Here is a 140,297-nt window from a genome sequence, read left to right as displayed (position 1 = left end):
ATGCACATGGGGGTTTTTTAGGCTAGGCAGTAGTGCGAGGTGTCCTGATGAACACTCACCAGTCGACGTGCAGGCAGGGAAATCAGGACGCGCTCAGTGTAAAGACACTTCAGCTATCAAGATATTAGCAGTAAATTTTCAGAGTGTTCGGAATACACAAGTTCCTGAATTTACTGCTCTCCAGGAAGCGTGTAGTGTGCAAATTATTCTTGGAACTGAGACCTGGCTGAACCCTGAGATAGGAAGCTCTGAAATATTTAGTGAGGGTTGGAACGTGTATTGGAAAGACAGATTAGACACCGTAGCAGGTGGTGTCTTCATTGCAGTTGACAAAAATATTATGTCTACTGAGGTCGAAGTAGTGTGTGATTTTGAAGTTATCTGGACACGTTTAACAGGGCTAGGGAAAATAAAGTTAATTGTGGGGTGTTATTACCGGCCACCAGGTTCCACCGTGACAGTTCTAGAATCATTCACAGGGAGTCTACATTCTGTATCGCAAAAGTACCCGGATCATGCTATATTAGTCGGATGTGACTTCAGCCTACCTAGTATAGACTGGGATGTCTATGGATTCGTTACAGGTGGTACAGACAAGCCGTCTTGTGAATTACTTTTGAACACATTACCCAAAAACTGTCTTGAGCAGCTAAATCGACAGCCAACGCGCAATGGAAATATTTTAGATCTGGTAGCCACGAACAGACCAGACCTCATCGACAGTGCCAGTGTTGAGACAGGGATTAGTGATCATGATGTTGTCATTACGACTATGGTTATGAAAGTTAAAAAGTCGGTCAAGAATGCTAGGAGAGTATTCTTACTAGAAAGAGCAGATAAGTAGTTGTTAGCATCCTACTTAGTAAATGAATCGACTTCATTTACTTCCGGTATGACGGACGTGGAAGAATTATGGGCAAGTTTTAAACACATTGAAAATCACGCACTGGACAAGTATGTGCCGAAAAAGTGGGTTACGGATGGAAAAGACCCACCGTGGTTTAACAGCGCAATTCGGAGAATGCTCAGGAAGCAAAGGCAGTTGCACTCGTGGTACAAGAAAGATCAATAGATGAGGACAGGCAAAAGTTAGTAGAGATTCGTGCTGCTGCAAAAAGAGTGATGCGCGAAGCATTCAACTACTACCACCATCATACCTTAGCAAAAGATCTTGCTGAAAACCCAAGGAAATTTTGGTCTTACGTAAAATCGGTAAGCAGGTCGAAGGCTTCCATCCAGTCACTCACTGATCAGTCTGGCCTGGCAACAGAAGACAGCAAAATGAAAGCTGAAATTTTAAATTTAGCATTTGAGAAATCTTTCATGCAGGAGGATCATACAAATATACCGCCGTTTGAGTCGCGTACAGATTCCCGTATGGAGGACATAGTGATAGACATCCCTGGGGTTGTGAAGCAGCTGAATGGGTTGAAAATAAATAAATTGCTAGGTCCTGATGGGATTCCAATTCGGTTTTACAGAGAGTACTCTACTGCACTGGCTCCTTACTTAGCCTGCATTTATCGCGAATCTCTTGCCCAACGTAAAGTCCCGAGTGACTGGAAAAAAGCGCAGGTGACGCCTGTATATAAGAAGGGTAGAAGGACGGATCCTCAAAATTACAGACCAATACCCTTAACATTGGTTTGTTGCAGGATTCTCAAACATATTCTCAGTTCAAATATAATGAATTTCCTTGAGACAGAGAAGTTGCTGTCCATGCATCAGCACGGCTTTAGAAAGCATCGCTCCTGCGAAACGCAACTCGCCCTTTTTTCACATGATATCTTGCGAACCATGGATGAAGGGTATCAGACGGATGCCATATTCCTTGACTTCTGGAAAGCGTTTGACTCGGTGCCCTGCTGCAGACTCCTAACTAAGGTACGAGCATATGGGATTGGTTCCCAAGTATGTGAGTGGCTCGAAGAATTTTTAAGTAATAGAACCCAGTACGTTGTCCTCGATGGTGAGTGTTCATCGGAGGTGAGGGTATCATCTGGAGTGCCCCAGGGAAGTGTGGTAGGTCCACTGTTGTTTTCTATCCACATAAATGATCTTTTGGATAAGGTGGATAGCAATGTGCAGCTGTTTGCTGATGATGCTGTGGTGTACGGGAAGGTGTCCTCATTGAATGACTGTAGGAGGATACAAGATGACTTGGACAGGATTTGTGATTGGTGTAAAGAATGGCAGTTAACTCTAAATACAGGTAAATGTAAATTAATGCAGATGAATAGGAAAAAGAATCCCGTAATGTTTGAATACTCCATAAGTAGTGTAGCACTTGACACAGTCACGTCGATTAAATAATTGGGCGTAACATTGCAGAGCGATATGAAGTGGGACAAGCATGTAATGGCAGTTGTGGAGAAGGCGGATAGTCGTCTTCGGTTCATTGGTAGAATTTTGGGAAGATGTGGTTCATCTGTAAAGGAGACTGCTTATAAAACACTAATACGACCTATTCTTGAGTACTGATTGAGTGTTTGGGATCCCTATCAGGTCGGATTGAGGGAGGACATAGAAGCAATTCAGAGGCGGGCTGCTAGATTTGTTACTGGTAGGTTTGATCATCATGCGAGTGTTACGGAAACGCTTCAGGAACTTGGGTGGGAGTCTCTAGAGGAAAGGAGGCGTTCTTTTCATGAATCGCTACTGAGGAAATTTAGGGAACCAGCATTTGAGGCTGACTGCAGTACAATTTTACTGCCGCCAACTTACATTTCGCAGAAAGACCACAAAGATAAGATAAGAGAGATTAGGGCTTGTACAGAGGCATATAGGCAGTCATTTTTCCCTCGTTCTGTTTGGGAGTGGAACAGGGAGAGAAGACGCTAGTTGTGGTACGAGGTACCGTCTGCACGCACCGTATGGTGGATTGCAGAGTATGTATGTAGATGTAGATGTAGTATGTGGATTAACAGGTCACATTGCTCCTTGCGATAAATTTGTACCAAGCACTTCATGTAACGGGGCAGTGTGGTAAGTGTAGATGGCTTGCCATTAGACGTGCTAGGAATTAACTTGCTTCTGGCTAATACAATTTTATTTTGTGAGGTGAGGTATACCACACGGAAAATGCCAGAGACACGTGCAACCGGGACAAGTGATGCTGTAGTCGCATTGACAGAGCAAGTTAAGAAACTGATTGAAGAAAATAACTTGCAAAAGTGGCACATGCAGAGGATGGAGCAACAATTGTTGCAAAATACTCAATGAGGCTCGGGAAGCGATAGTGTAGAATGCAAGGGTACTGCCTTTTCTGGTGTGGCAGATTGTTCAGTGGCTAATTTGATACCTTCCTTCTCAGGTAAAACATCAGAGGATGTGAATGTTTTCATTGGTGATGTATGTAGTACGGCTAGACTGTGTGGCTGGTCAGATGAAATGTGTTTGCAAATGGCGATGTTACAGTTAGTAGGTGACGCAAAGACTTATGTGGCATACCACAAAGGGTTAGAGGATGCTACTACGTTCACAGAGTTGGCTGAGGGATTATTGCAAAGGTTTAGGAAACAAAACAGTGACAGATTTTTTAGAGAAAAAGCATCAGGCACTTATTCCAGTACAAATTGAACATTTTATAGTTAAGTGCAACTTTCTTATAATTGACAAACTTATAGTTAATTGTCTTATTGGTATGGACATGTTTAGAACTTAGAAAACACAGACTGATGTAAGTAATGGTAAATGCCAGTTTTATGTAAAATATCAGACCTTTTCTATTGATTTATTCAAAATACCTGATGAAAGTAACAAAAACAAACCAGAGTCAATAGCAAACACTGAGGTTAGTTATGAAATGGTAGAGCAGAAACTAAGTGAATCACAAGTATTAAATGATGTCCAATGACAAGAACTTTCTAACTTATTATTTAAGTACCAATGTTTTCAGTAAGGAGCCAGGAGTAATTAAAGACTATGAATATAAATTTGAAGTCTATCCACATGAGACATTTTGTGTAATGTCATATCCATGGGCAAAACTAGAGGCAGTAAGGGAAGAGATCAATCATATGATTAAATGGGGAATAATACAACCTTCATTTTCACCCTACTGTAGTCCAATATTACCAGTAAGCAAACCAGATGGTTCTGTAAGATTAGTTCTCGATGCCAGAGGTATCAGTAACATTATAGTACCAGTATGCATAAGACCAGACAACTTGGATGAACAGCTTCTAAAGTTTTACAATACAAAATATTTCAGTATACTCTATCTCAAGATGTCCTACTGGCAAATAAAGCTCCACAAAGAAAATCGGAAATATACTGCATTTGTTTGTGGGGGCAGAAGTTACGAGTTCCATGTTCTATCTTTTGGACTGAACGTTAGTACAGGAGTATTTATATCTGCACTGGACAATGTGTTAGGACCAAAATTGCTTAGCAAAGTCGCTGTTTATGTACACAACCTGCACAACTGACACCCACTTGGTTAGAACATATCAGGCTAATGTAATAGGTGCTTCAATGATTTGCAGATTATGGAGTAACAGCCAATTTAAAAAAGTCTAGTTTTGGTAATGAGCACGTCAAATTTTTAGGACATGTTGCGTCAGAACAAGGTATATTACCTGATCTAAATAAACTTGATGCCATACACAATTGTCCAGCTCCAAGGAATAAAAAACAACCAAAAACCTTTTTAGGACTAACTTCATTTTTTCGTAAATTCGTATCACAACAACTGACAAACAGTGACGCATTGCTCAACTTGTTTTAAACACAGGCTTTCGTTATGGGATGATAAAAGTCAAGAGGACTTTAATAACATTAAACAGGCATTGGTCAATGCAAATATTCTTAGCCATGACATGTCCAAGGATTTATGTCTATGCACAGATGCCTCATCTCAAGGGCTGGGGGCATGCTTGTTACAGATGTGAGAAGAAGAAGGTAAGGAAGTACCCAAGGTCATCAGTTTTGCTAGTCTCACATTATCAGAAGCAGAAAGATCTTACTCAGTGTCAGAATTGGAAAGTTTAGTAGTAATATGGGCATTTAAGAAGTTTGAATATTTTTTGTGGGCCAAGAATACCAAAGTTTACTGTTACCATCAGTCACTGTCATTTCTTTTAACATGTAAACTATTGCACTGTAGATTAGCTATCATTTACGCTAAAAGAAGTCAGAACATTATTGAAGATGCCATGTCTAGGCTAACACAAGGTATAGAGGAATTTGGTGAATTAACAGAGCAAGACGCAGAAATCAAAACGTTATTAATGCAAGGTACAACACAACAGTGTGATTACCGTAAGTTTTGTAGGCAGATGAAAACTATACAACAGCAAGATCGCAGATGGAGTAAAGTTGTGCAAAACCTTAATCAAGATGAAGATGGAAAGGAAAGTAAATGGTATCAGGAGTACAAGGGCGTTTTGCTTCATAGGAAACATGAAAAATCTGATCAATGGTGTGTGTGTGTGTGTGTGTGTGTGTGTGTGTGTGTGTGTGTGTGTGTGTATTCCTGAAGATTATATCGATGAATTTATACGACACACACATGAAGTATGGGGGACATGTGGAGTGGGCAAATGTACTGAAAAAATTGAAACACTTCGTTATTTTTCAAATTTGAGAAGGCAAGTCCTACAGGTATTAAGAAAGTGTGCAATATGTCAAAAGTCAAAACCGTCCAATGCATCAAAATATACTGAACTAAACCCACTACTCACAAAAAAAAAAAAAAAAAAACTCTAGATATAGTACCTCTGGACATAGCTGGTCCATATCCAAGAAGTAAAGGAGGAATAAGATACGTAGTGGTACCATACAATATTTTCTCGAAACGTTGTCAAAATGTATGCTATTAAAAATGCAACAGCCACGAATATCAGAAAAAGAATTGAGGGAGAATATTTGAGAAGAGTAGGTAAACCAAAGGTACTACTAACTGATAATGCTTCATATTTTGTTGGGCAAAAGTGGAAACAATTTATGACCTCACAGGGCATAAAGCACATATTAGTAAACCTTTTTCACCCAGAAGCAAGCCCAGTTGAATGAGTCTTTAAAGAATTTAACCGGTTTATTAGGACATACACCCCTCTCAAACACACCCAATGGGTAGAATATGTAACTCCTTTTATGCAAGTTGTCAATAACCTTCCACATTCTTCAACAGGTTTCACACCTAATGAATTAATGTTCTGGACAAAGCAAATAAATGAGTGGGGGTCAGCCATACCAAAGGTACCCACTGCAGAAACGACACTACAAGACAAAATCAAACAAGCCATGGTTACACTAGAAAACAGGGCCAAGTATAGAAGGAAAATTTATAACAAGGAACTGAAATGTGTTGCAAAATTTTTTGAAGGGCAACGAGTGCTCTCACGGATGCACCCTAAATCGATAAAATTTGGCAAGCTGAATAAGAAGTGGCAATTGCTCTGTCCAGGACCATATGTAATTTCCAAAATACCATACCCAGGGACATGCAGATTAGCCTATGAGACAACAGGGAGAGACAAGGGTTTTCATCCGCACAAAGATATAAAAGCCTTTATAGAATGCTGAAGCATGGTAACATTGTTTTTTATCACAAGACAATTGTACATAGTGTACATAATTCTAAGGGTAATTTTTCTTCTGGAGTGTATTTTAAGATAAAGTAATCTGTATAGGCATAAGTAATGCTTTTGATTTGTACACATGGGCATAAAAAATAACAGTAATGAGAAGTAATACACCAATTCATACGAAGCGAACGTATAAACAAAATTAGCATATGGCTCAGCTATTTGCGTTCAACAATACTCGCCGATGTCAGCAGCAGGAGAAGAGGCATTGACCTGTGCGCATGCGCGACAGACTGGCAGAAGGCACAGCCAAAATAGGAATGCAATATGTACCTAACCTAAATACAAAGTAAACAGAAATACTATGCAAAAGCATCTACTGTCTAAGAACTAAGGAGCCTATTTATATATGTACACAGAGATTTAATTAAATACTAAGCTATATAGAACATATTTACAACCAAAAGGAAGCACTATGAAAAATTATACGAGATGTGTAAGCTAAGGACTAATGACAAAATACCATCTGAAATGTAAAATAGTTTTCTTTGTAGAGTAAATGATCGTAATAATGGGTAACAGAATAAATGAATGTCTATGAATTTAAACAAAGTACGTTAATATCTGCGGACGTGTGCAGTGACCAAATGTATCAGTATAGTTAAATGGATATATCTATACAAGTATATAGTTCTGGCAATACCACCCATGACCTCCTTCTTCTGTGCGGATGCACACATATTACCCGAACTCTTATGTGACTTGGTAAGAATATCTTTCACGAGTAATGAGTGTGTTGGGTAGGGACACTATGAATGTAGTGTGTGGGCATATAAAGTGAGAATGTGGGTCTAGCGGGAGGCATACGCGAGGTAGTCCCTACAGTCGCACTATCCTCTGTGCTCAGATTCAATATATAATTCTAAATGTATCAGTGGCCACCGAGCTACGAAATGCAATTAGTTTTAAGTTTTTTCTTGCAGCGACCAGTGCATTGTCATGGCGCAGAAGAAGAGAATTACATCAAGAGTAGCAGGTACCAAATGAAGGAATGGGCCACACCTTGAGTAAACAATTTAGTTATGAGGATATTTATACGAAGGTCATAAGGCAAATGAAAAATGAAATATGCATCATCGCAGTGTGTCTCCTTAACATCAGTTCCTATTTGCTGCAGAGTACACATAAACATTTAAGCATGAGATTTTACAAGAATCAATTAATTTTTATCATGTCACATGAAAGCTTGAATAAAGACATTTCCAGGTATTTGAGAAAGGTGAGTCTACAATGGTTAAAACATTAGTATTCACACTAAGCTACACGTGATTTGAAGTAAACAGCACTAGCACAAGAAGAAACAACATGATACTATGTCAATGATTATCCAGTACATATTATTTCCATGAAACCAAAGTTCCTTTGCAGCTAGTCCATGATTGTACGAGTAACATTTCCCCATAAATCCTTGAACCAGTAGATGAGTATTTTCCTTCTTCCCTCCCAATCAAAGGAGGTGGCGCCAAGTATAGTGAGGCCAGCAATGCGTAATGTTTTAGTCCTATTTCGAATGTTTGATATGTAATTAATTTGTATATGTGATGTGAATGAAGATAAGTTGAAGCTAACAAATAAACTGTAGTAACAGAACCCAGTTAATGAAAATTTGATGCCATTTTAAAACTTAAGAAATTTATGTTCGTAACATAAGCAATGGATGGAATGTCAGTCATACGTATATGCTATCATGTTATGTATATTGTTGTAACTCAATACTTGTATGAATTATCATTGAAAACCAAACTCTATATGAAGAAATGAACTTCAAAGACAAGCAATTTATACAATGTTTTGAACAGCTGTATGTGTCTTTCAACAAGTGCACGGTTAAGTGTGGTGACATGAACATGCGGGAGCAATGAAATAACTTCCGAGTATCGTGGCTCACAACACTTGATACACTGACAAGTGAACTGTAGTTGTTTGAGCTGGTACTTACCTCATCGACGGATGCTGTCGGTCAGGGTTCTCTCCGCTGAAAATGCGAGTACGACAGGTAGTAATAATGCCCGGGCTGTAAAAGTGGAGATCTTCTGCCACAGTGTCGGATTTTGAACAATAATCACACACCCACTGCACACAGAATGAAGACAATCGCCACAGCAATTCTTTGATGCATGTCACTCAGGTGAAAGTGTGACACACTATGTAACATCAACACTAAGAAAATGAGTGCACGCACATGCAACGGTAGCATATAGCATGCTGACTGTTGAGACAACTAATTATTGCCACCAAATCAGCCAATGCGCCAGCACGAAACCCGCCATTGAGAATGAAGCAAACTGGACATTATTGTTATCGTGCTAAATTTAAATATGTAATGGACTCACATATTATGTATAAAAATATTTAATTTCTTGTAGAACTTCAACATACGTACGATAAGCTGATATGTCCATTCCAATAAAATAAGCCAACAATAAAGGGCATTGACCCCTATCGGCAAATGTGAGTAAAAAACACTGTATGTCTCCATAACCTGTCAACATATGAGGCGCATTCAAGTTCTAAGGCCTCCGATTTTTTTTCTAATTAACTACTCACCCAAAATCGATGAAACTGGCGTTACTTCTTGACTTAATCGCCCTGCAGACGTACACATTTTTCACAACGCTGACGCCATGATTCCATGGCAGCGGCGAAGGCTTCTTTAGGAGTCTGTTTTGACCACTGGAAAATCGCTGAGGCAATAGCAGCACGGCTGGTGAATGTGCGGCCACGGAGAGTGTCTTTCATTGTTGGAAAAAGCCAAAAGTCACTAGGAGCCAGGTCAGGTGAGTAGGGAGCATGAGGAATCACTTCAAAGTTGTTATCACGAAGAAACTGTTGCGTAACGTTAGCTCGATGTGCGGGTGCGTTGTCTTGGTGAAACAGCACATGTGCACCCCTTCCCGGACGTTTCTGTTGCAGTGCAGGAAGGAATTTGTTCTTCAAAACATTTTCGTAGGATGTACCTGTTACCGTAGTGCCCTTTGGAATGCATTGGGTAAGGATTAAGCCCTCGCTGTCCCAGAACATGGACACCATCATTTTTTCAACACTGGCGATTACCCGAATTGTTTTGGTGGCAGTGAATCTGTGTGCTTCCATTGAGCTGACTGACGCTTTGTTTCTGGATTGAAAAATGGCATCCACGTCTCATCCACTGTCACAACCGACGAAAAGAAAGTCCCATTCATGCTGTCGTTGCACGTCAACATTGCTTGGCAACATGCCTCACGGGAAGCCATGTGGTCGTCCGTCAGCATTCGTGGCACCCACCTGGATGACACTTTTCGCATTTCCAGGTCATCATGCAGGATTGTGTGCATAGAACCCAAAGAAATGCCAACTCTGGAGGCGATCTGTTCAACAGTCATTCGGCGAGTTCTGCCTTCATTAAACTGTCGCACCCACGAACGCACTTTCGACACATCCATAACTCCATCACCACATGTCTCCTTCAACTGTTGATGAATTTCAGTTGGTTTCACACCACGCAAATTCAGAAAACGAATGATTGCACACTGTTCAAGTAAGGAAAACGTCGCCATTTTAAGTATTTAAAACAGTTCTTATTCTCGCTGCTGGTGGTAAAATTCCATCTGCCGTACGGTGCTGCCATCTCTGGGACGTATTGACAATACGGTACATTTTAAAACAATGCGCATGTTTCTATCTCTTTCCAGTCCGGAGAAAAAAAATCGGAGGCCTTAGAACTTGAATGCACCTCGTACAGTGTGGGAGCAATTGTATTAAGTACATGATGAAAGGCCTTCAGGATGCTGTAAAATTAAGATTTAGCAAAGGCATTAATTATGAATGCGCGATAAGATGCAGACAAATGAACGGGCGGGGGGGGGGGGGGGGGGCGCAGTCAACTATTGTACAGTTCGCCCCCCCCCCCCCCCCCCCACACACACACACTCATATGTAGGAGGATGATGAAGATGTGAGACTTTAGATTTGAAGTATTGGAAGCTCTGTGTATCACGTGTGGGTGAATAATATAATATGGGAAAATGGTATCAAGTATTTTTTATTTATTGAAGTAAGTGAAGAGGAAAATTACAGGAAGAGGATTTTCATGATTACGACAAGTGTCAGAGTTCCCGGAGTCCTCTGCTGCCTGCAGCTTCAGCTAGAAGGCCAGCAAAGTCCGATCGCCACGAAAAACTACGATAAGCACAAACATTTTAACTATGCAATCATATTCAATTACATTTATTTATACTATTTTTATATTACAAGTTATTAGGTTGGTGCATATGTTCCTAGCTTTTTTGTATTGCATGTTGGTATCCAGGTTCCTATGGGTGTATTTAACAATTGTCACTTATTGTTTGTAGTTCACTGTTGCTGTTTTGAGTTTGCATTTGGATATAGTGGAGCTGTGGATGCTACAAAATGGAGGCCCAAGTGGAGAAATCCAAACATTTCTGTGCTATTCCTCTTTTTGAGTTCAATGGAGGGGTGACAGCAATGGAGGCAGCCAGAAACATTTATATGGTGATAATGCCATTGCGCAGAGTATGGCAAGAAAATGGTGTCTCATTTTGAGGAGGATTGTTTTGACATTAGTGACTCCCCACATTCAGGAAGACTGGCTGGTTGATTGATTTGGAGGAGGGGACCAAACAGCGAGGTCATCGGTCCCATTGGTTTATGGATGGATGGGGAAAAAAGTTGGCCGTGCCCTACCAAAGGAATCATTCTGGCATTTGCCTGAAGCAATTTAAGGAAATCACAGAAAACCTAAATGTTTAGGAAGATTTATGGGATTTGACAAAGGTTGTTTAAATGCATTGATCCACAATGGTCCACATCAGTGTACTCCGAATGGACAAATGTGTTGAACTGTCATCATTCCACCATCATGCAACATCTGCATGCGAAGGGGAAGGTTCAAAAAACAGATGTATGGATACAGCATGTATTCTGGCATAACCACAAGCACCAGAACGAAGATGAAGATTGCACGAGAAGAGCTGGCAGTGAAACAATGTCGGGCAATAGTGCGCTGATTAGGACCACACCACAACAGGAGGGGCCTCTACAAGAGAAGAATATAAGTGCCGCTCCTGCCAGCCTTCGTCGCTCAGTATCGGGACAGTTTTTACAGAGTATTAGCACGGCCTAGCAGAGAAGGCTCTGATATCAGTTATTAGTGAGCCACAACTGTGTGAGAAACTTGCATGATAACATATTGTGTGCGTGAAATCTTCTCGGGTGATCAGCCGAGTAAAGGCGTCGTCTTCTCGCAACGTTTCGAAGGGTTTCGTACCCATCATCTTCAAGCGAAGTGTCGAGATGCTGTGTTGCGCGGTCCTATAAAGGCTCCTGGACCAGTGACTGATCCCGGGCGCCGACCAATCAGGTACCTGCGGAATCGGCCGCCGCGCCAGTGGTGGGGGGTTCGCGGCGCGGACCGGGCGTCGAGTCCCTGCCGGTTCCTACTACGTCTTTGACCGCTACCGTCTTCGTGCCGGAGCGTTCTCTTCTAATTTTAGTTATTGCGGGATTCCAAGCTGTACTAAGTTGGAAACCAGTGTCTCGATTGATCAGGTTGCTGTTCAACCGAATTTCTACAGCCTCTTTGAAAACCGAATCCCAAAATCCTTTAGCGTCACACAGCTTCTTCGTACCCTCAAAGAGGAAGGTGTGTCCTTCGTTAAGGCTATGTTCCGCAACCGCCGATTTTTCTGTCTGACCAAGGCGTACATGTCTAATGTGTTCCGAGCGCCTCTGCGTGATGCAGCGCTGCGTTTGTCCGATGTATTTCGTACCACATTCACATTCAATACTGTATACGCCCGGAGTCTGCAGTCCTAGGTGGTCTTTGACTGAGCCAAGTATGTCTTTAATTTTACTTGGGGCATGAAAAATTGTCTTGATGTTGTGTTTCTCCAGAATGCGGGCAATCTTGGCTGTTGGCGGTCCCGCGTATGGTAGAAATGCCAGGCATCTGGTCTCATCTTCTTCTCCCAGTGTGTCTACCTTCCTGCTCTTGTGTAGGGCGCGTGAGATTTGCGTCTCATTATAACCGTTGCTGCGGAAGGTCTTCCTTAGGTGTTGTAACTCTGCAGGTAGGCTGTCATCATCACAGATAGACTTGGCCCTGTGCACAAGTGTGTTAAGCACTGAGTTGCGTTGTGCCGGGTGGTGGCAACTCTGTGCATGAAGGTATAAATCCGTATGTGTCTTCTTCCTATACACAGCGTGACCCAAGGTGCCATCAGGGTGTTTCTTGATTAGAATGTCAAGGAAGGGCAAGCTTCCGTTTTCTTCCACCTCCATAGTGAATTGTATGTTGTTGTGTATGCTGTTCAGATGTCGCAGGAAGTCTTGCAGGTTCTCTCTGCCATGTGGCCACACGACAAAAGTGTCATCCACATATCTGTGGAAGGCTTTAGGTTTCAGTGGGGCGGTGTCCAGGGCTATGTCTTCAAAGTGCTCCATGTAAAGATTAGCGATGCCTGGAGCTAAGGGGGACCCCATGGCTACACCATCCACTTGTTCATAAAATTTGCCTCCACATTTGAAGTGGGTGTTTGTTAACACATGCCGGAACAGCTTTATTGTGTCCTCACTAAAGCGTGTTTCGAGCAGCGCTAGGGAGTCTTCCAGCGGTACTCGTGTGAAGAGTGAGGTGACGTCAAAGCTGACAAGAAGATCTTCTTTATCCAGGCGAAAGCCTTGTAGTACCTTCACAAACTCCGCCGAGTTCTTGACATGGTGCTCACAGTGACCCACGATCGGTTTGAGCAGTTGTGCTAGGTACTTGGCTAAACCATATGTCGGTGAGTTGATGGTGCTCACTATGGGTCGCAATGGAACTCCGTCTTTGTGGATGTTAGGGAGCCCATATAGCCGTGGTGGTGCCCGTTCTCTGGGGTACAGCTTCCTGATGACGTCCTTTTCCAGTCCAGAGTCATTGAGCAAGGCGATGGTCTTGCGAGTCACGGAGGCTGTCGTGTCCTTGTCCAGTTGCTTGTAGGCAGTATCTTGTAGCAGTGAGTTTATCTTCTGCCAATAATCTTCTTTCCTCAGTATCACCGTGGCATTGCCTTTGTCAGCAGCTAGAACGACAGTGTCCTCATCCTCACGTAGGGCCTTAAGAGCCTTCCTTTCAGCAGACGTTATGTTGTTCTTGGGCATTTTTGCCTTCTCCAGGATCCTGCACGTTTCTCTCCTAACTTCCTCAGCTGCCTCCGTAGGGTGGCCGCGCACGGCTTGCTCGATGCTGCTGATAATGTCTCGCTTAGGTAGTGTCCTGGGTACTGGAGCAAAGTTAAGTCCTCTCGACAGCACTGATATTGTGGTCTCGTCCAGTTCTTTGTCTGCCAGATTGATGACAGTCTTGGCATTGGTTGTGTGGTCGGCATGTTGCCGGGCTCCAGACAGTCTGGTGAACTTGCCACATTGTTTTTCCGTGGCTTTTTCTCTTGTGGATCTCACTGCTTGCATATGTGTTTCCGTCGATCCACTCCCATGTGTGTGGTGGGAGATAGGAGGCCAATCGAAGGTGTTGAGTAAGCAGCATCCTTGCGTTCTTATCTAACTCCTGCCTGGTGACCCGTATGTGTTCGCGCACCAGGGCCGCACCGGCTCGTTGTAGTATGCGTCTGGATCTTGTCGTGCTAACAGGGTGCCGCAAGTTGGCAAATTTCGGCAACACTTCTTTGTCTCGACACCGTTGTATGAAGGCCAGTCTGCTAAGCAGCTTGCCCGCCTTGAGTCGTAGTTTCTGTAGCATCTGGTAGCTGCGATGGATATCCTCCGCGTAGAGGTATGTTAAATGTGATTTGAGACTTTCTCGGCGTATTCCTTTCGTGAAATCTTCTCGGGTGATCAGCCGAGTAAAGGCGTCGTCTTCTCGCAACGTTTCGAAGGGTTTCGTACCCATCATCTTCAAGCGAAGTGTCGAGATGCTGTGTTGCGCGGTCCTATAAAGGCTCCTGGACCAGTGACTGATCCCGGGTGCCGACCAATCAGGTACCTGCGGAATCGGCCGCCGCGCCAGTGGTGGGAGGTTCGCGGCGCGGACCGGGCGTCGAGTCCCTGCCGGTTCCTACTACGTCTTTGACCGCTACCGTCTTCGTGCCGGAGCGTTCTCTTCTAATTTTAGTTATTGCGGGATTCCAAGCTGTACTAAGTTGGAAACCAGTGTCTCGATTGATCAGGTTGCTCGACACTTCGCTTGAAGATGATGGGTACGAAACCCTTCGAAACGTTGCGAGAAGATGACGCCTTTACTCGGCTGATCACCCGAGAAGATTTCACGAATGGAATACGCCGAGAAAGTCTCAAATCACATTTAACATACCTCTACGCGGAGGATATCCATCGCAGCTACCAGATGCTACAGAAACTACGACTCAAGGCGGGCAAGCTGCTTAGCAGACTGGCCTTCTTACAACGGTGTCGAGACAAAGAAGTGTTGCCGAAATTTGCCAACTTGCGGCACCCTGTTAGCACGACAAGATCCAGACGCATACTACAATGAGCCGGTGCGGCCCTGGTGCGCGAACACATACGGGTCACCAGGCAGGAGTTAGATAAGAACGCAAGGATGCTGCTTACTCAACACCTTCGATTGGCCTCCTATCTCCCACCACACACATGGGAGTGGATCGACGGAAACACATATGCAAGCAGTGAGATCCACAAGAGAAAAAGCCACGGAAAAACAATGTGGCAAGTTCACCAGACTGTCTGGAGCCCGGCAACATGCCGACCACACAACCAATGCCAAGACTGTCATCAATCTGGCAGACAAAGAACTGGACGAGACCACAATATCAGTGCTGTCGAGAGGACTTAACTTTGCTCCAGTACCCAGGACACTACCTAAGCGAGACATTATCAGCAGCATCGAGCAAGCCGTGCGCGGCCTCCCTACGGAGGCAGCTGAGGAAGTTAGGAGAGAAACGTGCAGGATCCTGGAGAAGGCAAAAATGCCCAAGAACAACATAACGTCTGCTGAAAGGAAGGCTCTTAAGGCCCTACGTGAGGATGAGGACACTGTCGTTCTAACTGCTGACAAAGGCAATGCCACAGTGATACTGAGGAAAGAAGATTATTGGCAGAAGATAAACTCACTGCTACAAGATACTGCCTACAAGCAACTGGACAAGGACACGACAGCCTCCGTGACTCGCAAGACCATCGCCTTGCTCAATGACTCTGGACTGGAAAAGGACGTCATCAGGAAGCTGTACCCCAGAGCACCGGCACCACCACGGCTATATGGGCTCCCTAAGATCCACAAAGACGGAGTTCCATTGCGACCCATAGTGAGCACCATCAACTCACCGACATATGGTTTAGCCAAGTACCTAGCACAACTGCTCAAACCGATCGTGGGTCACTGTGAGCACCATGTCAAGAACTCGGCGGAGTTTGTGAAGGTACTACAAGGCTTTCGCCTGGATAAAGAAGATCTTCTTGTCAGCTTTGACGTCACCTCACTCTTCACACGAGTACCACTGGAAGACTCCCTAGCGCTGCTCGAAACACGCTTTAGTGAGGACACAATAAAGCTGTTCCGGCATGTGTTAACAAACACCCACTTCAAATGTGGAGGCAAATTTTATGAACAAGTGGATGGTGTAGCCATGGGGTCCCCCTTAGCTCCAGGCATCGCTAATCTTTACATGGAGCACTTTGAAGACATAGCCCTGGACACCGCCCCAATGAAACCTAAAGCCTTCCACAGATATGTGGATGACACTTTTGTCGTGTGGCCACATGGCAGAGAGAACCTGCAAGACTTCCTGCGACATCTGAACAGCATACACAACAACATACAATTCACTATGGAGGTGGAAGAAAACGGAAGCTTGCCCTTCCTTGACATTCTAATCAAGAAGCACCCTGATGGCACCTTGGGTCACGCTGTGTATAGGAAGAAGACACATACGGATTTATACCTTCATGCACAGAGTTGCCACCACCCGGCACAACGCAACTCAGTGCTTAACACACTTGTGCACAGGGCCAAGTCTATCTGTGATGATGACAGCCTACCTGCAGAGTTACAACACCTAAGGAAGACCTTCCGCAGCAACGGTTATAATGAGACGCAAATCTCACGCGCCCTACACAAGAGCAGGAAGGTAGACACACTGGGAGAAGAAGATGAGACCAGATGCCTGGCATTTCTACCATACGCGGGACCGCCAACAGCCAAGATTGCCCGCATTCTGGAGAAACACAACATCAAGACAATTTTTCATGCCCCAAGTAAAATTAAAGACATACTTGGCTCAGTCAAAGACCACCTAGGACTGCAGACTCCGGGCGTATACAGTATTGAATGTGAATGTGGTACGAAATACATCGGACAAACGCAGCGCTGCATCACGCAGAGGCGCTCGGAACACATTAGACATGTACGTCTTGGTCAGACAGAAAAATCGGCGGTTGCGGAACATAGCCTTAACGAAGGACATACCTTCCTCTTTGAGGGTACGAAGAAGCTGTGTGACGCTAAAGGATTTTGGGATTCGGTTTTCAAAGAGGCTGTAGAAATTCGGTTGAACAGCAACCTGATCAATCGAGACACTGGTTTCCAACTTAGTACAGCTTGGAATCCCGCAATAACTAAAATTAGAAGAGAACGCTCCGGCATGAAGACGGTAGCGGTCAAAGACGTAGTAGGAACCGGCAGAGACTCGACGCCCGGTCCGCGCCGCGAACCCCCCACCACTGGCGCGGCGGCCGATTCCGCAGGTACCTGATTGGTCGGCGCCCGGGATCAGTCACTGGTCCAGGAGCCTTTATAGGACCGCGCAACACAGCATCTCGACACTTCGCTTGAAGATGATGGGTACGAAACCCTTCGAAACGTTGCGAGAAGACGACGCCTTTACTCGGCTGATCACCCGAGAAGATTTCACGAATGGAATACGCCGAGAAAGTCTCAAATCACATTTAACATACCTCTACGCGGAGGATATCCATCGCAGCTACGGAGGATATCCATCGCAGCTACCAGATGCTACAGAAACTACGACTCAAGGCGGGCAAGCTGCTTAGCAGACTGGCCTTCTTACAACGGTGTCGAGACAAAGAAGTGTTGCCGAAATTTGCCAACTTGCGGCACCCTGTTAGCACGACAAGATCCAGACGCATACTACAACGAGCCGGTGCGGCCCTGGTGCGCGAACACATACGGGTCACCAGGCAGGAGTTAGATAAGAACGCAAGGATGCTGCTTACTCAACACCTTCGATTGGCCTCCTATCTCCCACCACACACATGGGAGTGGATCGACGGAAAAACATATGCAAGCAGTGAGATCCACAAGAGAAAAGCCACGGTAAAACAATGTGGCAAGTTCACCAGACTGTCTGGAGCCCGGCAACATGCCGACCACACAACCAATGCCAAGACTGTCATCAATCTGGCAGACAAAGAACTGGACGAGACCACAATATCAGTGCTGTCGAGAGGACTTAACTTTGCTCCAGTACCCAGGACACTACCTAAGCGAGACATTATCAGCAGCATCGAGCAAGCCGTGCGCGGCCACCCTACGGAGGCAGCTGAGGAAGTTAGGAGAGAAACGTGCAGGATCCTGGAGAAGGCAAAAATGCCCAAGAACAACATAACGTCTGCTGAAAGGAAGGCTCTTAAGGCCCTACGTGAGGATGAGGACACTGTCGTTCTAGCTGCTGACAAAGGCAATGCCACGGTGATACTGAGGAAAGAAGATTATTGGCAGAAGATAAACTCACTGCTACAAGATACTGCCTACAAGCAACTGGACAAGGACACGACAGCCTCCGTGACTCGCAAGACCATCGCCTTGCTCAATGACTCTGGACTGGAAAAGGACGTCATCAGGAAGCTGTACCCCAGAGCACCGGCACCACCACGGCTATATGGGCTCCCTAAGATCCACAAAGACGGAGTTCCATTGCGACCCATAGTGAGCACCATCAACTCACCGACATATGGTTTAGCCAAGTGCCTAGCACAACTGCTCAAACCGATCGTGGGTCACTGTGAGCACCATGTCAAGAACTCAGCGGAGTTTGTGAAGGTACTACAAGGCTTTCGCCTGGATAAAGAAGATCTTCTTGTCAGCTTTGACGTCACCTCACTCTTCACACGAGTACCGCTGGAAGACTCCCTAGCGCTGCTCGAAACACGCTTTAGTGAGGACACAATAAAGCTGTTCCGGCATGTGTTAACAAACACCCACTTCAAATGTGGAGGCAAATTTTATGAACAAGTGGATGGTGTAGCCATGGGGTCCCCCTTAGCTCCAGGCATCGCTAATCTTTACATGGAGCACTTTGAAGACATAGCCCTGGACACCGCCCCACTGAAACCTAAAGCCTTCCACAGATATGTGGATGACACTTTTGTCGTGTGGCCACATGGCAGAGAGAACCTGCAAGACTTCCTGCGACATCTGAACAGCATACACAACAACATACAATTCACTATGGAGGTGGAAGAAAACGGAAGCTTGCCCTTCCTTGACATTCTAATCAAGAAGCACCCTGATGGCACCTTGGGTCACGCTGTGTATAGGAAGAAGACACATACGGATTTATACCTTCATGCACAGAGTTGCCACCACCCGGCACAACGCAACTCAGTGCTTAACACACTTGTGCACAGGGCCAAGTCTATCTGTGATGATGACAGCCTACCTGCAGAGTTACAACACCTAAGGAAGACCTTCCGCAGCAACGGTTATAATGAGACGCAAATCTCACGCGCCCTACACAAGAGCAGGAAGGTAGACACACTGGGAGAAGAAGATGAGACCAGATGCCTGGCATTTCTACCATACGCGGGACCGCCAACAGCCAAGATTGCCCGCATTCTGGAGAAACACAACATCAAGACAATTTTTCATGCCCCAAGTAAAATTAAAGACATACTTGGCTCAGTCAAAGACCACCTAGGACTGCAGACTCCGGGCGTATACAGTATTGAATGTGAATGTGGTACGAAATACATCGGACAAACGCAGCGCTGCATCACGCAGAGGCACTCGGAACACATTAGACATGTACGCCTTGGTCAGACAGAAAAATCGGCGGTTGCGGAACATAGCCTTAACGAAGGACACACCTTCCTCTTTGAGGGTACGAAGAAGCTGTGTGACGCTAAAGGATTTTGGGATTCGGTTTTCAAAGAGGCTGTAGAAATTCGGTTGAACAGCAACCTGATCAATCGAGACACTGGTTTCCAACTTAGTACAGCTTGGAATCCCGCAATAACTAAAATTAGAAGAGAACGCTCCGGCACGAAGACGGTAGCGGTCAAAGACGTAGTAGGAACCGGCAGGGACTCGACGCCCGGTCTGCGCCGCGAACCCCCCACCACTGGCGCGGCGGCCGATTCCGCAGGTACCTGATTGGTCGGCGCCCGGGATCAGTCACTGGTCCAGGAGCCTTTATAGGACCGCGCAACACAGCATCTCGACACTTCGCTTGAAGATGATGGGTACAAAACCCTTCGAAACGTTGCGAGAAGACGACGCCTTTACTCGGCTGATCACCCGAGAAGATTTCACGAATGGAATACGCCGAGAAAGTCTCAAATCACATTTAACATATTGTGTGATCTATGCAATGTATGTAATGAGACTAATAAATCACATTTTACATATAGCAAAGGACTCTGATTTATGTTGCATATCACCCACCACTTGCGACATCATTGTCAATACAAGTTAAGTATTTATATTCTTCTTATTTGTAATAAAAACTATTAATGTTATTTGCTTGAATTGTTGTATAGCATTCCAAGAACGCAGCATCTCTTAGACACCTTATATGAAACAAGCGGGCAGGATCCCACAGCATGCTCCAAGCCAAAATCACAAAAATCAGCATCTCTGCTTGCTCTTCAGCAACTGGCTTGTTACCACCACCGATCATTCCTGAACTGTTACTGGTAACGAGAAATAGTTTCTTTATGCTAACATCTGTGCACATCCAAAAAAGACAATGTTCTGTGTCTCATGGCGTACTACGAATTGCTTCCCCGAGGTGTAACCATCACTGCTGACGTTTATTGTCAACAATTGAGACATCTTGCAGACTCAATCCAAGAACAATGACCAGGTAGACTGTGTGAAGTGATGCTACTCTACGATAGAGCCCACCCGCATTCTGCTAGACTGACAAAAACCACTACACAGGAGTCACATTGGGAAGTGATTCCACACCCACCTTATTCACCTAATCTTGTGCCCTCAGATTTTCAGCTTTTCCAGTCTCTACTGAACAACCTTTGAGGAACTCCCTTTCCAGATGCAAATGCACTACAAACATGACTTGAGACTTCTTTACCTCAAGACCAAATTCTACAGGCATGGAATCAAAAAGTTACCCAGCATTGGCAGACAATTGTATATAGTGAAGGAGAACGTATTATTGATGACTTAAGTCTCTGTTATGTACATCAGTTGCGTTTCTTAAACTTATACAAGAACACTACAAATTTATGCACCATCATCATAAAAGCTGTTAGACTCTGTCAACAGTGGTTCCTGAAATTGTTGGCTGAGAAGACTACATCCAAGTTCACAAGTACAAAATAGCTATCGCGGTGGAGGAACTGAGTGATAAGCATGGGATCAACTTGAAATAAATATGAAATTGTCTATCTGTGGATGTTCAATCGTTTTACAGAAGCCAGAAACAATGGACATCAAGTTACTACACAGCATTGGGGCAGTTTGCAATGGCTGGAGCAGCTACACTACAGCCAGAAACTTTGAATTCAAAGCTCCTAAAACCTGATACAATTCTATCAAGAAGAAACGCAGAATTCGGCATCTTCATATCACCAAACAAGTCAGCACCAAAGACAAGTATGTTGTAGTTGTGGTCTTCAGTTGAAGACTGGTTTGATGCAGCTCTACATGCATCTCTATCCTGCAAAAGCCTCATCATCTCCCAAATAACTACTGCAACCTACATCCATTTGAATCTGTTACTGCTTTCATTCTTCTACATATATACTCAACATGCCACCTTGCAGTGTGTGACAGAGGTACTTTGTGTACCAGTGTTACTTCTCCCTTTTCCTGTTCCAGTTGCATATGGTTCACTCAAAGAACAGTTGCTGGTAAGCCTCCTTGTGGGCTGAAATCTCTCCAACTTCATATTCATGGTCTTTCTGCAAGATTGAGTAGGATGGAACAATATATTAGTTGACTCATGTACACTCTCAGAACTTTGACAACGGGCCGTAATGTGACACACAATGCCTCTCTTGCAGCGTCTGCCAATGGATTTAGCTGAGCATCTCCATGACACTTTCGCACTTACTAAATGAACCTGTAATGAAATATGCTGCTCTTCTTTGGATATTCTCTATTTCGTTTATCAGTCCTATCTGGTACGAATGCCATAAAGATGAGCAATATTCAAGTATTGATCAAGCTAGGGTTTTCTAAGTTATCTCCTTTGTGAGTGAAGTACACGTCCTGAGGAGTCTTCAAATGCATCTCAGCCTGATATATGCCTTACATACGATCAATTTTATGTCGTCGTTACACTTCAAATCACTCCATGCGCATACCCCTAAGATATTTATGGAAGTAACTGCTTCCAATGATAGTTCTGCAATTTTATACTGTGCTAAGTATTCACAATACATTACATTTGATTATGTTGACGATCAATTACCAATCCCTGCATCAGGTGTTGATCCCTTCTCTCCAATTCTATTCAGTACCTCCTCATTAGTTACGTGATCTTCCCGTCTAATATTCAGCATTCTTCCTTAGCACTACAATTCAAAATCTTCTATTCTCTTTTTGTCTGAATTGCTCATCGTCTGCAATTAAGTTTGCACAAGGCCACACTCCAAACAAATACCATTTGACAGGACTTCCCAGCACTTCAATTTATATTCGATGTTAAAAAATTTCTCTATTCAGTAAAGCTTTTCTCGCCATTCCCTGTCTCTACAATTTATGTCCTCCCTACTTCAGCTATCACCAGTTACCTTACTGCCTAAATAGCAAAATTCCTTTATTACTTTTAGTGTCTCATTTTCCAATCTATTTCCCTCAGCATCACCTGATTTAATTTGACTGCCTTCCATTACCCTTGTTTTACTTTTGTTGATGTTCATATTATTTACTCCTTTGAAGATACTGACCATCCCATTCAACTGCTCTTCCAAATCCTTTGCTGCATCTAATAAAATTATGTCATTGGGAAACCTCTTCTGCTTGAACTTTAATTCCTTCTCCAAATTTTTCTTTGGTTTCCTTTACAGATTCCTCATTGTACAGATTAAACAACATCGGGGATAGGCTACAATCCTGTTTCACTCCTTTCTCAAACAATACTTCCCTTTCATGCCTTTGATTCTTATAACTGCCATCCGGTTTCTGTAAAAGCTGTAAATAACCTTTCGCTCCCTGTATTTTACCTCTGTTACCTTAAGAATTTTAAAGAGTGTATGTTTGATGAATAATTGGGAGCAGCAAGACTGTTTAAACTTCAAACCTCAACTATAATTCTGGACTTCAACCCTGATTTTTTAAGAAATACAGATCAAACCTCAAATAAGTATCACATCTCTAGTAAGAGAACATTACACAGGTTGACATGTGCCCTGGTGTTTGGAAAGTAAGTGGTATTCTTCACTAACTTGTCAACCCTGAACATAAAATTGATATCAGTTTTTTCCCCATTACCCTCAGTTTTCTTTACACAGCTACCCCTCCTCCCAACCTACTACTGGCTGCAAAATCTGTGTTATGCTGTGTAACTTAAATTCTTATCATATAATTAAAAGATATATCTGCCTCAGAGCCTTGAAAAATGAGCTGCTACTGCTTCTCTCTTATTTACTGTAAGCTTCAAAGCTGACATTCCATTATCACCGCAGAGATAGGTGAGTGAGTGCTACAGGTAGAACAATGTGCTTACGCGTGTTGTTGTGAGTTGTGTTATTTCACTGAAACTGTGTTAAAAATGTAAGGATGGCAGAGTGTGAATAGCCCAGATACATTTTGCTATATCTGTGGATGTGAAAATTACCAAACAATCAGTTTAATAAGCCACAGCTGCAAAATACTAACACGAATTCTTTACAGACGAATGGAAAAACTAGTAGAAGCCGACCTCGGGGAAGATCAGTTTGGATTCCGTAGAAATACTGGAACACGTGAGGCAATATTGACCTTACGACTTATCTTAGAAGAAAGATTAAGGAAAGGCAAACCTACGTTTCTAGCATTTGTAGACTTAGAGAAAGCTTTTGACAATGTTGACTGGAATACTCTCTTTCAAATTCTAAAGGTGGCAGGGGTAAAATACAGGGAGCGAAAGGCTATTTACAATTTGTACAGAAAGCAGATGGCAGTTATAAGAGTCGAGGGGTATGAAAGGGAAGCAGTGGTTGGGAAGGGAGTGAGACGGGGTTGTAGCCTATCCCCGATGTTATTCAATCTGTATATTGAGCAAGCAGTAAAGGAAACAAAAGAAAAATTCGGAGTAGGTATTAAAATCCATGGAGAAGAAATAAAAACGTTGAGGTTCGCCGATGACATTGTAATTCTGTCAGAAACAGCAAAGGACTTGGAAGAGCAGTTGAACGGAATGGATAGTGTCTTGAAGGGAGGATATAAGATGAACATCAACAAAAGCAAAACGAGGATAATGGAATGTAGTCGAATTAAGTCGGGTGATGTTGAGGGTATTAGATTAGGAAATGAGACACTTAAAGTAGTAAAGGAGTTTTGCTATTTGGGGAGCAAAATAACTGATGATGGTCGAAGTAGAGAGGATATAAAATGTAGACTGGCAATGGCAAGGAAAGCGTTTCTGAAGAAGAGAAATTTGTTAACATCGAGTATAGATTTAAGTGTGAGGAAGTCGTTTCTGAAAGTATTTGTATGGAGTGTAGCCATGTATGGAAGCGAAACATGGACGGTAAATAGTTTGGACAAGAAGAGAATAGAAGCTTTCGAAATGTGGTGCTACAGAAGAATGCTGAAGATTAGATGGGTAGATCACATAACTAATGAGGAAGTATTGAATAGGATTGGGGAGAAGAGAAGTTTGTGGCACAACTTGACCAGAAGAAGGGATCGGTTGGTAGGACATGTCCTGAGGCATCAAGGGATCACCAATTTAGTATTGGAGGGCAGCGTGGAGGGTAAAAATCGTAGGGGGAGACCAAGAGATGAATACACTAAGCAGATTCAGAAAGATGTAGGTTGCAGTAGGTACTGGGAGATGAAGAAGCTTGCACAGGATAGAGTAGCATGGAGAGCTGCATCAAACCAGTCTCAGGACTGAAGACCACAACAACAACAACAACAACATATCTGTGGAACTTGTGTGATAAGTACAAGGTGTCGACAAATAACACAATTTGTGCAGAAATCATATTCTGCCTAATTCAACATGAAGCTCGGAGACCGGAACAAGTCATCTGCTCCACACATTGTGTGTCATACATGCGTGGAGCAATTAAGGAAGAGGAGTGAACGTAAAATCAACTGCTTTAACTTCACTATTCACACGGTATGGTGTGAACAGAAGAATCATGTTGATGAGTGTTACTTCTGTATGACAAAAGTAATGGGATACAACAGAAGAAACATTTACAAAATCTTGTATCCAAACTTAGACTCGGTGATTAGATCAGTCCCTCACGGGCCAGGGCTACCGATCCCTTCTCCACCAACATCAATGGATACATCTGAATTCTCCGAACCAGATATAAGTAAAGAAAGTAGTAAATCTGACTATCCCAAGTGTGATATCAACAGCAACCCAAAACCTCCTACTCAAACAGAAGTTAACAATTTGCTGAAAGACTTGGGACTCTCAAAAAGACACAGCTCATCTCCTGGGATCATGTCTCAGTAAAACTAATTTTACTTGTTCATGGTACAGCATATGTGTACAGAGATTGTGATAAATATGTAGGGAATTTTTTGTTGAAGATGGTTTAATGTTGTTCTGCAAAGACATTGCCAGATTAATGATGAAACTGGGAGCTCAGAAGTATGAGAGTAAGCAATGGAGATTATTTATATATTCTTCAAAGCAAAGTTTGAAAGCACTGTTGCTACGTATTGAAAATGAGCTAGGATTGGTTCCAACTGTGTATTCAGTACACTCCACAGAGACATGCAGTAATATGAACGTACTCCTACAAAATGTGGAGTATGAAGAACACCGTGGCTTGTGAGTGGTGATTTTAAAGTGACTGGCATTCTTCTTGGCCAGCAATCAGGGTACCACTGGAGTAGGTGAGAGTAACCTAAGAGGCAAAACCTGATAATAGGAACGAAGAACATTGCGACTGAAAATTTGGTTAATCCAGATCACATTTTATTGCTTCCACCACACAACAAATTTGGAGAGATGAAGCAATATGTGAAGGCACTGGACAAAACAGGAAACTGTTTCCAATACTTGTGTAGCCAATTCCCAAACCTATCGGCTGCAAAGTTGAAAGAAGAGATTTGTTGGACCAGATATACCTAAGTTGATATCTGACGAGTACTTTGAAAATAGAATATCAAGCCCAACAGCAAGCTTTGAGAAGTTTTACAAAGTTTGTGCATGTTACCTTGGGCAGAATAAGCAGCCTGATTACAAGGGAATAGTGGAGGATATTCTACAATCATTTAAACAGTTACAATGCAAGGTCCCTCTAAAACTACATTTTCTTATGTCACACACAATTTTCAAGAAAATTTGGCTGACACATAAGAGGAACATGGTGAACAGTTCCATCAGGAACTGCAGAAGAGCTTCTGTGAAGTTTGGAACGTAGTAGATGAGGTACTGGCAGAAGTAAAGCTGTGAGGACAGGTCGCGAGTCATGCCTGGGTAGCTCAGTCGGTAGAACACTTGACTGCGAAAGGCAAAGGTTCCGAGTTCAAGTCTCGGTCTAGCACACAGTTTTAATCTCCCAGGAAAGTTTTGTATCAGGGCTCACTGTGCTGCAGAGTGAAGATTTCTTTCTGAAAGCTGTTACTAACAGTTTTTGTTTGACTTCAAGAAGTCAATGGCAAATTTAGTCCTTAAGACCAACAAACACTTATTTCTTCTTCTTCTTCTTCTTCCTCCAATAATTGATAATGTCAACAAAAATATTGATGTCATATACTTCCATGACTAATAAAGATAAGAGAAAAAAAAAGAAAAGAACAACTTAAGATAGGATCTGAACACAGAGTGAAATAATTTGAATCTGTGCTCTTGGCCACTGCACTACCGATTCGCTTCATTTCATGCCGCCCAAGCAGACTGATAAAGTTGTCGAAACTTTGTCATTTTCTGAGAAACTACTGAATGTCGGCACCTAAGGCAAAACAGGTGTCTCTTTATTTTCACTCTCCTTACTCCCTGCGAAGTTTTGACTGTGTCTGGGTGTTTTCCTACTGTGAACACTTCACTAGAGAAGGGAAAGTTTGGCTGCTGAATCATCGAGTTTCTCAACATATTGCGTGGACCATTAAAGTCACCTCAGGTGGTGCAGCTACAAAGCACAGAGTGTACTTGGGGAGGCACCATTTGCAGTTGGTTTGCCAATTTTTCTGTCTAACACTACCAGAATTTTAAGCAGGGAGACGAGATCCTTCCTTACTATGACTGGCTTTTAGGAACTATACTAGCTAATCTTATAGTGTATGAAGTAAAGAGCAAGATTACTATTGAAATTTTGCCAGTGGCTCCAAAATGATGCTAGTTGTGTTCTCTGCTATGAGCTGAGGTAGCTTTGCGCTATCTATAGATGTTGTGGGAACCTCCATGACACTGGACAGTGTTCTACTTCCTTGGGTTCCCAACTTTTGCGTCTCGGCTCCTCTTGAAGTGGCCAAGGCTGTGGTTTCAGATGGTCTCCTCAGGTGTGGAGACTGTAGGTTTCGGCAATTATCTAAGACCATTCCTAGCTTCAGAGCATAAGTTTATTTACTTACCATTGTCACTGTTGAATTGAGGTGGCATGTGAGGTAGCCATCCTCAACCTCGATGGTGAGCAGCTTCTTGCCTTGCTGCCCTGAATAAGCACTGGCTTGATGCACACAGGCACATTAATAGAGTGATCTTGCAGTGTAATCTCCTCATGTGTTTTAGCAGTGACATGAAATGGTGGAACACATTACAGCAGTGATGCTGCGAACTTGCCGTCGCAATGAGACAATTGTGTTCACTGATCATGGCTGCATAGCAGCAATCTTACCAGTCATCACAAAGCAGCAGTCGTCATAGGTGAATGGTGCAGTGTACACATGTTTGCAACTGTAGAAACAGCTGCTGTCAGCCTACCTAGGATACAGCCAGTTTGGATGTAGAACTGTTCATTGAAGAGATGAAGAAATGCCCTGATATATGGGATGTGTCTCACAAGGAATATCACGATAGGATTAAGAAGGGAACTGCAAGGTTTCAAGTGAGTGAAAAGCTTTGTCAGGATTTTGCTGTGCAACTGGATCAGAAGAATTAAAATAAAGGTAAGTACCACTGTTGAACTATTATGTGTTTGTGTTCTAATAGTGATGTTTTTGCTTGAAAATGGTAATTCAAAAACTGAAATAGCACAAAGCAGCAAATGCTTTGCTCCCTGGCCTGGAGCATTTCATCTGAATGAACAAATCTTCAGTTAACAATAATAGTTTAAAAATGTTGTTAACCCAGCCAGTTCAATGCTTTATTGTATCAATGTTTTATTGCTTTATTGTAATCAAGGCTTTATTGTAGTGCGGCCACAAAATATGTAACTACACATTTAAATATTGACATAAATTAGTCTTTCATATTTGGCTATAAATTGATTCAGCATTCTAACATTTTACACAGCTTAGAGTTTTTGAAGATAGTCTTTTCAAATTTTCTGCCATGATATCTAACATCCACATAACTGAACAAACAGTTTACATAAGTGACAATGAACAAGACTACAGAATGGAACTTCTTGCAGCTAAAGAACCCAGAAGCACTGAAATCTGGTTTATCTATTCTAACGTACTTGCCATCCCACACACCCAAGCAGTTGGGGAAGTTCACAGTGTTGTGTGGCCAATTCTGTACTGATAATACAAATAAATTTGAGTGCAGCCACTACCCAGGTATATGAAAAGGATGAATATTAACTACATACAAAGCAACAGATGATGATACATCATTTTTTGAACCACTGCTTCCTCCACATAAAACAATGCCTCTGAATTGCAAAATGGAACTTAGATGCGAGGTGGTGAAGTTATCACAGAGGTTCATGACCACGAATGAACATTTCAAACTCAATGCTCCACGTCCTCAGCAGAATCTACCTACTGATCATTTTCCAGATTACAACAATCAAGCCAGTATACTGTTTCATGATTTGTCTGCCTGCCTAGACTCATACACAAGCCATTTCTGAGCAACATCACGACTAGGCCTTCTTCCTATAGCAGAAAACAGTGAAGATTCTGTGGGCACTTTTAATAATAATACTCATCAAATACAGTTACAAGTGGATTCCAGTTGAATTTTTAGAAAAAAATATTTTTGTACTTACATTTCAAATAAATGTTTTGTTATGAGGTGTGTGTGTGTGTTCTTTGACAGCCCTATAAACATTCTTGTATGGCATTTAGCTTTCTCCATAACATCAATAATATTCATCATTTAATAATTTAGACTACTTATGAAAACTATTTTGCCTAGTCCTAATGCACACAAGCTGCCTATGTTGCCATATAGCAAAATATATTACCACATACTTGTCAGCAAAATTCCAAAGCTCATTAATAGGTTGGAAAAATAACATTGAGGCAAGATTATCATTTACAACTTCGTTCCAATTTGTTAACTGTATTTTAGCTTTTGTTTAAAATAAGTAACAGGATGTGAAAAATATTCTCTACTTATCTCATAGTCACAGTCACAACATTTCGAGTTTTCATTCAAAGCCTCATTGCAGAGCCTGTGCTCTTGATGAATGATCACAGCTTTACTGGTAATTCATCAAATAGCTGTACACTCATTCAAAAGTAATTATAGAATTTACTTTCACTGTCTCTTAAATCCACAAATAGTGTCACAAATACTCCTTTCAGCAGCCGTGAACTATCCAGTGGGAGTCCAAAACCACCTCTTGCATTTCTTAAATGTATTCCAAATTGAATTGAGCAAACACTGTCTGTCTTCTGCCTACATCTTTACTGGGTGTCTTTCCAATCTAGGACTGATGTGCAATTATCACTGTGATGACACTGTGTGTGCACTGAAATGCTTTCTGACACCACGATCTCACTGCGAGCTGTTACTTGCTCATCTGCATCAAGCCTACCTTGAAGCAAGGATGCGCCATAATACCTGGGCTACTTGTGTGGGCTGGAGAAGGTCCAACAGGTTCCTGTGCTTTCACCCATATAACAGCTTGATGGTTAATAGGATAGGAACTGTGGAAAGGAAAAAAAGAGTGCGTATAGTTGGTCAGACGTTGGCCAACAGAGGCAGAGGACTCCTCTGTGGAAACTTCATAATCCAGCATTGTAATAAATGAGTATATGGGGGACGATCAGTAGAAGCAATAAGATGGATTTATGTGACAGGTTTTGGGATGGACTTGATGTGTTGGACCTAAGGGTTGCTCTCTCTCTCTCTCTCTCTCTCTCTCTCTCTCTCTCTCTCTCTCTCTGTGGTTGCAGTGGTAGGATGGTACAAATAAAGTGAGTAAGTGGCGGCGTTAGAGACCCTCAACTGGTGTTCATGACTGTGGAGGTATCTACACATATACTCCACAAGACACAGTACAGTTCATGGTAGGGGTTGATTCATACCAATTTAGCAACTCTTTCTCCTATTTGCTTTGGTTACAGAGCACGGGAAATAAGACTGTCTATATGCATCAGCTTGTGCTCTAATATATCTCACTCTCAAGATTTTTAAGAGAGAGAGAGAGAGAGAGAGAGAGAGAGAAAATGGTCACAGTAGAAGTTTTGTACAGCCTACCTTCAACATCAATTTCCTATTTTTACCACAAGAACAATGTCATGTTTCTACCAAAGATTCCCAATTTAATTCTCTGGGAACCTATTACACTTTTGTATGGACTTTAGAGAGACCTGTTACAGTCCTAGTGGTTTATCTCTGATTTAGTTTCACGACTGTTGTAATGCCTACTTGATATGGATTCCAATTACTGGAGCTGTATTCTAAAACTGGTGCACTAGTGCCTATACAGATGGACTGCACTTTCCCAGTAATCTTTTCGGAACCAGTGGCTCCTTCTGGCAGAAGAATTAAAGGGGAAGGAAGAGGGGTGAAGGAAAAGGACTAGAAAGGTTTAGGGAAAGGGGTGCAGTTCAGAAAAGTAATCCACAACCCTGAGTTAGGGGAGACTTACGGGATGGCAGTACATCTCCCCTGACCCAGGGTTCTGGGTAGTTTTTATGGGCTGTATCCCTTTCCCCAAAGCTCTCCAGTCCTTTCCCTTCACCCCTCTTCCTTCCCCTTCAACTCCTCCTCCTCCTCCTCCTCTTCTTCTTCTTCTTATTCCATAAGAAGGAGACACTGGCTCCGGAAGCTTGTAAAAGTTAAACCTGTTTGTGTGTGTGTGTTCTCCTGCTGCCACTTGGTGAATAGATTTTTTATCTATCAATTTACATTATATTGTCAATAACTGGTTATTTTTGTTGTTATACTACAAGTTTATCCCATTTCATATCACTGTTTCGTATTATATGTACATATTGAAGAAACATGGCAGGCTCTAGAAGTTCACATGCAGTGTTATCATTGGATACTATCAGCTTTTTTCTCTTTTTTGCACAGCTAATGGTATTTTCATTTCTGCTGAGCATTTGCCATCCCTTGAAACATCCTGGATTCTACTGTGAAAAGGAACCTTTGAGTGAATTATATATTTGCAAAGATACTCTGGAAGAGTGAAAGCTCTCTTTGTTATGAGGCAACAAATGTGTAATTACTTCAAGTGTCCATTGGAAAATGTAGGTATATGGAATCTACTATCTGTAAGCTATCGTGTGTGAATGGGATATAAGTCGCTTCACACAAGTGCTTTTTTTTCTGAACCTGCAACAATTCTTTGAGACAAGGAACTATACATAATGGTCATTCACTGGGGTTCTGACATGTAATTCTGAAAATCCATTCTTTTATCCTTCCAGTGAACTTCAGTAGTCACCCGTGCTACTTTTAAGTCATGAGAAATTATTCGCTAATGGTACAATGGTGTGCAGATTTGCGAACACGCTGTTTGAATTACCTTTGTAAGCAAGCAGTGGGTCAAGATGTATTTTTTGAAAGATTACCGGTAGTAACACCTATTTATGAAAGTGGAGGAAAGCAGGTAAGCAAGTAATTTCTAATTAGAGACCCATCTAACTCCCTCCCATGTTCTCAAACTCAGTTCTGGTCAATATGGCCAATTATTTGAATTCCTTAAGCTCCTGCCAACATCAGTGTTTAACAGATTTTAGCCTGCTATCATGAAACATTGTTCCAGATACATTACCCGTCATAAAATCTGGAAGTGTAATAACTTACAGACATCACGTATCGATGTTAAATGCCTGCATGCGAAGAGCACTGTCGAGCAAATAAGATGAAGAGTTCTGCTCACCACACTGCCATTATCTAACATGCGTATTAGATTGATAGAAGAATAAAATAAGTTCTACTGATAAAACTATGATTATTAATGTGAAATGCAATCTTTTCCTTCAAGAAATAGTCCTACTGCATTAAAAATATATCTTACGCTGTTTCCTGTCTTCCCCACAGCCATCTCTGTCATTCACCTCCTTCAAAAGTGCTCTCATTCTCAAACACTCTGATAAAGTTATGCTACCTCAAGACTGTAGTACCCATCTTACTATGTTAAACCTTTAAAATAAAATTATACCTCTTAATGAGCAGATTATGCCAGTACATTCAATTTGCTCAGTACTTATATGAAATACTGAAAATTAAATTTTTTTCCCCTGGGCTGTTAGATAGGCAACTTGCAACTGGGACTGAAAGCCACAAACTGAGTTAGTCATTTAGTAATACTGATGGTTTGTTCATATCCTCATGTGTTTCTTTGATACGTCAATTACATACACATTACAATAACACCTGGCTCAAAACTTCAATTGAAGTAAGATTTATTTCAGCTTAGTTACTTAAACTAATTGACATTAAACTGCCTGATCTCAACTGAAGATGTGTGTCACATCACACACAGTCTATGAAACCTCGATAAGGACATATTTTGTGTAGCTGCTCACTTCACAGTTATAACTGCAATGTGGCTGTTTGTCAACTACAGGGAATACATGAATACTAAAACAGAGAGAAAAAAACCATTGTTATATTTTGTATATATTTTATATCCATATCAATATCAGTATAAAAGTATAACTAAACAATATGCAAAAAATTTGTCAATGAGGCACAAAATCACTGCACATCTGTGAGCAGTGCATCAGAGTATACACCAACACAAGAGTAAAAAGGAGAAGTCTTATGACTAGAATTTCACAACTTTTAAAACACTCTCTCTCTCTCCCTGTGCTGATTTACTTGGAAAAAATCACAGATTGTACATCACTTAGACACTTCTTAGGAAAAGAAGAGGAAAAACTAGTTCCTTCTCCACCACTGTTATTGTACTGCTTACAATACCATAACTCTGCATCAATGAAATTATAAAGCAAAACATGTAAATTATGCAAAACTGATCTGCTTCCGAATGGGCTCGCTACGAATAAAGCCCAAAACCTGAAAGTTCTCTCTTTTTCAAGCAACTGTGATATGTTTTCAAAATAATTTGAAGTAGCACTAAAACGAATTTTAAAACACCTGTCTTTTAAAATTGAGTTAATTACACAGTTCAGTACATTTTCTGGTACATGTATATTAGATGGAACACTTGAAGCCAGTGATCATCTCTGTGCTTGTGATGGAGTGTGTTTTGTCCCAATAGTACGGTTGAATAGTGCATTCGATATTGCTATAACAGGTGAGAAAAGCTGCAGAGGATAATCACTGAAAAAGAAAGCATACAATGGATTTTATTTTTTGTAAAAAAAGTCATGTTATACAATAATCATATAAAAAAGAGTATTTTCTCAATGTTTTTATCATTCTGAAAACTTCATTATATCTCTTAGTTCATCCCTATGAAATCCCCAAACCACCTTCCCTACCCTCTGGCTCCTACCCTTGTAACCGCCCCCGGTGTAAAACCTGTCCCATGCACCCTCCCACCACCACCTATTCCAGTCCTGTAACCCGGAAGGTGTACACGATCAAAGGCAGAGCCACGTGTGAAAGCACCCACGTGATTTACCAACTGACCTGCCTACACTGTGAAGCGTTCTATGTGGGAATGACCAGCAACAAACTGTCCATTCGCATGAATGGACACAGGCAGACAGTGTTTGTTGGTAATGAGGATCACCCTGTGGCTAAACATGCCTTGGTGCACGGCCAGCACATCTTGGCACAGTGTTACACAGTCCGGGTTATCTGGATACTTCCCACTAACACCAACCTGTCAGAACTACGGAGATGGGAACTTGCCCTTCAGCATATCCTCTCTTCTCGCTATCCGCCAGGCCTCAATCTCCGCTAATTTCTAATTTCAATTTGCCGCCGCTCATACCTCACCTGTCTTTCAACAACATCTTTGCCTCTGTACTTCCGCCTCGACTGACATCTCTGCCCAAACTCTTTGCCTTTACAAATGTCTGCTTGTGTCTGTGTATATGCGGATGGATATGTGTGTGTGTGCGAGTGTATACCTGTCCTTTTTTCCCCCTAAGGTAAGTCTTTCCGCTCCCGGGATTGGAATGACTCCTTACCCTCTCCCTTAAAACCCAAATCCTTTCGTCTTTCCCTCTCCTTCCCTCTTTCCTGATGAGGCAACCGTTGGTTGCGAAAGCTTGAATTTTGTGTGTATGTTTGTGTTTGTTTGTGTGTCTATCGACCTGCCAGCGCTTTTGTTTGGTAAGTCTCATCATTTTTCTTTTTAGATATATTTTTCCCACGTGGAATGTTTCCCTCTATTATATTCAGATCATTAATTTGAAAACTTCATTAGCTAGAAATATAGTCAAATGCTTATTAGATCCTTTCTACAGGATTGTGACAAAACCATCATGTAAAGTACAACTTTTTTCGCTAGTATGCACCATCTGACAAGTACAATGAGATAGTTCAGTTGCAACTACTGACATTTCTGTTCAATGAAACAGTGAATGTGTTAAATGGAATTATTGTTAACTATTTATTCATTCAGAAAACTCTTCAAAACATCAACTGGTATCAGCCTTCTCTAGCCAGAGCAAGCCAGTACCGGATAATGCTTTGTGATTGTGTCAAATGAAAAAGTGTTCAGAAGATATGTTTGTGCCACCATTTTTATCCTCAGTATTTATGCTTAATTAGCTTTCATATTTATTCTGAAAGACTGAGAGACCACAAATGTGAATGTGTAGTCCATTAATTGTTGCTGGTGTTTTCGTGTCTTTAACCACTAATTCTAGTTCTTAGCTCATATCTCAGTCAGTGCATGGGGATCTTTTGGAAGTGGAGTGTGGTGGTTAGCAATGATAAATAGCAAGATGATGCAGAATGCACTGCATTTAGGAGACAGAGGTGTATTCAAAGAACAACCAATATTTTAATGAGTTCTTCCTTTGCACAAAAGTCCATAGGTAAGTATAATCCAGTTAGGATTACTTGACAGTTGATATCTGTCACTTGCCATTATAATGTTGCCTCATCAGCTGCCGGCTATTGCTAGGTTATAGGCAACACACAAACACAGCGAATCACTTCACAAATCAGGGTTGCCACAAGTTTCCCCAAGTGAATTTCCCTGACATTTCCCCGATTAGAATTTTCTCCTGACAAATTTTGAGATCTCAAGGGTAAGCAAAGGTATAAGTTGACAAAAAAATTTAAGGACTTCAATATTTCTAAACATGTGAGCAAAAATCTTAAGTACTAATATCCACATCTTTTGTAATTAGTTGTTTCTAGATGGAGAAAGCAAGCGAAATGGTATGTGTGTTTCATTAAGACAACTGATGTTATTTTATTTCAATAAAACGAAACACATTTGGTAACAAAAATATGCATTTCGTTGGAGTCAAAAGACAGATTTAAAATACTTTCACTGATTTCAGAAATAACCTGAGAAAAATGTAGGCCACTTGAAAGAGGTGTATACAGCACAGTAGAGTTGTGCAAGCCAAAACTATATGTGACAACCAATAAAATGTTGGTTCTACTATATTCGTTATTGTCAGCTGTTACTCACTGTGTTATATCTATTATTTTAGAGGTATTGTGTGGTTTTTCATTCAAGAAATATGTGAGTGCATAGTGTACAAACTGCCAACAACTGCCACAATTTTCTTCTTCTTATCATCCATACTTTCTAATATACAAACTACTTTTCAAGTGCCAAAATGTACTAGAATAAATGTCTGTAAAATGCCGCAATGTACAATGTACTTGTGGTAAGACAGTCGCAATTCCTGAAATCCATAGCCCACGGCCTCAGGCCTGCCGAGGAGCACCACAGTCCTGGGTCCATGGATAAAGCACGGAAATCAGCCGCATTATGCCATACACAAACCGAACGCCATTCGGGTAGATTGGTGAGACTAGATCTGACAAGTAGGGCTTGCTCATTATGGGGAAACAATCGGGTTCAAATCGGAACGCCTGATCTGTTAAGAGATACCTGCAGAAATGGCCTGAGGGTTTGGCCCGTCGTGGAAATCCACTTGTGTGGCTAGCTATTCACAAGCTACAGACACCATGTTGATGAAATGAGACCATGTTGGTCTATCTATGCAACAGATAACTTGTTCAAATAATCTGAGAATCAATAATAATGAGGATAGGTAGCAACTCACTGTAAAGATGATCGCTGAGCCACACACAGGCACGTAGAAAAGATAATCACACTTTCAGAACTAAATTTTTGGTTACAACCTTTGCTAGAAAGTGAGAGCACACACACATTCACACACTCGCTCAGACACAACTCATGCACACATGACCGCCATCTCCAGCCGCTGCAACTGCAGTCTCTGAGAATCGGATCCAAACAAACTACTCCTCAAGCCTCCCTGCCGCTTGTCGGCAGCTGCTAGACTAGCGACAAGAATTGGTGGCAGTGCTGACTGCAAGCAGAAGGGAACAGTAGGAGTGCAGCCTGAGAGAAATGGCAGGAATGAGGAAAGCAGTAGTAATGAGGAAGTAGGGAAGCGGCACATGTACTCAACTGTGTAGTCAGCGACAATGCATGACACCTCAGTAAACAAACGATTTCATCTACGGAGACAAAAACAAGATTTTCCAGTGTTTTTTTTTTTTTTTTTTTTTTTTTTTTTTTTTCCTTTCTTCAATTTTCTTTGTATTTCCCTGACATGTTTGAAATTCCCCGATATTCCCTGATTTCCAGAACTTATGGCAACCATGCAAATGCTCTTAATGTGAAACACAGAGCAATGCTGGAAGCAGCCACCACAAGGAATGACAGAAATGCGAGATGCTCTGTCGACAGCTGAGTTTCAGTGACCAAAGACTGAACTGTTAGAGAAAACATGTATTGTAGTCCTGAATTTAAACTCGTGCCCTATCCTACCCACAACCTTGTGGTGTGCAATGTATCCGTAGAAACAGCGGCCAACAATCTGTGCCACAACTAAAATCACAATCACTTTCTTCACGGCGATTGAAGCTAACCTCTACAAACAAACTAAAGACAAAAAAATTTCAGTTTCAGCGCTAAAAGCAAACTGTAATTTCTCACTATCCTTGGTTACCTTGAACTATCCTCATACTGGCTACATGAGCATTACCAATGTAGCTGAACAAAAATAATCACAGTCTTTGCTTATAGAAATAAAAAAAATTCATGTTTTTGATGAGAGAGAAACATACGACTTTTATAATGTTGAGTTTACACATTAATCACTGTGCCATGCCACTAAACTGCGAGATGATGTTATATATTACATTGGTGCACAAGTTCATAGCATTTGTGTTTTGCATATTGGTATTCAGGTTGTAAGGGTTTATTTATCAACTGCCATTTTTTATTTATAGTTCACTGTTTCTATTTGAGTTTACATACTATCATTTGGAGATAGCGAGTGGAGCTGTGGATGGTAGAAAATGAAGTGGGAAGTGAAGAAATCTGAACATTTCTGACATATTCTTCTTGTTTTAAGTTCAGCAGAGGGGCGAGAGCAGCAGAGGCACCAGAAATATTTGCACTGTGTATGGGGGCAATGTAATTGGCCTGAGCACAGCAAGAAAATGGTTCTCTCATTTTAAGGAGGATAATTTTGACATTAGTGATCCTTCATATTTACCAAGATCTTTGGGGTTTGATGAAGGCTCCTTAAGTGCATTAATCCACAATGATCCACAACCAGGGTTGCCACAAGTTTCCCCAAGTGAAATTCCCTGATTTCCAGACATATTTTAGATTTTTCCCTGACAAATTTTGAGACTTATTGATTGATTAATTGAGAGGGTTTATAGGCCAGAATGGCGAGATCATCAGACCTCCAATTCCTAAGTTACTCACAGGAGAAAGAGGGTCAGCTAAAAGTGGATAGATCCAGTCAGGGATGTCAAACACACACAGCAAAAGGCATAAAAGGTTATACCAAATCTAAAAGCTGGAAAAAAGAGTGATCTTTCCATGGGGGAGTGGTCATGGTGTCCCAGACTGAGAAAATATGAAGAGAGGCCCCAACCACAATCACCCTGCCTCTGCTCCAGGAGTAAAGCAAAATACTATATCTGGAAATAAGCACTTTCACAGAGGAAACTGAGGACCAGTTCAATCACCCATGAATTGTCTGCTAATATTAAAATTAAGGAAGACTATACTTAGCATGAAGGGGATAATCTACCAATATGTGGGATATCGTCAGTCTGGCTCCACACAATGGGTGAGCCTGGTATGACCCATGTGTAGACGGCATAAAGCAATGGACTCTTCCAAGGTGAGCGGAAAGAAGAGCACCAAAGCACAGAAGTCGACTCCTTTAAGAGAGGAGTGAAGTAAGAGCACCAAAGCACAGAAGTCGACTCCTTTAAGAGAGGAGTGAAGTAAGAGCACCAAAGCACAGCACTCTCCTTGATTGTGTGGAGTTTATTAGTGAGAGCAATGGTGCACCAGACGTCATTCCACTTTCAGGCAAAGAGAGATTTGACATACACTCATGCTCATAAATTAAGGGTACATGGTGAAACAATGCACTGCGGGGCAGTTTGCGTGTTTAAATCACCTCAGGGTATGACCATGTGGTGCATTTGACCCGCGGTCGTTGCATGGTGGTGCTGGCAGCAGTCCACATACGCAGAGGTCTGTTGGTACATGTCAGAGTACGGTGCAGCGAGTAAGTGTGTAGACGTTTACATATGTGCTAATGGTGACTGAGTATTGGAAATGACTCAAATAACACATATTGATGATGTTATGAGGGGTAGAATACTAGGGCGAATGGAGGCTGGTCAAACACAGCAGGTCATAGCACGGGCCCTCCGTGTGCCACAAAGTGTGATCTCAAGATTATGGCAGTGATTCCAGCAGACAGGAAACATGTCCAGGCGCTACAGTATGGGACATTCACAGTGTACAACACCACACGATGACCGATATCTCACCATCAGTGCCCGCAGACGGCCACAGAGTACTGCAGGTATCCTTGCTCGGGACCTTACTGCAGCCACTGGAACAGTTGTCTCCAGACACACAGTCTATATATGACTAAACAGACATGGTTCATTCACCCGGACACATGCAAGGTGCATCCCACTGACCTCTGGTCACAGGAGTGCCCGTAAAACCTGGTGTCAAGAACACAGTACATGGTCACTGGAACAGTGGCCCCAGGTTATGTTCAAACGTACGAGTTCAGGTATAGTCTGAACAGCGATTCTCGCTGGGTTTTCATCTGGCGAGAACCAGGAACCAGATACCAACCCATTAATGTCCTTGAAAGGGACCCATATGGAGGTCGTGGTTTGATGGTGTGGGGTGGTATTATGATTGGTGCACATACACCCCTGCATGTCTTTGACAGAGGAACTGTCACAGGCCAGTTGTATCGGAGAGTCATTCTGCACCAGTATGTCTGCCTTTTCAGGGGTGCAGTGGGTCCCACCTTCCTCCTGATGGATAACAACACACGGTCCCACCGAGTTGCCATCAAGGAGGAGTACCTTGAAACAGAAGATATCAGGTGAATGGAGTGGCCTTCCTGTTCTCCAGACATAAACCCAATCGAGCACGTCTGGGATGCTCTCAGTCGATGTATCGCTGCATGTCTTCAAATCACTATGACACTTAGGGAGCTCTGACAGACACTGGTGCAAGAATGGGAGGCTATACCCCAGCAGCTGCTCGACCACCTGATCCGGAGTATGCCAACGTGTTGTGTGGCCTGTGTACATGTGCACGGTGATCATATCCCATATTGATGTCGTGGTACATGCACAGGAAAAGTGGTGTTGTGTAACACATGTGTTTCGGGACGGTTTTCTCAACTTATCACCGATACCGCGGACTTACAGATCTGTGTCGTGTTTGTTCCCTACGTGCCTATGCTATTAGCGCCAGTTTTGTGTAGTGCCACGTTGTGTGACACCACATTCTGCAACTATCCTTAATTTATGAGCATGAGTGTAGATCTGCTTATCTGCAGCTGGAGTCACGAAAGGGAATGGAGCGTGAGTATCAGCTTATCTAGCCAAACAGTCAGCCTGTTCATTCCCTGACTTGGGACTCAGAGAAAGACAACTGAGCAGGCGGCACGGCCAAAGTAGGAGAGAAGGTCATGAACAGCAGAGATCAAAGGATGACAAGAGTAGCAAGATGCTCAATGAGTCGTTACATATTAAAACACTGGAGGGAGGCCTGAGTAACAAAATGGGTGCCCTGGTAACGGCTAGCAGCTCTGCTGTGAACACACTACATGATTCCGGCAATAAATGGTGTTCTAAGCCAGTAGTAGGCGTGAAAGTGTATCCAGATTTATCTAACGTCTTAGAACCATCAGTGTAGAAGATGGTAGCAACCTGGAACTCTGCAAGGATGGAATGCACAAGATGCCGGAAGACCAAAGGAGTGACAGATACCTTAGGACTTTGGAATAGATCAATCCTAATCTGTGGTCTAGGCACCACCCAAGGCGGATTGTGAGAGGAAATACATGGGGCACATTTCAGTGAATGGAGATGGATATCCTGACAGAGGGAAGTGAGACGCATTCCAACCGGAAATCCCACCCATAGGCAGCGATCAGGAGAGAGACATCCCTCGCTTGCAAAGAGGACAGGGTATACGGAATGGTCAGGGAATCTGCGAATGGCGATTGCGTAAGAAACCACGAGTTGGTTTCATCCTATTTGTGGCAGGGGAATCCCCGCTTCTGTCAGAAGACTAAGCGGGACTAGTGCAAAAGGCACCAACAGACAGACGCACCCCACAATAGTGAACAGGATCAAGTATTTTCAGAGTGAAAGGAGCAGCTGAGCCGTAAACCTGACTTCCATAACCTAGTCCGGACAAGACCAGATCACTGTAAAGATGGAGAAGGGTAGCGTGGTCTGCATCCCAAGATGTGTGGGCCAGGAGGCGGAGAGCATTAAGCTTCCACATGCATGTAGTCTTCAGGCAGCGAATATGGGGCAGCCACATCAACTTCCTTATATATAAAATTCTCATGTCACAGTGTTAGTTGCCATACTCCTCCAAAACGACTCGATCGATTCTGATGAAATTTTACATGTATATTTGGTAGGTCTGAGCATTGGTTGTAATCTATTTTTCACACCCGTAAGTGATAAGGGTGGCCCACCCCAAAATTTTTTTGTTTTTTGGACAGAACTTTTTATTTTAATTTTTTTATGATGTGACATTACAAAATACATGCAACCCTAAATTTTCACCCTTCTACCACCAACCCCTATTTTTTAATAGCGATTTTAGAAATTTAATAATTTTCAACCCCAGTCGATAACTGATCAAATATCACTTGATCAGTTATCCGCGCCAGGTCTTTCACTAATCGATAGATAGGTAATTGAAGAAAAGTACCAAAAACAACGACTCGAATATCCCCTCTTTGAATCGATGTAACTAGACCGAGAAGTTTAACTAGGTAGCACGTGTCATTCGCCAAACTGAATTTTAGGCCTAGTGCACACACATCGATTTTTATAGTATGGAAATATATCAATATATTCAATATATTTAAGCCCTGACATAATCCGTATTATTAAATCACATAGGCTGCAATGGGCGGGTCACGTAGCTCAAATGGATGAGGGCAGGGCAGCGTGCAGAGTACTGGTAGGGCGCTTAGAGGGAAAACGTCCTGTGGGGAGACTGAGGCGTAGATGGGAGGACAATGTGAAGGCTGATTTGAGGAGCCTAGGTATTGAAGGTGAATGGAAGGAAATAGCCCAAGACAGGAACAGATGGAGAAAAAAAAGTTGCTGCGGTAATGGACTCTCGAGTCCGGTATGACCAGTGAGTGAGTGAGTGAGTGAGTGAGTGGAAATATATCGTACGATCAGATTCTTTTAGTGGAAAAAAGAAGTTCCTATGCTCTCCTTTCTTCCTCTGAAAGAATTTAACCGTACAATATTTTTACGTACAATAAAAATCGATGCGTGTGCGCTTGGCCTTATTCATAATGCTGGCGAACACGTTTCGACACGAAATTGCCACTGTGTTTGTATGCTCATGGACGAGCCGTGTATCGCCTGCAATTGTTAAATCTGTGCGATCTACCATAGAAACGTTAGAACTAATAGTGGCCAATACTGCTGGACTTACCCCTACGCCTTTTATCACTCCCTATACAGTTTTCAGCCATTACCATTGTTTGTGTCACGAGCTCCCGCCAACAACGGCTGTTGTGTTACACGTATACATTATTCTTATAGACTAGAGATAATTTATATGGCAAAACAACGTTTGCCGGGTCAGCTATAACATACAAAGATTTTCAGAGGCGGAACGACATTCGCCGGGTATTGCTAGTTTCATAAAGAAAAAGGCCCAAGAAACAGGATTGTGCATTAACACCTAGGAGCTGGTCGCCTAAATAAAGTTCTGGTTCAGGGTGTACTATGAACTGATCACAAAAATGCATAACCCACATTTTGGAGGGAGAAAACTGGAAGCAATGGGAGACAGTCCACTCAGAGGTCCGTCGGGTGGCCCCTTGGAGCTGGCACTCAGCAGATGCTATCGAGTGGGAGCTGCACCAGATGCAAAAACCGTCAACATACAATGCCGGGGAACCTGAGGACCAACAGAGATACAAGCCCACTGATGGCTATGAGGAAGAGTGTGACACTTAATACAGAACCCTTGAGATACCATTCCCCTAAATCCTAGGACCGCTGAGTGAAGTGCCACTGGGACCAGGAAGGGGGCCGTGAAAGCCCCAATCACAGAGGACAACTAAAATGCGATGGTGCCAAGCCATGTGGTACTCCTTACGTAGGCCAAAGAAGACCTGACAAGGTGCCAACAGTTAGTAACAGCCAGTCGGATTGCAATTTTGAATCTGAGTAAATGGTCAGTTCGATATCATCCTTCCCGGAAGCCACACTGATACAGGAACAAAAGGCCCTGAGATTCAAGTACACAATATAACTGGAAGCTAGCCATCCACTCAAGCAATTTACAAAGTACGGTCGTCAGGCTAATTGGGCAGTAGCTGTCGAGAGATGTGGGTTCTTCCCAGGCTTAAGGATGGGGATAACTACACTGTCTTGCCACTGTGAGGGGTGGACAGCTGTGAGCCAAATGTAGTTGAAGACTGAGTAATACTGCCTCAGTGTAAGGTCCAAGTGCTGGATCATTTGGTTGTGGATGGAATCTGGGCCTGGGGCCGTGTCACGTGAAGAGGTAAGAGCCTGCAAGAATTCCCATTCAGTGAAGGGTTCATTATAGGTTTCAGCCTGGTGAGGGTTGAAACAGAAGGTGGGTCTGTTCAACTCAGTGTTTCTGCCAGAGAAATGTGGCAGGATAGGAAGAGGATGCTAACGCTGTCGCAAAGTGTGTCGCGAGGTGTTCTGCAAGGACCAATGGATCAGTAGACAGAGCACCTTGGAGGATAAGCCCCTGGACAGTTGACTGTTACTGGTGGCCCAGAAGACTACAGAGCTTGAACCAAACCTGCGATGAAGAGCCATATGTCCCCAGGGAGGAAACATACCACCTCCAGCATTCCTTTATACTCCACTTAATAAGGTAATGAGACTCAGCACGGAGATGCTCAAAAGCGAGGAGGTTGGTCTGTGAATGATGTCATTTAAACTGTTGCAGTGCCCGTCAGCGCTCCTGGACAGTGACCACGGTACTGGTCGACGAGAAGGGCGACCTGTGGATAGGGGGACAGCAGTGCCAGCAGCATGAAGAATAGTGGCACAAATACCCTGCACGACAGTGTCAATGCAATTCTAGAGAGGGGTATCAAAGTGCACAAAGCAGACGTATATAAAGGCCAGTTGGCGCTGCAGAATGCCCAAGGAGGCGGCCTGTCTGCCTGGCAGCGGCAGGGGAACAACAGAATCTCTGGAAAGTGGTCACTGTCACAAAGATCATCAAAGTGTGACCAATGTAAGCAAGTCATGAAGCAGGGAAGGAGATTGTGAGATCGAGAGCAGTAAAGGTTCCATGAGCGGCACTGAAGTGGGTAGGGGAACTGTCACTGAGGAGATACAAATCAAAGTCTGTAGTAAGTTGGTCAAGTAGAAGACCCCTACCCAACGAAGTGGCACTCCTCCACAGGGGGTGGTGTGCACTGAAGTCCCCAAGGAGGAGATACGTGGGCGGGAGTTGCTGTAATACGGTAGACAGTTCAACATAAGAAAGTGGCCTACCTGGAGGGAGGTAGACATTGCAAACGGTGATTGCCACAGTCATCTGCACTCTAACTGCTATCGCTTCCAGGTGGGTATCGCTTCCAGAAGGGGGATCCAGTCACTAATGACATCGGTGTGAAACAAAGTGCAGACCCCTCCAGACGCTATCCCAGGGCAAACAAGGTTCCGACAGAACGCTCATAACATGAAACTTTAGAGAGTGGTCGTCACGAAAGTAGGTTTCTTGAAGAGCAAGATAGAACAAAGAGTAGGAAGAAACAAGGCGTTGTATTTCCAGGAGTTGCCGATAATATCCGTTGCAATTCCACTGGATTATCATGTGGTGAGAGTCCAGGTGAGACATAAAGAAGCTGAGGGGAGGTCAAGTCACTTGGTCGATAGTCTTAACCAATGAGGATGGGGCGACATCCATAAAAACTGAGTCTGATTCGGGATGAGGTGGAGGGGCGAAGTCCTCCAAGAAGCCAGGGAAGCCACATCCTTTGACTTTAGCTGCTTCTTGTTCTCCCTCGGAGGGAGGAAAGAAGCGTTGTCAGCACAGGAATAGCTGGCAGTGATGTCGGAATTGGACAGGGAGTGAGTAGCCTTGGGGTCCTGGAGTGCAGGTATCTCCTCCGACCAGAGCGTGCAAGCTTCCTGTCCTGACAGTGCTGGGGAGGGGTGTTCCGAGATAGAGCTCCATCCCTAGCAGGAGCCAGAAAAGAGGACATTTTCCCTGGCTGAGGAGGAGGAGGAGGAGGAGGAGGAGGAGTGGTTCCTGGAGGGGAAGGAACAGGAGCTGCCGAGGGTGTGGAAATGGAAAGGGGGCAGGATGGGGATAAAGGGGAGAAGCGAGGAGGGGAAGTCATAACTGAGTACACAATTAGGCGGTGGGGTGCAAGGGTCCCCAACATGAAGAGGGCAGCCACAGTCACTACAGATGAGGGTGGCATCACATAGCGAGGAAATTTGGCTGAACTTGAGGCAATGGAAGCAACGCATGGGAGGGGAAATGTACAGTTTCACATCACATATGTACACCATTATCTTGACCTTCTCAAGCAGGGTATCCCCTGCAAATGCCATGATGAAAGTGCCAGTGTCTATGCAATGGTCCATAGGGTCTTTCTGGACATGCTGGATGAAATGAACGCCATGTTGTTCCAGATTAGCCATAAGTTCATCACCAAACTCGAGGAGAAGGTCCCTATGGAAAATTACATCCTGTATCATACTGAGTGACTTCTGAGGAGCAATAGCCATGGGGTTGCCTCCTAACAGTTGTAGGCACAGAGGGAGGCTGGCTGACTGGCAGAAGTTGTCTTTATAAGGAGAGAGCCAGAGCTCATCTTGCTTAATGACTCAACTTCACCAAACCTGTCCCCAGTATGTTCCATAAAGAAAATGGGTTTGGTGGCGGCAAAAGTCTCCCTGTCAGTCTTGGTACACACCAGGAACAGTGGAAAGGGTCTTGCCCCAAGCCGGCATGTCTGGCCCTCCTCCCAGGGTGTATACAAGGAGCATAAGGCTGGAAAGGCAGAAACAGGAACTGATACAGAATTACGTTAAGGAAGAGATACAACCACAGTAGAGTGGCCAGAGAGTTTAACATATTTCATGTGCCAAACATCTGCCCCGGTACCACCCACTCAACAGAGGCTCGCCTTGTAGGCATCACCCAGCCACACCATTGGCCGCCTGGCAGGAAGGTCGTTGCCATGAGTTCCGATGCCACGAAAAGATGGGCAACCACCCCTAGGCTTGCACAAGGCATTCACAGCACAGGTATCAGCAGTGTTATCCCTGTGGTATCAGGGGACTCAGCCAGATGGATACAGCACAACCCCACCACATGGACTGGCTATCGAGATGATACCTAGAAAGCAGGTGAAAGGGCTTTGGCGGGGAGGGAGGGGAAGGGGGAAAGGGAGCGGGGGAGGAGGAGGAGGAGGAGGAGAGGAATCAACACAAAATACGCTAGGGATGAAGTTCTTACCCAACCGGTTCGCACTACAGATTTCAAATTTAGAGATGTAGGTCAAACGCCTGGTGGTGGTGGTGGTGGTGGTGGTGGTGGTGGTGGTGGGGGGGGGGGGGGGGGTGCAAAAAAGAAAAGCCAAAAAGGAGGAGGAAACCCAACCAACCAAAACTGCAACCTGCAACATGAAGCAAAGTCATGAGGATAGCCAGGCTGACACAAAAAACAACAGCAAGAGAAGGAATGGAAGGGGCAAAGGGAAAGGAAGAAGGCCAGGAAAGGAGAATGGAAGGCAGCCCAGAAAAGGATAAGGCTGCAATAGCTCAGGGACCCATGCGCACCACACACGTACCCACCAAAGAGCTGTTGGCCCCCTGGTGGGACAAATTTTGAGATCTCAAGGGTAAGTAAAGACATAAGTTGGCAAAAAAATGTAAGGACTTCTCTATTTCTAAACATGTGAGCAAAAATCTAAAGTACTAACATCAACATCTTTTGCAATGAACTGTGTTTAGATGGAGAAAGCAAGTCAAATGTTATATATGTTTCATTAAGACCACAGATGTTATTTTATTTCTATAAAACTAAACACATTTGATGACAAAAATATGTATTTCATTGGAATCACAAGACAGATTTAAAATATCTTCACTGATTTCAGAAATAATTTCAGAAAAAGGTAGACCTCTTGAAAGAAGTGTATCAGGCAGCGATGAGTTGTGTAAACCAACACTATAGGTGACTGCCAATAAAATGTTGGTTTTACTATGTTTGTTATGGTCGGTCATTGCTCACTGTGTTATGACTATTATTTTACTGGTATTTTGTGGTTTTTCTTTCACAATATATGTGAGTACACAGTGTACAAACTGCCAGTGACTGCCACTTTTTCCTCCTCTTATCAACCATACTTTCTAATATATTAACTACTTTCAAAGTGCCAAAATGTATTAGAATAAATTAAATGTCTATAAAATGCTGCACTGCACATTGTCCTTGCAGTGAGATAGTCGCAATTCCTGCTGATATCTGCTGCCCATTGCCTCTGGCCTGCTGAGGAGCACTGCAGTCCTAAGTCCATGGATAAACCATAAAAATCTGCTGCATTACACCACACACACACAGACTCGACATGCAGGCAGATCGGTGAAACTAGATCCGATGGGCAGGGCCTGCACATTAGTGGGAAATGATGGGCTTCAGATTGGCAGGCTTGATCTGTTAGAGATACCTACAAAAATGGCCTGTGGTTTTGGCCCATCATGGAAGTACATCAGTGTGGCCAGCTATCAACACATCTCACAGACACCAAGTTGGCGAAATGAGACCACAGTGATGAATCCATGCAACAGATAACTTGCGTGAATACTCTCACCATAAATATGATCACTGAGCTGCAGACAGGCAGATAAAAAAGACAATCACACTCTCACAACTAAATTTTTGGCCGTAGCCTTTGTCAGAAAACGAGAGCACACACACATTTACACAATCAATCAGACACAACCAATGCACAAACGACAGCTGTGTCTTGCCGCTGCATCAACAGTCTCTGGAAGTCGGCAGCTGCTAGGCTAGCAGCAAGAATTGGTGGCAGCACTGACTGAAAGTCAGTGGCAGAAAGGGAAGAAGCAATAAAAATGAGGGAGTAGGGAAGCCACTCACTCACTCAACTGCACCCAGCCAGCAACGATGTATGACATCTCAGTAAACAAACCATTTCATCTGTTGTTGTTGTTGTTGTTGTTGTGGTTGTGGTCTTCAGTCCTGAGACTGGTTTGATGCAGCTCTCCATGCTACTCTATCCTGCGCAAGCTGCTTCATCTCCCAGTACCTACTGCAACCTACATCCTTCTGAATCTGCTTAGTGTATTCATCTCTTGGTCTCCCCCTACGATTTTTACCCTCCACGCTGCCCTCCAATACTAAATTGGTGATCCCTTGATGCCTCAGAACATGTCCTACCATCCGATCCCTTCTTCTGGTCAAGTTGTGCCACGAACTTCTCTTCTCCCCAATCCTATTCAATAGTTATGTGATCTACCCATCTAATCTTCAGCATTCTTCTGTAGCACCACATTTCGAAAGCTTCTATTCTCTTCTTGTCCAAACTATTTACCGTCCATGTTTCACTTCCATACATGGCTACACTCCATACAAATACTTTTAGAAATGACTTCCTGACACTTAAATCTATACTCGATGTTAACAAATTTCTCTTCTTCAGAAACGCTTTCTTTGCCATTGCCAGTCTACATTTTATATCCTCTCTACTTCGACCATCATCAGTTATTTTGCTCCCCAAATAGCAAAACTCCTTTACTACTTTAAGTGTCTCATTTCCTAATCTAATACCCTCAACATCACCCAACTTAATTCGACTACATTCCATTATCCTCGTTTTGCTTTTATTGATGTTCATCTTATATCCTCCCTTCAAGACACCATCCATTCCGTTCAACTGCTCTTCCAAGTCCTTTGGTGTCTCCGACAGAATTACAATGTCATCGGCGAACCTCAAAGTTTTTATTTCTTCTCCATGGATTTTAATACCTACTCCGAATTTTTCTTTTGTTTCCTTTACTGCTTGCTCAATATACAGATTGAATAACATCGGGGAGAGGCTACAACCCTGTCTTACTCCCTTCCCAACCACTAATTCCCTTTCATGTCCCTCGACTCTTATAACTGACATCTGGTTTCTGTACAAATTGTAAATAGCCTTTCGCTCCCTGTATTTTACCCCTGCCACCTTCAGAATTTGAAAGAGAGTATTCCAGTCAACATTGTCAAAAGCTTTCTCTAAGTCTACAAATGCTAGAAACATAGGTTTGCCTTTCCTTAATCTTTCTTCTAAGATAAGTCGTAAGGTCAGTATTGCCTCACGTGTTCCAATATTTCTACGGAATCCAAACTGATCTTCCCCGAGGTCGGCTTCTACTAGTTTTTCCATTCGTCTGTAAAGAATTTGTGTTAGTATTTTGCAGCTGTGGCTTATTAAACTGATTGTTCGGTAATTTTCGCATCTGTCAACACCTGCTTCCTTTGGGATTCGAATTATTATATTCTTCTTGAAGTCTGAGGGTATTTCGCCTGTTTCATACATCTTGCTCACCAGATGGTAGAGTTTTGTCAGGACTGGCTCTCCCAAGGCCTTCAGTAGTTCCAATGGAATGTTGTCTACTCCGAGGGCATTGTTTCGACTCAGGTCTTTCAGTGCTCTGTCAAACTCTTCACGCAGTATCGTATCTCCCATTTCATCTTCACCTACATCCTCTTCCATTTCCATAATATTGTCCTCAAGTGCATCACCCTTGTATAGACCCTCTATATACTCCTTCCACCTTTCTGCTTTCCCTTCTTTGCTTAGAACTGGGTTTCCATCTGAGCTCTTGATGTTCATACAAGTGGTTCTCTTATCTCCAAAGGTCTCTTTAATTTTCCTGTAGGCAGTATCTATCTTACCCCTCGTGAGATAAGCCTCTACATCCTTACATTTGTCCTCTAGCCATGTCTGCTTAGCCATTTTGCACTTCCTGTCGATCTCATTTTTGAGACGTTTGAATTCCTTTTTGCCTGCTTCATTTACTGCATTTTTATATTTTCTCCTTTCATCAATTAAATCCCATATTTTTTCTGGAATTCGAGTGTAGGAAAAGGGAGAGAAGGAAACGTAGTAGGTGAATATGGATTGGGGCTAAGAAATGAAAGTGGAAGCCGCCTGGTAGAATTTTGCACAGAGCATAACTTAATCATAGCTAACACTTGGTTTAAGAATCATGATAGAAGGTTGTATACATGGAAGAACCCTGGAGATACAAAAAACGTATCAGATAGATTATATAATGGTAAGACAGAGATTTAGGAACCAGGTTTTAAATTGTAAGACATTTCCAGGGGCAGATGTGGACTCTGACCACAATCTATTGGTGATGACCTGTAGATTAAAACTGAAGAAACTGCAAAAAGGTGGGAATTTCAGGAGATGGGACCTGGATAAACTGAAAGAACCAGAGGTTGTACAGAGTTTCAGGGAGAGCATAAGGGAACAATTGACAGGAATGGGGGAAAGAAATACAGTAGAAGAAGAATGGGTAGCTTTGAGGGATGAAGTAGTGAAGGCAGCAGAGGATAATGTAGGTAAAAAAAAAAGACGAGGGCTAGTAGAAATCCTTGGGTAACAGAAGGAACCATTTCATCTACTGAGACAAAACCTGGATTTTTCCAGTTTTTTTTTTTTTTTTTTTTTTTTTTTTTTTTTTTTTTTTTTTTTTTTTTAAATTTCCTGATTTCCCTGACACGTTTGAAATTCCCTGATATTCCCTGATTTCCAGAACTCATTGCAACACTGACAACAGTATACTTGAGAACTGGCAAATGTGATGAACTGTAATCATTCCAGTATTGTGCGACATTTGCACATGATGGAAGGTTCACAAATTGGGTGTGTGGGTACTGCAAGCCCTAAGATAAAATAAAAAAAGATGTTCAGTGGGTGGCCATATGTGCATTTCTGCTTGCTCATCATCAACTGGCTCGTGAATGATACCAACCATTCGTACCTTTATCATTACGGGTGATAGGAAATTTTATCTTTACGCTAATGTAAGGAAAAGAAAGGAACGGGTGAAAAAAAAAAAAAAGGGCAACAACTTCCCACATGAATATCTACACACATCTACAAAAGAAAATGTTATAATCTGGTAGAACAGCAATGGTGTGGAATACTACAAATTGCTCCCCCACGACACAACCATCACTGCTGACGTTTATTGTCAACAACTGAGGAGATGTCTTGCACACGCAATCCAAGAACAATGACCTGGAAGACCACATGAAGTGATGCTACTCCACAATGATGTCTGCCCGCATTCTGCTAGTCCGACAAGAAACACTAAACAGGAATTGGGTTGTAAAGACATTCCACATCCACATTATATGCCTGATCTTGTGCCCTCCAATTTTCACCTTTACTGTTCACTAATGAACAACCTTCAAGGAACTTTCTTTCTACGTCAAAATGTGCTCCGCACATGGCTCGATGAGTCCTTCACCTCAAAATCATGTGATTTCTACAGTCATGGAATAGAAAAGTTACTGCAGCTCGCAGCATTTCCAGGCTGTTGTTAGTGAAGGCCAAAATTTACTAGTAATTAAAGTCTATTATGTGCAACTGTTACATTTATTAAGCTTGTGAAAAAAGCTATGAACTTATGCACCAACCTAATATACACTGATGGTAAAAAAAAAAAAACAGCAAAACACAATCAATGTAGACAAAATAATTTCAGATATATATTTGTCTACATAAAATATTTATGTGATTAACATTGCAAGATCACAGGTTAATGTAAGAGTGAGATAAGCCATTGCAAATGTGAAATTACATGCATTGTTGTACAGGTCCAGATGTCAGTTTGTGAGATGGAGGTCCATGCCTGTTGCACTTGGTCAGTCAATACAGGAATGGTTAATGCTGTTTGTGGATGATGCTGGTGTTCCCTTCCAATGATTTGCTTGACTGGAGACAGATCTAGTGATCAAGCAGACCAAGGCAATGAGACTGAAGTCAGCAGAGTATGTTGAGTTACAACAGCGGTACATGGGTGAGCATTATCCGGTTGGAAAACACCTCCTGGAATGCTGTTCATGAATGGCAGCTCAGCAGGTCGAATAACCAAACTGACATACAAATTTGCAGTCAGGGTCCACGGGACAACTACGAGAGTGCTTCTATTGTCTCACAAAATCGCACCCAGACCATAACTCCAGGTGTAGGTCCAGTGTCTTGCACACAGACAGGTTGGTTACAGGCCCTCAACTGGCATTGTGCTAACCGACACAGGGCCATCAGTGGCACTGAGGCAGAACCAGCTTTCACCAGAAAACACAACAGACCTCTACCCTGCCCTCCAATGAGCTCTCTCTTGACACCCCGGAAGTCACAAATGGGGGTGGTTTGGTGTCAGTGGAACACATACTACAGGGCTTCTGACCCGGAGATGTGCTTGAAGTAACTGATTTGTAAAAGTTCACTGAGGTGCTCAAATTGCTGCTGCTGACGTAGTATGATATGCTAGAGCCATACGCCAAACATGGTCTTCCCTCTCAGTAGTGCCACTTGGCTGTCCAGAACCTGGTCTTCCTGCCAATGTGCTTTCTCATAACCAACACTGCCGACAATCGTGTACAGTGGCTACATTCCTGCCAAGTCCCTGCAATACTGCAGAAGGAACATCCAGCCTTTCATAGCACTATTACACAACCTCATTCAAACTAGGTGAGATGTTGATAAAGATGTCTTTGTTGCCTTAAAAGCATCCCCGACCAACATCAACTCATGATGTCCAATCAACAAGGTAACTAATGCTCACAAGCATTACAGCACATACTTAAAGCAAATGTGATTTGCCTCCTCATAGTGGCACTACTAGTGTCGCTGTCACGCTGGCGTGAAATTTGAACGGACATCATCTTCCAGACACAGAAACATGTCTAGCAACTTTCATTTATGTCACACAAATCCTCCCCAATGTTACGATTTTTTCCCCTCAATGTATGACTCTGGTAACCCAGTCCCAATGATGAATTCCAGCGTGCTATAATTTAGCTTCACACAATGTCATGTGAAGCTCTCTAATGCAGGCCTCTCTCTGTGATTATAATAACTGTAAATGTTACGCTGCTGACAGGCACAATTAAAAAACACTTTCATAATGCTTTCAGTCACTGGATTTGTCAGCAGAAGAGATACACACACCATTCACACACACAAGCAAGCATACACCATGCATACATGAACGCCGAAAATAGCATCTCAAGTCGGAATGCATTCTGGCCCAAGATGTGGAGATGGCAGTCAAGTGTGCATCAGGTGCACTTGCTTGTGTGTACGAATGGTGTGTGGTGCTCTTTTGCTGATGAAGGCTGTGGCCAAAAGCTTCAGGTAAGTGTCTTAATTGTGTGCTTCTGCAAATTAATGAGTTACAGTAAGTAGCAACCTGTCTTTTCCTAGGTTGTTGATATTCCTACCTGGCATTTCCATTGTTTGATAATGGTATATGTGATGCTGAATCATGTGGAAAGATCCAGTAGTATTCGGTTAGTGCAGAGTATGAAACGTGTTTATTTAGTTAGCAGGTGTGTGTGTGTGTGTGTGTGTGTGTGTGTGTGTGTGTGTGTGTGTTTTGCTTCTGGTGTGGTTATATGTGTGATGAAATACAGAATAAAAGGGCCAGACACATGATTGGGACTCAAACACATCAAGAAAGAAAGCCAGACAAGGGACTGGAAGTGAACTGACCAACCGATGTGGCAGTTTGGCAACTGCAAACGGTTCAAGTGTGATGTTGAGCACTCCACATGGAGGAAACCAGCTCCAACACGTGAAGCCTCTACTATCAAGTAATTTTAACCAGACTGAAGTCACTTATGTACAAATAAAATCATAGAACTTTAGAAGTTTGAGTTTTGCAACATAATTAAAGTATCTGTGAAAGGAAAAAATGGGGGAGGGAGTGGGGTTGGTGGTTCTGCCACACTGAAAGTATGAAAGTAGACTTAAGGGCTAGTCAACTCAAAAGGTGACTTTTGATTAGGAAACTGCTGGGTAATAATAGCATCAGCAACTGCCAGTTAACTCAGTGAGCAACAAAACTGGAACATCAATACCAACCACTGTTGTAATGGTTTATATATCCATATCATGAGCTCACAGACGATGAAGTTGAGAGAATTCATGGAAAAAGTGTCAAGTTTGATGATAGGATGGATGTAACTGCTTGTGGCAAAGATACTCTCCAAAAATTTGAAAGACAAGCTTTCAACTGGATTGCTTCAATGTTATTACTGAGATACACAAATCTCCAACAAACTGGTCTACTGTGTATAAACTGAATCTGAACCTCCTACACATAGATTCCCAACAAAATGCTATTTCAGGCAACAGCAGGAAGAGAGGCTACTGGAAATGAACAGAAAGGAAACAGAAACTATAATTAAATGATAAATGTAATGCATCATACAGTTATGATCAGACACCAAGTAGTATAGAGCAGATTTGTAGTTACAAAATCAGCGCAGTGTACTCAGTATTTATATTACGAATTTTTTCAGCCATGTATTTTCCAGACTGACTTAAATATACATGGCTTGGACTTCACAAATAAGAATAGAGCATAATTAAGTAAGAATGTTGATAATTATAGGCCTCAGTTATTGCTACTGGGTGTTTTCAAAAAGGTCATGTCTAACATATGGTTGGCCTGTTTCTTCAAGCAAAACTTATTGCTCAATTTTCCATTTCAGTTTTAAAAACAAGTCAAGTTGATAAGACAATAAATTTCTTTTTGCACAAAATAATGGAATATTGTTTTATAACAAGAGCAACAGTTGCTTTTATTCTGTGATTTAATGAAGAGGGTTATAGTATATCAGTAAGTAACATTTTTATGTCATTGTATGGACAAAAAAAATCTTATCACCAAGCAGAGGCAGGAGAAAACACACAAAACTCATGGAAATGCGCAAGCTTTCAGAGCCAGTGACTGCTCCTCCTGGCAGGAGGGTTGAAAGGAAGAGGGCTGAAGAAAGAGGACTGGCAACTTTTCCATAACTCACACCATTTCCTAAATCTCACCAGTCCTATTCCTTCATCCTCACTCCTTTCCTTTTGGCCAGGAGGAGGAGCCACTGGCTCCGAGAGCTTGCACATTTCTATAACAATGGATCAATATGTTTTCTCCTAGTGCCAGCTGGTGAGTAAATTTTTTAACTGTTCAATTACATTATCAAAAATTGATCATTTTCTTTGATAAATAACATTATTGTATTAGAGAAAGCATTCATTTTCTTTCACACTTCTGTGAGCCACAAGAAACAGGTTTACAGTTTCTTACTACAGAATATGAGGTAGTATCTGACTTGGGCAGTGTACTATGAAGTGTTCTCCAAGGTTCCACTCCCAACTTCTTTCAGAAACATTAATCAATTCTAAAGAAACTTTGTGCTGCAAATCACAGTTTATATTTACTCTTTAATTCATAATAGCCAGAATGATGTTCAGTTTTTTTTACTAGTAGTGCTGCTGAATTTAAGACTATGATCGTATGAAAGAGCCATTTTTCATAGTCCGAAATATTAAAAACTGTGATTTGGTTTGGCCACAAATGAAGGGGGGGAGAGGTCTGTCATACTTGTATAACAAAAATATTGCAAGCATTTTTGTCCAACTGAGCTTTGAGATTCCAGGGCCAATTTCAATACAAATGTTATGAAACTAATAACAAAAGCAGTCAGAACATCCAAGTAGCTTCATTTACAGCCGTGTCACTCAAAACTTCCTTTACTAAACAGTGTATTAAATAATTTAAAACATATGTGAACAACGTTTATAAAGCTTTAGATCAAAAGATATTATGAAATTAATAACTGTTTTATATTTATGTTCTCACATAAGTATGGAAAATACAGAAAGGGGTAGATAGCTGCTTTAAACAACCTATTATCTTGAGTGGTACTGTACAATGACATCAAGCTCCCATGTGAAACTCTTGCCACATTCTGAAACTCGATGACTGCACAGATTTGTTAGTATTAGAACATGTTGTAGGTATGTTATGCTGGGCTGACAGATTTCCAGACCAGTTCTCATTTTACAGGGGCTTCCCAGCTATAAATGTGAATGCAATGCAACACTGAATAACAGGCAATCCTTCCACATGGTTAACAACAGTGCTAGTAAATATCAGTACTTATGTATTTGAAGCTACTGATATGAAATAAACTAAAAAGAAAAACTGTGTTTCCAAAACCAGTTTTATTTATGGACTTAAACTTTGATGTCAAATTTTTGGCTACCTGACAGAATGATCCATGTGACATTTGAGAATTAGGTGGTGGTGGTGGCGGTGGTGGTGGTGGTGGTGGTGAAAATAATAATAATCCCAACAGTGGTTGTCGAAAGATTATTCATTGTGTCCTTGAAAATATATTTCTCTAAGTTAAACAAGATGTTGGCAGGTTCTACTGATAACCAGTAATGTTTTTTGAAGAAAATCAGATGCTGCAGTTACTTATACTTGGAATGTAATGCGAATCACTTTCTCTTACACGGTAATATAAAACGATGGAAAATTCACTAGAAAATAGGAAAACTGCACTGGGCTACGATGGAAGAAAAGGCGTCAGGCAAAATCAAACAATGGAAAATATTACATATTATCTTGAAAATTTCTCGGGTATTCGGCCGGATAGAGTCGTCCAAAAGGCGCGATATTTCGGCAAGCCGACTTCTTGCCATCTTCAGTCATTCTTGGTGTCTGATTGATCTCTGATGGATGTTGATCATGTGCCGCAGTCCTTCTGCGGCTACGGCCACTTGCAGAACTCTGCCGTTGTGGAGACAATGCTTCTTCTTCTTCTTCTTCTTCAGGTGTCCTGACAGGAGTGGACTGCCGTTGTGTTTTAATCACACTCAAAGCTGGATGCCAGGCTTTGCTTAACTGGAAACTGCTGTCTTTATGTATTAGTTCGTCATGCAGCTGGATCTCCACTGCCTCTTTGAGGAGACAATCCCAGAAGGTGTTAGATTGCTGTAACACCTTTATGCCATCGTAGTTCATGTCATGTCCATGTGTGATGCAGTGCTCTGCCCCGACGGACTTGGTGGGCTGTGCGTTGTCTGTGTGGCGTTTATGTTCACTACATCTCTCCTGTACTGTCCGGATGGTCTGGTCTATAAACATTTCCCCACACTGGCAAGGGATGCTGTTAACTCCCGGTTTCCGGAGTCCTAAGTCGTCCTTGACTGATCCTAATAATGTTTTCGTTTTGGATGGAGGGCGAAACACACACTTGATATTATATTTCCTGAGTATTCTGCCGATCTTTGCCGATGTGTTCCCGACATGTGGTATGAGCGCTGTCGCAACTGGTTTGTCTTTGTCCTCGGAAGGCTGTGGTCTCGGCCTCTGTGTTTTATCTGCCGGTTGTTGTAAACGTTCGTGTGGAACACGGCCTGCAAGTGCTGCAATTCAGCTGCTAGGCTGTCACAGTCTGAGATTTCATGTGCTCTGTGCACCAGTGTGCTTAGAACACCCTCTTGCTGTGACGGAGCATGACAGCTGGAGGCATGTAGGTACAAATCTGGGATGTGTCGACTCATGGTAGACGCTGTGTCCTAGGGTGCCATCTGGTCTTCTCTTGACAAGCACATCCAGTAATGGAAGCTGGTTGTTTTCTTCTACCTCCATCACGAACTTTATATTCTGGTGCAGCAAATCCAGATGCAGCAGAAAGTCTTGGAGGCGTTGTTGTCCGTGCGGCCAGATTACGAATATATCGTCTACATATCGAATAAATCAAGAGGGCTTGTAGGCTGCCGACTCGAGCGCTTCTTCAAAAGCCTCCATAAACATATTGACCACTACTGGTGATAGCAGACAGCCCATCACTACTCCATCTGTTTGTTCATAGTAGTTCCCATCGAACAGAAAGTATGTTGACGTAAGTACGAATTCAAAAACTTTCGTTACTGTTGGTCCAAATTTTTCTCCTATGAGGCTTACAGAGTCTCTTAGAGGTACCCTAGTAAAGAGGGATACCATGTCAAAGCTCACCATGAGGTTTTCTTGGCCCAATCAGAAGTTCTGGAGCTGCTGGATGAAATGCGCGGAGTTTCTGATGTGGTGCTGACATCTGCCCACAAAAGGACTGAGCATCGACGTCAGATGTTTTGCTAATTCATACGTTTGTGCTCCAATGTTGCTTACAATCGGGCAGAGAGGCAATCCATCCTTATGGACATTAGGTAGTCCGTAAAGTCTAAGAGGTGCAGCTGCTCTTGGACCAAGTTTCTTCGCCATCATATTATCTTCGAAGGTGTGCTGGAGAAGCTCAATAGTCTTCCTTTTCACTCTTTTGGTAGGATTGTCTTCGATTCTCCGGTAGGTGTTGTCTTCTAATAGGTTGTACAATTTTTGCTTGTATACATTACAAGGTAGTAGGACCGTGCAATTCCCTTTATCTGCTGTGAGGACGACAGTCTTGGCATCTTCTCGGAGTTGCTTCAGTGCTTTCCTCTCTTCCTTGGAGATGTTTGGCTTCGGAGGAGCCGCCCTGGTGAGTACACGGCATGTTTCCCCATCGTATTTCCTCTGCAGCGTCATGTGGAAGTGTGAGAGCGGCCTGTTCCACCGCGCTGATGAATTGTTCTGTTGGTAATGTTGGAGTTGGTGCGAAATTCAGCACCTTTTTAAGTACGGATAAGGTAGCATCGTCAATTACGTTCCCTGTACAGTTAATGACAGTTCTCTGTGGTTCTTCTTGCGGTGGTTTGGCTGCAAGGCGTTCGTATTTTGCAGTTTGTCTGCAGGTGGCCGATTTGCCAAGCACTGTTAGCTTGAGACCAACTAACTGCATCTACCCACTCCCATGAGTCAGGGGAGAGTGTCGCTGCAAGCTGCAAGTGGAGTGAGAAGAGTTCTCTAGGGGTCTTGTCGAGTGTACCGGATCCTCTCCCTGACCAGGGCCAGTCTAGCTCTTCTAGTGATCCAGTGACTGCAATTCTGATATGATGAGTGACCTTCAGGGGGGGGGGGGGGGGGGGTGCACACAGCACACGAAATCTCAGACTGTGACAGCTTAGCAGCTGAATTGCAGCACTTGCAGGCCATGTTCTGCACGAACAGTTACAACAACCAGCATATAAACGCGCCTTAAGACCGAAGAGGCTGAGACCACGGCCTTCCGAGGACAAAGACAAACCGGTTGCGACAGTGATCATACCATATGTCGGGAACACATCGACAAAGATCGGCAGAATACTCAGGAAATATAATGTCAAGCGCGTGTTTCGCCCTCCATCCAAAACGAAAACATTATTAGGATCAGTCACGGATGACTTAGGACTCGAGAAACTGGGAGTTTACAGCATCCCTTGCCAGTGTGGGAAAATGTATGTAGGCCAGACCATCCGGACGGTACAAGAGAGATGTAGTGAACATAAACGCCACACAGACAATGCACAGCCCACCAAGTCCGCCATAGCAGAGCACTGCATCTCACATGGACATGACATGAACTACGATGGCACAAAGGTGTTACAGCAATCTAACACCTTCTGGGATTGTCTCCTCAAAGCGGCAGTGGAGATCCAGCTGCATGACGAACTAATACATAAAGACAGCAGTTTCCAGTTAAGCAAAGCCTGGCATCCAGCTTTGAGTATAATTAAAACGCAACGACAGTCTACATGGAAATGCACTCCTGTCAGGACACCTGAAGAAGATGAAGATGAAGAAGATGAAGAAGAAGAAGAAGAAGAAGAAGAAGAAGCATTGTCACCACGACAGCAGAGTTCTGCAAGTGGCCGTAGCCGCAGAAGGACTGAGGCACATGATCTGTCGCGGGGCGCCGTGCTTCCCCCACCACCCAGTTCCGCCCTTCCCCCACCACCGGCCACGGACCACTCAGAAGTGCCCAGACGGAGGCTGCGGGAAAGGGGTGGAGATTATATAAAGTCTGCATCCATCAGAGATCAATCAGACACCAAGAACGACTGAAGATGGCAAGAAGTCAGCTTGCTGAAATATCGCGCCTTTTGGATGACTCTACCCGGCTGAATACCCGAGAAATTTTCAAGATTTCTGTACGCCGGGAAAACCTCAGATTACACATTTCATATTATAATATTAGAAGTATCTAATAAGAGGCAACAACTCAATATGTACTTTAGTAAGAAGATCTCTCTCACAAGGAAAGTTCTTACTAAACATTACTTTAACTGAAAGAGGACCCAAGGAAAATGATCGTAAGTGAAGTTATCACGCTAACACACTTGTGTACAGAGGGTGGCTGTAACAGTAGATGCTCACCACAGAACATGGAAATAGTCTGTGACTGTAACTGATTTTGTGGGAGAAATGACAGTAGACAATGCTGATTTTAGCTAGTGACTGGTCATTCAGAACAGTAAAATCTCAGAATATGATGCACAACTATTAGGAGATTATTATGAAAAAATGGGATTGATTTAGTCAACAATTTAGGTATGGCTTATTACAGAGCCCTTTTTACTACCTTATTACAATAAAAAATGAGAACATTAACTATAACTTACCAGACTCCAGTTACTGGCACTGCTTCATTGCCACTTATTATGAACATAGGAAATACCATAGAAAATATACATCCGCTGAAACAGAAGCACTCAAATTACAAAACTGCCACTTATTGTGTACTTTGGAAACACTGTAGAATATATACAGATGCTGAAACTGAAGTACTCTAATCACAAAACAAAACTGTGGAATAACTAAATTAGGGACACTTATCTGGAATCTGGAGTACACAATGAAAGCACTAACATGTGTACTACAACTCTTGACATTCTGATTCCTCATTAAGCTTAGATAACCTGAAATGGCTGACATTTTCTCTGATTTGGACACAGAATGATGAAGTACCAAAGTGAAGATAAACAGGCAATGCTTATCAACAAATGATTAGACCACCATACAGTAAGTTTTAAGCAAACAGTATTCAGCTGCGAGATACTTTACAATAAGAAGGCATAATTATTTTCTCTCGGCCATACAAATGATGCAAATACATCAACAGTGGACAAGAGCTGAAAGTCACTTCTTGGTATAACTCATTCCCAGGCTGTGGTTTAAAGGGATACACAGGGTACCATTTATTGGAACAACTGTGTGCTTCATGCAAAAAAGGTGATTTCCCCCCCCCCCCCCCCCCTTTCAACTTCATTGTGGTTGCTAATGTGCAATAACCATTCTCCACTGAAGATTTCTTCTCCATTGCAACAATCAGAGCAAACAAAGCTATATAAATGCAGATCCAGTTACTTTAAGTAACAAAATGCTGTATGGCCAGAGACTCTGCAATCCACTGAAAATTATAACTACTCAAGATAACCAGATAAATAATTTAAACTTAATTTTAATTTCTGATGGCCAAGCTGAAGAAAAGGAGGATAAGGGAGGTGGGGTTGTCTTTCTGTGCATATCTCAGAAAAGCCTTTAGCGTGCTAGAGAATCCCTGAGCCCAATACAATATACAAATGAATATCTCTCTCTCTCTCTCTCTCTCTCTCTCTCTCTCTCTCTCTCTCTCTCTGTGTGTGTGTGTGTGTGTGTGTGTGTGTGTGTGTGTGTGTGCGCGCAGGGGGGGGGGGGGTTGCTAATCTGTATGGATGTTGTGGAAACTCCTCTCTAGCACAAAGTATGAAAAAATATGTTCCAACAGCCAAATTTCATGATGCTAAATATGAAAATGTTAGGTCACCGGAACAAATGTGCCACATCTGAACACTCTGAGACCATTTGAAATATTTGGCTGGCACAAGTGACAGGATATTACAATGCAAGTACAGATACAGCAACACTCATTTTATATTTAAAAAAAGTATTATGGAAAGTTGTTCCACTATACTGCTTTAGCACACTTCCAATTTCCCTGTAAAAATCTATCAACTGGTTACTATATGTTGCACTGACATTGCAAATGTATTGTTCTATCACTGATCTGCTTCATTGTGCTGCACTTATCTATACCCAGAATACCTGTGGTATTTACTTCCAGTTTTTTCACAGACGTAGCTTTGTAAGTTAATTTTTTAGCCGGATATTACCTATATCTAACAGTACAAGGAAAAGATGGATTGCTTCTCATTGTAAAGATGACATGTTGCAGACAGGCACAACGAAAAGATACTTATACATTAGCTTTTGGCCAAAGCCTTCTTCAGGAAAGGAACCACCGCCCTCCACTTCAGGTCGCTGTGGATAGATATGCCCAGATATTTTTCGGCAAATGCTGTCCCCAGCTGTTTGTCATCAATAGTGCAACTATACAGTAGTGGATTTCTTTTCCTATGTATGTACAATATCTTACATTTATTTACGTTCAGGGTCAACTGCCAGAGCCTGCACCATTCATCAATTCTCTGCAGGTCGTTCGGCAAATTCTTACTATCTTCTGGCATTGCTACTTTGGTATAGACAACTGTATCATCTGTCAATAGCTTAAAGAGCATCTGACGCTTTCTACTAGATCATTTATATATATTGTAAACAGCAACGGTCCTATCACACTTCCCTGTGGTACTCTGGATATTACCTTTACATCTGCTGATTTGGTTCCGTTAAGAGCGATGTGTTGAGTTCTATCTGCAATAAAGCCTTGAATCTAATCACAGGTCTGCTCCGATACTCCATAAGCTCATGTTTTTTTTTTCATTAAACGCCAATGCGGAACAGTGTCAAATGCCTTACTGAAATCGAGGAACACAGCATCAACCTTAGCCTCATTGTCCACGGCGCTGTGGATCTAATGGAAGAACAGAGAGAGCTGAGTTTCACAGGATCTCTGTTTGCAGAATCCATGTTGATTTTTATAGAGGAGATGTTCATTCTCCAAAAACGTCGTAATTCTTGAGCATAAAACATGTCCCATAATTCTACAACAGAATGACGTCAATGACATAAATCTATAATCCTGTGGACCTCTCTTACGGCCTTTCTTAAAAATGGGAATGACGTGCGCTTCTTCCCAGTCATTAGGTACCTTTTGTTGCTCAAGCGATCTACGATAAATTATTGCTAGAAGGGGAGCAAGTTCTTTCGCATAATCTTATAGGTATCTCATTTGGTCCTGAAGCCTTTCAGCTACTAAGCAATTGTAGCTGCTTTTCAATTCCACAATCGGTTATCACAATATCTGTCATTTTGATGTTCGTATGATGAGTGAAATGAGGAACAGTGTTATCATCTTCTGCGGTTAAACAACTTCGGAAGACCGAATTCAGTATTTCAGCCTTCTCTCTATTATCTTCCGTTTTGGAGCCAGTGTGGTCACTGAGAGAATGAATTTTGTCTTTTTGGTATTTATTTTTAGTTTTTTTATCTCCTGATTTAAGACCTTAAGCATTCTGCTGCCTGGCACCCGAAACAACTGCAATATGAACAAAACATAGTGGTTCTTTGGAGAGCAACAATTCATTGGTGTCATGCAAGAAGAATGTAGGGTAATGGACTGAGGTTGTGACAGAGCAGTCACAATAAGCTAAGCATTAAATGTACAAGATGCAACTTCTATTTCCATATGGTATTAATATGAGGCATCAGGTTGCTATAGCACTGACCATGACAAACATTTGAATGGGGGGAAAGAGAAATATCACAGAAATGGGAAGTCATTAACTATTAGATACCAATACCATGTTTTTTTAGTGACAGATGTCAACTTCATCATGTAAAAATACTGGAGTTGCCAACATAGCAGCAAACTGTTTGATCATCACAGTTTCCTGCTACTCAGGTAAAGCCTTAACATTAGCCAGGACCATAAAGGAAGACTTGACTAAAAGAATTGAAAAAATACAGTGTGTTTCATTTAACAGCTCAGAATTCTCTCACTGAAAATTACTGAATGTAAACTTTCATACAAGTTTTCATCTTCTGCAATGTGTTCCAATGATTTCCATTCAAAGACGAAAAACTGAGTACTTTTAGAAAATATTAAAATTTTTCTGAACTTCTGCTCTAGCTTTTTTCTTCCTTTTGTCATGCATTATTTATTTCTTAGGATAAAAGATAATTTGCAAATATTTTCATTGTAATCAATCTTTAGTATTTTTGTCTGTTTTGATGCTGTATATTACTACAGCATTATTACAAACGTATAGATATTCCTTTCTGCTGCATTAACAAAAGATGCTTACAAACTGAAAGTCATAAAAAATACTTTTTGTTTCAGCAGTGATACTGAAATTAATCACATACACTTTTTCTACTGAGGAAAAGAATAACAGAAGAAATTTGGAAATTTGTGGTAAGGTCTTATGGGACCAAACTGCTGAGGTCATAGGTCCGTAAGCTTACACACTACTTAATCTAACTTAAACTAATTTAGGCTAAGGACAACACATGCACCCATGCCCGATGGAGGACTTGTAACCTCCGAGGGGGGGGGAGCTGCGCGGACCATGACAAGACTCCTCAGACCGCACAGCATAACAGGAGAAACTCACCTTACAATGAATGATGAGGGCAATGCAGTGAGTACTGCGAGAGGCAGACCAAAACCCACAAAGTATGGCCAGTTGTTTTCCATGAAATTCAAACGCTGGTGTAGCTCCCAGCCCATGTTTAACCACTTATATTCAAATGAATATAGAGAATATAGCATACACATGTGAATTAGGCTCAGTAGTTCATTGAGAAACATTATTGGTAATAAGCTCACAAGCATGCTCTGAAATTAAAGAAAGAATTAAAAATCAGTTAGCTGAGAAAAATTTATACAAACAAATGAGTAAATAAATAAGAAAATACAGATAAAGTCTGAATCATGGCAGCCTCCTGCACTTGAGGCAGCAAGATATGAAGCTTGTTGTGGAAGTTAAGCAAATGTTCCTTTTGATTCTTTGAGGCAATGTGGCATATTTTAAAGTTAGCAGTATAAAAGTTTGTCTTGCACTGGAATTGTTTGAAAAACAGCATCAGAGGCCAAATAATTCAGTATATAAGTTCGGCATGTAATGTCAGGAGATTGCTCAATTCCTAGAAGTTACAAAAACAAGTAAAAACTGTACGATTTAACGCTTAACTATAAATGACGCTGTATTTCATGCCCTATCTTCCACACCACATTGAAAGATTCAAAAACTGACAGAATTTTATCCATTCAGATAAATGCACTTCATAGTGCCTTGAGTGTATAAAGCAGCAGTACGGGATACAGATTATGTACCTAAGTAAGCAAGTTCATTTTCTTGTAATTTGTATTTTTGGGTCAACTGAACTTACTGATACTGGATGTCAACTTCATTCTATAACTTAATTACATAGTGGCATATTATGTCATAATGCGTGAACAGGAAGAGAACAATACATTGGCAATACTTTTTTCTTATTTTTTGGAATGTAGGTTGTGGTGATGGACTCAACTGTACCGTAGCCCAAAGTATAGATTAGGTTGAAAAGTTACATGTCAGGTGTGAGCTGGTAAAGCCAACGAATGTGAATACAAAATCTTAGTTGTGGTAAAATACTGATCTGTAGTGTACCCCAAAGTCTAGGTAAGTTTGAAAAGTGACAATCTGATTGCGAGTTGGTGAAGCAATATCTAAGGCTACAGTCAGTCCACATACTCAATGAACCATTAAGATGGATCTGTTTAAAACATGCAAGTAACTAAGTTTTGGGAGATTTCAGTATTAAGAAAAATTAATTTGGATTTCTCTTTTCAGTATGCTAAACTGTAGTACACCAGCTACATTATAAGGGCACTGCAATATATATCACAACAAAAGGAAATACCAGAAAATCATAGTAACATCAAATTATTTCTTATGATAACCATAACATATTCACTTGAAGGCAAATCAAATCTTACCTGAACAAGGAACAATGCCTGTACTAATATGCTGAATAATAGGTCTGCAATCAATTTGCTGACACTACTCAACATTTGTGGACGACCTCTGGTATGTCTGTACGCAGAATCTGCAATATCCTTAAGAAAAAAAATATTACGAGAGTAACAAAAATTTTCAACTTAAGTGTTATTAGTTCTAATAATATGTGACTGTCTAAACGATTAAGAAAAAAACACTTCTGCACAGTATTTAAGATACAGAGCACGGAAATATCAAAATTATTGTCCATTATTTAATTTAGCTTCCATTAGACTCACCAGGACAGTGAACAATTCAGAACTGAAACAGATGTCAGGCAAGGACATTCTGTATCACCAAAATTACTCTCAGAAATCCTACAGAAAGTTTTCAGGTGTTTAAACCATATCTGAACTAACTACATTTTGTGTATGACATTCTACTGTTTGTCTACAGTATAGATAGTTCAACAACTGGGTGAAAGTAAACAAAAGAGTAAAAATTGCCTGGAGTGATTTTGGTAAACTAAATAATGTTTTCAAAACTAAGCTTTGTCTTGTGACAGCGAGAGCGAGAGCACCAGCAGCAGCACAGTACTGTTTGTATAAAGCGTTTATTTTGCATTTTGTTTACGACCTTCCACTAAGGAAGGGATTCTATTTGTGTTTATCTGCTCTGCATAGTAACTAACAGTTCTTGATAAAACTTTACGTAGTTTTCGTGTTAGATTTCTTAGTGTTTTCTTGATCGTTTAGAACAGAAAGCGCCCTAAAACCGTCATTTGTTTGTTTCGCGGCCGTTAGCCACTAGTCACTTGAATCAGCAGTTGTCTTGTGACAGCGAGAGCACCAGCAGCAGCACAGTACTGTTTGTATAAAGCGTTTATTTTGCATTTTGTTTACGACCTTCCACTAAGGAAGGGATTCTATTTGTGTTTATCTGCTCTGCATAGTAACTAACAGTTCTTGATAAAACTTTACGTAGTTTTCGTGTTAGATTTCTTAGTGTTTTCTTGATCGTTTAGAACAGAAAGCGCCCTAAAACCGTCTTTGTTTGTTTCGCGGCTGTTAGCCACTAGTCACTTGAATCAGCAGTTGTCTTGTGACAGCCAGAGCGAGAGCACCAGCAGCAGCGAGTACTGTTTGTATAAAGCGTTTTTGTACTTATTTGCTGCGCTTAGCTTTTAAATAGTTTTTCTGGGAAAACCTAGCGTAGTTTTCGCGTCTCGTATTTCAGTGAGTGTTTCTTGATTATCAGAGTAGCTCATCAGAAGATTATCTTGGGAATTTGTCACCGTATAGGGTAGGGTAAACATAGTCATGTGTAGAGACTGTGGTTGTTGTGAGCGGACGCAAGGAGAATTGGCCACTCTTCGGGGGCAGGTGGAGGCTTTGTCTGTTAGGCTCATCGAGCTCGAGGCGCAGGCGTCGGCTCGTAGTGGCGTTGGGGCAACTGTGGTGAGACCTATGCCTACTTCGGTGGCCTTGGAATCACATGGAACCCCTGATGTCGCTGCGTCTTCCGGCAGTGAGCATCTTACCGGTCAGCCATCACTCCAGGGTGAATGGCGGACAGTGGTGGGCTCTCGCGTGCCTGGCCGAAAGGCGAAGGTGGGATCTGGCCGCGTGGCAGCTGCCTTACCCCTTTCCAACAGGTACGGGGTGCTTCCTAGTGGTGATGACATCGTTTCCGAGCCACCACAGGATGCCTCGCCTGTTGGGCCAGTGGCCGATTCTCCGGCAAGGTCCCGACAGTCACAGAGGGCGGGCCTATTAGTTATAGGGAGCTCCAACGTTAGGCGGGTTATGGAGCCCCTCAGGAAAATAGCGGGTAGGTCGGGGAAGAATGCCAGTGTGCACTCGGTGTGCTTGCCGGGGGGTCTCGTCCGTAATGTGGAGGAGGCCCTTCCGGCAGCTATTGAACGCACTGGGTGTGACCGGCTGCAGATAGTAGCACATGTCGGAACGAATGACGCCTGCCGCTTGGGTTCTGAGGCCATCCTTGGTTCCTTCCGGCGGCTGGCTGATTTGGTGAAGACAACCAGCATCGCACGCGGAGTGCAAGCTGAGCTTAATATCTGCAGCATAGTGCCCAGAGTCGATTGCGGTCCTCTGGTTTGGAGCCATGTGGAGGGTCTAAACCAGAGGCTCAGACGACTCTGCGACTATAATGGTTGCAAATTCATCGACCTCCGTTATTGGGTGGAGAACTGTAGGGCCCCCCTAGACAGGTCAGGCGTGCACTACACACCGGAAGCAGCTACTAGGGTAGCAGAGTACGTGTGGCGTGCACACGGGGGTTTTTTAGGTTAGAGGGACCCCCCCTTGGGCGAAACGATAAAATACCTGACGGCTTACCAGAGAGGACATTATCATCGTTGATAAAGAACGTCCGTCCTCAGAGACCAAAAACAGGAAAAGTTAACGTAATGTTGGTAAACTGCAGGAGTATCCAGGGCAAGGTTCCTGAATTAGTATCTCTTATTGAAGGAAATAGTGCGCATATAGTATTAGGAACGGAAAGTTGGTTAAAACCGGAAGTGAACAGTAACGAAATCCTAGACACAGAATGGAATATATACCGCAAGGATAGGATAAACGCCAATGGTGGAGGAGTATTTGTAGCAGTAAAGAATTCAATAATATCCAGTGAAGTTATTAGCGAATGCGAATGTGAAATAATCTGGGTTAAGCTAAGTATCAAAGGTGGGTCAGATATGATAGTCGGATGCTTCTATAGACCACCTGCATCAGCAACCGTAGTAGTTGAGCGCCTCAGAGAGAACCTGCAGAACGTCGTGAAGAAGTTTCGTGATCATACTATTGTAATAGGGGGAGACTTCAATCTACCAGGTATAGAATGGGATAGTCACACAATCAGAACTGGAGCCAGGGACAGAGACTCTTGTGACATTATCCTGACTGCCTTATCCGAGAATTACTTCGAGCAGATAGTTAGAGAACCAACTCGTGAAGCTAACGTTTTAGACCTCATAGCAACAAATAGACCGGAACTTTTCGACTCCGTGAATGTAGAAGAGGGTATCAGTGATCATAAGTCAGTGGTTGCATCAATGACTACAAGTGTAATAAGAAATGCCAAGAAAGGAAGGAAAATATATTTGCTTAACAAGAGTGATAGGGCACAAATCGCAGAATATCTGAGTGACCACCATCAAACGTTCATTTCTGAGGAAGAGGATGTGGAACAAAAATGGAAAAAATTCAGAAACATCGTCCAGTACGCCTTAGATAAGTTCGTACCGACTAAGGTCCAAAGCGAGGGGAAAGATCCACCGTGGTATAACAATCATGTACGAAAGGTACTACGGAAACAAAGAAAGCTTCATCATAGGTTTAAGAGTAGTCGAATCATAGCTGATAAGGAAAAGCTGAACGAAGCGAAAAAGAGCGTAAAGAGAGCAATGAGAGAAGCATTCAACGAATTCGAACATAAAACATTGGCAAACAATCTAAACAAGAACCCTAAAAAGTTTTGGTCTTATGTAAAATCGGTAAGCGGATCTAAATCCCCTATTCAGTCACTCGTTGACCACGATGGCACCGAAACAGAGGACGACCGAAGAAAGGCAGAAATACTGAATTCAGTGTTCCGAAACTGTTTCACTGCGGAAAATCGTAACACGGTCCCTGACTTCAGCCGTCGCACGGACGCCAAAATGGAAAATATTGAAATAAACGATATCGGAATTGAAAAACAACTGCTATCACTTAGTAGCGGAAAAGCATCCGGACCAGACGAGATACCCTTAAGATTCTACAGTGATTATGCTAAAGAACTTGCCCCCTTTCTATCAGCAATTTATCGTAGATCGCTGGAAGAACGTAAAGTACCTAGCGACTGGAAGAAACCGCAGGTCGTTCCCATTTTCAAGAAGGGTAATAAATCAGATGCGAATAATTATAGGCCTATTTCGCTTACGTCAATCTGTTGTAGAATAATGGAACATGTTTTGTGTTCTCGTATTATGACGTTCTTAGATAATACAAATCTCCTTCTTCATAACCAACATGGATTCCGCAAACAGAGATCATGTGAAACTCAGCTCGCCCTATTTGCCCAAGAAATTCACAGTGCCGTAGACACTGGCGAGCAGATTGATGCCGTATTCCTGGACTTCAGGAAGGCATTTGATACGGTTCCGCACTTACGTTTAATGAAAAAAATACGAGCTTACGGAATATCGGACCAGGTTTGTGATTGGATTCAGGATTTCCTAGAAGAAAGAACTCAACATGTCATTCTTAACGGTTCAAAATCTGCAGATGTAGAGGTAATTTCGGGAGTACCGCAAGGAAGCGTGATAGGACCTTTATTGTTTACAATATACATAAATGACTTAGTTGACAACATCGGTAGCTCCGTGAGGCTATTTGCAGATGACACGGTTGTCTACAAGAAAGTAGCAACATCAGAAGACTCGTACGTACTCCAGGAAGACCTGCAGAGGATTAATGCATGGTGCGACAGCTGGCAGCTTTCCCTAAACGTAGATAAATGTAATATAATGCGCATACATAGGGGCAGAAATCCATTCCAGTACGATTATGCCATAGGTGGTAAATCATTGGAAGCGGTAACGACCGTAAAATACTTAGGAGTTACTATCCGGAGCGATCTGAAGTGGAATGATCACATAAAACAAATAGTGGGAAAAGCAGGTGCCAGGTTGAGATTCATAGGAAGAATTCTAAGAAAATGTGACTCATCGACGAAAGAAGTAGCTTACAAAACGCTTGTTCGTCCGATTCTTGAGTATTGCTCATCAGTATGGGACCCTTACCAGGTTGGATTAATAGAAGAGATAGACATGATCCAGCGAAAAGCAGCGCGATTCGTCATGGGGACATTTAGTCAGCGCGAGAGCGTTACGGAGATGCTGAACAAGCTCCAGTGGCGGACACTTCAAGAAAGGCGTTACGCAATACGGAGAGGTTTATTATCGAAATTACGAGAGAGCACATTCCGGGAAGAGATGGGCAACATATTACTACCGCCCACATATATCTCGCGTAATGATCACAACGAAAAGATCCGAAAAATTAGAGCAAATACGGAGACTTACAAGCAGTCGTTCTTCCCACGCACAATTCGTGAATGGAACAGGGAAGGGGGGATCAGATAGTGGTACAATAAGTACCCTCCGCCACACACCGTAAGGTGGCTCGCGGAGTATAGATGTAGATGTAGAAGCTTCTGATATGACTTCTTCAAAGGAAGGCTTACATTAGGGTGCATTGCCAGTTTTGTTATATAGGGTGCATTGCCAGTTTTGTTATATAGCAGTGAGACCTGGACTTTTAATGCAAACATTATTCAAAAATTGACTACTGAGATTTTAGGTATTACTGGGAGGGACAGGAAAACAAATAAATGCTTTGATGGAACAAATTGAAGCAGAAGACAGTTATGATTGAAACGAGGGTGAGAAATGTACCTTGGCAAATGAATGTTAGGTGGACCATGGAGGTTCCTTACTGAGTGCAAGGAAAGACGGAAAGATAGAGGCAATGACCTCGTGATAAGTAGGTAGAAGACAGCAGAGAAAACCTGTAGAAGCAACATGGATGAGTATATCTGAAGATCTTAATACTAAGAAAAGTCTACAGCAATGGATATCAAATGGTGGCCGCTGCTGTTGAAGATATTAAATCTTCAACAGCAACAGCCACCATTTGATATCCATTGCTGTAGACTTTCTTTAGTACTAAGATCTTCAGACATGTAAGTCTGTACTGATTATTAACTCTGCTTGAGACAGAAGTCCCGAGTCCACACACTGAGAATTATTTTCTTATTCTCAGCTAAGTTATTTGCTGTAATCACTGCGAGTAGCATTAAAATAGTTTGCAAGACTGAGATTCGATCACAGCATTTTATCAGCAGCATGCTACCAATTAGGTGTGCACCACTTGAGCAAATCTCACAGACTGTCTCAAAGTGATGACTTGTCCAGGTCCAACACATAGTTTTAATTTTTTTTAACTTGATACAAACTATCATCACAGCTACACTTTACCTAGAGTAAAACCATTAGTTCTTATTAACTTTCATGAGCCATCTCACTCCCCCCTCCCCCAGGTGTTATAGTCAGGCCACTAAAAAACGTCCCTGACACTTTACGCACATGGACTGCATTGTGTGTGGAGTGGACACATTAGCAATTCATAAATGTAACCATAGTGATGGTGCCAGGTTTTCCATCCCTATCACTCAAGATGTGGTGTCATGCTCTCTTAGTGGCTGCAAAGCATCTGTCAAGTGTTCATCAATTGTTGTGGACCGTGTGTTACTGATTCAGTTCACGTTAACAGTGCAATGTAAAGTGTCATTTCTTCAAACGTATGTCGTGTATACTCTTCCTATAACTGTAGGAAAGTAGGCGAGGGTGCTACCTTAAAGAGCGAATCTCATAATCCTTGTACCTAATGCATGACCTTATTTTGAGTAAGACTCTTATACCATTGTCCTAAGTCACTGAACTATGCTCCACCAAAAATTGGTATGACTTCTGTGAAGAAAATAATTAGGGAGAAGTGTGCTGGACATCAACAAGAGTCAACTGCTGCTCTTTCAACTACAGGGAAGAGCAGAGTGCATGCCACTAAAATAACAGAGCTGTATACGTTCAGTGACATTTTTATTAATATTACATGTGGAAAAAATATCCAATGCGGAAGGTGCTTCTTCTCTCGCTATGAGACAGTGAGTTGTTTTTCAGAGGAAAAAAAAATCGGTCTTTCTGTTGTACTGAAGAAGATAGGGTTTTGATGGAAAAATTTTACTGGAGCAAGAGTTTCTGCTTGAACAATAGGATAATGTTGCCTGAACATGACTTTTCTTTTAGGGTAGTATCAAAGTATATACCTAATGAAATCATTAGGTTGGAAGAAATGTGGGTTAATGTTGGTCATGTCCGCCCCTGGTAGCTGAGTGGTCAGCGCGACAGAATGTCAATCCTAAGGGCCTGGGTTCGATTCCTGGCAGGGTCGGAGATTTTCTCCGCTTAGGGACTGGGTGTTGTGTTGTCCTAATCATCATCATTTCATCCCCATTGACGCGCAAGTTGCACACGCCATTATTATTATTATTATTATTACAAAATTGTTAAGGCTTTCGTGGCCACTTGTTGACAAACTGCCTATTGGCTTCTGTCTCGGGTTCTTCGGCCGACGTTCATCTAATGATTTTTCTGACGTTTCGCCAGCACGAGTGGCTGGCATTGTCAAAGCTTCACCCTCCGGCAATGGAGGGTGAAGCTTTGACAATGCCAGCCACTCGTGCTGGCGAAACGTCAGAAAAATCATTAGATGAACGTCGGCCGAAGAACCCGAGACAGAAGCCAATAGGCAGTTTGTCATTATTATTACTATTATCATGTTGGTCATTCCAGACTGAGTGTGTGGACTGGTCACACAGTACAAGGGACAATGAAAGCTCCAGTCAGTTCATTATTTTACATGCCGGAAAAATGGTGGGTTTGTAGCAAATATTTACATCAGTAAAAATTGGCACTACCTCAAGGAGATTACGGCAACGAATGTTAAAAAATGGTTTGTAAACACTTTGCTTCTGAACACATGTAAGAACTCCACACAACATTGGACAATGTACCATATCATTTAAACAAGTCCCCTATATGCAACAGCAGGAAGAATGACATAGTGGACTGGCTAGAGAAGAACGGCATAGATTCATTTGGGGGGGGGGGGGGACATAACTGTTGGAAATTGTGAAAGAGTACACATGATGTAATACCATTTATGATATTGACAACATTGCAGAAGAAAATCATCAAGAGTGTTACACCTGCCCCCATATCACTGCCACTTCAAGGTAACAGAACTCATGTGGGCTCAGGTGAAGTTATATGTTGTGGACAGAAGTAAAAGTCTTAATTTAAAAGAAGTCTATTTCTTAGTGCGTATGGCATTGGACAGTATAACTCCCACAAAATGGACCAATATTTCAAAACATATGTGGCACATCTTTGAAGAGTCACGGTAACAAGGAGCTGAACCCAAAGAAGGCATGAAAGATGATTAGGGGAGATAGCAGCAGCAGTGCCAGCAGCAATGGTGAAGATAGTGACAGTGATGTAGGAGATGTGAATAATGACAACACTCTCTTTGAAGCTTGTGGAGTCTACCCTCTTCCCAAAAATGTTGTTAACACATTGCATTCGGTTCACGTAGATTTATGTGTTTCCGCAGCCAACTATTGTAGATGGATCACGTAAATTTACATTTTTTATCCTGTGCGCATTTTCTGAGACGTGCTGCTAATGCCAGCAACTATTTCAACTTATCAAAAGGTTACATATAAATTGGAAGGTTCAGTGCAGTGAACAACACTGTGAACTTATTTTAATCTTTCATTTAACAGCCAACAATCAGTACCACGAAACTGTAAGTACTGTAGTTGTTTCCTGGTGTGGTATGGCACGAAAAAAGTTGACAGAAAGAAAGATTCTTGCTGAACTATTTGCAAACAATTGCTCTGATGTTCCAAGTGATTCAGATGATGTTACTGAGAGTAGTAATGGAAGTAAAGAAGAAAACAACATGGCTATCATCAACTAGAGTGAGATAATTATAAACTATTTAGATGATGAAGCTTCTGACAGTGAAAGTTGGCTGAAGAAGGGCAATATGTTATTTTAGAAACATTTAGACAAATTCCAGGATTAAAAACCCTTCCCACTGAGATCAATAGCATTATAAGCACTGTGGAATTATTTTTAGGGGATTAATTGTTTGATCAGATGCCGACACAATCAAATTCATAGTACAAACTAAACAAAAACTATTACAAAGAATCTCTGAAGTCTCCTAAATTTACAAATATCACTGCTATTGAACTGAAAAAATGTCTGGGAATGATTATCTTGATAGTGCAAATAAAAAAAGATTTTTAAAGGACTGTTGGTCAACAGATCCTCTAAAAGAGAGACCGATGATTGGCAAGCTACTGAGCAAAAAGCGATTTGAGCAGATATCAAAATTGTGGCATTTCAAGGACAATTCCTTATAAACCAGTCAGAAAAACAGACTTTACAAAATCAAACCTGTGCTAAAGTACCTCCTAGATAACTTTCAGACCATATACAATACAGAACAGGAGCTTTCTCTTGATGAAGCAATGATACCATGGTGAGGGTGGCTTCGTTTCAGACAGATAATCCTGGAAAACTTATCTGATATGATTTGCTTGTTCCTATGGTTTGCAAAAGTATAAGAGGACATATCTCCAATCTAGAAATATATGCTAGGGAAGGAAAAAAAGCTGCAAGACACTATTCTCTCTGTACTTTCACCTCACTTTACCATGTGGCACCACATTTATCAAGACAATTATCACAATATTACAGATATTGCCAAAACACTTCTAGAAAGGAAAACAAGAGTTTGTGATAAAATACGAATCAGTGTCTACACAAATAAGTGTGAGTGTGAGTGTGAGTGTGAGTGTGTGTGTGTGTGTGTGTGTGTGTGTGTGTGTATTTGGTTCTTATGGGAATTTTTCTATTCCCAAGTCAAGAGGATGATCAAGCAACTCTGCTATCTGACCCCTGTGGCACTTTGCCACTAGTTAGAGTAAGGCCATGTATCTTGTTCGTTTTGAGAGTGCAACTTGGTTGTTCCCCCTGTCCAGTGAAGCCAGGGAAAGCTGAGGTGTGTCCAGTTGCACCAATGTGGAGCCCTCTGCTGGTGTTTTAGGTTTAGGAGCCGAGGTAGTTGATGGTCTCTGCCTCAAACAAGTGGGCAGACTAATTGTATGGCTTGGAAAAAAGAGGACGGAAGGCATATTGCACTGTTGTTTCTGTTTGCACTGTTGTTTCTGTTAGAGATATGTGAACAAAGTATTTTTCCAATGTGTATAGTTGTGCATAGACTACATTGTGCTGGGAGCATTAGACCTCTGTGAAATGGTATTCTATGGTTATTGATTGGCAACGAGATCTTGTGCATAGCCCACATTTAAAATGTGTTCATGTGTTAATAAAAGTGACTCTTAATATAAATACAACACAGATACCACAAATAGAGTGACTTGTAGGTTGTGAGAATCATGTAACTTGGAAACCTGCCATTGAGGTGTATTTGCCTTTGGATCACCTGTGGAATGTCGTAAATGGTACACCGAAATCTACAGAATCAAGTTTTTCTGCTAAGGATCAGAAGGCGAAATCAAAACTAATCCTATTGATAGGTCCAGTAAATTACATGCACACAGAAAAGGCTACGTCTGCATAGGAGGTATGGGACAAACTTAAAAACGCATTTGAAGATGGACGTTCAACCAGAAAAGTAGGATAACTTTGTGAGCTGATAACTACAAGATTGAACAAGTGCAAAAACATGGATGAATAAGTGAATAAAATAATGTCATTCTCAAATTGTCTGAGGAATACTGGCTGGTTGGTTTGGGGGAGGGAACCAAACAGCATGGTCATTGGTCCCATCGGATTGGGGACGGACGGGGAAGGAAATCACCCATGCCCTTTCAAAGGAACCATCCCAGAATTTGCCTGAAGCCATTTTGGGAAATCACAGAAAACCTAAATCAGGATGAGCGGACATGGTTTTGAACTGCGGTCCTCCCAAATGCGAGTCCAGTGGGAAAATTGATTTAGAAATTGCAGAAGAATGGATTGGCATTTTATTGTTATCTGGATTACCAGAGACATATTCACATATGATTATGGGTTTGGAAAGTTTGGGAATACCCATTACAGTGAAGAATGTGAAGGTAACGATTCTACAGGACATGAAAAATGAACCCGATTCTTATAATCCAAAGAAAAATCAGCATCAGGTTTATACTGTAAATACAAGAAAACTGCCAATAAAATGTTTCAGAGGCCAGAAGACTGGATATTTTTCATCACAGTGTAACAAAACATTGAGTTATCAATGAAAAGAAGCATGTTAATTCTAGTATTCCTGAGAAGAAAACTACCCATAAATGTAAGGCACTTTCTGCTTTTTATTCTTTTAGTGCAGCAAGTGAGGATCATGCAAAATGGTTTCTAGATTATGTGCATATCATTAAAGCTCCATCAGTTTTATATGATGTTCACTCAATGCCTGACATTGGAATTTCCACAGTCGATGGGTCTAAAGTGTGTGACCTCGCAGGAAAAGTTGATCTTAATTTACTAGTGAATGAGGAAAAACAAACTGTACTGCCCATGATGTACATTATGTGAAGAAAATTGTAACTAATATCCTGTCAGTAAGTGTAATAGTAAAGAAGGGTAACAAAGTTATCTTCGATACAGAGGGAGCCAAGATAATCGACTCTTGTGGTGACATTGTAGCTATCACAACTATTTCAGAAGTATTTACAAATTAAATACAGTTCAGGATATTGCCGAAACTGGAAATCAACCTGTTTATGCTGCAAAGATTTCTTGCGTTTTATGAGACTTGGACATTTGAAAAGAAAAAAGTATGGCCTGATTGAAGATTATGGCAACAGGGATGGAAAATTATGGAAAGAATAACGTGAAGTGTGTCTGCAAGGGAAGCAGGCCAGCCTGGCATTTAAATCAAGTCAAAGAAGATCTACAGAAGTCCTACAACTCATTCACACATATGTCTGTGGACCTATGGAGAATAAATCCATAGGAGGTAGCTACTATTTTGTGGCATACATAGATGATTTTTCTTCATACAGTCATGTTTACTTTATAAGTCCCAAGGATCAACTGAGTGATTATTTGTTGATTATTGCAAAACTGTTGAAAGACAGATGTGGAAGAGAATTAAAATTATTAAATCAGACAATGGATCAGAATATGTAAACAGTTAGTTTAAGGGGTACCAGGCGTCAGACTACCATTCGCTATAGGCCCTCTCAGAATGGTGTTGAAGAACGCGCTGAAAGAACCAGCGTAGAGAAGGCAAGAAGCATGCTGAGTGATGCTGACTGAGCTACCTAACAGTTTTTGAGCAGAGGCAGTGTCAACTGTGATGTATTTAATTACCATATTACCTATCAAAGCTGTGAGAAACACGACATCTTAAGAAGTATGGACTGAGAAAATACTGGACCTAAGGCACTTGAAACTCTTTGTATGTGATGGCATGGTTCAGATTCCAAAACCATTAAGTAGTCAATGCAAAATCTCAAAAATATATTTCTACTGGCCACTGTGAGGATTCAGATTTTGAGTGGTGGGGACAAGAAGGAGGCTGGGGCGGGGAGGGAGAAGGATAGCAGATTAGAGATGGGGACGAGAATATAATAAACAGTAGAGATGCACTATTTTTGGAGAATTCTAAACATAAAATAAAGGAAAATAGTAAAATAATACAGTTAAGTCAACTAAATATAAGGTGTGGTAATGTTGAGGAAGAGATGGAAACTGAAACAGGAAGATAAGGATGAAGAGCAAACTGATATGCTACCCGAGAGTGATATTGAGGAAGAATGTTCTATAGAGGAAGTCAATTTACGACATTCTACAAGTATAGCAAAACCAAAAAGATATCCATAGTGTGAAATGTATGTTGCCCAAACCTTCAACAGTGTACCTACACAATCAATGAAGTCTTGGCAAATACCAACGCTCAGAACTTGGAAAGATGGAAAAAAATTACAGTCATTTTTGAATAATAATACATACGAACAGGTTGACATGCCTGAAAATAAAAAGCGACTAAGAACAAGATGGGTATTCAATATAAAGAATCCTGAGAGAGCAATACCAAAATTCAAGCCCAGATAGATAGTTAAAGGATATTGTCAGAAAGAAGGAACAGATTATCATGAAATTTTCTCACCAGTGGTGAAACATTCATCATTAAGATACCTTTTAGCTCTTGCAGTATGGGAAGACCTATCAGTTCATCAAATGGCTGTGAAAACAGCCTATCTGAATGGAAAGCAGGAAGAGGAAATATATGTTATCCCACCAGATGAAGTTAAAAAGACCTTATCAAGGGAAAAGGAAAGTTTGGCATCTGGGGAAAGGCATGTATGGATTAATGCAGAGTGGCCATTACTGGAGTAAATGTTTGCATAAAATTTTGATAAAACTGGGTATGTCACAGTCAAAAGCAGATCCAATTATATCTTATAAAAGAAGCAGGGAAGAAATTACAATAATGCCCATATGAGTGGATGATTTTTTATTCTGACCAATAGTGAAAATAAAACAGACCTATTTAAAAAACAGTTAGTCAGAATTTAATATGGGTGAAGTTAGTCAATACTTTGGCATGTAGATTCTATGTAGTACCAACAGAAATGAATTATGGATTGTTCAATTCCTGTATACCAGCAAAATCTTAGAAAAGTTCAATGTGGAAAATTGTAAGCTTTTTCCACCTCGTTGGAAAACTGTGCAAAACTGTTAATAACTGACGAGAACAAAAACTGTAAGGAAAGTGTACTGTGTTTGGAAGCTGTAGGAAGTCTGCTGTACGCAGCACAGACTTCCAAGACCAGAGATGGCATCTGCCAGAAATGCTGCAAGCAAGTTTTGCAATAATCCAAGTGAAAAACACTGTACGTCAATTAAGATAATATTCAGATATTTAGAGGGACTTACTGATTATAAGCTGAAATATTCTAAAAAGGGAAATGTAAATGTTGAAGGGTACATTGAGGCAGACTGAGAAAGTGAGTTGGAAAGCGGACACTCCATCACTGGAAGTTGTTTTAAAGTAATGGGAGAATTGAGATCATGGTCATATAAGAAACAGATGACAGTTGCTTTGAGCAGCATGTAAGCTAAATAAATGGCCTTATCCTCCACTATCCAAGAAGCTCTGTGGATCAGAACAGTGATGAGCGAAATAGAATCTCTTACAAAAATAAAACATACTGTGTTACTTTGTAATAATATGGGAGCTATTAAGCTTGCCGACAATAAGGCCATCAGTGTGAGATCCAAACATATTGACATAAAGCAATACTTTGTCAGAGATCACCCAGAGCAGGGAAATATAACCACTATTTACCTATGCACAGAAGAAATGTTATACAATCCCTTAACTAAGCCTCTCAATAACAACAAGTTTCACGAGTCGGTGAAACATTATGGTCTAGCCTGTGATGTGTAGCGTTCAGTATCTGAAAAAATATATGTTAAAGAGGGAGTGTGGAGATAAGTGAACAAAATATTTTTCAAACATGTGTAGTTGTGCATAGTATACACTGAGCTGAGTGCATCAGACCTATGTAAAATAATATTATATGGTTATTGATTGGCAACGAGATCTTGTGCGCAGCCTGTATGTAAAATGTGTTCACATGTTAGTGAAATATAAGTTTTATTTTGTTCCTACACAATTTTTCCGCATCATTTTGCTGTGCTAAAGCACAGAATTCAACAGTTTCAGGTATAAGATAGGATGTGGTATTAGTGAAACTGATTACAGACTTCAGGGGATCAACTTTTACACCCCTTTCAGGCTTGGAGATAAGGTTGTGCGTTTTGCGTTACAGTATCTGTCTGTCTGTCTGTCTGTCTGTCTTTCTTTCTTTCTTGATCACTGGATGGCTTGGTGAATTTGGAGACCATGAAGCCTGCATTAAATCTTTGCATATGTGGATAGGTTCGCCACCACTTAAGGCACCCTTTCCCCTAACCAAAAAGGGGACCAAAACTAATGAAGCCCAAAAGTTTTTTTTTAAAGATATAAGTTAAAACAAAAGAAAGTTCTTGACATAGCTCTGCTGTGAACCAGGGGATTATGTAAGTGCGGAGTACATACAGTCAGTCCTGACTGAGCTGGGCTCGACCGAAGCGTCTGATCCCACCCGTCGGCTCTGACCCGTGAAGTAAGGCTGTTGTGGTGTGTGACGTCATGACAGTGAGGAATTTAATTTGTGAGAGTGGCGTGTTTGTAGGTGTCATTTTGATGCGATTGGTGGTGCTCTCTGGTGGTGTGTTAGGTGATGTTTCTGGTTTAGTTTGCGAGTGTGGCGTCATGTGTGAATGTTGGTAAATTGCTTTTTTTTATGTCTTTGGTAGGTATGGATATGAGTGAAAGGGTCAACAGTTTTCAGTTGTCGGCTATGATGGGGGACAGTGTGTTGTCTCTAATAAAATTTCTTCAGCTATTCGGATTTTTGGTTGAAGTCGTGAAGTGTTCAGTATGTCGTGAAGAAATGAGGCTTACTTAAAGTTCCGGCATCTCGGACCAGGGACGGCTGTATGTGGAGATGTCGTAAGGATAACAGGTCAAGGGAAGTGTTCGACCACAATTTATGAGATCGGGAGCTGCTGTTGTGCTATATAGGTCAAGGGAAGTGTTCGATCGCAATTTATGGGATCGGGAGCTGCTGTTGAGCTATCTAGGTCAAGGGAAGTGTCCGATTCCAGATGATATTGTGTTTAGTGGTATTTGGGGAGTTTTGAGATGTCTGTTTTTTTCATCATTTTGCGTGGTTTTGTATGGAGGTGGGTGTCTAAATTTGTTTATATTTATTTAAAAAGAAAGATGATGAGACTTACCAAACAAAAGCACTGGCAGGTCGATAGACACACAAACAAACACAAACATACACACAAAAATCTAGCTTTCGCAACCAACGGTTGCCTCGTCAGGAAAGAGGGAAGGAGAAGGAAAGACAAAAGGATATGGGTTTTAAGGGAGAGGGTAAGGAGTCATTCCAATCCCGGGAGCGGAAAGACTTACCTTAGGGGGAAAAAGGACAGGTGTACACTCGCACACACACACATATCCATCCGCATATACACAGACACAAGCAGACATTTGTAAAGGCAAAGAGTTTGGGCAGAGATGTCAGTCGGGACGGAAGTACAGAGGCAAAGATGATGATGAAAGACAGGTGAGGTATGAGCGGCGGCAGATTGAAATTAGAAATTAGCGGAGATTGAGGCCTGGCGGATAGCGAGAAGAGAGGATATGCTGAAGGGCAAGTTCCCATCTCCGGAGTTCAGACAGGTTGGTGTTAGTGGGAAGTATCCAGATAACCCGGACGGTGTAACACTGTGCCAAGATGTGCTGGCCGTGCACCAAGGCATGTTTAGCCACAGGGTGATCCTCATTACCAACAAACACTGTCTGCCTGTGTCCATTCATGCGAATGGACAGTTTGTTGCTGGTCATTCCCACATGTTTGTCCCCACCCAGAAACCCTCTATTTCCCGCACTAGTCCCATTAGTGTCATTAGGCTTTTTGTGGAACGTGTTGTTTTTTGATGTATTTTTGTCCCTCATAATGTGTATGTAACGACTTTATATGCACCATATTGGAATCGTGGTTTATGTTCGTTTCCGCCATATTTGTGACGTCATGGGTCAAAGAAGACGGGTGGAATCGGAAGCTTACGTATTTGCCTGAGCTGCCTAGAAGAGTATGAGGAGGGATGAAGGAGAAAGCAGGAGTTAAGTTTCCCACAGACACTCCAGTAATAAGAATGGAACAGTAGTTACTTGGAATAGAAGGAAGCAAATGAAGAAAGTGATATTTCTAGTTTCTGGATAATATGCACCATCTCATACACAACATTGTACCTCATAAGCAACCTTGGATAATGACACAGCATAGGCAGTTTGCATAAGCACATCTTAAGTTATTAAGTATTTTGTGACAACAGAGCATCCGATCCCTTGACTGGTGTCGTAATGGTGGTGTGGTGTGTTTTTGAATTGGTTATATTTGCAGATGTAATGTTGTTGATGTGTAAGTTGGTGGATGTGGAAGTGCTGAGTTTAATGTGTAGTACTGGGTTCATTTGGGTTTTGATTGCCATTGTGCTAAAACCTAGTTGGTATTGCTGGAGGCTTTTAGCGATAAGTAATTTTTGTTTTGGTTGTATTCTATAGTAATTGTGATGTTTTGTCTGGTACATTCATGGTAAATTGGCTGCGTTTTACTTTATATAGTGAATATGGGGTAAAATTGTTTGTTTTAGGATGATGCAGTGTTTCTTTATTGTTGCATATTTAGCTTGTCCCCAACCTAAACCCCCAATTTTCCGTGGTTGTCCTGTTTGTTAAATTTCATTTTTGGAGTGAGACATTACTGTCATTTTTATTTTTGTTCGCATTTGTTTTATTTATTTATTTATTTATTTGTCCATATAAATCTCTTTTTAAGTACATATATTGTACACAGGATATTGGACAGAAAACATTTTTTGGCTATTGGATTTTCAAATATCAAACAAAAATTTTATAAATTTTATTACAAATTGGATCTATACAGTTAATAATTACAAATTTTTGAAATACTGTATATTTATAACTTATTTCTACAATTAAAGATACAAATTCCTTTTTTCTTGCATAAGATACTGTGAGACTGAATAGTAGCAGTTTTTCAGAAGGTAGGATGTCACAGACTTTTTAAAGCTTCGTAGTTCAGTAAGAGATTTTATATGTCTTGGTAATCTGTTGTAAAGTTTTGTTCCTGCATGATATACACCTTTTTGGCATAATGTGGTGTTACAATGATTGACATGTATGTCACTGTCTGACCTGGTACTGTAATCATGGACACTTTTGTTTTGAGGAAAAAGGTTTTCTTTTCTCAGTATGCTTGTTTTGACATGCGTGACTATTTCCAGTATATAAATGCAGGGAAGGGGGTAGGACCTTTAGATCTTTAAAGAAAGGTTTGCATGATTTTCTGCTGCTCACTTGTTTCATTATTCTTATAATTGCCTTTTGTTTCCTGAAAACTGTTATGGCCTGATGTACATTTCCCCAGAAAATGATACCGTACTTCAGTATTGAATGTACATGAGCAAAGTATACAGCCCTAACTGTTTCTGCACTAGTACTGTTGCAGAGAATTCTTACCACATAGTTCATTTATGCTAGTTTTGAATTGAGGGCTGTGATATGAGTGTTCCATTTAAGATTTTCCTGGATATGAATCCCAAGAAATTTAGTTTCATTGACAGAACTAATGTTTTGGTTATCTATACATATTACAGGTTGTGCCAGATTTTTATTTTGATCAGTGTGGAAATTCATGAGTACAGTTTTTTGGGGATTAACTATTAGCCTGTTTCTGGTAAACCATTCAGACACTCCTTTTGTAATATCTTTTGCAGATGCAGTAACATTTTCTTCATTATTCCCTTCAATCAATAGACTGGTGTCATCTGCAAACAGTACTGGTTCAGAATCCCTAACGTGTGATGGGAAATCATTAATGTAGACCAAGAAAAGAAAGGGACCTAAAATGGAGCCCTGTGGAACACCATGAGTTAGTCCACATGGTCCTGAAACGTGTACCTGGAGTTCATTTCCTTCTGTGTACTTAATTTCAGTTACCTGAGAACGATATTCCACTGATTTGGCACACCTCTTACACCATACCATTCAAGCTTCCTCAGGAGTATAGAATTATCAATCACATCAAAAGCTTTTGTTAGGTCCAAGAATAAAACTGAGATATTTCTGTGGTTGTCCACTGCATGTAAGACATGGTTTATCAGATTGGAAGTGGCAGTTTCAATTGATCTCTGTGGTCTGAAGCCATGTTGACATCCAGAAATAATATTATTCTTGTCGAAGAATGTAATTAGTTTTGAAAGGAACACTTTTTCAATAATTTTCGAAAACCCTGACAATAGAGACACAGGCCTATGTTACCCATACACTGATGATCACCTTTCTTTTTTATATAGGGGTATTACTTTTGCCATTTTCAGTTGCTGAGGGAAGACACCACATGATAAGGATGAATTGCATATGTCCAATAAAGGTGAAAGTATTTGTCTTGCTGTTATTTTTATAATATAATCTGGAATATCATCAATACCAGTTGAACACTTACTCTTCAGTGAATTAATGGTATTTAGGAGCTCTGTTGGGCTTACTGGACTGAGGAACATGGATATATTATTTATTTCAATAGATGAAAGTTCTTTCCATGTTGTATTAGGTGGATTTCCAAATTTTTCCTTCACTAATTTCCCAGCAACAGTTGCATAGTAAGAATTGAAACTATTTGCAACTTCCCTAGGGTCAGTGACATTCTTGCCATCATGTGATATCACAATATTTTTGTGAGTTGTCTTCTTCCCAGTAAGATCCTGCACAGCTTTCCACACGGACTTAGTTTTATTGGATGACTTCATAATATATTTGTCATTTTCCTTAATTTTTGCCTCCTTTATAATGCATTTCAAAACTAGCTTGCATTTTTTGAAATAATTAATAAATTCTGGACTGCTGTTAGTTTTTGACTGCAGAAAAAGCTCCCGCTTCCTTTTACAAGATACTCTGATGCCTGATGTAATCCAGTTTCTGAATCTATCTGTGCTCTTGGAAATAACTTTCCTTTGTGGAAAAGCTATGTCAAAGTTATGCTTAAAAATGTTCCATCTTTTCGTTAGTATTAGAGGTATCATATACTTCTCTCCAAGATTGTTCACTGATTAGGTACTGGAAGCATTCAATATTTTTCCCACTATAAATCCTTTTATGGATAACATTTTCTATACTGGTCGAAATGTGATATACAGGTATGGTTAGTAATTGCGAAAGGTGGTCACTATAGCCGGTATCAAAGTTTTCTGATGTACACTTGTCCATGTTTACACATACCTGATCAAGGAGAGTGACACTAGTTTTAGTTACATGTGTTGGAGAGCTAACAGTAAGACAAAGATTGTAGGCTTTTATAATATTTAAAAACGTTTCCCTGTGAGGGCTATGGCTCAGAAAGTCAATATTAAAATCACCACAAAGTATCACTGTTTTCCCAGTTGTCTTAAGTTTGCCTAAAGCAAGGTCCAATTTATTGGGGGGGGGGGAAGAAAAAAAAAAAAAAAAAAAAAAAAAAAAAAAAAAAAAAAAACTTATGTTGCTAACAGGAGATCTATACACACATAAAATAATAGTGTTTTCAGACATTAACTCTACAGCTGAGATTTCAAAGTCTTTTTCACAACCAAGTTTGCAAACAGATGTTATACTCTTATAATCTACATTTTCTTTTACATACATACAAGTTCCCCCATGTTTTGATTCCATTCTGCAAAAGCAGTTTGCAAGGTTAAAATGTAATACACTCCTGGAAATTGAAATAAGAACACCGTGAATTCATTGTCCCAGGAAGGGGAAACTTTATTGACACATTCCTGGGGTCAGATACATCACATGATCACACTGACAGAACCACAGGCACATAGACACAGGCAACAGAGCATGCACAATGTCGGCACTAGTACAGTGTATATCCACCTTTCGCAGCAATGCAGGCTGCTATTCTCCCATGGAGACGATCGTAGAGATGCTGGATGTAGTCCTGTGGAACGGCTTGCCATGCCATTTCCACCTGGCGCCTCAGTTGGACCAGCGTTCATGCTGGACGTGCAGACCGCGTGAGACGACGCTTCATCCAGTCCCAAACATGCTCAATGGGGGACAGATCCGGAGATCTTGCTGGCCAGGGTAGTTGACTTACACCTTCTAGAGCACGTTGGGTGGCACGGGATACATGCGGACGTGCATTGTCCTGTTGGAACAGCAAGTTCCCTTGCCGGTCTAGGAATGGTAGAACGATGGGTTCGATGACGGTTTGGATGTACCGTGCACTATTCAGTGTCCCCTCGACGATCACCAGTGGTGTACGGCCAGTGTAGGAGATCGCTCCCCACACCATGATGCCGGGTGTTGGCCCTGTGTGCCTCGGTCGTATGCAGTCCTGATTGTGGCGCTCACCTGCACGGTGCCAAACACGCATACGACCATCATTGGCACCAAGGCACAAGCGACTCTCATCGCTGAAGACGACACGTCTCCATTCGTCCCTCCATTCACGCCTGTCGCGACACCACTGTAGGCGGGCTGCACGATGTTGGGGCGTGAGCGGAAGACGGCCTAACGGTGTGCGGGACCGTAGCCCAGCTTCATGGAGACGGTTGCGAATGGTCCTCGCTGATACCCCAGGAGCAACAGTGTCCCTAATTTGCTGGGAAGTGGCGGTGCTGTCCCCTACGGCACTGCGTAGGATCCTACGGTCTTGGCGTGCATCCGTGCGTCGCTGCGGTCCGGTCCCAGGTCGACGGGCACGTGCACCTTCCGCCGACCACTGGCGACAACATCGATGTACTGTGGAGACCTCACGCCCCACGTGTTGAGCAATTCGGCGGTACGTCCACCCGGCCTCCCGCATGCCCACTATACGCCCTCGCTCAAAGTCCGTCAACTGCACATACGGTTCACGTCCACGCTGTCGCGGCATGCTACCAGTGTTAAAGACTGTGATGGAGCTCCGTATGCCACGGCAAACTGGCTGACACTAACGGCGGCGGTGCACAAATGCTGCGCAGCTAGCGCCATTCGACGGCCAACACCGCGGTTCCTGGTGTGTCCACTGTGCCGTGTGTGTGATCATTGCTTGTACAGCCCTCTCGCAGTGTCCGGAGCAAGTATGGGGAGTCTGACACACCGGTGTCAATGTGTTCTTTTTTCCATTTCCAGGAGTGTATTTTTAAGTACTGAAAATACTCATTTTGTAACCAATGCTCACAAAAACATCTTTCCATTCACTATTGAGGAGTATATTTATTTCATCAACTTTGTTTGTTAATGACTGTACATTCTGGTGTACAATCTTCAGTCTATATTTGCAATTTAATTCTGCATCACATTTTTTTGTGATACAGTCTATTTCCCTAAAAAATGTCTTTCACCCTTTTTATAAGACATTGCATCTTTCTTTATGACCCATTTGTCCAAAGTACTTTGGACTGCTTCTATATTAGGCCTATTGTGATTCCAATTTGCTAGACGACAGATTTCTTCAACCAAAAATTGTTTCCCACTGTGATTTAAATGAAGGCCATGGCTGGTGTGCATGCACCTGTCTAACGTGCTTACATTTATTAAGTTCACATACAGAAACTTTTTGCATACAGTATCTATCTCTTTGTTTACTCTTTCTATTAACTTATTTACACATGACCAAGGAGGAAGGTCATATCTGTGTGGCTGATTTACAACAGCTACATTTGTGTTGGCATGTGTATGTAGGGATGTCATGATTGCCACATTGTATACGCTGGATCTAGCCATTTCCACCATACTGATGATGTCACGGGTCAAAGCAAACGGGTGGAATGTGACGCTTCTGTAATGACAGTATTTTTGATATGATAGCTCTTGGCTTCTACACTTGCAAAAAAGGCTGTAGAATTTGTATAGGAATTATGCCCAATGCCAAACAGCACTTGATTCATTTTTCTTGCACTCAACCATGTTGCAGCAAATAGTGTGCTATTTTCAGAGGGTTTGTAACTCATTTGCCTGTCTTACAGAAATCCAGACATTATTTTGTGTCCTTTAGAACAACTCTTCATAATTTTTGCAATTTCTTTTTATCTGTATATGTAACTGCTGTATTTTGAAACAAAATAAATAATTACAAGATTGCCAAAGTGGGGTATCGGATACCCCCTTCCCAAAACCGAAAATCTTGTTGTGGTAGCAAACTGGCTGCTTGCAAAGCCTAATGTTTACATCCATGCCATATTGAAAACTGCAAGGGGGGTCACAATATGTAACTTTTACCAATAACTGGTTTTGATTATAATAACCATCACACCAAGATTACACACCACACGAGGGCTAGTGTTCAGAGAAGCTTAGGAACCCATCACCAAAACTTGTTTCTGCCAATAGGAAGAAACTTACGTATGATTTGGTCTGTTTTTGTTTTTTTTATTTATTTTTGTATGAAGTACAATCGCTGACACTCCAATAGGTTGCCAAAATTTCTTTCCTTTTTTCCCCAGTCATCTGCTGCACTAGTAGTAAATATGGATATATATTTGAGAGTATGATTCTAAGCTGTTAAACTTACTGTTACATACCGGAGGGCATACTGATGAGAATTCATTTCATTTCTCATACATGAATTACTAACGGTACGTAAAATTGTACAAATATTTTATGATGCTCACCTGAAACCACAAGCTATTTACAATCTTGCTTAGCAAGAAAAGAGGCAACACCCACATGGTGCTGAATGTCCAAGTGAGTATTGGATGTATCCATGACCAGACAGTATTTTCTGTGTCTGGCGAATGGCCGAAGAGTATGGACAAGAAGAATCTCAAAAACGGCAGCACCCCACATTCAAAAAGAAATATACTGAATAAAAACACAACACCATTTAGTGCACAACACTGTAGTGCCCGAGATAACACGGAAACTGTCCTGGAAATTAGAATGTTTTAGAAAGCAAACAAAATAGTATTTGACTGCCAACAGTGTTGCATGTGGATAAATTAAATACAATGCTTACTCTGGTTCTTTGGAAGACACTTTCGATGTTTCATCTTTTCTAGAGGAATCCCTTCTCCTGGGCGTAGCTTCCTTCTTGGGTGTACTCTGAGATGCCTTTTCTTTTATCTGCTTATCCAGAATAAATATTCCTACAGTACCTTTTATGCTATCTATACACCCGCGGAAAACAGCGTACATTATGCCCTAAAAGAAGATGCGTCGTTAGAACAGTGTCACTCAACACTGCAAAGTTAAGTTCTTGCAATCCAAGGCAACAAAGTACATCGGGCAGCAAGATTTTGCACCTTTGTAACACTTTTAACAGTTTCTGGGAGATGTGCAAGAAAACGGGGCCATTCATAAAGTATTCTGTTACTCGAACTCTTGTAATAACCAAAATGACTTACATAAAAATGTTCCATTTTGTATATTCCGCGAGTCACATTCAAACAAACTCAACTACAGTCTACAACATTCAGAAAATATCATTGCAATAACAAATCACGATCGATTCTCGATACGAAGCGCATGGCTACATGTCGGGGAAGGGCTTACTTTGTCATTATACTTTAGAGGAGTAACCATTCTGGTTTAAAATGCTAATACGAGAAAATAAAGATCAGTTATTTTATTATTTCGTCGTCTTCATTAAATGATAATGAAACGATAGATCGACACAGAATCTGATGTCAGGGGAGGAGCAGCTGTCACAATAAGCTTGTCCAGTTGTCTAGTTTGTGATGCATTATGGTTGTGTACGGTGTTTACATCGTATCGAAGTCTGGTGGTCTGATATTTAATCATGATCATAATGTACCAAAAATTGAGACAGAAAAAACGTTCAGTTATCCCTTGGATATTAAGCTTATACATGAAAATAAAAAGATAGTAGTTGTTTTTGGTCAGAGGGATGGTATAATGGGTAAGTTTCTAAGTGTGAACACAATGCAAGATTCTGCGTTGAACTACAGAGGAAAGACCTGAGAGTTACGTTACGTTGAAATAACATTTTTGAAGGGGTATTTTTGTACTTGTTTTTAGTTCGAAGACTGGTTTGATTAGATCTGCATGCTAGTCTATCGCGTGTCAATCTCTTCACATTTACCGCTACCAGCATTCATTTGAATTTGCACGTTTAGTCTGGAACATTACTATACGAATTCTTTTTCATTGCATTATTTATTATAAATACATGTGATTTCACTAACAATTACTCGCCCACGTTCATCACAAAATCAAAAGTACCTCCCCAGACCAATTATTCTACTGCTTGTGGCGTCTGAGTAAATCACACATTAGTTTTAATTCCTTCTAGTTTGAACTGCTACATTAAACTATTATTATTGTTACTAAGTAAACATCGTTCGTTGGCCATGCCCTGCCAGATTACGTCCTATCTTACCGACCATATATTAAAACCACTACTTAAGATAACAGGCAAAAAACTTTACGCAATACTTATTTTATAAACAGTGTTTGTAAACAAATAAACAACTCTTTACAGTCTTAAATGTTTTCTAGTTTGTGGTTACAACTGTGGTGATATGATGTTGACCAGTCACCAGTTCAACTTATAAGGCAGAATCCATTTACAGAATGTAGTGGCTGTTGCTTGAAAATTTATTCTTACAGCATAGGCATGATTCTAGCTCTGAACGTTCTCAGTGGCAATGTTTTAACGTCCAGTGGTAGGTGGTCGAACATCTTCAGGACTGCTGCGGGGAAAACTGTCCAGTGTCTCACTTCATGTGACAACTTGGAAAATCAGTGGCAGCCATATCAGATGTGTCGTAGTTGTGAATGTCTTGTCTTGCAGGAGCCTTGATTTTCTTTTATATAGGCAACAGAGTCAAATACATTCAGGCTAAGTACTGTAATTGTTCTTAGCTGTTTGAAAGTGGATCTACAGTGGTCAAATTTCATGCTTGAAGATATTATTCTTACAGCCTTCTTTTGTAGGAGCAATATGTTTCTACTTCTGGTAGTCTCTCCCCAGAGCAGTGATATGGCTGTGGAATAGTGCATGACTTATTGTGATCAAGTTCCTTCCTATTATCAAATATTTGAGCTAACTGAGGAGATAAATTACTCAAGAGCTTAGAACACACATGTTCAATGTGTTCGGTCCACATCAGCTTTTTGTCAGTTGTGATTGCCAGGAGTTTGGCACCATCAACTTTTGCTATGCGTCCACAGTCTACAACGCTGCATAATATTTTCTGGGTTGTATCTTCATACAAGTTCATTTTGTTTGATTTGATCAACTTTTTGGCTACTCAAAAAGTGACTAAATAAATAAAAACAAATAAATAAATTCAAAATCCTTTAGTGTCTCTGCTGAATTTGTGTGTCCTTAGTTATTAATGGTGTGTCATCTGAAAAGGGCAGGGTATGACCACCACAGCATTAGTCATTGACAAATATTAAAAAGAACACACGGCCAAGTATGGAGCCTGCAGTACACCGTCAAGTGCCATTTCATAAGACATCACTCCCTGGATGTGAGCACTTTTGCTGCCTGTATTTGAGGTAAGATGACTTAGCCTCAAAAACCACACCCTTTATACCATAGGATTGTAATTTTTCCAACAGTGTCTTATGAGAAATGCAATAGAATGCCTCATTTAGATCAAAAGAATTAGTGCTGTGCAGTTCTTTTCTTCAGCTGCTTCCATTATTTTTGTTGTTACATCTAGCATTGTAGTAAACGTAGATTTCCCTCGTCTGAAATCCCTGTTATTCAGTGAGAGGTTGTAGTCTTTGAAATGAAACAACAGTTTTCATTGCAGTTTCAGCACACGATATGCCACATATATCTATGCTAATAGAGTGTTTAAAACCTTTAACAGTTTTCACTATGTCCTCTGGAAGCAGTTTCTTCCTCCTGGTCAAGATACAACTATTGCTAATGCTTATACTGCTTGTAATATCAATTTCCAAGTCTGGTACTTCAGCTACATTACTCCCAACAACACCAATAAAACCATCAGGGCTGCAAGCATTTAATAGGGCAGTGGGTCTTTTTCTGTGTTCGCCAACCAGTTCACTGGCCATTTTCCATGGGTTGCAGGCTTCAGAAATGAGCTTAATATTATAACCCTTCTTGGCTGCTTCTACTTCCTTCCTGTAGAATCCTTTACCTTTCAGATAAGAGCAATGAATCATATCTTTGGCTCTGGCATCTGCTGCTGTTTTAACTTGGTCATTTAGCAGCAAAATAACACACATTGTGTTTGAACTTGTAAATACACCATCCTTGCCTTTGAAGGGATTCTTTATTGTTACTGATGGGAAACAGTTGTCAAAATTTGTTTTCAGGAGCTGGAAAATATATTTGAAACCATCATTTGGTCCCAGTCCTACATCTTCAGACTGCAGTCAAATCCAACAAGGGCATACTCCACTGCCAATTTATTTGTCTGCTCGTTTAGTGTGTGTACATTTGTCACCTGTGTATGACTAAACATTATGTAAAATGCCAAGACTCATGTTAGGATGATGGTTAAAATTTCCAAAATTTCCATCGAGCCATTGGGATTTGAATACTCCATGGTTTCCCCAAATCAGTTAAGGCAATTGTTTCCTTTGAAAATGACATGGCTGATTTCTCTCTTCATCCTCACCAAAACAATACCTGTTATATGTCTGGTGACCTATTAGTCAAAGGTACATTAAACCATAACCCTTGTGTTTCCACATTAATGTGTTATTGATTTGAGTATTCTGGATGTTAGAAGGATGTGCCAGGGAAGGAATAAGTAATTGGAGTGACTTTAAAAAATTAGCTTAGGAAATTAGTGTTCACTCTCAACTCAATATATCATTTACATGTTCCCTCACCCAGTATAGAGAAATTAAAGTACAATATGGTCCCTATTTCTGAGCAGTTAGCAGATCTGACTGCTATTTGAAGGAGCTGGTTAAATTTCCAATATTTCCCAGGATTTTTATTTGCTGGTAGGACCTGAACTAGATGAACTCAGCCTTGTGAAGATAGTTGAGGAGGAACTTAAAATGAATAGTGACTTTGAGATATTCAGTATAAGTGAGCATGCTGTCTTTGTGTAGAATGGGGAAGGTGCGCCATTCTATCTGAGCTTTGACCAAGGGCAGATTGTGATGGCCTGGAGCAAGAGCAGTTTGGAAACTGCATGACCTGTTGGCTGTTCAAGGAGTGCTGTGGTGGGCATCTTCAACACATGGTGAAACCACATCCATATTATGGCATGGGGTTATGTGGCCACCCATCATTACAGATGTTGGACATCATAGGCAGGGCAGACTGGTAAAACAGGACAGGTGACGAACTGTGGCAGAACTAACATCAGACTTTAATGCTGGGCAGAGTACAAGTGTGTATGAACACACAGTGCACCGAAGACTCCTAATGATGTGCCTAAGCAGCCGATGACCCATGCATGTGCCAATGTTAACAACACGACATTGGCTACTACGACTGAAATAGGCACGTGACCAATGGCGCTCGATGTTGGTACATTGTTGCATGATCTGATGAATCCCGATACCTTGTTCATCATACCAATGGGAGGGCACAAATCCATTGACTTCCAGGGGAAGAGCTCCTTAACACCTGTACTGTGGGCCAGAGATGAGCTGGCAGTGTCTCCATTATGCTATGGGAAACGTGTGCATCCATGGGTCCAGTCGAGTTCATGCAAGACACCATGATGGCCAAGGAGTATCATACACTGGTTGCAGACCGCATACACCCCTTCATGACGATCATGTTTCCCGACAGCAGTGGCATTTTTCAACAACATAATACACTACATCACAAGGCCAGGAGTGTGATGGGAGTCGTTCGAGGAACACAGTGGTGAGTTCCAGTTGATGTGATGGCCCTCCAACTCTCCAGATTTGAACCTGATTGAACACATCTGAGATGTGATTGAACATGTTTTCAGAGCTCATTACCCCCCTCCCCAGAATTTATGGCCATTAGGTGAGCTGCGTGTGCAGATGTGGTGCCAACTCCCTCCTGCGACCTACCAAGGCCCATTGCTTCCATGCCATGACATGTTGCTACTGTTATCCTTGCTAAAGATGGGCATACCAGCTATTAGGCAGGTGGTCATAATGCTCTGGCTGATCAGTGTATATGCTCCTCCATACCAGCTTGAGGATTCTGTTTTCCGAAGATGGCCATGGCTTCTGGTTAGTAAAATTTGATCCTTCTAGCCTGATCACAGAACTTTAATACTATTTGGTATTTTGTGTAGCCTGTTCAGGATATTTGTCAAAGTAAATCGTACAAGGCCTCAGAAGCTATCAGGCATTGTAAGTGTCAATACATCACTAGTGTTAACATATACAATAGTCAATACATTAGTGATGATAAATATAGAACTAACTTACAATGTCATACTTGGTCAGGTTATTGTTCTTGACACATATGACTTGGTACCTGTGATCGTTCCCATTTAAATACACCCAATCTGTGTAGTAGTAGTGTCAAGGCTCCTGTTTTGGCCACTACCTCACGTTGGCCACTTTGATGCAGTTAGTGAATTTTGAGGCTTCTTTTGAATATCAGCCAATCTTGCAATAGCTTATTATGAACAACATGAAATGTGCTATTCAATTAGATGAAGCATTCCTTTGTTATTGTTCAGAATCATGATTTTGTGAAAATATCTGTGTTGAAGTTGTCTCACAGAGTTTTTCTTTAAGCAACACATAATTTGTTTTTAACATTCTACACATTTAAATAAAACATCAGAATAAACTTGATCCGTTGGAAGGTAAGGTTAAGTATTATAGTTTCATTTCTTACAAGTTCAGTATGGTACAACCCAACAACATATTATTAAGCTTCTGTGGCCATTACCAAACCCATCTTTAGTCATGGTTCCCTGTTATGCCCATGCTTTTGGCCATAAGTAGAGATGTGTGTGTCCTGTAGTGGCCACTTTTAAAAATATGACACAACATCTATAATACAGATTTGGTCTCCAGGTAGGAATATTGACAGTGTAGGAAAAGATAGATTGCTACTTACCATAAAGAAGACATGTTACATGGGAGATAGGCACAATTAAAAGACACTTACAAATTGCATGAGGCGTGCTTGCTTGTGTGTGTGAATGGTGTTTGTTTCTCTTTTCATATTGAAGGCTGTGACCAAAACTTTTGTGCCTGTCTGCAACTTAACGTATCTTCTTTACAGTAAGTAGCACTCTGTCTTTTCCTATAATTCGTATAGTCAGATATTTGCATACATGCAGGTCTAGTTTGACAAGGATGGGACAGATAGTCCACTGTAGCCTTATATCAAGGGCAGGGCCGGTTTAAGGCACAAGTGACATGAGCCACAGCTTGGAATGCATAACTGAGAGGATTGTCAGAGGTGCCACAGGTGTAAGAATTCTATATGTGACATTCCAAATTTGTTGTGGCTGCTTCGGGTGCCAAAGTAAGTGGAGCACCAGGGTCACCTATGTGCAGTGTTTATAAAAAGTGCATATCACTACAAATGGTGAAATCTGACACAGGTGAAAGAGTGTGAAACAAAATAGGGTTGGGGTGGGCTCCAAAATCACTTCTGTGGAAAAATGTTCTAGTACTGGTCCTGATAATAGGAAACCATGGAAAACCTAAATCAGGATAACTAGTTGTCTCGGAGACTCCTCTCTCCTGAAAATATGACCAGTCTGCTTAAAATGGCTCAACCTCATTCATTTTACTCTTAGTATGCAATACAGGTCAGCTGATCCCATTGAGAATAGATGTTGACTTTGTTCCTTAATGTAATGATGATGTGACATATTTTGTCGTATGTGTGCAAACAGAACACTGACATTATTTCTTTTGTGTCTATATTACTTTCTGTAATGTAGGTTGTGATAACACACTGCCCTGTTGTGTAGCCTGGGGTATAGATTAGATTGAAAGATGAGAGTTTCATAAATTCTTGCAAAGAAATTATCTAATAACATAAAAAGCTGGTGCTACATTGATAATTCATTTCTCAATACCAGTTGTTGAGTGCATTATGGTACACACACTGTCAGTTGACATCAGGATCCCATGATGATGTTTGCTTTCCATTTTATGTATCCTAACTTCTTATTTGCTTACTTGAAAACTGTGCATATATCCCTTCATAATTACTGGAGATGAGCTCAGAACAAGGATAAGATATCTAGTTGTATAAGTTGCAGAGCTTTGATGTAGGGCTCTGAAAGTGTAAGAAAGAAAGAAGTTTGTTGTTAAATGGAAGAGGTGCTTTATTATTTTAACTAATGTTACATATTTTTGCCAAACCCTTACACTGTGTCATGTAAGTAAACCCTCTTTGTATAGAGCTTAACAGGCAGCTCTATTTTTTAACTGTCTCTGAAAGAGCTTATTTTAATAAAATATCCTTAATCTCATTAGGCAGTTTATTGTACAATTTGAAATACCATTAGAAAATGTTTTGAGTGTTATATTTATTCTTTTATAGTAAATATAAGTTCAGTCTAGATCTTGTTCTATGGTCATGAGCAGAGCTATTTATGCAGTAGTTATCAAAGTTATGTTTGATGTGCTTAACTGATTGGCAAATTTACTTGCTTGATGTAGTTAAAATGCTCAGTGATTTGAACAGGTATTTACAATGAACCCAAGTACTATTTTTAGATAGTATTTTTAGGGCTATTTTCTTTATTTGGGAAACTGTGTGTATATTTTGTACATATGTTCCCCAGAAAAGAATTTCATATCTAAGATTTGAGTGTTTGTACAAATGTTATGTACTTACAAGGCACTGACTGTTGAGTAACAGTCAGTGGCAGGACTCCAAGAGGATAACATACAGATGACACAGTAAATAATAAAGGTATAATTTGGAGTACTCGTAAACTAGCTCTACAATAAGCTCTGGGAGCCATGCTGCAAATTATCGTCAATGCATTCTTTTTGCAATTTAAAAATACTGATAAAAAGTTTTGTTGGCTCCTTAGTATACTGCTGTGTGTTTTATGACTTACAGCATTATAAATTACTTTGAGCACAGTAATAGTAAAAAAGTGGCATAGGTTCCTCAGAGCAAATATACACTTCCTTACTTATTATACTAGCTTTTTTGTAATGTTTATCCTGAAGACAGTTTGAAATCCTTTATTATCACAAGGAAAAATTGATCGCATTTTAGTCTGGTTATATTAACATGCGTTGATGTCATGTAATATGTACATCATCATCTTTTCTTGACTGATGAGGAGGGAATTTGCATTACACATTTCATCAGCTATTAGTTCTACTTCATATTAAAATATCTCTACTGTTCTTGTTATTACACAGGCCATGAGATCATTAGAAAAAACTACTGTACTTACATTGTTGCTTCATGTTAAACAAAGTCTACATTGGAATATCAACAATAAAAAGAATAGACTGCTACTCACTAGAAAGATGACATGTTGACTTGCAGACAGGCATAATGAAGAGACTATTACACACTGAGCTTTCAGCCACAGCCTTCTTCAGAAAAGAAAGAAACACAAACACACATTTACACATGCAGGCACATTTGACCACTACCTTCGGCCTCTCTGGCCAGACTACAACTGTTGTGTCCAGAGTGGGGCAGGGAAAGGGGAGGAATAGCAGGGTATGGGTAGCAGGAGAAAAGAGTGCCATCTAGTGGAGCATGCAAGGCAAAGGTGGTAGGACAGTGTTACCAGGTGCAGCATCAGGAGGCTATGTGTGATGGAGGAGGTGGGGGGTGGGGGACAGGGCACAGAAAAGGATAGGAGCAGAGACGGGAAAAGACTGGTGGTGCATTGTCAGTGAGCATTTCACAATGAGGGCAAGACGATATGAACTGGGAGGAGATGATAGGACAGAGGGGGTTGAAACTGTTGAGTGAAAGGTATTCGGACAGTAGGTTATCATAGGTTTCGGGAGCAGGAAATGTACAAGACCATGAAGATATTTTCAGTGAACCTGAACCACTCAAGAGTTTGAGGTTTTCGGAGACTAGGAATGGGCCATAAACAGGTTGCCGTAGGATGGTGCCATGCAGATGCCTGTGGCTATGCTGTGGATTCGTTTGTATACCTTCCCTTCGAAGGAGAAGTAGTTGTGTGTTAGGGTAAAATTAGTAAGATGTATCAGGAATGAGGTTTGTAGTCTGAAGGACACTGGGAGAGGTAGTGTTCAGTTGCAGCAAGACCGTGGCCATGAGGGATGTTAGCATATAGGGATGCTGCATCAACAGTGAGGAGTAGGGATTCAGGAAGTAAAGAAGCAGGCATGTGGGCTGGAAGAAAAGCAGTTACGCAAACAAACAGTGGTACAATTATGAAAAGGATAGATGGCTACTTGCCTTAAAGATGACACATTGAGTTGCAGACCAGCATAACAAAAAGACTGCTACACGTGTTCCATCAGTTGTACAGAAACTCCCTAATATAAATAGTAAATACAGTTTGAACTTGTACTTAGATTCATGTAGAATACCAGCATGCGTGGACAGCCACCCAGACTATATACCACTAAGTTCAACACGAAAAATTCCAGTAAACAGTGGAAAAGCCCTCTGGAATAATAACAATATGAATTAGGATAGGTTGCTACTCACCACATAGATGAGACATTGAGGGGCGGACAGGCTCATTTAAAAGCAGACTAAGCTATCATACAAAGTCCTTCATCAGATTTAGAAGAAAATCTGGGAAGAGACTTCATCTGATAGATTAGTCTACTTTCAATGGGAGTATGTGCTTTTTCTAAATCTGGCAAAGGAAGTTGTCCAATAGCTTAGTTTACTTTTAAATGTGCTTGTTTGTTGCTCAGTGCTTCATTTATGTGGTGAGGCATGAAGTATTCATGTTGTTAAAACATTCTGTAAATTATGTAAGATTTCACTTATTCGCCATGATTTTCTGTACCTTTGTAGAACTGCAGTTGGTTTTATAATGTTTCACATGATACTGTAACGAAAGCTTTTGATAAATCAAAGTGTCTTCTCCAAACCACTGATCTGGTTTCCGTATGCACAACACACTCTGCAAACAAAAGCAAAGCAACTTAAATTGTATCTTAACCCAGTATTAGTTGTGATTAATTATCACTTAAGACTGAGTGTATTTAAAGGTATTTTTCAATTGAACTGTCCAGTGTAGATTGTGTCACTTCTGACACAGACCTGCAACTGTCACAACTTGAGAAGCCAGCTTCCTAATTGACTAGAATAACTATTATATAATTTCTGTTAAAAAGAATATCAGCCCAATCAATCCAAAGAGCACGAAATACACTTAGCAGGCTTAAACAGTTTCACTAGCCTATCAATAGCATGACCTGAGTATTCCTGGGAGAGGAACTAGTTATGATATTAATGCTCTCAGGAATAATATAATTCTCCACTCACATTCGGGAGGACGACGGTTCAATCCCGTCTCCGGCCATCCTGATTTAGGTTTTCCGTGATTTCCCTAAATCGCTTCAGGCAAATGCCGGGATGGTTCCTCTGAAAGGGCACGGCCGATTTCCTTCCCCATCCTTCCCTCACGCGAGCTTGTGCTCCGTCTCTAATGACCTCGTTGTCGACGGGACGTTAAACACTATTCTCCTCCCTCCCTCCTATAATTCTCCAGACAAGCAAAGGTGAAGTTTCCCATATCATGTTAGAACATTTTGCCCAAATCATCACCACCATCATCATCAACAACTACTATGATCCAGCCATCTACAGTAGTGAACATTCTCTGAGAGGAGCAGTTGTGGCTTCAGTTCTTCCAGTGATAAAATCTAAAGCAGTCCTTAAAGGCAGTGTCTGGTATCATCCTTACCCTATACCTCTACTATATTATAAAAATCTGTTACACTATTTCTAATGCGGTAATTTTACAATGCTTCCCAAGCAGAGTTGGGAGTTCCATTGCTCTTCATAACCCTTTGCAATTTGTAGTCATTCACTTGTCTCCTGAGAAAACTGAAACAACAGAATCATTTTGAATGTGAAAATGTTTACTTGCGTTTTATTGACCTGTGGAGGTAAGAGTCATGCTACTGTCCCTTCTTTCAATTTTGACATGAATACTGAAAGACAGATATTGAGATAAGTAAATACAAAATACTCAACTACAAGTGCTCAACAATGGAAAGGCTACTGAACTCAATGTGATCTCTGTATAATTCTACATATAGGATAAGAAGCAATGTATTCCATTGCAGCAGCAAGCATAAAAAAGTTTAGAAAATGGTCCAAGTCATTCTTGTTTCCAGGAAGGGTTCTGAGACAAATGCACATGTCTAGAGACCTAATTCACTGACAGTGTATTTTAAAACACATTTTATGCTCGTGTATTATGACACAGACTGAAACCTTCTGTGCAGAAACCAATTCCACAAACATAAATTTTGTGAAACTGTGATCTCTCGATTTGTCCGTGAGATCTAGAAGAGAGTAGATTTGGGCACCTGAGTTGATGCTATGTTTAATAAATTTATACTTTGCCATCTTATGAATCAAACACGAACTCGACCAGCTTTTTGTGATTGGATTGAGGGCTACTTGGCTGATAGAACTCTGTGTCATTCTTAACAGATTGAAATAGTCAGGTATGAAAGTGAGGGAGCTACTCTTCAAGATATTTATAAATTATCTGGTGGATATCTGCCAGTATATGAGCTTGTTTTATATGCCAGATTGTAATAAAATGCAGGAAACTTTCAAAGGATCAAAGTTTGGTGCACAAATTGTCAGCTATAAGTATAAGAACCATAAAATATGCAGCAGTATTGATCTGGTCCAACCTATTGTGGAACAATACATTAAAGTAGTCATAGGAAAAGCAGACACCAAACAAATTCATTGAAAGAATCTTAAGGAAATTTTATTCACTCAATGAAGTGGTAAGTTGCATAATCCTCATTCAACTGATTCTTGAGCATTGCCTGTCAGTGTTGACACTTACCAGTAAATGTTGCAGCACATCACTATAAATATCACCATTGTTAATTTTCAACATTTTGGCTTCATATGGGGAGGAGAAACACTGACAAAAGACTCACCAGTTTGTGGTGAATCTGATTTACACATTTCATTATGCTACATTTTGATGATTTCCCATTTATATTACCATGAAAGGACAGAAGAAAACACAGTTGAAATCTGTCCTTTCTTTTAGCTGATGACAGCCTGTTTTAAAATTTTGCAGGATACAAAGTAAATGTTTTAGAGTTCATTGTATTGCAATGTGGCTGGCTCATCTTTTTTTAGGACTAAATGTAGTACTTAAGCCACTTCTCTTTCCACTTCCCTTCCGATTTTTATCTAGTGTTTGAAAATCTTAAATTACCCATGTTTCAACAGTTTATTATGGACACTACTGACCCAACAGCGTAACTTCCACAAAACCTTTCCTCCTCATCCACCACCACCCCCACCACCACCACTCTTATTCGGAATGTTTGCTCTGTTGTTGTGGGACTTAAGAGTGGTATTTGTCAGGGTGACAAGTTTTTACTTCATTTTTTTTTTTATTCCATTACACATTTCTTTTCCTGCCATCCTTGTTTGAAAACAGATATTTTTTACTGGCACTAGTAATCCAGGTATTGCAAGTTTTATTTAACAAATAAATAAACATATCTTTCCTTATTTCAAACTGTTCGATGATATGGGAAAAGTTGGTAAATATGTGTAACTTTTAAAACCACCATTAATCACCTGGGAAAAATCGTAGGTTTCTGTGTGGAAAGGAAATGTCAGCAGTGATCTGTATAGTTCCAAGGGATAAATATTTATTCATAAATAATAAAAGAACATTCTTGTTGAAATTTCTCATTTGCTGTATTTATGACACAACATTTATTACATTTTTGTTATTTTTTTCCAGTTGGACATGTCTTAATCTCAGTGAATGGGATACCAGTCACAGGAAGACAACTGGATGATGGTAGAGATGTATTTGAGGTTTTAGAAAATGAAGAGAATTTTCCTCTTAACTTGAGATTTGGAAGATCTAAAATGACAACCAATGAAAAAATTTTCTTGGCCAGCATGTTCTATCCACTCTTTGCAATTGCAAGTCAGTTAAGTCCGGAGCCAAGAAGTTCTGGAATTGAAGTACTGGAAGCAGATACCTTTAAACTCCATTGCTTTCAGACACTCACAGGTGCAGTAACTTTGCACCTCACATAGTATCTTAGCATATAGTTTATGAAGCTGACAATTTGTTTTTTTCTTTTATAGGAGTAAAATTCATGGTGGTAGCAGAACCTCAACAACAAGGGATGGAGGTCCTGTTAAAGAAAATTTATGAATTGTATTCAGACTATGCACTGAAAAACCCATTTTACTCATTAGAGATGCCAATAAGATGTGAACTATTTGATACTCATCTCCAAAGTTTACTTGATACTATAGAAAAACAAGGAGTAAGTAATGTGTAGTTGGTAATACAGGAAGGAACATTTGAAAAATTGTTTGTTTGTTTGTATTATAAATATAAAGCTTACAAGAAATCTGTGATATATGACTAAAATGATTGTTCAATTTGCTATTGAAATGTAGTTGATAAGGAAAAAAATAATTTTCATATTGGTTTAGAAAAAAGAACAGCTTGTTATATTTCTGATTTCTGTACCTCTGATCCCCAAAATTTTATCTGATTCTGGTTCATCATTGATTTTTATGGTGCCTTTCTTGTCATCATTGTAAGACACATTTCTGTTGTTCTGTCTTTGTTTCTTCAACATATGAAAAATCGAAAAAAAGTGATAGTGTTGCTGAAATCTTGGACTGAAGTAGGAGTCACATAATAGCACAGTTTGGGAGTAGTTCACATTTCTTTGATGTATTTGCAAAGCTTAATTGTGGATGCTGCATGAACTATGAAGAGGGGAGCAGACAATGTCTTATTCTTTACTTAAATGACAACACAATTAGTCTTATGTACTTTTAATTGCTCAGTTCCTCAACTAACACAGTGAATAGCTACATAATTGGATAGATAAAAAACTTCTCACGAAGTGGCAGCAGAACACATACATAAAAGACTGATGTGATTGGCAAGCTTTTGAGCCAGAGCCGCCTCCTTGAGGCAGAATGGTTGAAGAGGAAGGAAGAAGAAGAAGGAAGAAGAGGAAGGAAGAAGAATGAAGGAAAAGGACTGGAGTGGTCTAAGAAAAGGGGTAGATTTTGAGAAAGTCACCCAGAACCACGCATTAGGGCAGACTTACCATACAGGATGAGAAGGAAAGACTGATTACGAAGCATGCTGGGAGATTTTTACTTCCCATCATGTTTTGCCATCTGCCTCCTTAAAATTTATTTTTTCAATTTCAAGTAATTACCATTAACATGCGTAAATATTATCTGCATTTCCATAGAAGAGAGAGGTTGGTCCTCAGTTTTAAAGAATATAACATCAGATCTAATTTCGTGCTTAGTTTTATGTATGTAATTGATTTTCTATTTTATTTTGACTATTCCTAGTTAGTATCTTTTGTTATAGGTTGAAATCAGTAATTTTTTGTAACTTAAATTCTATTGTTGACGTATAAACAAATATAAATTCTGTATTCATTATAAACATTTGGAAGATGAAGTACTAGTAATCTTAAAGTATCTGTTTGGCTGTAGTTGGAAACACGTTAGCAAAGCCAGCCCTTAATTAATTCCAAACTAATTAACAGTTTGTCCAAAGTATTGTTTGTGTACTTATATTTGTTAATTTCATGACTTAAACAAATAATTCGGCTTAACCCTCGCAGTAGAAGAAACTGTTAAAAAGAACCAGGTTTCCAATTAAACTTCGAACAATGTGTAATTTCAGTACCTATTATTGTGATGATATATAAGGGCACAAATTTTGGTCATGAGACAGTCAGTCCATGGCTGAGTTTCAGTCGAGAAACCTGTGTTAGTTAGAAAATCAACAACAATGCTTCAACTTTTCTGTAAGTGTTACGCAGTTAGAACGTGTGTAAAAACAATGACAGTGTATGCCCCATAGGTACCTTTCTAATCTTCAAGAACTGTGAACTTTGTTGTTAAGTTTTTACTGCTTGTAGACATTCAATAGTAAACTGTTGTAGCAGTATGTGGAGGTTTGTCTGCACACTATTAATGAGGCTTCGAAAGTTAAACAATAGTGCACTGGCCAGATAACTGTGTATTATCAGGAGTTGTGAACAGTGAAATTAAAGTACTGTGAAATGCAACTGTGCACCTGTCGGCTACATGATTTACAGTAGTCAGTGTTGGAATCCACAACCCATTTTTCAGCCAGTGTAGCAACGCAGTACGTCGACACTGAGGACATCAAACAAATGAAAGAAACAAAGAAGGTGAGCCGCTACAAGTAGTTAACTTTACTACTGCATTATCAAATAATTTGTATCATATTGACAGTAAATATTGGTACATGGAACACATCAACTGAACAAAAGTGTCACATGCATCTTAAAAAAGTACTTGCATGGTTGTATACCGTCTATTTTCAGATTTTTAAATGCCAAGTCACACCGTAGTTAGAGGTCCACTTTAAACTGCAAGTTCTACTGTAACTGGCTGGGTAAAAGCAATTCAAAGGACAGCTAAAGAAAGTGGTCTTCCTCTGATTGGGAATTAACTACATGTGGTGTTCCTCAAGGTTCCACCTTGGGTCCATTGCTTTTCTCGTGTACATTAATGACATCTTGTCTGGTACATTGACAGATGCTAAGTTTGCTTTGTTTGCAGATGATACAAACATTGCAATAAATAGCCAGTCAAGTACAGGTTTAGAAATGGCTGCTAATAAAATGTTCACTGACATTAATAAATGATTTAAATTTGATTCTGTGTCATTAAACTTTGAAAAGACCCACCACATGCAGATCACAACCTGTAATAATTTCCTCCCAGCATGTGTATAACATATGATGGCATGCAGATAAAAGAGGTTGACAAAGTTGAACATCTGTGATTATAACTCTATAATAAATTCAGTGGGGAAGGGCATACCACAGAAGTACTGAAGCGCTTAAACAAGTCTGCACACTCAATGTGAATGTTGTCAAATGTAGGAGATATAAATATAACAAAGCGTTACATTCTTTCATTCTATTATGCCATATGGAATCATATTTTGGGGTAACTTGTCAAACCAAGCAAAAGTATGTAATAAAATGTAAATGTATCTAAAAAGAAAGATGATGAGACTTACCAAACAAAAGCGCTGGCAGGTCGATAGACACACAAACAAACACAAACGTACACACAAAATTCTAGCTTTCGCAACCAACGGTTGCCTCGTCAGGAAAGAGGGAAGGCGAGGGAAAGACGAAAGGATTTGGGTTTTAAGGGAGAGGGTAAGGAGTCATTCCAATCCCGGGAGCGGAAAGACTTACCTTAGGGGACACACACACACACACACACACACACACACACACACACACACACACACAAAAAAAGCAGACATATACAGACATATACTAGATATATTTTTTCCCACGTGGAATGCTTCCCTCCATTATATATATACCTAAAAACAAAGATGATGTGACTTACCAAATGAAAGTGCTGGCAGGTCGACAGACACACAAACATACACACAAAATTCAAGCTTTCGCAACAAACTGTTGCCTCATCAGGAAAAAGGGAAGGAGAGGGAAAGACGAAAGGATGTGGGTTTAAAGGGAGAGGGTAAGGAGTCATTCCAGTCCCGGGAGCGGAATGACTTACCTTAGGGGGAAAAAGGGATGGGTATACACTCGCGCGCACACACACACATATCCATCCACACATATACAGACACAAGCAGACATATTTAAAGACAAAGAGTTTGTTTAAATATTGATACACACCACTGCTGCCACTCGCAGAGAGAGAGAGAGAGAGAGAGAGAGAGAGAGAGAGAGAGAGAGAGAGAGAGAGGATAACAGCATAATCGCAATAACTGCGGGCGACTAAACACAGAATAGCAATCAAGGTTTAATCCAATGCATAATGTGAGCCCGCCACAGCTCAGTGGTGAGTGACTGGAGAGATAAGGGATGCAAGGTCTGTTTCTGTACAATGTTGGTAGCTTAATTTAGTCTGTGGAGGCCTGAGTGAGACCCTTGCAGTGGGATGTGATGGCCATGGGTGGCTAGACTGTACAGAAGGGACTTCTTGATATGTCACGGATGGCAGCTGTCAAACTGGAGGTATCGGTGGTGGTTGGTAGGTTTGATACAGATGGAGGTACTGATGTAGCCATCTTTGAGGTGGAGGTCACATCAAGAAAGAAGGATAGATGAGGACCAGCTAAAGTGAATGGGGGAAAAGGTGTTGAGGTTCTGGAAGAATGTGGGTAGAGTGTCCTCACCCTCACTCCAGATCTCAAAGATGTCGTCACTGAATCTGAACTATGTGAGGGGTTTGGGATTATGGGTGATCAGAAAGGATTATTCTAGATGGCCCATGAGTAGGTCACCATAAGATGTATTTGTTTACACGTGATGCCTTCAAAGGTGAAGTATTTGTGGGTGAGGATGTAGTTGATCATGGTGACCAGAAAGGATGTTGTAGGATTCCAAATGGACTCCAAACTTACAAGCTCCTTCCTGGTCACCATGACCAACTACATCCTCGCCCACAATGCTTTCTCGTTCGAAGGCATCACCTAAGAACAAATCCGGAGTATGGCAGTGAGCACTTGCATGGTGCCATCTTGTACCAAACTATTCCTGGGCCATCTAGAGGATTCTTCCTTGTTGTTGTTGTAGTTGTTGCTGTCTTCAGTCCTGAGACTGGTTTGACGCAGCTCTCTATGCTACTCTATCCTGTGGAAGCTTCTTCATCTCCCAGTACCTACTACAACCTACATCCTTCTGTATCTGTTTAGTGTATTCATCTCTTGGTCTCCCTCTATGATTTTTACCCTCCACACTGCCCTCCAATACTAAATTGGTGATCCCTTGATGCCTCAGAACATGTCCTACCAACCGATCCCTTCTTCTAGTCAAGTTGTGCCACAAACTTCTCTTCTCCCCAATCCTATTCAATACCTCCTCATTAGTTGTATGATCTACCCATCTAATCTTCAGCATTCTTCTGTAGCACCACATTTCGAAAGCTTCTATTCTCTTCTTCTCCAAACTAGTTATCGTCCATGTTTCACTTCCATACATAGCTACAAATACTTTCAGAAACGACTTCCTAACACTTAAATCTATACTCGATGTTAACAAATTTCTCTTCCTCAGAAACGCTTTCCTTGCCATTGCCAGTCTACATTTTATATCCTCTCTACTTCGACCATCATCAGTTATTTTGCTCCCCAAATAGCAAAACTCCTTTACTACTTTAAGTGTCTCATTTCCTAATCTAATTCCCTCAGCATCACCCGACTTAATTTGACTACATTCTATTATCCTTGTTTTGCTTTTGTTTATGTTCATCTTATATCCTCCTTTCAAGACACTATCCATTCCGTTCAATTGCAGCTCTAAGTCCTTTGCCGTCTCTGACAGAATTAGAATGTCTTCGGCGAACCTCAAAGTTTTTATTTCTTCCCCATGGATTTTAATACCTACTCCAAATTTTTCTTTTGTTTCCTGCACTGCTTGCTGCACTTCCTAACCAAACAGAATCCCAAACACCTCACCTTGTTCAGATTCATTGTTGATATCTTTCTGATTTGGATCTGGATTTGGGGTGGGGACACCCAATTCACATTCCTTCAACACTTTCACCCCATTCACTTTACCTTCAACAAGCCACCTTCCTCGATGGCAATGAAGATGGCTCATCAGTACCTCCATTCATATCAAACCTACCAACCACCAGCAATATCTCCACTTTGACAGCTGCAACCCGTAAAGTACTAAGAAGTACCTTCCATATAGCCTTGTCATCTGTGGCTATCGCATCAGTAGTGATGAGCAGTCCCTCTCGAAATATACCAAGGGTCTCACTGAGGCCTTCACAGACCTAAATTACACTCCAAACCTAGTACAGAAACAGATCTCCTGTGCCTTATCTTTTCAGTCACCCATCATCTCCCAAAGTCCCACTGTCCTGCCACGAAGGAGCATTCCCCTCGTGACTCAGTACCACCCAGGACTGGTGCAGTTGAATCTCATTCTCTGTCATGGTTTCAATTACTTCTTGTCATATCCTGAAATGAGGACTGTACTACCCACTATCTTTCCCACCCCTCCCACAGTAGTATTCTGCCACCCACTGAACCTACAGAATATCCTCATCCATCCTTGCTCCACCTTTGTTCTCACCCTAACCCATGCCTCATGGTTCATATCTGTGTAATACACCAGCTACTTCAGTCCAATCAAAAACATCACCTATCCCATTGAAGGCAGGGCTACGTGCAAAAGCAGTCAGGATAACCACTGTGCTACATTCTGCGTGGGCATGACAACCAACATCCACATGAATGGCCACCAACAAACTGTCCCCAAGAACCAGTTGGACCACCCAGTTGCTGAGCATGCTACCCAAATACCATTCTTCACTTTAATGATCACTTCACAGCATGTGCAATCTGGACCCTTCCTACCAACATCAGCTTTTCTGAACTGTGCAGCTGAGAACTCTACCTATAATATATCCTACATTCCTGTAACCCCCCTGCCCCCAACCTTTATCAGTCACCGTCCTTCACCCACGTATCCCCTTCCTTGTTCCCACTCCAGCACTACACAACCAATGTACCCACAGCCTTTTTACTTCTCTTTTTTTCTGCTCCCTTCCACTCCCTCTCCCCACCCTCCGTCTAACCTCCCGACTGCACCTAGTTGCCCTACCGTCTCCCCACAAAATTTCCTGCATCTCTGTATGTTCCCACAAGCAGCACTTTACTGTCTCCCACCCCGGCCTCCTCCTTCCCCCATTGCTTCTCCCATCATGTACAGTTGCCTGCAGTCTGGCCTCGGTGGCCAGAGAGAGTAATCGTGTGTGTGTGTGTGTGTGTGTGTGTGTGTGTGTGTGTGTGTAGCAATATATTCGTTTCATAATGTTGTGTTTAGGGAGGGCATTCTCATGTTACTGAAGTTATTTGTAATGTTTGGTTTGAGGTATTCTGTGGCAGCACGTACTGAGGCTGACAACCTCATCTTTACAGTGACAGAAAATTCTTATTAAAAAGTTAAGCAACACTTCCCACATCTGTTACCAATGTATCATTTACTCTTAAAGCTATTTACTCCTCCCCATCTCTGATTCTACCAGTATTTTCCTTCACGATGTCCTAGAGCGTCTTTATTTTATTACCTGATTTGACTATCTTCCTGTTGTAATTCATTTGCTTTTTATATCTGTATTACCATCTTCAAAATTCTGCATTATGCCTGTGGCATCAACAGAGAGCTGTTTCTGACAAGTGGATAATGTTTCCTTTTTGTCTTGCAAGGTACCTGTACTCCCCCAGTAATCCCCAAAGAAGATAAGAATTTTATTAATAAATGTGTTGTATTTTTCATTCATGTTGTGAGTATAAATTACACCAAGTTTCTTGAAATAAGGTAGGGTTACTGACTACCCTCTTGAACTCATAACATTTATTGGATTTGTATCCTGGGCAGTATTGACATTTACATAAAGGAACTACATGTCACGGTCTGAGAGGCCATTGCTTAATGGTTTTGTGAAATATTTCTTTTAGTCCTCTTTATAGAGATATTATCAATGGCTGTTTTTGAGCAATTAATTGCCCTAGTTGAGAACAACACACATGAAGTCTCTCTCTCTCTCTCTCTCTCTCTCTCTCTCTCTCTCTCTCTCTCTCTCTCTCTGTGTGTGTGTGTGTGTGTGTGTGTGTGTGTGTGTGTGTGTGTGTGTGTGTGTGTCATTCAGTAGACCAATAGACTTTCAAGGTGATTCATGAGCAAATTAAAATTACCTGCAGGTGCCATATAGAGACTTACAAACACATATTTTTGAGAATTTTTGGAAGTAACGAGTGTTGTTCATACCCTAGTTTATAGTAAATCCCATAGCACACATTATAACTAACACATCCAGTTACATGTAGTTTTCCCTTTCAGCAGGAATGTATACTATCTGAATTTATCACAAATTAATGCTATTTTCGAGTTTGTTAGTGACTATAACCTCAAAAAATGTTCATGGAATTTGTTAGTTTTATCCCAGTTTTTTCTATTGCCTTAATAGAAATCTTGTTTTGCATACTAAGTGCTTCAGTTCTCAAAAGGAATTTGTAATACTTTTAGCTTATAGATCCAGAAATTAAAAGAGAATTAGTTAGCTTATTGTAAAGTTATTTCTTTACTGTTATGTAAAACACTGCACTAGCCACAATGCAGCATCACTCTGACTGCTGTTCTCAAACACAGAATGAAGTAATTGACTTTAATGAGTAGCTGGAAATCATGCTTGCTACTGCCAAATGACTGGAGGCTGCTGTGAATGGGTGTATTGAGAGAGCTGCTGAGAGTGATGTATCATAGTTACCAAAGATGCCTCAAGTACTTCTGGGGATCCTGTCTCCTCTACGGGAAGTACTGGCTATGGGAAGTACAGAATTTGTCAGTACTCGTCCTCCTGACCGTGAGTGGTGTATCAGTGGTACAACTAGGCCCCCTCTCAGTGGAAGACAGGAACCAGGGAGAACTCGGGATGTTACACCGGTCTTCCTAACTAACATGTTTAAAGGTGCTGTCTTTCACTGAAACGAAACTGAGCCAGTGACATCCACTTCACGTGTTGGGAAACCTGCCATACCCTGTGTTAAGAGGAGGCAACTGCAAACTGTTGTGTCCTGTGTCAAGAGGAGGCAACTGCAGAAAGCCAGGGGTCTACTAATTGTAGGTAGCTCAAACGTACAGCCAATAATGGAACCCCTTATGAAAGAGGCTAGACTGGTGTGTTCATCCCTTCCAGATGCTCAGTCAGAGTTTCAGCTCTGTACAGCCATCCCTGACTTTTGAGAGTGCCATCAGTGAAGTTGTGTTTTTGTTGTTGAAACAGGTCCATTTGGAACATTTATTATCAATTACTGTACATCAATTTTTGACTAAAGTTTTGCCCATGCAACAGCTTTGTGCCAAGATGGTGCCCAAAAACCTCACAGCTAAGCAGAACTACAATCAAAGAAATGTGCATATTGATATTCTTGAAAGGATTGCCAATGACCATGAATGGTTCATTTGTGTGGCCACTGGATTTTTGTGTACAATCCTGAGACAAAACAGAAAAGTGAGGAGTGGAACACTGAGACATCTCCTTGACTGGGAAGGGCTCAGTTGAGCAAATCAAGATAAAAACAATGCAGATTTGTGTTTTTGACAGCAGGGGTATCATGCATTAAGAATTTGTTCTTCCAGGACAACTGTCAACCAAGTGTTTTACAAAATTGGTCTTAAAAGGCTCAGGAAAAGGGTGAATTGAGTAACACTGGAAATTGCAGAGAAATGGATACTGCATCATGGAAACACCCCATGTCACAGGACCACTACCATCATGGAATTTTTTACCTCAAAAGGCATTCCTGTTGTTCCACAGCCCACCTGTTTACCTGGTATGAATTCTCTTGAGTTTTTTCTTTTCCTGAAATTGAGGAAGACTCTAAAGGATATCACTTTGGGACTCTGGAGAACATTAAAAAGAATGTGACCAACATGTTAAAGGCCCTACCAGGTGAAGTCTTTCAGCACTGCTGCCAAGACAGGGAATGATGACTCTGCCAGTGTATAGCTGCTGAAGGGAACTGCTTTGAAGGGGCTACTTTACAAGACACAATATTGTTGTTTGAAAAAGAAAAAACTTTGGTAGATAAAAAATGAATCCCATTACTTTTGTCACATATCTTGTATGCTTGTAGGCCCCATTCATCTTGTCCAAGTGGCTAATCTGACGACCATTGAGGGAACAGGGTGCAACCAACTGCAGATTATGGTGCATGTTGGAACAAACTATCTTTGTCTGGGCTCCAAAATCATACTGGAACCATTCCAGCAACTGGCAGAGAAGGCTGAGAAGACCAGCTTTGCACACTGACTTTCAACAGAGCTCACAATTTGCAGTGTTTCCAGCCAGAACTGATGCTGGATCTCTGTTTCTGAGTCCAGAGACTTCAAAGGTTCCATGACAAGCTAAGCTTAGACTTCCTGGCCTTCAACCAGAAGGTTGAGAACAGTAGGGCTCCACTAAATGTATCAGATGTGCACTACACATCAGAGGCTTCTACCCAGGCAGCTGACTTTGTGTGTCTGTATGCGAGCATTAAAATCCTAATATTTAACTGCTGAAACATTTGCAACAAAGTGCCATGGTTTGAAGTACATCTAAAAATCTTTAGAGCTCACAGTATGCTAGGTACAGAAATATGATTTAAACTCAAAATTGATAGCACTGAGATATGTGGGGAAAATTTAAGTATGTATTGAAGGGATGGATTAATAGTAAATGAAGGTGAAATACTTGTTGCAGTAGACCAATATCTCAAATCCAGTGAAAAAGAAACTGGAACTCAAGGTGAGACTAGGAAAGACTCAGTATCATAAGTGGGGAAATCATACTGTCATCATCGGAGGAGACTTTAATCATCCAACAATCAACTGAAAAATTTCTGTTGTGTAAGGGATGGGGGTGATAAGATGTCCTACAAAATGTTACTAAATGCAGTCTCTGTCAAGTACCTCGAATGGACTGTTTGAAAGCCTGCTCGTGTTGGGGATTAGTGACGAACAGACCTGACCTCTTTGAGGATATCAATATAGAGACTGGCATCAGTAACTGTGAGGCAATTGTAGCAAGAGATATTACAAAAATACAAATGGCAATTAAAAGAGGAAGATTTATACTTTCAGTAACCTAGGCAAAGAGACAGTAGTGTCATATCTCAATGATGAACTCAAAACATTTAGCATTTGGCAGGGGCATGTATAAGAACTGTGGTTCAGGTGCTTGAGAAATATGTGGTAGAATAGCTTATGATGGGAGAGAAATCACTGTAAAGAAACTTTTAAAGAAACAGAGACTACTGCATAGTAGGTGTGAAACAAAGCATGGGGCTAGAAATAGGAAAATGCTGAATGAAACAGTTTTGGCTGCCAAGTCAGTAATGCACGAAGACTTCGATGACTGCCAGAGCAGAATATTATTGAAGGATCTCTCACAAAACCCAAATAAATCCTGATTGTGCATAAAGGCTGTTAGTGGAACCAAAGTTAGTGTCCAGACACCCATGGACAAGATTGGGTCTGAAACTGAGGGTAGGAAAGCAAAAACGGAAATGCTGAAATCGGTTTTAAAATATTCCCTTACAAATGAAAATATAGGGGTATTGCCCTAATTTAAAAACACTGTAGGAAAAGACAGATTACTATTTACTGTAAAGAAGACATGTCAAGTTGCAGACAGGCACAATTAAAGAGAGAGAGAGGCAAGTACACCTCACACACACGACCGCTAACTCCGGCAGCTATATTTGGTTGCTATAGCAATTTTTTGCCAGTATTGATAGTTGTACTGCAGCAAGGCCCATCACAGATACCACGGTGGAGGACAGAATGCTCTGTTGCACTGAGTACATACAAATAGCCACAGGGGGCAGTCTGCACAGAGTAGTGATTACAGCATGCTTCTCATTTTGTTTCATTCACTTAAATTAATTATGATAGGATTAGACATGTAAAATTTTATGTATCTAATTTTTGTATTTATTTCTGTAATTATGTTTCTTAAAAATTAGATTAAACTGATCAAGGTAGCATATCTCACACGATTGGTTGTCAGTGTAGGTGATGGCTGGAACTTACAGTTAATAATCTTGACTAAAGTTGCCTTATTCAGCAGTGATATCCTTACTTCTACAGATCTCACTCCATCTGCCACCACCAGCAGCCATATTGGGTATAACATTCAATTTTTTAATTATTGTTGTTCATTTTTAGACATTGTTCAGCCATATTTGCATCCCTCTATACTGGATATGTATTTTTACTGCCCTGCAGTGTGGAAAAGCCTGAAGATGGTCTGAGGAAAGGGCCAAATCCGGCTGCTAACAAATAAAAATCTGGAAACATAATTGAGACTGTTTTTATTTTATTTTTTACGATTTTATACCATTTATACCGTTTACAGAGTGCTTTCTGAAATTTGAGACAGAAGTGGTACATTTTTAGTAAGGGTGACAAACACAGTCTCTGAAGTAAAATTCATGAGCAAAATCTGTGAATCTTTTGATCAAAAATTCTTGAAAAAGTAATGTACCCAAGAGTAGCATCACATATTTGTAAAAATGAAGTACTAATAAAATGTCAGTTTGGTTTTCAGAAAGGCTTTTCAATAGAAAATGCTATACATACAGGGTGTTTCAAAACGAATATACAGGTTTTAAGGCTTTGTATCTCATATTACATTCACGTTACAATTATAAATAATACACCAAATGAAAGAGAAACACAAACATTTTTTTGTACAATTATTCATCGTTAACACCGATCACACATCAAGCCCATAGATGAAGTGTTCCGAAACGTTGATCAATGTGTCAGGAGTAACTGTTGCAATAGCACTGTTTCTAAAGTCAGATAGATCAGCTGGTATCTGAGGCACATACACAGGATCGCATCAGATCATGTATGAACACGGAGGTCATGCATAAAATGCTGTGTCAACTGGCCCCTTGCGCCCAATCCACCGGTCGCATACAACATCGTCTAACCAGTCTGTTATGCCAGTGAGGCAGCACACCATCTTGCTCCCAAATGAAGATGTGTTGTTCAGCTTCTTCCCATTGAGGCACAGCCCATAGCTGTAGTGCATCAAGATAAGAAACATGAGCTACAGTTGATTCACCAAAAAAAAAAAGGCCCATAAACTTTCCGCAGGGATATTTCTCGGGGCTAAGCGTGAAAGACTCTCACTCGTTTAACATATTTTTCAGTCACTCATTGTCATTCAATATTCTTCCTGTTGTGCACAGATATACAAACAAAACTGTTTGAGTTGCTCTTTGATTTGGTGTATTATTTACAATTTAAAGTTGAACATAATAAATGCTACAATGCCTTAAAACCTGTATGTTCATTTTGAAACACCCTGTACTTTTACTGATCAAATATTATATGCATTGAATAATCGAACATCACCCATTGGGATATTTTGTGGTCTTTCAAAGGCTTTTGATTGCATGAATCAGGAAATTCTTCTCGATAAGCTTAAGTATTGTGGTATGAGTGTGACAGTGCACAAATGGTTTAATTCATATTTAACTGGAAGAAAGCAGAAGGTTGAAATTAACAGTACATATAGTCTGCAAAAATCAGCAGAGTCCTCTAACTGGGGAGATATCAAGAATGGTGTCCCGCAAAGTTCAGTCTTGGGTCCCTTATTGTTCTTAATATATATTAATGACTTGTCTCTCTATATTCATTTACATGCAAAGCTAGTTCTCTTTTGCTGATATTACAAGTATTGTAATCACACCCAGCAAACAAGAATCAGCTGAGGAAATTGTAAATAATGTTTTTCAGAAAATTATTAAGTGGTTCTCTGCAAATGGACTCTCACTAAATTTTGAGAAAACACAGTATATACCATTCTGTACAGTAAATGACATAACACCATTGATAAATATAGACTATGAACAGAAGTCTGTTGCTTAGACAGAATATTCAAAATTTCTGGATGTGTACCTTGATGAGAAACTGAATTGAAAGAAACGCATCGATGACCTGCTGAAACGGTTACGTTCAGCTACTTACACTACTAGGGTTATTGCAAATTTTGGTGATAAACATATCAGTAAATTAGCCCATTATGCCTATTTTCATTCACTGCTTTCATATGGCATTCATCATTAAAAGGAAAAGGTACTCATTGCACTAAAGCATATAATCAGAATAATAGCTGGAGCCCACCCAAGATCACCTTGCAGACTTTTATTTAAGGAACTAAGGATATTCACAGTACCTTCACAAGACGTATATTCACTTATGAAATTTGTTGTTAATAACCCATCCCAATTCAAAAATAACAGTGAAGTGCATAGCTCCAACACTAGAAGATATGATGATCTTCACTATTCTTTGGCACAGAAAGGGGTGAATTATGCTGCCACAAAAATCTTTGGTCATTTGCCAGGTAGCATTAAAAGTCTGACAGATAGCCAACCAACATTCAAAAACAAATTAAATGAATTTCTGAATGATAACCCCTCCTACTCAACAGATCAATTTTTAGATATGAAGTAGTAACGGGAAAAAAGTTATTTATTTTGTGTAAAGAAAACTTTGTTAAAGTGACACGTTCCACATCATTACGAAATGTCATATTAATGATCTATGGAACAAGTTTTAATGTATGTATGTATGTATAAAAACAGGCATAAGGCAAGTGATGGACTGTCTCCACTTCACTTATTTTTGGTATAATACTATGCAAGTTCTTCAGGATACCTCAAATAAATGGAAACAAAAAGGAAAAGAAACAGTACCAAATGTCTCGGATTTGCTTGACTTGATATATCTCACCATGAAATACAGTGTCATCATCAGGTTCAACACATCAAATTATTGGGAACACAGGCAATAGCAAAAGTGGAATAAGACTTATTCAGAAAAATTACATAAAGCCTTACACAATCCACTTGAATATTTCCACCAAACTCAGCTATGCTACTTCCAAACAGTTGTCAGTGCTCATGCAGTTGAAACTTCATCAACCGTGAACGTCATTATAATCGAGAAAGCGGAACTACATATATTGTGGAAAATATTCAGACCCAAGATCCTGGCTGGTCTCTAGCTATGCAGAAGTTCAGAAGTATTGTATTTCCTAACAGAAAAATTTAGTTTTATTGCATTGAAAAGATGTATGTAATTCGGAGGACATATGGCAAGTATGGTGACACACAATTGACCAAGAAAACCTTCAACATCAGACACAGGGTCCCAAAAAGAAAAGTACAATGGCTATCTAGCACCCAGATGTATCTCCAGAAAGTCACTGTTGACCCACTGTTACTGTTGTAGACAATATGAAGACAAAATTAACTCTCATAAGAGGATAAAAAAGTTTTAGGAAAATAAGAACAAGAAGACTAAAGGCAACTAGTGGTTCAGTTTGCTCTTAAAAAGGGCGAAACAGAGTAACACTAATAATCATATATAAAATGTGGTCAATCAAATTAGGCAGTGTAAGTTATCTTGTAGCGGACAAGAATATTATATAATAATTGACTGCTAAAACGTAAGACACAAATTGTAAATTGAAGATCATTAAGCCTGCTGAAGCAACAGCAATGTAACTGTTCTACTGTGTGTTGTCTACATACATTATTACAAGGACTCTTAGCTGATCTTTTCAGATTAAGAATTGAATTCAGTCTTACCTTTGATGTAGATTCTTCCAGTAACAGGCCACCAAAGTGGTCTATAATAGATTATGTTTATCAGAGAGTCAAATTACTGTCATTTAACAGTGATTGCAATGAAATTTCGAAATTCTTTATATGGAAAATGCGAGGCCACAAACATTTTAAAGGTTACATCAGTGATGTGCTCTTAAAATCTATTGCATTGCCTTAATATCATATTTCATAAGCAGAGTTATGTGGAAATGAAGTTTAAGAGTGCAGTGTCAAGAAATTATGTAGAATTTGTTCTGTGATATTCATTCACAATATGATTAATTTTTTTGTGATCCTGTCAGTGGTAGCTATCTGTCTCCCAGCATATTAATCAAACATTTACAGGTAAGTGTGGGTAGCAGTACCAAGTGAGATAAATATGCTGCACAAATCTAATCACAGGAAAAGTTATTGACTGATTTCAGTTCTGATAAAAATCTCTTTGAGTGAAGCCAGTACATGAAGAGGAGTTTGAGCAGAGATGTCTGGCATTTCTGCCTTCGGTCATGTTGCAGCATGTGGAATTCTGTCAGTTTTGACTGACAAGGAGATATCTAATGTATTCAAAGATTTGTCATTGAAATAATGATTGTGTAGTTTATCAATACAGGAAGTAATTCAAATGTTTAATAATGTAAAATGCTGGGGGGTGAAGTCTTTAATCCTAAATAGCCTTTTGAAAATTTGTTTTCTAAGTAAACTTAAGTTGTATGGCATGATTGGGTGGGTGATCCTGAACGGCAGGTACACATGCCAGAATTGGAAAGGTGTCTTCAGTCTCTTGTATCCGTAGGCACCTTTTTTTCATAAGTGTGAGCTTAGTGTTTGTACAGGGTCCCTGCAGGGCTCAATTTTAGGGCCTTATCTTTTTCTGTATTTCATACATGATGTACCTATAAGCACTGATGTTCACTCCATTTTATGCACAAATGACACCTCGGTTTTATTTGAAAATGACAAGTTAGAACAAATTCATGATACTCTGGAAAATATAAAGGGAAACCTAGAATTATGGTTTCAGTAAAATGGATTAAAACTCGATGTCACAAAAACACAATTAGTGCAGTTCAGTGATAAAACATCATCAACATTTCCCATAAAAATTGTGCACAGTGATCAGGAAATGACTGAAGCGAGTTATGTAAAATTTCTAGGTCTAAATCTTGACAAAAATTTAAATTGGAAGACACATGTAGACTTCTTAGCAAACAAACTAAATGGGCTAGTTTATGCGATGGATGTCTTATCTGGTTCCATCCTCGCGAAGTAGAATAGAATAGAAGTTTACTGTCTCATAACATGCAGTTTCAAAAACACAAAAACCAGTTTACAATTTTCCTTACAATACCAGTAATATAATATATCTTACTGAATAAATACTTAACTAAGCAATTAATAATTTTCCTTCAAAAGTAACAAACTTTTAAAAATTAACAGTTCCAAGTACTTACTCTCTCTTGCTCAAATTTTCAGGTTGTCATTTACGAATTCTTCTACTGAATAGTAACATTTCTGCACGTTTCTTATATAAGGATTTCTTCAGTGTTTCCAAATTTATTCAGTGCAATTCTCTTCCTTTCACTTTGTTATAAATTTTCATACCCATACGGTGTGTAGTTTGAGCATAAAGTTTTAAACAGTGGGTGGGCAGCATAAAATTATTTTGATTTCTGGTGTTGTAATCACATAGAAAATGATTTGCTACAAGTAAATCAGAGTTATGTATAGTGAGGGAACACTTAATATAATTAGATTTTTTAGGAGTGGGTGACATGATTTTTTTCTCCCTACATTGTGCATATTTCTAATGATGGTTTTCTGAAGTTTTAGTATTCGACACATATGGTTTGAGTTGCCCCAAAATACATTTCCATATCTTATTACTGACTCAAAGTAGCTATGATGCACTACTTTACTTTTGCCCATACTGGTAGCATTGTACAATATCTTCATTACAAATGCTAGGATATTTAATTTATTTGCAAGGTACTGTATATGTGATCCCCACGATAGATTTTTATATAGTTGCATTCCTAGGAATTTCACACTGACCTGAATATAATTTAATTTTTCTTGTTTTGTTTTAAACTCATTAACTGAGTCTTTCCATGTTTAATTTTAACCTGTTTAAATCAAACCAGGTATCTAATTTTTCTAAAGTATTTAATACAGTTTGTGGAATTTGATCACTGCTGTTGCTTTCAATGATTAAATATGTGTCATCTGCAAATAAAACTGAGTGATACCTAATATTAAGTGGCAGGTCATTTATATAAAACAGAAACAGAATGGGATCTAAGACAGAACCTTGGGATACTCCAAGTGAAATGGTTTTCCAATTTGAAGTATAAATTCCTGTCTCTGATGATATAACCACTCTTTGTCTTCGGTTGGTTAGGCCTTAAACCACTCCAATAGCATGCCCCCAATTCCATTCTTTTCCAGTTTACACAGTAGCAAAGAGTGGTTCACACTATCAAAGGCCTTTGATAGGTCACAAAAAATTCCTGTGGCATGCAGTGAGTCGTCTAGAGAAGAGCTAATTTTATCAACAAAATTATTTATAACAGATACTGTGGTTTTACATTTTTGAAATCCATACTGATTTTTTGTGATTATTTTAAATTTTTCTATGAAATTTTGATTTTTAATGGTGACTACCTTTTCAAATATTTTTGATAGTGATGGAAGATGAGGGACTGGGTAATAGTTTCCCATGTGTTCTTTTGTGCCTTTTTTGAATAGTGGCTTAACTACTGCATACTTCAGTGTGCCTGGAAAATAACCTTCCTGAAGGGACTGATTAACTACTGTAGTTAGTGGTTGCGTAATTATTTTAGAGACAACAAACTTGTGTTGGTATCCCATCCCATCCTGCTGATGTTTTACTTTTTAGTGATAGTATCACATTTTTTATATCTTGTACAGTAGTTTTGGTAAATGTACTGAAAAATTCACCTTCAAATTGCTCACTGTTGAAGAAATTTACCTTGTCTGGGTAATCTTCTACATTGATGTTAAATTTGTTTACATTTTTAAAGAATTCGAAACAGTGGACCTAAGGATGTTTAGGAGTGTGGAAAAATTGCATACAGACGTATGATTTGAAGTCCATGAGTTCTGCAGAGTGCCCCATTCTGCACTCTCACAATGTCTAATGACTACTGAGGTAGCTGATATGGAGTGCCTGGCAGTAGGTGGCAGCACAATGCACCTAATATGAAAAATGTATGTTTTTGGAGGTGTCCAGATACTTTTGATCACATAGTGTATATTTACATGTGTTGGCACCTGTAGCTTTCAACACTTTGTAGCGTCATTGGATGATGTTCCCAGATGTGGGTTCATATTTGAAACTTCATCACTAAGTCCCCTCTACAACGTCAAGTAGTGTGTAACATGAATTGTGAAACAACCTCTATATGTGGCTTTTTCCACAGTGGTAAGTAGACGGAATAAGTTTAACATACCAGTTCCATGAACATAGCCACTTTACTGAACATGAATGATTACATGGCATGAGACATGTGTATTAACACAGATAATCCAGCCAAAGACCAAGAATAAAACAAAAGACATTACACACTTATAACATTCTTAAGCCTTGATTTTGCTTGCTCATATCAACACCTATGCAGGCTGCAGGTCAATGTTGCCACAGAGTGCCCCTCCCCATTTGCTCCCCATTCAATGCAGAGCACTGGGGGAGAAAGTTGATGGAGGTGTCACTAATTCTGAACATACTCTTGCAGGGGATCTGTAGAGGAAAATGGGAGGTGCCCTGTTGTTTTTGTTGGTTGGGACAGACTCTCTTGTTGGTTGAAGCACAGGTAGATGTAGAATCTACCAGTTGCTGTAATAGCTCGTCCTCACCTTTCTGTTTGTACAGCATCTGATCTGGCTGAAGGCACTAAACAGGAACAGTTGTTAGCCATTAAGCTGTCTACAGAATGTTTGGCTCCATGCTGCAGCACCTTCTGAGGGCCTGAATATGGATGTTGAAGAGTTGCTTATATGGCAAAGACTGAGTGAGATGGCACGGTGGTTAGCACACTGGACTCACATTCAGGAGGACGATGGTTCAAAGTAGCGTTCAGCCATCCTGAGTTAGGTTTTCTGTTAGTTCCCTAAATTGCTTCAGGCAAGTGCTGGGATAGTTCCTCTGAGGGGGCACGGCCAACTTCCTTGCCCATCCTTCCCAATCCGATGGGACCGATGACCTTGTTGTTTGGTCCCCTCCCCCAAACCGAGCAACCAACTGAGCAACTGTATGGTCTCATCGCTGAACATTACATGGCTACAGTCCTTCTAGGTCTTGTACACATAAACCTGTTGTATGCTGTGAGCTTGGGGAGGCAAAACCTTAACACAAGAGACGTTAACCCAGAGACCATCAGAGCCAGTGACAGTAGGGGAAGACTACGGGAAGAGTTAAGCATTCACCACACAGTATCTTGGCTAGAGATGATTTCAGATCTGTCTTGTATGCAGTGCTAACTCACAATGAAATTCATGGTAGGTCTTCATTCCACAGTGAATTGTGGCCCATCAGTGTCACTTTAAGTATATAATGTCAGCACTCAACTAAACTGTTGGTTTGCAGGTTGTATGCTGTACTGTGAAAATGTTGCATACTGCACAGTTTACACAATTCCTCAAAAAGCTATGACTCAAACTGACACCCTGGTCAGTAGTAATTGATGACACACAACTGAAGCAAGCAATCCCTATGTGAATGAAGATCAAAGCAGTAAATTCAGCTGTCATATCCTGTTAAGGTATAATTTCTGCAACATCCTGTCAGTTTCCAGAATGAGATTTTCACTCTGCAGCGGAGTGTGCGCTGATATGAAACTTCCTGGCAGATTAAAACTGTGTGCCCGACCGAGACTCGAACTCGGGACCTTTGCCTTTCGCGGGCAAGGTTCGCAGGAGAGCTTCTGTAAAGTTTGGAAGGTAGGAGACGAGGTACTGGCAGAAGTAAAGCTGTGAGTACCGGGCGTGAGTCGTGCTTCGGTAGCTCAGTTGGTAGAGCACTTGCCCGCGAAAGGCAAAGGTCCCGAGTTCGAGTCTCGGTCGGGCACACAGTTTTAATCTGCCAGGAAGTTTCATATCAGCGCACACTCCGCTGCAGAGTGAAAATCTCATTCTGGAAACATCCCCCAGGCTGTGGCTAAGCCATGTCTCCGCAATATCCTTTCTTTCAGGAGTGCTAGTTCTGCAAGGTTCGGAGGAGAGCTTCTGTAAAGTTTGGAAGGTAGGAGACGAGGTACTGGCAGAAGTAAAGCTGTGAGTACCGGGCGTGAGTCGTGCTTCGGTAGCTCAGTTGGTAGAGCACTTGCCCGCGAAAGGCAAAGGTCCCGAGTTCGAGTCTCGGTCGGGCACACAGTTTTAATCTGCCAGGAAGTTTCATCCTGTCAGTTGTTGGTAAAATATATTGGAAATCATTCACATCAGGTAACAGACCAGCCAGGTCCAAATGGATGTCTTGTTGTCTGCCTCTAGGCACATCAAATTTTCCCACTTGTGGAAAAGCATGGCACCCTATTTTACTGCGTTGGTAGGCAAGACAGGCGCATGTCCACTGTCTGCAGTCAGGTCTGACCACACAAAGTGCTCAGTCACTAACATAGTGGTGGGACAGATGGCAGCATGTAACAAGTTAGACAGATTGTTGAAGATGGTTCTGTGGAATTTGACGAGAACCAAAGGATGTAATCTGCCCTGTAAGGCATCCCACCAAAGGAGTAAGTTAGTGTCAGAGACCTGGATATATTCCAACTTCAGTCCAAGTTGGTGTCTTTTAAGAACACAGCTAGCTGTTGATTTTGTTCCTGTTCCTTAGGCAATTTCCTGAAATCGAACAACTTGTAATTCACAACCAGATTGTCTGCTCTGTTCTTATGAGGAATTACAGTAGTAAACTGTCCAATTAGTCCAAGTGTCTGAAACAACAGATTGTAGTATTCCTACTTATATTACGTATTGCATGATGGTTGGTAAAAATTGTGAGGGGTCATCCCTCAACATAATCTCAGAAGTACTTTGCTGCTTCACTTAGGGCCAAAAGTTTGCAGTGAAAAGGAAAAATTAACATGAAAAGAAATGCAACAGATGTTGATATCCGTTAACAGTCTGTTGTAAAACTGCACCAATAGCTGTGTCACTTGCATCTGCTGTAATGGATAAATGGGCCAGTGGGGAAGGGCGAGCCAAGGTGATAAATTTTTGTAAGCACCCTTTGATAGTTTTGAATATATGTAGGGTTTCTGTTGTCCATCGTAAAGGCCATTTTCCCTTTGTGTTTTAGCCTGCCAGAGCAATGGTCTTGCAGCCAGCAGGATACGTTACTTGTAAAAATTAGTCATCCCCAGAAACCTTCTGAGTTCTTGGAATGTGACAGGTTGTGGCATCTGTTTAATAAGTTTAGCTCCCCCTCTGCCATAGGTTTGATCCTGGCCTGTGTCACTGAATGTCCGAGAATGCCACTGACCTCTAGTGTAACTGACATTTGTCCTTGTCCACAACAATATCTAACTTTCCCTTTGCCCAAAAGACGAGATGCAGATGCTCCTCATGTTGGTGAGCTGAAGAGGAAAAAATCAGTAAGTAATCCAGGTAAGGGGAACAGAAAATAAGTTTGCCAAGAGCTGAATCAATAAAGCACTGCCAGATCTGTGCAGCAGTTTTTAAACCAAAGAGCACGTACAAGAAATCAACAAACCGAAAGGAGCAATTATGGATGCCTTTGAAATGCCCTCCCTAGCCATAGGTATCTGCAAAATAAGTTTTTTCACAGCCTGTCATACTCAAGACCGAAGTATTACCCAAAGAATAACCGAAGTCCCTGGGTACTGAGTATGAGATATCTGTATGGTACAGTTTGTGCGTTCAACCCCATGCAGTCGCCACACATTCTGTATGTACTGTCTTTTCTTGTACTAAATGGATCAGGGAAGCCTGGCATTGTCTGCCCTTCTTTAAAACCGTAATTAATCTTTGGCTGTTTTTGCGATGTGTAATTTGGCAGGAGTTAGTCACTGCACTTTATGGAAGACGGGGGGTCCCTCAGTAGTGAGTATCCTGTGCAGTACATTTCCCTTAATGCCATGGTGGATATGATCTGGAGAAGCACTGATCACTCTTGATTTTTTTTTTTGGGGGGGGGGGGGGGGGGGAGAGGGGTTGGCGGTTGTCACTGTGTACAAAGTCACTGAACTGTAAATGTTTCTCCAGTTCTGGTCAAATGCTGTTGTACAGAAGACATGGTGTAGCCATCGATAATTCTAGTTCTTTGAGGCACTTGTGGGTGGTGTGTACTGGCTTTCTGCGTATCATCCTCATTGCTTCTAGTATTCACCACATCCGAGTCCAGGAGAGACTGGGCAAACATCCCATCTGTGTATTTGAGTGCTGTATTGTCCTTGGAACTGTGTTCAGAGTTGTTTATCCTACTCCATGAACTCTACACTGTTTGCGGTATACTGTTGAAATTGGAACTGGAGGATGAATGAAAATTAATGATGATAACTGAGGAGATTCTTAATTATAGCAGACTTTTTGGCTCAGTAAGTTTGTTGCATCAGTCATGCAAAATCTTGTGCAACTTCAAATTCTCTTTCTGTAATGCCAGATGATATTTTCCAATTTCTATGTACAGTTGATGCTTCGTAGTCAGCTGCTCAACTATTGAGGACCTTAGATTTTGAAGTTTGTTTACCAAAGGTGTTACAGACTCTGTTTGCCATGGAGAAACAAAAGCCAGAGGTCTGCCAAGAATACCTGAAATGGAATCACTTGTCTCTTTTGGAAAATAGTTCTTTCGATTTGTGACACAAGTGATAACGATACAAAAAAACCACTCCCTAATAGCCACCATAAAAGTCCACATACATGTTTTGTTGAGACCTAAGTCGACAATGCAGGTAGTGGACCCATACAGAACTGTAGCACAGATCCTGAGATGTAAGAGCTGTCAGCTCTCCTTAGGATCAAAGCTCAAGTCCGCTAGAGAATGCTGGTCAGTGCTGTTGTCAAGAACACAGAAGTGGCTATTGTTTTTCGAAGCGTGAGGCAGACTAGTTCAATTTGTATTTTTAGGACTTAAGCATACTTTCTCAGTTCTGTGATGTCTACTGGAGACTGTGACTGATGTTTGGGCGCTCGCACGGTGTGGTGCAATCGAGTGAGGTGGCAGCAAAATGCGAAGAAAACTAACAGCAATGCTTGTTCTGTTGGTTGTTGTTGGAACTCTGACTGGTGTCTGGTGGTAGCCAGTCCATTATACTTAAATATGTAGAAATTTGCTTTATAAAATTGATAGATTAAGTGAACTGATGAAGCCTATTGCACATAATAAGCTGAATGACAAATAAATAATCTGAATACGCAGCTGTTCGCATTGAATCTTGGGAGCCAGGAGTTGTTGACCTGTGGGGTGTGTGTCATGTTTCACTGGATGCATTCAGTGCTGCTCAGCTACTGAACGCCATACCATAAGTGTGGCTCAATTATGCCTTCTGGGTAGTAACTGCGTTCACCTTGCAGTGCGAGAGCATGGTTGGTGATCTGTAGTTTGACATCTTGCGTGAGTCTTTCATTCATAATTAAGGACTCTCAAAAAATATGAAGCAATTTGCATGTCCATATTCCCCAGAATGTATTGTCCACATTAACTTTAAATCCACTAAGTTTCATAAATGACACTGAACTGTGAAGGTACCCATCCACTTACTGGTTCTGAGTAAATTGCCTGACAAACTTGTTGTTCAGGTGATAAGTGTAACCTTTGCGATAGAGCCACCTTAGCTGTTTAGAACTAGCAAAAGGTGGGTGGTGGTAGAATTACATCTTGATCTTCAATATTACAAAATAATGCAGAATATTTTGCATACCATCAATGACATTGTGAGTTGAAAGCACAGATTCTACACTGGTGACCGATGTTTGTGGCTGTTCTGACAGAAATTGTGGTAATTTAGGTAACTGTGTGAACATGAATGGAAATGCGTTTGTATGGCAGCAAGTAATTCAGTCCAGAGTTGTTGTCAAACGTAGCCCCATTGATCAGCCACAATGTGGAAGATAACCTGAAAATCTCTGTGTGTCCCCCAATCGGCCAGGTTGTACAAGGGGGAAGAAACAGGTTTGTCACCCCAATTACTGGTGTGGGAGCACAGCTGGAAGTGTGAGGAGCTTGGTCACATGTGAAAGTCTGATGCAGGTCCATGAACACTTGTTGCACTGGTCTCTTTTGCTCATTTTCCATAAAGAAGCCCACAAGATCTAAAGAAGTTAACACAGAACAGTGATACGCATAATCCACATGTTGTTGTGCATGAGTGGGAGGAGAAAGGTAGTCATTTTCAAACATAGCTTCGTATTTGTACTGTTCCATATTATTCACTGCAGTGCCCAATCCACCAGAAACACAATCGGTATACGCAAAGGTCCGAATAACCTTTGTCAGATATCACTGTTCATTGTTCGGTGAGAATGTATATTTATTTATTGGTCCTGTGAATCATACACTGTACAGGGGTACATAATGATATAGGACAAGTCAAATAATTTTCAATAAAGTTTAACAGAAAAACTGTTGTATGGTTTTCAGTATATAGCAATATAACTCTAACATATGGGAATAACATTTCACAAATACACAAATAAATTTTACACGCACATGTTTCATACTTTCGGCCTTTTGATTATACAGACACACTCATATATGTAATAGACCACATACGCAAAGTTTCAAGTCTAGTGCCACGCAAAAAACTCGCAGTGAAAAATCATCCAGATCAAAATGTAAGTGTGTAACATGTGAAGTCCATCCTGACAAAGCAAAACTAGTTGAAACTATTAATTCGTTGCAAGCAATTGTGCGCAGATCCTTGGCAGAACACAAAGTGTTAGCTGATAGACCCAAATGTCTTGAAAATGATCATAGAAAACTAAAAACCGCCGAGCAGGGCGTAAGTGAATTCGACAGAAATAAAGTGTACACAGTGACCGATGATTCCGTCGCCATTTCAAGTTTTCCAACACAATAACACATTCTGGGTGTACCGGTAACGCTAACCATAGCGCAATCATTTCGTCGTCTTTAGTAACAAATTCTCCTGCCGTGCTCCAAAAAATGGTAGGCCTATCTACAAAAGATCAAACCGTGCACCATCTGAAAGAAAAGCCTGTTATTAAGCAAAATGTGGAACCTCGCCAGCCAAAACCGTCACGCGTAAACAGAAGCAAGGTAAATTCAACATTCAAGACGACAGTTAATTTAACTAACACCACAAATGCAGCAAGAAGAATAAACGTATGTTTAATGGGTGATAGTCATCTTAGAGGTCTTGCACACGAAATAAAAAGCGTAAACAGTGAAGTAAATGCTTCAGGTTTTATTAAACCTGTCGCTCGTCTTGACCAAGTGCTTTCAACTGTAAACAATATCTCTCGAAAGACAATGAAGGAAGACTTCATTGTAATATGTGGTGGTGCAAATGATGTCGCACACAACGATGGTTTGCATGCTGTTAATGCCCTAAAATCTGCCAAACCATCTAAATGACTCAAACGTCATTGTACTCGATATTCCATACAGGTATGACTTGCCTCAATTCTCGTGTGTAAACAGGGCAGTAGCTTATACAAACAGTCAATATGCAGAAATTTGCAACCGTTACGCAAATGTATAAATGGTTAACGTGCAACATTTTAGTAGAGATCTTTACACCACTCACGGCCTTCACCTCAATCGGCGCGGAAAAAGTCACTTAGCGTCCATTATTTGTGAAATCGTCGTAAATGCTAGGAACAACATATACTCAAAACACACACATTCGAAGAATGAGTGCTCCACAACACAAGAAGACTGCAGGAATGGGTATAGACAGACGACATTGGACAAATGGCTGCTGAAAACATTAGGTAAAGCTGATTCTTCCCAGGCTACCAGTATATGGAAACAGACCAACTTGAATAAATGGGTATTGAAAAATACCAAACCCACTCTGTCAACTGATATTTCTTTTTTAGGGATAAATGTATAAGTGGTTCTGGCAGGGACACACGTCCATCAAGCGTTCAACAATCCAAACTCACTTTCAAATTAATTCAGCAGAACTTTCAAAGTCTTGGCAATAAGCACGAGTTGGATACCATTGCAGCAATTGATAACCCTGCTGTTTTAGTTATAAATGAACACTGGTACACAGATGAGCTAATTAGTCTATGTAAGCCACTTTCCATGAACTGTTGCTCTGCCTTCAGTAGAAAAGAGAAACGTGGTGGTGGGGTAGCTATCTTTGCAGCCAGTGGTAGTAATTATAGTGTAATAGATGTAAGTGCTTTCAGCATTGAGGGTGTAATAGAACTAGCAGCAATTAATTATAAGTGGGGGAAAGAGGACTTAATTATTATAGGCCTATACAGACCTCCATCTGGTAGTGCTACCGAGCGAGGTGGCGCAGTGGTTAGCACACTGGACTCGCATTCGGGAGGACGACGGTTCAATCCCGTCTCCGGCCATCCTGATTTAGGTTTTCCGTGATTTCCCTAAATCGCTTCAGGCAAATGCCGGGATGGCTCCTTTGAAAGGGCACGGCCGATTTCCTTCCCCATCCTTTCCTCACCCGAGCTTGCGCTCCGTCTCTAATGACCTCGTTGTCGACGGGACGTTAACCACTAATATCCTCCTCCCCTCCATCTGGTAGCCTAGATAGTTTCTTTGATGTTCTTAATGACCTGCTTGTTGACATTGACAGTAAACACTGCAATGAAAATGGCTGGGTTAACATAACACTAACTGGAGATATAAACATTGACTTGCTGTCCAATGACTCTGTATCTAAAAAACTAATGCTAATACTAGCTCAATTTAACTTAACATTTCTGATAAACGAGCCCACTAGAGAGGTCAATAGTGTAAAATCATGCATTGACAACATTATAACTAACATGTCCCACTTTACATGCAGCGCATCAGTTCTGAAGCTTGCCATTTCTGACCATCACGCAGTACAGGTATTGATAGAAGCTGAAAATCATCATGTAATTAGAAAAGAGAAACTATATGTGAAAAAAGAATGACCAATGATGACAATGTTAAAGATTTCAACAGTTTGCTAAAAAGCTTACAATGGGGTGAAAAAAACAGCATTACTTTCAGTGAAGTTTCATCAGATTTTTATTATTGCTTCAATGTCTCATGTCCAGAAATGACCTTTACAGTAAATGACTGCAAAAAGATACAAAAAAATAACTGGATAAATCATGAAGTAAAAACAGCAAGAGAGAAATTTAGACTTTTCCAATATGCAATGATAAATAATAACAATAGTAATAGACTAAAGGTAGACTTTAAGAACTATCAGGATTACTATAAAGATCTTCTGCTAGAAACTAAATGTAAATATGTAGCCACAATGTTAAAAAAGTCTACTAACACAGGTTTAGCTGTTTGGAAAGTAATAAATAGCTTTAGGGATTGCAAGGACAGATCAACAAGTGATTTTACTATAAACCATAAAGGGCATATCATGAAATGTCAATGTCAGATTGCAAATGTTTTTAATGAGTACTTTTCTTCTGTTGGAAAATCTGTCAATGGCCATTTTAAGAATATTGAGCATAGATATAGGGGCATTCCAATCAAACAAACCATATACTTGGCCCCAACCAATAACAAGGAAGTCAAAAACATAGTAATGTCATTAAAAAAATACAAAATCAGCGGCTATGATGGATTGTCTATCAGTACACTGAAAAGATGCATAGACAACATATCTGATGCCATGGCCACAGCAGTAAAAGATGTAATTGCATCAGCTTGTTTCCCAGATAGTCTAAAGGCAGCACAAGTAACCCCGATTCACAAGAAAGGTGATAAATCTAAAATTGAAAACTACTGCCCCATCTCAATCTTACCTGCATTTTCTAAGGTAGTTGAGAAAGTTCTTTATACTAGACTAATGACATTCCTGAGTCAACACAATTTAATATTTGAAAATCAGAATGGCTTTATGAAAAACAAGTCAACATCAGTAGCAGCAGCACAATTAATAGACAAAATAACAACGACCATAGAGAACAAGGAGTATGTAACTGGAGTGTTCCTTGATCTAGAAAAAGCTTTTGATTGTGTTAACATCACCATATTACTTGACAAGCTGTGGAACCTGGGTATCATTGGAATGGCTATGAGCTAATAAAATCGTATATGAGCAATAGAAAACAATTTGTCTTGCTTAAAACAAACAGTGGGTCTTACAAATCTAAAATTACAGACATCAAATATGGAGTGCCTCAAGGTTCTGTCTTGGGACCCCTTCTTTTCTTGATTTATGTTAATGATATACAGTATTGTTCTCCTAACTGTACAAAAATATTGTATGCAGATGACACATCAATAGTGTGTAAACACAAAGACTATGAGAGTCTGGAGGTACAGTGCAACAGTGTAACTAATGAAATAGTCAAGTATTTTAATGAAAGCCATCTAAATGTAAGTGTTTCAAAGACTGCAATGATGGAATTTAAGACAAGGAAACAAATAGAATTTGACATGAAATTATCCAAAGGAAATGCCATTGTAAAAAAGGAAAAATGGACAAAGTTCTTGGGAATTACAATCCAGGACAGCCTCAAATGGGACATGCATATTGATTCCTTAGCATGTAAGCTGTCGAAGAATGTGTTTGCTATAAATATAATTAGCAAATATTGTAAGGACATGGGTGTATTAAAAACTGCTTATCATGCCCTATTATCATCAAACTTAAACTATGCTGTAGAAATATGGGGTGCAACAACTCAAGCCAACCTAAGTACATTATTAATACTACAGAAAAAAGTTATCAGAATTATTTGGGGTGCCAAACCTCGAGAATCATGTCGGAATCTGTTCCCAAAATTAGGTGTGCTTACCATTATAGGTGTGTACATATTGAAAGTTGTATTGCTTGTGAAAACAATAAATCCAAATTTCAACTGTGCCTGCACCAATATGGTACAACGCAAAAGTTCAGATACCATGTAAATAGCCACAGAACAGCTTTATATGAAAAAAATGCACTTCATGCTGAGCTGAAGCTATCCAATGCCTTACCAAAAAGTCTAATTAGTATTGGAGGGCAGCGTGGAGGGAAAAATCGTAGAGGGAGACCAAGAGATGAATACACTAAACAGATTCAGAAGGATGTAGGTTGCAGTAGGTACTGGGAGATGAAGAAACTTGCAGAGGATAGAGTAGCATGGAGAGCTGCATCAAACCAGTTTCTGGACTGAACACCACACACACACATTTTAGACCTTTATGTTCGGCATCACATTTTTAATGTGTTGACTGCCATGAGACCTCTGGTGGCCACAGCACAGAATTATACCTGACACTGTGGTCTGGCAGTGAAACATCCATCACTGTCCAAGTGGCAGTTGACGTGTTAAACAATTCAGTTGCTGCCATGGCTCTCTCAGCTGACTCTGGAGCAAATGCTGACACTGAGGAGTAGGCATGACGGCCAGTTCCACCGCAAATATTCAGTAATTTTGCAACACAACAGGAGCAATATGTGTATGTTGCTTTTGTGTGTGAGATAACTCGTGTATATGTTTGTGATATTTTTATCTCTTTTCTTGTTTTGTCTCATTTTGTAGCACTGGGCAAAAGAAGGTATGTGTTTAATGTTTTATACCATCTTCTTTCAAAGAATTGGTGTTCATGATAAAATAATCTAATGAGGTACAGGGACAAAGATTCAAGCATAGAAAATTTTTATAAACCTAGTATACAGTACTTAGAGTTGCAGAGAACCAGTTCTGAGAAAGTTAATAAGTTTCTGTAGACAAATTTAAACTGCCTGGTCTGATTTAGAAGCAAGTACACAAGTTGTTGATAAAACTGTAAAAAATTCCACACATGTTGATGATCTATTTAATGGACATAAACTGGTGAATGAGGCAGTTGAAAACCAAAGGGTAGGATGTGGTTCAAGCTCTGGAAAAGTACCAGATACTATTCAAGAGTAGTGGAGAGTGATTTTTAAAGTGTTTCAAAATACTCGTACTTCATGTTGCAATATTTCTAAAATTCGAGTTTGCAATGTCTCTGTTCTCAACTCCAGTTGAGAGAGCATTTTCAGTTATGGGGAACATTTGGCCTGCAGGAAGTGGGTGACCTTTCACTATCTACTGCTAAACATCTACTCAATGTTAAAATTAATTCGGAACTTTCTTGTTGTGAACTTTCAAAAGTTTGTACTGGGTTGGATCCAAAGAAATACAGTAAGCCTATGGGTATGCAAACAGATAAATGGGATTAATTTGGGGGGTGGGGTGGGGGTGGGGGGTGCTATATTTGTTTCTGTCATCTCCACTTACATTCGTGTAAGTCAATGTTTATGTTATTTTGTTCCTAGTGGAGCATATTTTCCCTTGTGTCCTACATTTCATCAGCTTCCTGTGGTTCCTAAACACCACCAGTGAACTCATGATCCGCGACAGGTTTGTTGCTGGCAACAGGTATGTTTCAGAGATCAGAAATGAACTCCTTATAGGGATACTCACTTCAAACTTACCAGAGAGTCCTGTGATGTCATCTCCAAACTCACCGTCTTCATGTGCCCATGGACTTAACTCATGAGTCTTTGTCACAGTCCACTCAGCACCTGAGTCTGTTTTCAGGTGCAAGTGGACACAACTCGCTCAGAAAGGAGAGCACAAGTATAACTGGAGTCTCACGGCATTCCCACTACATATGCAACTGCTCAAAGAGATTTACAACATTAAAATGTAAATTACTATTCATTCAGTTCACACAATCATTATTTCGGCTTTATAGCCATTCTCAAGTGCAAGCTGAAATGTCACAAAATGACTGACCTGCGTAAATGACAGAAGTAAATTATATACCAATAAAGTGACTGATTGCTAACCAGTGAATATTATTATGTTTATATATACACTTATCTATATAAAACTTTTTTTAATATTTAATATCCATTCCGAGAATGTCTAACTGTTATGTTAACATATATACACTTTCCAGGCATTACTGAATGTGTAAAGACAGTACCAAAAAACGTGACATTAGGATGAAGTGCAATCTCTAAATGGTGATTAATTATTAAAATAAATTACAGATATGAATGATAAGCTACAAAACTCGCTGTTAGCCCAAAAAACACAAGTTGCCATGACCAAATGAATATAGAAATAGTGCACTTTTTTGTCACAGAAGATATAACAGTGACGTTGCTCTGTGCCCAGTTTTCATTTGACGCAGCACGTTTTGTCATGGTGGAGATGGAATATGCAAGAATCAACAATTCTATTTGCACTGGATGAAATTTGTGTGTTTTATGTCCTGCAGCATGGATTATGACTTGAGGCTTATTCCAGGTACCACTCTTCCTTAATGGACCACATTTGCATTTGTATACTTTGCATCAGTTAAATTTATTTTTGTCTTACGTCCTCCACAGTCTCACAAAACACATAAAGGCCATCTGACCCAGACAGTCAGTCATTTCACCTTGTCAGGGTTACTTTACAGGAGGAAGATGGTGTACTCACCTTCCATACTAACAATAATTCAAGACTAGCTTTACTCTCCTGCATGCTTCAGTAAGAGGGAACGAGTTAATGAGTATGAGGTGACTACAGTGCCACAGTTCCTAGTCTCATCATACTCAAGGAACTACACTGATGTAACAGTGGCACTTTGATTTGTGAAGTATGCACCCTGAAAATTAGACTCATACTCACTCCGTTTCTGCTCTCTAGTATGTTTTAGCCTGTGAGTGCATGCCTTCTCCTGGCCGGAATGCTTTCTACACCATGTCAAGCCACAAAACGGTCCATGTGGGGTACTAATGCTCGGATATGTAGGGTTACTATATGTCTGCTATTATGTGTGAAGATCCACATTTTGAATGTTTAATGCAGCGTCCGTATAAATTTTTATGATTTCTGCTAATGTCTGTGTAGATGTTTTTCTCCGTGTAGTGGAAGGGAATACAACAATAAAATCTGTACACGAGTATTATGTATTAAACATTTATTAATGACCGCACAATACGATAAGCCACCTCCCTCACTGTTCAGTGCGAACTGCCTGTCCAGAGTGTAGATGCTCTGCACCTTCATTCAGCTGTGTTGATCAATGATGATTCTGTATGTTTGATATGGAGCAAATCATGGCGGAAGGTGATGTGGTTGGTCATAATGGTTGGTGGCAGTTATTGGTGTTGGTTGTTGCACTGCTAACAGTGATGGTGAATCGTTTACGGGTGGTGATTGATGTTGGCGAGCTGCTTGGTGTTTTAACTGGCAGGTTCATGATGAGATTACCTGCCAGGGAGATTTGTGAAGACACTGCCCAAACTCCGCTGTAGTCTAGGTACGTGCACCCCTATGGCATGTGAGTGCTGTCTTTATCATACGGTGTCATTGTTCCACCAGGCCATTACTCTGGGTGTGATACGCCATGGTGCAATGGTGGGAGATTCTGCAGAAGTTGCAGAGGGCAGTGAAGAGTGCAGATTTGAATTGCCACCACTGTCTGTGGTGATGGTATCTGGGCAGCCAAAGCGTGATATCCAAGCCGCTACGAAAGCCTCGACAGTGGAGTCTGCCACAATATCTATCAGACGAACTGCTCCTATCCAGTGTGAAACTCAGTCAACAGTGGACAGAAGGTATATTTACCCATTAGATGCTGGCAGAAGTGCCACGAGGTGTAGATGCACACGGCGGAAGTACCTGCGTGGTATTAGAAACTGCTGAGGGACTTCTGCAAGTTAGGCCCACCTTTCTGTGTTGACAATTGAGACACAGGTGTGTCTATGCACGTCATGGCAGTTGCGTCTGATACCCAGCCAAACAAAGCACTTAGTGACGAGTCAGATTATTGGTCAGATGCCTGGGTGCACGAGATTGTGCCACTTATTTTGGCCCCTTTCCACAATTTAAACTACCTGTCCTGTCCTGTGGGTTTAGCAGGGCATCCCACTGGTAGCAGAGTGTGGTTATGCTTGTGCTTGCCATTCCAGTTGCTGTCAGTTTCACTCTTGTCCTGTTTTGGCGTTCTGTGGCACGATACTGTTTTGGCTGTTGCTTGTTTCAGGTGCTTATCGTAATGGTAGTCAGACAGTGTCCAGGGATCAGCCTGCTCAGAAAGGACCACCTTGTTTACGAGTTGGCAGTAAGGTGCCAGCCGATTGATGGCAGTGTTCCAGAATTAGTAGCCCGTTTGCATGCTGCCGTTCTTCATCCCAATTGACGTCACGTCAGTGGTGGTGGGTGAGACAGGAGCGGTAATTGAATTTTTGTTTGAGGCTGTTAGAGGCCTTGAGGACACAGTTTGTGTTTTGGTAGAAACCCAACCTAGTGACAGTCAGCTAGATAGGGTGCCGGCATAGTTAATGCATTACTTCCAATAGCTCTTTTCGTTCTCAACTGCAAATAGTTTTTTTGTCACCTTCTGAGACTTAGCTCGGTACCTTCTTCAGTGCAGGGACGTCGGGTTGCCTGTCGGCATGTGTTTCCTCTGCCTGGTTGGTTTCGAGCAGGTGTCTCGCTTTAGCTTTTGACCTAGCAATGAGACTTGAATTAGTCATCTCTCAGGACTTAAGTCAGTCCGTTCCTGGTGCAGGGATGTTGTTAGCCTATGGGCGTATTCCTTCTGCATGGATGGGTCCAAGCGAACATCTCGCTTGCGGGTTTCTCATGACCATTATTGCTTTCATTAAGGAGCTATGAGCCAATTTCATTTTGCTATGTCACCCCTGGGTTAATGTTTGAGGGGGGGAGGTTGAGCCGTGCACGGCTCGCATTTATCCCATTTGTTGTTTGTCATCTTCTATTATGCACCAGCAGTGCAGTCGGCACGCAGCAGCAGTGAAGTCGGGACGGAGCGCCAGTGAGGTGCGGACAGCCAGAGCTCACCGACCGCTAGCGACACACATGAACTGTCCAACGGAGGGAGATTGGAGCAGGACAACCGTTGGTTGGTCGTTCGGTTGGTCGTCTCATCGGCCACCGTATATTTGGTCCTTTAACCATTTCCGAGCCTGGCAGTTGGTCAGTTGGCGTGGAGCAGCGAGGAAATCTCCGCAGCGTGTAGTTTGGTTGAGGCCGCTGGCGGCGTCCACGCGCTGCCGGAGTGTGTGGTGCTGTTCCCATTGCTACGATGTCTGTGGCTCACCGATCCTGGACACGAAAGTTGAGTTTTGACTTAATCTACCGGCAAGTCACGATTGTTCACATTGTGTTGTTTGTATTTCGTTGTTGGCTATTGGGACATTCCCGCGAGCAACAACATGTGTTTTCAAGTTGGCAAATTTTAGCCACCCTCCAGTGGAGTTTAACTGTATTTGGTTATTTTGAATTGAAGTGCACCAGCGGAATCTTCTGTCTTGTGGCTGTTAACGTTCCAGTTACCTGCCCTGGCCGCTGACGTAAATTCAGGCAGTGTGGTTTCCTCATCGTGTTGTCGCTGTCCAGAACAGTGTGTAGTTTGACAGCTCAGTGTATAATTGGTTGTGGGCGCCAATACCTTCTACATTATTCCATTGAACTTCCTGTTGTGTACTGGTCGGGTGGAGCAGAAGGTATCTTGTTGGTGGGTCTGTTGACTGTCTGTTGGTTGGGTTGTCGTCGGATCAAGAATGGTTGGGCCGACTGCCTGTCTCGCCTAAGCGAGTGTTAGTGTTTGAATTCCAGGCCGACCCTTGGAAACTTCTGAGTGTTGTTGGATGTACTGCCTTTTTTTATTTGTTCTTGTTGTTTGTATTTGTATGGCTTCTAGCTGATTTTTAAATTAAGGTTGTTTTGCCCTTAAGCTGTAAGACTGTTTGGGCCTTCAGCCTAATTTAAAGGACTGTTTTAAGGTAAGGCCTATGGCCTTTTAAAAAATTATTTTGGTTTGAGTCAAGTGATGGGCCTTCAGCCAATTTTTAAATAACCTTGTTTTGCTCTTAAGGTGTCAGATTGTTTGGGCCTTCAGCCTAATTGAAAGAACTGATTTAAGATAAGGCCTTCTGCCTTTTACTTTTCTGATTTTGGTTTGAGTCTTAAAGTTATTGGATTTTTGCTGATTTTAAATTAAAGTGCTCTTGCCTTTAAGGCATGAGATTGTACGGTGCTTTCAGCTGGTAATTAAGTTCCAAAAGCTAATGCTGTTTTTTTTTATTTTTGTTGGCTCTTGTAATGTTTGGTCAAATAAATAAAGTTGTATGTTCAAGTGTAACTGACAGCCGCTTATTTTGGCCCCTTCCCACAATTTAAACTACTTGTCCTGTCCTGCGGGTTTAGCAGGTCATTCACATATAAAGGAATAGGAGAGGACTCAAAATTGAACCCTGCGGGACTCTGTTTGTGATTTCTCCTGAGTCACTAGAATTTTCCATCAGTAAAATGGTGCCACATCTGTGCTGTGTTTTTCAGTCCATATGGCGTTATCAAGAACTTGAATAAACCGAAGGGCGTTACAATGGCTGTTTACTTATATCATCAGGATATATGGGGATTTCATAATAAGCTTTGCAGCAGTCAATCAAAGTAAAAATAGTAGCTCCTGTGAGTGAACGTGTGAAATCTCAGATGTTTGGCGGGGAGGTAACTGTCATGAATCATGCAAGAATTGAGAGACTTGTAGTCCCTGCAGAGTCTCATGGAAATGTCTTTTGTGGATCCAGATTTTATGGGTAATACCTGAGTGCTGTCTTAGTGTTACACTATGCCTGCTTGCAACTTTTCGTCTATTGTTAACTGACTCGAGAAGAAATGAAGCAATATACTGTGCCTTGTGGCAAATGGGAGGACACGGGGTCATGTTGATGTGGTGTATTATGCCATTCCTAATAGCACATTGCTAGAGGGACCGATGACCTCTGCAGTCTGGTCCCTTCAACCCCGCACAAACCAACCAACCACACTGCTAGAGCTAACTCATTGTATGTCATGCGAGGAGTTGGAATGCCATTGTCGAAGAGGAGTTAGCAAGGCAGATAGTGCTTTAAACCAATTTAGTTTGTTGACAAAAGGCATTGTGTGTTGTTGTGTTGACAGGCTGCTGCTGTGAGGTGTGGCTGTCTGGTGGAGCCTTGGCTGTGTGCGCCGGTGCCACTGTGGTGTGTGACATTCATCAGAGCTGGTTGGGCGCAAGTGTGAGTACGAGGGACATCTCGTGTATTCGCCGACGCAAGAATTGATGCAGGTCTCGTGCAGTCATTCTCGGATTGTGTTGATGGATTGTATGGTTGTAAGACAAACGTTTAGAAGTGGACTGCTATTGGCCAAGGTCGTGACATAGGTCAAAGGCAGGCAGGAGCATCGGTTTATGGTCCATGCCAATGTTGGGGCAGAGAGACCCGGGATGGACTGTCGTGTGACACAGTGGAATAGAGCACTATGGTATAGGTCAAGTGAGAGGCTGAATTTGTGTCAACTACATAATGTAGTACATCCGTAAGTTGTACCGTCAGATCCACAGTGCCACGTATGCAGATACTGGCATCATTAGCCATGTCTAGTTGCAGACTATGCTGATAAGGAAGAATATGTCTGTGGAATGATCCTGGATATGTAGATGTCCTTCATGAGAACTTGCTGTGGTAGAAAAGAGGCAACTTGGTACTGCAGTGCGAGTTGGTACACCTGTCACGGCTTGCGATAGTCATTTTGGTATGAGGAGGGCTCCCGACAGTTGCAGGAGGCTGCGCTGTGCTGCACGTGATACCAGCAGTGTTGTAGCTGGGGGGAGGCGAGATCAGTTGGCGTGGTGTTTGCTGTGGCTGATGTGGTGCAATGTGCAATCTGTGATTCGGCACTTGGAGAGGGATCCTTGACATCAGTTCCATCCGAGGTCAGGCAGCATTGAGATTTTTCGGATCGTGTGCTGGCGTACCAGGGGGGTACCAGGTGTGCCGTATCATTGAATACAATCTGACCACTAGGGGTAGTCGTGTATCTAATGGTTCCGCCTCATGCACTAGCATTTCAAGCTGTAGCTGAGACAGAAGTTTGACAGCCCATAATGTCCAGGGGGTTGGGCCCTGCATTAACATGAGGTCCACTAGCAAATGTAAACAGTGCCATAATTGTGAAGGAGATCCCTCGGTGAGTCACTCATCGTAGATCACCTGTTGCATCTTTTGCTTAGGGGTGTGAGCGATCTGTTGTAGAAACACTGTTTTTGCTGCAGCATACTAATTGTGTGTGGGCGGGGACAAAATAGTGGTGTTCTGTGAGATGGCAGATCAACATTACAAATTTTGAGTTGTCACTTACAGTGCCTAATAAAGTGAATATGAGCCAAACCATAACATCACCTGATCATGCTGGAATTGATAGTGGTTGTACCATAAGACACGATAGACACCGAAACTGTCATTTGCAGTGCAACTATAGCTGGCAACAGGTGCAGTGTTGCACAATGGGTGTGTGTTTGAAGTGATTTCATTGAATGCTGTCGATTGTGGTGTGGTAGATGCAGAAGACACTGTTGGCACTATATCTGTTTTTACAAAATCCAAATGCGAATTGTCCTTGAAGGCGGTTGCCATGGGATCAGCATGAAAGTACACTAATAAAGGCTTCAGTGGCAGCCATTGTTTAATCACAGTCACTGTGTCTTGTGAGGTGATGTTCGTGCGAGCATTTTGTTCTGTATTCCACACTTTTGTTGACAAAAGCAATGAGAATACTGAACTGTAGTCGGAATTCGGAAAAGTAGAGCTGCAAGGAACAGCAAATGAAATAAATTTTGTGTGTATTGTCAGCGCACAATAAAGTGATGCAAGACAGTATTTCGGGAATATACCAGCGTCCACTACAGTCAGGGTCACTAATGTAGATGTTTTCCTCCATGGAAAAT

The 140,297-nt window shown here is 41.1% G+C and overlaps 2 protein-coding genes across 3 annotated transcripts; one reads left to right on the top strand and one right to left on the bottom strand.

Annotated features, from left to right (window-relative positions):
* Positions 1-32,900: 32,900 nt before the first annotated feature.
* Positions 32,901-89,647, bottom strand: LOC126091988 (etoposide-induced protein 2.4 homolog). 2 transcript variants are annotated; one of them, XM_049907354.1, is made up of 7 exons: positions 89,408-89,537; positions 89,122-89,306; positions 88,778-89,033; positions 65,847-65,966; positions 64,480-64,703; positions 60,550-60,624; positions 32,901-33,574 (listed from the first exon to the last, which is right to left on the bottom strand). In XM_049907354.1, the coding sequence occupies exons 1-7, from the start codon at positions 89,522-89,524 to the stop codon at positions 33,472-33,474; spliced, it is 1,080 nt and encodes a 359-aa protein (XP_049763311.1). In that variant the 5' UTR covers positions 89,525-89,537; the 3' UTR covers positions 32,901-33,471. The 2 variants fall into 2 exon arrangements, with proteins under 2 accessions (XP_049763311.1, XP_049763312.1); XM_049907355.1 differs by having other exon boundaries at positions 32,902-33,574; positions 89,510-89,647.
* Positions 89,648-89,721: 74 nt separating this feature from the next.
* Positions 89,722-102,588, top strand: LOC126091989 (trafficking protein particle complex subunit 4). Its single transcript, XM_049907356.1, has 3 exons — positions 89,722-90,024; positions 101,954-102,232; positions 102,310-102,588. Exons 1-3 carry the CDS (start codon positions 89,850-89,852, stop codon positions 102,507-102,509), a joined length of 654 nt encoding a protein of 217 aa, XP_049763313.1. The 5' UTR covers positions 89,722-89,849; the 3' UTR covers positions 102,510-102,588.
* The last annotated feature ends 37,709 nt before the right edge of the window (positions 102,589-140,297 follow it).

Source organism: Schistocerca cancellata, chromosome 7, assembly GCF_023864275.1.
Source record: "Schistocerca cancellata isolate TAMUIC-IGC-003103 chromosome 7, iqSchCanc2.1, whole genome shotgun sequence".
Classification (NCBI taxonomy): domain Eukaryota; kingdom Metazoa; phylum Arthropoda; class Insecta; order Orthoptera; family Acrididae; genus Schistocerca; species Schistocerca cancellata.
Note: the sequence above shows the minus strand (reverse complement) of the source record. Positions and strands in the feature narration are given on the sequence as shown.

Coding starts and splice junctions, on each gene's coding strand:
- LOC126091988 (XM_049907354.1), bottom strand. CDS start 89,524: ATGGAACATTTTTATGTAAGTCATTTTGGTTATTACAAGAGTTCGAGT. Junction 65,967..88,777: donor TAAATAGCTTGTGGTTTCAG/GTGAGCATCATA, acceptor TTTTTTCTTAAG/GATATTGCAGATTCTGCGTA. Junction 60,625..64,479: donor CCCTCATCATTCATTGTAAG/GTGAGTTTCTCC, acceptor CTTCTGTTTCAG/CGGATGTATATTTTCTATGG.
- LOC126091989 (XM_049907356.1), top strand. CDS start 89,850: ATGGTTGTGTACGGTGTTTACATCGTATCGAAGTCTGGTGGTCTGATA. Junction 90,025..101,953: donor TCAGAGGGATGGTATAATGG/GTAAGTTTCTAA, acceptor ATTTTTTTCCAG/TTGGACATGTCTTAATCTCA. Junction 102,233..102,309: donor TTGCTTTCAGACACTCACAG/GTGCAGTAACTT, acceptor TTTCTTTTATAG/GAGTAAAATTCATGGTGGTA.